We start from the raw sequence: 113,027 nt of genomic DNA on the forward strand, positions 1-113,027 counted from the left end.
TTAGCATCAAGCCAGAATCATGCCACATCACCATATGTCCTCTCTCTGCCCTGGAGTCATTCCCATCTGGTGAAACCCAGTCAAACACAGATGCACATAGACAATCATACCGTGCACAGGCAGAGGAGCGCATCCACAGACACACATACACATGTAATTCTAACAAATGCACAGAGATATAAAAAAAACACAACACAAGCACATAGGTCAAGTTTTTACAACAGGGCTGATTGGTTAGTCTCATCAGTAACACATGCAGAGAGCATGTCCCTCAGACTGTGTCCACTCACTCTTTGTAGTATATCTGTCCTGTCATTCAACCCCTCCTCTTCAATCTTCCCCCAAACCGTTTATCTTTCACTGAATTATTTCAGTTTTTTTGGTTCCCTTTAACTTCTTCCTCTTGCCTTGCCTCCCTTCCTCTTCCTCCCCTCCCTCCTCCTCCTCCTCCTCCTCCTCCTCCCCCTCCCAGTCTCTGAGCACTGGCCAGAGGCATGAGAAGGTTCCAGCTCAGTGAGCAGAAACCCTGCAGTCCTCCTCCTCTTCACTTCAAGAACCACCCCCCATCTTCCTCCCTTCATTCCCCTGTTGTGCCGCCTCATAACTGAGGGAGAAAAGGAGAAGAGCGATGGAGGAAGGAAATAATCAGAAAGAGAAAGGGCAAACACAAAACCCTTTAATGATTTAAAACTGCATTTCCCATGATGCATTTTTCCCACTGGGATCAGTGACCCCTCTCCAACCCTGCTGCCTAGCAACACCAGGGCCAAACGCCAAATAGTATTCAGACTATTGATAAACTTCAATACCGCCTCTTCCAGAAAAGTGGCTTTCAGCCGCTGACACGATCGAAAGAAAAGAGACGGGAAACGAATGAAAGAACCAATGTAGGTGCTTAAGTTGGTGTTCACTCGAACCTGCGCCACCTACTGGCAAGAAATGTAACAGCAACAAAAGTTTTGCACCATCTACAGGCACAAAAGCTGCTGCATTTCTGCCACGTCTGCCACCTGCAGGCAACAAGTGTCACAGCTGCTCTGTGTGTTTGGTTGAGACCTTCACTTTCTCTCTCTCTCTTTCTCTCTCCCTTTGTCTCGACATTACTCATTGTCTTTCAAAGTCTGTTTCCTGGAAGTGAGAACAGCAAATGTGTTGTGAGAGATTTCTAACACTGACTGTATTAAATGAGAAAACCTGAACTGCCATGTTGCAAAATGTTCATCTTTATTTTTCAGCAGGTAACAACAGAAGCATCTACGTCTGGTGAGTGGTCAGTGTGTCACCAAACAGCTGAGCTTCCCACTGCGATACCTCAACGACTGCTTACCTCGACAAAAGTGCCAAAACAGTAAACACATCCTGCTTCATCAAACTACGAGAGTTAAAACCTTATCCCGACAACATTTTTAATTGATCACTATGTAATTTGTCTCAGATGTTTCCACACAATGATGTTTTCTTCAGAAGAAATTTGGTAACACAAATTATTATGGTATAAATATATTTTCTTGGAGACACATAGCAACAATGCATCACTGCATCGTTTTTCCTTGATCCTGTCGCTGTCTCGTTTCCTCTCAATCCTGTCCTTTCTTCTTCTCCCTTTCCACCACCTCCTTCTATCTTCACTCTGTCTTCTTCCGCCTGTCCTTCCTCATGTTTTTTCCATCATGTCCCGCTCCTCACCCTCTCCTTGCTGCACTCGTCCACTCTCGCTCTACCACCACAGTCTCTCTTACTTTTTTCTTCCCCTCTTTTTCCTCCCTCCTCTCGTCATGTGCTGTCACTCCTCGTCCCTCTTTTCTCCGGCATCCCTCCCTCCCTCCTGTCTCTCACCAGAGGTGAAATGCTGTACTCTTCCTGAAGTCATTTCTATGTTAATGAGTTTCCTTGTGAGATAATGCAGGCAGCGAGGGCCTCGGACACACACACACACACACTGGCAGAGCAAGTGAGAAGGATGATAGGACCCGTCACTGCTCTCTGTTGATCTGTTCATGCATTTATTTATCTGTAATCCCTCTTTCTCCCACTCTCTTCACTTTTCTTTCTCCATATTTGTTTACGGTGGATTTAATTCCCATGTTTCCTCCTCTGTTTATTTCATAGTCACTACAACAGCCCTCTATTCCACCAGTCACTCACAAGGTCAATTCACCAGTCACCTAATTAATGAGGTATGGCACTTAAGTACTGACATACTGACATCTACAGATCATTCTACAACATCGTACTTACATTAATCATTTGTCTGTCTTTTGTCAGATATATGTGCACAAGGTGTGTGTGTTCATTCATATATAAACGTGCGACTAGTGAATAAACACATTCAGATAACAATTAGAGAGTGAGGGTTCGTTCATTTATTCCTCCCCGCAGTCCTGTCATCCTGTCATTGGTCTCCAGTGGAGAGGACAGGCTTCAATTCATAGCTGTTTAAACAGACAATACAATGAGCTTTAAAACACACACACACACACACACACACACACACCTCATAAATACACTTACACATGCTTATATGTGCACACAATTGCACATGAGAGCGTCACGTGAACATCGACATAAACACATACAAATGCCTGCAGTACATAGGCTGAACACACGTACACACACGTACACACGTACACACACACACACGTTCTTCTTCGGTGTGTGGAGTGAACTGTGAAGCTCAGACCGCCTTGTGTGGAAGCCTCGCTGGAGTGGAATCATTAAAAACGGTCCGTGGCTCTTTAAGTGGCGTCTCTGCTTCTCTCCCGGGCGCGATTCTTCATGCATCGCTTGCCAATCTCTCTTTCTCCCCTAACCCCCCACCCCCTCCCCCCCTCATCTCTCTCTCTTACTCTCCTCTAACTAATCAGTGCGGTGCAGGGGCCACTGAAGCCGCGAACAGAGGAGAGAGAGAGAGAATAATGCAATAATAATTATATAATACATTATATAACAAAACAATGATACACCGTTAACTGGATAAATACGTTAATATACTTCGATTCAGGACCAAGGACAGCGCCTCCAGGCCGTTCAGCACCACGGACAGCGCTCTCTCTCTCCAGGAGCGGCAGCTGTGCGGCACAGCAGCGGCAGCGGCAGCGGCGCGGCACCGCCTAGAAAGTGGATAATGTGCATTTAAAGAACATGTGTGGAACATGTGATATTGATATGAAGCATGTGCGTGTCTGTGCGCGCTCCAACATGAAAACACAGTGAGTGACACGGCTGTCAGCAACTTTGTGTGATGATACACAAACAAAATGACGCGTCTCTGCCGTTGCTGATCTTGAAACTCCGAACATCTCCTCCTCTCTCTGCCGGAGATCCACCCGCGTTTTATACCGACGGCGTTGCGGCGGTGGGCGGGGACACGCAGCGGTGACGGGGCCGGATTAGCTCCAGAAGGGCCGCTGTCACCCGCGAGTCCAATCCGAGCCGAGCGGCGCGGCCTCAGGCGGAGTTTGGGGAGACGCGCGGTTAGTTTTGGTTTGTGTTGGTTGGACCCGTGAGGAGGAGGAGGAGGAGGAAGACGAGCAGGAGGAGGAGGAGGAGGGGGCGGCTGTCATTTTTTTCCTCTCATTCGCAGGAACGGGCACGTTTTTTTCCTCGGGAGCAAGCGGGTGTAACTGTCCGAGAGGGTCCATCTGCAGGCGGCTTATATGGACCGGTTCGTCCCGGTTGTGGTCGAACTCCGACGGTGAGACCGAGCGAAGAGGAAATTGATGAATCCTGCACGGAGGAGATTTTTTGTGCCTCTAACTTAAACACTGGTGCGTCTCCTCACTGCAGATAATCGCTGGTAAAAAAAACAAAACGATTTTTATTGTTATTCTCATTTACTGTCAGCGACTGTTTGGCACCAGCTCCTGCGCACATCTGGAGGAGGGAGACGAGGGAACATGTCAGTGAGTCAACAGCTGGAGTGGATAACACACGACGGATCTCGGCCAGCGTCAGTTCTCTCTTCATAACCGACGCGTATGGCCTTGATTCATCCTCCATTCATTCAGTGATTCAACAGGAAGAAGAAAAAAAAAAAGCATCAGCTGCACCGCCTCACGTCTCTGCTGCTGCTGCTGCTGCTGCGAGACACAGGAGCGGATCCTTCACCAGCGGTGAGTCCAGAGCGAGGGGCTGATTTATTTCACTGGAAACGGTTTTTTAAAATCCTCTCTGTTCACACACGATGAGCGGTTACATCGGTGAGGAAACCAAACCAACCCATTTATCATGATTATTGTTGTTGTTGTTCTTTTAAAGATGGAGTCCCCCCACGCAGACCTTGGCTGTTAACGGTTAACAGATTGATGAGGGAGCTGTTTTGGAGGAGCAGAAGTTGAGAAAGGGAAGAGAGGGAGGAAGAGGAGGAGGAGGAAGAAGAAGAAGAAGAAGAACAGATCTGGTTACTGCTGGGTAACGCGGCTCTTTGCGCAGCTGGCCGTGCGTAACCGTGCGACGAATTACGCACAGGGACAAGGCAGAATGTGGTGTCGCCGTCACCCTGACTGACTGGGGGCATCGTCGGTTAGTCGAGGACAACCGGTGGTCGTGAAAAAACCCCGGTGTGTGCGTGTGCACGGGGGTGGTGGTGGTGAAAACCGGTTTTTGATGCGCGAGAAAGTGACGTGCCGCCCTCCCACCTTCCCGCCCTTTGCCACGAGCCTCCTGTCAACTCCACGGACGAGGCAGCCAAGTATTCCATATTCCTCCCTGTGCTTATAAACCCCACCGTTTACCATCTCTCTATATATTATATATGTATATATATATATATATTTATAGACCCATCTCTGAGTGCCTGTCTGTTGAACACCTCACCCCGACTCTCCAAGTCTCGCGGGATATAAAGGAAATAAAAGGCTGAATCTAGAAGCGAAGGAGGAACGAAAAAGAAAAGACACATAGAGACAAACAGGAGCCGCCTATATGAAGATGCTGATGTGTGACCGCGGCGTCCAGATGCTCGTGACGACGGTGGGCGCGTTCGCCGCCTTCAGCCTCATGACCATCGCCGTCGGTACCGACTACTGGCTGTACTCGCGCGGGGTCTGTCGCGTGAAGAGCAGCGGCGACAACGACACGAGCCGCAAGAACGAGGAGGTGATGACGCACTCCGGCCTGTGGCGAACCTGCTGTCTGGAAGGTACGTGATCTGTCTGACCGACCGGCTGTCTGTCTGTCTGTCTGTCTCTCACACACACACACACACACACACACACACAGCTGTCTCTCTGCATCTGCTCTCTCTCTCTCGCTCTCTCTCTCTCTCTTAGTGTGCGCGTGCGTGTGTGTGGCTGTCTGATTTTCCCAGCAGTGTCTATCCATGTGTGTGTGTGTTAGTAGTTCCAGCTGCACGTACACACACACACACACACAGACACACACTCACACAGATATGTTTGTACTTCTATCTTAGTGAGGACACTCTTTGGCGTAATGCATCTTTTAGCCCCTTACCCAAACCTCAACTAACCACGAACCTAAAAAAGTCTTAACCCTCAAACAAAATGTCCTCACTCCGTAAGGTCTGTATGCTCAAAATGGTAAAGTTGTATATAGTAAATATAAATAGTAAATATCAGTACAAATATACATACAGATACACACACAGCATCCGTGTACCTCTGTCTTAGTGAGAACTACCCCGTTAGCTCCTGAGAGGGTGAATGGTGTGTATTTGTTTTGTGCTTTTCTAGTTTTGAAGACCCTTGAAAGTTCACACACACACACAAAGTGAGGACCAGCCCAAATGTCCTTACTTTCCCACACACATTCATACAGTGGATATATGTGCAGCACATCACGCAAGTTAGGGTTCTTGCCCAAGGACGCTTCAGCATGTGGAGTGGGGCCCGACCTTCTGTTTAGTGGACGACCCGCTCTACCTCCTGACCTGCCCTTACCCTATAAATACCTCACCCTAATCCTTCCCCGAACCAGAACCTTCCTAAACAGCCCATTGAAAAATGGTCTGTTCAGAATGTCCTCGTTCTGTAAATTCTAGTCTCAAAATGGTCCTCACAAAGATATGTGTACACACACACACACACACACTGTCTGCCTCTGTCTATCTAACACCAGAGGAGCTTTGGTGTGCCTAGTGTGCCAGTGTGCATGTGTGAGTGTGTATTTTCCTCTGTGTGTGTATGTGAGAGCGTGTGTTTGACAGCATCCCATAATCCCTGTAACTCACTTCTTAAGAAGCTGTCCTTTTCCCTGCATTCACTCTTGCATCCCTCTCCTCCGCCACAGAATAGAATAAGATCGTTTCCTGCTCTTGTTTGCTTGTCATCACGCTGCATTTATAGCTGAAGGTACAAATAAAGCACTAACAGGCACAAACACAGACAGCTGGCAGCGTTATTAGCCAGGCAGCTGCACCGCTAACAAGTACCTGGATCTCGCACTGAGCATTGTTAGGCATTTGTTCTTTTTGAAGCCGTGCTGTCGTCTCGTTGTTGGGAGCCAGAAAAAGACAAAGATTTGGGCAGTGGGGGAGTGACCTGGGTGGTGCTGGGATGAGGTGTCGGTTTGGCAGCAGCCACAGTTGAGGGACCTGTTGAATTATGCAAACACATCACACCCTGATTTACCTCATTACTTCTGTAACTGACTGAATTTAGGATGCTCAGTGGCCACTGGGAATATGGAGGATGTTATTTCATGGGAACATGTGTTGACTTTGTATTTCTGGAGAGAAAGGTTGGTCTTTTTTTTTCCTTTTTGTACTTAAACCTCAAAATTCAACAGTTAGCTCCAGAAATGCTTTTCTAACCTGTGAGAACTGCTGCCAGCGACAGGTATAGCCATATAATTTCACACAGATGTGTTCACAACAGCAACAGATCCACTGCATCATTCAGGCGAGAGGTGGAGCAGCCGGGTGCAGCAGGCAGAGGCAGGAAGTGACGTATTGACTCTGCTGTGTAGATCACGTGATCATGTTTACAGCACCCGACACCCCGTCAGCTCTTATCACCACAAACTCTCTTGACATCTTCGTCAGTGTCGTCTACGTGTGTGTCACAGAGAGAGATTTGTTTTCTTTTTGTCGTGCATTAGAAGCGTCCTGAACCCCCTCAGCCCCACAGTTGTTAGTATGGTCTCCTCCCAGCAAGAGGGTTCCCAGTTCCAATCCCAGCTCTCTGTGTGGAGTTTGCACGTCTCCGTGTGTTTGTGTGGGTTTTCTTTGATTACTCTGGCTTCCTCCAACAGTCCAGATTGGGGTTCGATGAATTGGAGACTTTAAATTGGCCGTAGGTGTGAATGGTTGTTTGTCTCTGTATGGGGGCCCCTCTTCATATACAGTCTACGAGTGTAGACCCCGCCTCTGGCCCAAGGTCAGCTGGGATTGGCTCCACCTCTCAGAGGACTAGTGTTTCAGATGATGGACGGATGGTTTCAAAAGTTTGAACATGTAGGAGGAAGGGGGGGGCAGTGACTGATAAAGACAAAATAAATTAGATTACATAATATAGAGGTAAATAGGTCTTCAACTTTAATTGGAAAGCAACAAAGAAAGCAAATGAATGTCAACAAGTGAATATATGAAGATGAAAAACACAGAGACTGGTGGGTTTGTTTTTCTTTGCCAGCTAGAGCTTGCAACATATTGTAGATGTGTGAGATCCTGTTCTTCCATGTGGGACCTCAGACGAAGCAGAGATGCTGCAACACAACTATAAAATGTGGCTGATTATGTCAGCAGGAGCTCAAATCACTTGTCTCCAAACCTTGAGTCAAACCCGAGGGAAACCTATAAAACCTGATAATTGGTTGTTTTCATACTGTACGTGTTGCAAATTGCTTGGTAGAGTGTTTCCCATATTAGCAGGTGCTGACACTGTGAACAACCAAATCTGTTCACTGCAACATGTCTGCCATCTGTCTACCATCTCAGGCAAGCAGAAACTGGAAACACACAGTTGGATTAGAAAAGTGCAAAATCTGTGGTTTGCAAGGAAATGTGTGACTTTAGGTTTGTGTGTGTGATTCTTAGGTCTTTTTGGATTTAACCACAGCTGAGCACAAAGACGTACACCAATCAAAATCTATTTATCTCAAGAGTAGAAACTAGATCAAGAGACTCTTCAGCTCACCAAAGAAATAAGGATATATCGTCTGGGAACCATCAATCCATTCCTTATATATCCCACTTATCATCTTGAGGGTCAGTGGAGGGGCTGGAGCTGCAGCCAATGTCATGGCTAGTCATCAAATACTTACAGATATTTCAGTCTGTCCCACAAGACACTGCATTCCTAAAGCCACTCTGAAAACAGCTGGACCCTGTGACCATGCAGCACCTGTTGCTCTGCAGAGTTTGAAATGAAACTCGGGTGTTTTTTTTTTAGGCGTGTTTCCTGGTTTGCATGTTAACAAGACAAAGGCCAAACATGCTGCTGCTGCACACACAGAGTTGAACCTGACTCCTCCCTGATTCTCCAGCTCCTTCTACACCAGCAAACACACAGTTCCAAAAATGTCATGTTCTTTCTTGAGGGCTGAGGGTGTGCAGGGGTCAAACTTCACAAGAACTGTAGTTTGCATGACATATCATTTACATAATTTAATTTTGGGGCAAGAAACTTTTCAATTACCATTAAAACATTGCCTCCAGTTGGAGTGTGTCTTTTCTGCATGTGTGTGTGTGTGTGTGTCTGTTGCAGCCAGACACAATCATCTGATTCTGGAGGGCATAGAAGGCTATTACAGGGCCAGATGGCGCAGGTATCAGGCTGTATTGAAAACACACTCTCATTTACATACACACTGAAACACACACATGCACACACACACACACACACACACACACACACACGTGCACACTTGTAATTGAATGAATAAATTGATAAATTCTTGGATATTCCCGAGCCACCAAATAAGAACAGCCGTGGGAGCACTACACCCAGATAACACAATGTCAGCACAAAGTCAGTGCATGCACACATGGACACACACAGTTACACACACACATGCAACAGACACACAATAACATGCAGATGCATATCCTCCCTCATGCTCACACACACACACACACACACAATAATGCAACTAAAGGGAATACGCTACCATTTATGCCCCCTCTCATTCTGCCCATCTTATCCCCACTTCACTCATTCCCGCGTCCCCGGTTGTCACAGTTTTATAATTCATAAACGCCTCATAAACTGACAGCAAATGGATGTTTCTGACTGGTGTACATGTGGCTTGTCCTCTGCCCGACATCAGAGAGAGAGTGAAGGGGGAGATAGAAGGAGAGAGGTGGGGAGGGGGGGTGGAGGAACATCGTGTATGCAGTGTTCTTGCAGTAAATGTATGGAGCAGTCATGCATACGTACTGTGCTGCACATATAGCGTGCACAACGTTTTCCTGTGGCACAGTTTGTTTAACTGAAAATACGGGGAGCGAGGCAGGAAGCATGAAGAATCACCCGGTGAAGATGTTTTTTGCATCTATTTAGCAGAAGTCGACTGAACTGTAGTAAAATTATACATTTTTATACTGTAATTTTACATGTGTTGTCAACATGGACCTTATGGGATCTGTCATGTTTTGCAGAAAAAGTATTGCAGCTCGTATTTCAATCAGGAAAGACTTTTAGAGAAAGAGATTAGAATTAAAATAAATGTATTGTGAACAGAGGCATAGACTCAGGCACTCGGACCGCAGCAGGAAGAAGGAAGCAGTTGTATGAACGAGGTGTTTGTGAGAAATGGAGCACGATGTTAGCATGAAGGCTTTTGATGGGACAGTATGAAGAGAGCTGACCAGGTATCCAGAGTTGAGGTGTTCCAGATTTAAAAGCTGGATCAAAATTCAAAGAGATTCCTCGTAATTATGAACCAGAACACATTATAGGCAAAAGTTGACCACTGCTAAAGCCACATACCTGAAACTGCAGAGAAATAACACGAGTAAGACCAACATGGTGTCAACAGGACGCACTCGTGTTGCAAGCTACACGTCAGCCACACGCCTCTGTGGTCCAGCAGATTTATTTACTTATTGATGTCACGTGTTGATCAGGTGGGATCGAAATGACATGTTAATGACATGTGTAAATAAGCTCTTTGTCAAGTGAAGGGAGCTTTAATGTATTATAGTATCCGTGCAGTGTGTGTGTGTGTGTGTGTGTGGTCAGATTGGAATTCGTTGCCTGCAGTGAGTGTTTGTGTCTCTGCAGGTGTACTGGGAGGTTAAGTTCCCTCCCTGTGATAAATGGGCATGAGAAATCCAGGAAATGAGAAGAGAAGCACGGAGGGGGGAGCTAGAGGATGGAGACAGAGCATGAATGAGGAGAGACCAGAACGTGCATGAATGAAACAGTGGAGAGCAGTGGTGGGGGGAAAGTGATGGATGAGCTGTGCATGTCCTCGGTTTCAGCTGAATCTCTGGGGAGCGACTGGCCACGACGGGGATCTAAATGATCACCTGGTAATAGAGAGGAGAGGGTTTTAAGCACAGACGGGGACAAAGTTATCCCCAGGTGGCTGCGGGAGGAAGGAGAGAGTGAAGAAAGCAGGAGCTTGGAGTAAGAAAGGAAGGACGGAGGGAAAAACGAGGTCACTGCACAGGGAGATAGGTATTAATTAAAGATGTTGGGTGTTTGACCGTGTCAGGGAGAGAAATAATCAAGTGACAGGGCGGCACTGAAGTAAAGGTAGGGGGGGCGAGAGAAAATGTGAGGGAGGAGAGAGAAGTGGAAGGTTTGTGCAAATACATCTAATGTAAGAAGAGAGAGACAAAGAAAAGAGGAACAAATGTTGGAATCATTTTGCTTTTGATCTCAATCCTGTTCAACACCTCTGGGATGAACAGGAACACATACGGAGATCCAGGCCTCAACATCAGTGTTTGACCTCACAGATGTTCTGATGCAGAATTAGAGCCGAGTGCAGCCAGATGGAGGCTGTTATGGAAACATATTAATGTCCATGGTTTTTAGGGGGGGAGGGTGAGACGTTCAACTCATGGGTGTAACCTTCATGTGTCCACATACTTTTGGCCGTGCATTGAAGACTGACGCTAGAAAGAAGCGGATGAGGGGAGAGACTGAGGAGGGATGAATGGAAGTTTAAGAATGAGAGGAGAGCAAAGGAAGTATCAGGTAAAGGAGGGTTGATGAGGAGACCTGAAACAGGAACAGACAGATGTTTTGGGGAATGAGAAAGAGAGAGAGAGGAGAAACATGGGTGGATTTAAGGAAGAACAGACAGAGAAAAGGGAGAAAGAAGAGAGAGAAAGAGGACAGGTGTGCAACCAAGCAGAACCTGTCTCGTTCTCTTTCATCAGCCATCACCGTGGAAACTTGCCTCTCTCTCTCTCTCTCCTTCTCTCTCTTTCTCCCTCGCCTGGAACGAGGTAATCAGAGAGAGCGAGAGAGGTAGCGAGTGAGCGAGGGAGAGGAAGAGGCACAGTCACCCACACTGAGCTGTCAGAGGCGCTCTGAGGAAACAAGCAGTCCAATTTGCTCTGCTTTTCAACTTCCTCCCCGTTTCCCTCGCTCACCCCTTCCTCTTCTGTTTTCTAGTTGACGAAACCCTTTGTGTTCTGAGCGCATGTGGCCGCTCACATGCAGCGTTTGGACGACACGCCATCTGATTAGCAGCTTGTCTGAGAACAAGGTTGAGTGATATTGAGAAGGTCCCGAAAAATTAAGTTTGTTGGGATGCAGATTTGTTTCAAACATGAATATGTGACTTTTTTCGGGGTCATGTAATTTAGAGTATTCCAGTGTGTGTGTGTGTGTGTGTGTGTGTGTGTGTGTGTGTGTGTGTGTGTGTCAAGGACAAGCAGCGTCACAATCATGGGGGCATGTTGACAAACAGTTTTTTGTGTTTGTCTACTTTTTAACCTTGATTCAGGCTCCAGGTTTTCTCGTTGGTATGCGTACTACATCACTTGTACTTTTACCAGCGGGACTACACTGATACAGTTGACCTATATTTGAGATTAAGTTGAATTCAAACGAGTTGTCAAACTTGATATGACGACATTCATGCTGATGAACAAAGAAACAAACACATGGACGGCGTGAAAACATAACCTCCAATGGTAAAAGTTAATATAACAGTTAATGAGACCTATGGGATTATTATGATTATTGTATTCTTCCATAAATGCTCTGAACTCACAGCATCATGCGTTTACATGCTTCTTAATGGTACACTAGGGGGCGCAGCCATGTTCATGTGTGTGCATGTGTTTGAATGTAAGTGACAGGAGCAGCACACTCGGCCCAGCAGGAGAAACTAAGCCCTGTGCCACATGAGATAAGACAAACAGACACACACAGGCGCACACTGGACTCCCATCCCCACTGGCCACGACCCATAATGCCTTTCTGCGACTGTGGTTGCAGCTACCCTCAGGCCACCCTGACCTTTGTTAGGCAAATGTCTCTTGATAGATGTTCCCACTGCGCGTGCTGTGTGTGTGTGCGTATGTGTTTTGTAGTTAATTAGACCAAAAAAGGGAAGGTATGTCCTTAACACACATTCATACATGCACACAAATGGCCGAAAACCACTGATACATGACCTCAGAGGAACAAACAACAGTGTGACACAGTCGGCCGTGATTACAAATGCGCAGCATGTCAGTGTGTGTTCAAGTGAATGTGTAATGGTAGCAATGGGCAGTTTCTTCTAGTTCCTCACTGTGGTGCGGAATAATATAACTTTAATTACATAAGGATTATATCTGACAGAAGAGTGATGTTGACATGGACACCAGGAGTGCGACTATTGACCTTATTAGGAAGAAGAAATGATTTTGATTATCACACATGTGACGTGTGGTGACATTGTAAAGACGAAGCAGCTTGTGAAGGTACTGAAGAAAACAGTGACGTGCTGCTGCTTTAGAAGGAAATCTTTCTCCATCCTGTTGTTTATTCTCGTCTGCAGCGCTCCAGCCACCACACATGGAAACCTCACGTCACAGATGTTACGAGGTGACGATCATTTCTTCCTCCTCAGCGCTGGTTTTCCAATTTGTGCACTATTAGACACAAAAAATATTTTTTTCATGTTGATATCCTCAGAACACTATCACTGTGATATGTTTATTTTTTTGCATACAATTTGTGCCTGAGCTTTGTTAAGTTTTTTATTCCATAATAATCTTTTTAACGTATTCCTGACCTCAGCCTCTCAGCAACCTTTTTTGTTGATTTCCTGAAGTAGCTGTATAGCTGTTGTCTTTTTAATGCTGTTAAAGTAATCTATATTGAAGTGTGTCGACACCAGGTGCACTCAGCGTGTGTTATTAGAGTGTCTGTGTGTCCTTGTGTGTGTCCACTTTAAACTGTTTATTCGGCAGTGATTTAGGCCACAGAGAGTGAAATAAAAGCAGCCCTATATCTCTCTGTTCCTATTCTCCGTGTCATTGTGTGAGGCCGTTTGTTGCTCCATAAATCAGAACGGTTCAATACAAATCCGTCTGTTTAAAAGGCAGGAGCTATAATGAATTCCCTGGCTGACAAACACAAGGCAGAGCTCTGACTGATGATGCTTTACACCTTGATGTGTCTGGCAGGGGCAGCTAAGGTCTCAGTTACCTTCTGTGACTCCACAGCTTCTATCATCCAATTACACGAGGCCACGTGATCAGATAAAGCAAAGCAGCATTCAACAACTCCCATAAAGAGACTAAAACCAACAACAACTTGACCTCAATGAAAAGTTTGAGGGTTTGAGGTTGCGACCCACACAGGCTCAGGAAGTATGATGATAGAGAACAAAGCGTCATTACCTGCTGTCTGTTTATTGGTTTGCTTGTGTGTTTGTTGGTTTTAAGCCTTTGGGGCCTTGTTGATTTAGCTCTTTTTATGGGGCTTGTTGTCAATAACCAAATACAGAATAACACCAGGCTCGTAATTGAAATAGTTTAATCTGTGATATCATCAGTGTTATTTAAGGCTCTCAATTATAGCAACCAGTCAAAGTATTAACACAAAACAGAACCCGAGAATTTCAGCCTGTGTTACTCTGTCTGATGAAGCACTGAAATGTCAAATAAATATAACCCTGCAAGTAAGACCGTGTGGGAGTGGTCGAGAAATACAAAGTTTATCTATATATTTATATTTATATTTCATTTTCCTGTGGTTTTCATTTCAGCAGTAAATGGTTGTGCAAAGATTATCTCTGCACCGTGCGTCTGTGTATCTGTTGAATTACAGCTTGTCATTGAGTAAATGCCACTTTAATTAGCATGAAACGTTTTACTGAATACTTTGTAAAATCCAGATTTCAAACTTTTCAGTGACCCGGAGTCAAAGTTACGACCACAACTCCACGAGCCGCATGAATCGATGGGAGTGATTTTCTGGCTCCTGGAAAGAACTTCTTCATATGCAAATAAGCAATTAGCTTGAGTTGTTCATTTGTTCATCACCAGCCTCTATCCTCCCGTTTCTCTCCGATTCCCCCCGCGCCATTTTACCACCGCACCTCTTTCAACCAGCACTTCCTCTTTCTTCATCCTCCTCCTCCATCTTCCTTTCACCCCCCCACCCTTCTCTCTCTCATATCCCCTGTGGTGTTGACCATGTGCGAATGGGTCTGAATGATGGGTGGGAATGAAGCTACACTTAGCGCACACACACACACACACACTTACACACACATACGGTATGGTCATGTGTGTTTGAGGAGAGTGAGTCACTCTGCCTGTCACACACTCGTAGGAACTGCATCCTAGTCAATACTACACACACACACACACACACACACACACACACACACACACACACCACTACACAGACATACACATATATATAATATAGATAAAGGTTTCTAAAGTCTTTTACTTACATCCATGATTGATCGTGTTCATTCATATCTGTGTGTGGTTTTGTATTCAAAGTTGTGTGTGTGTGTGTGTTTGTGTTTGTGTGTATCTGTGTGTGTGTGTGAGTGTGCGATAAGGCTTTTCATTAGTGTTTTTCCACACAAAGCCTGAAGGCTGCAGCCCTGTTTCATCTGTCTATCTCTCTATCTATCTAGCTCTCTTTCTATTTCTCTCTCTCTAATTATATATTTCTCCCTCTCTCTATCCCCCCCCCCTCTATCCATCTATCTCTCTATCTCTCTCTCTCCAGCTGTATCTGCTTTTGATGTAAATTCATGTCTGTGTACAGGATGTATGTTCACTGGAGAGTCATTGTCGACACGATGCTTAAATCAAACACACAATTCATCTGATGAGTCATTTGATTAAAAAACACAACTGAAGCTGCACCTCTTACCTGATACATTCATGTGTCTGTGGCTACCAGATCCAGTGGCTGCTTATATCATTACAAGAGACCATGTGTACAATTTGAATTGAATCTCAACAAAGACGTGGAGATCTCTGACCTGCAGTTGGACTGTTACAGGATTAAAATACTTCAAACCAGGATGATGGATTGAACAAGTTAATGCAGATCAATGTTGACTTCCACTGAGGATTTGTCTGTGTGGTTAATAATATTCCAAATTGTAATGACCACTGTAAATCCATTGTTTTTAATTAGCAGAAATGGAATTTCACTCACTCAGATTTTCCTCTTGTGTGACATTAAAGATCTGAACTGAACGGATTTGTGTTTCTCTGCTGCAGGAACATTCAGAGGAGTGTGTAAGAAGATTGATCACTTCCCAGAAGATGCTGACTATGAAGCAGATGCTGCTGAATACCTCCTACGTAAGTCTGATATGAAAACACAATGCATGACACGTGTGGATATCCATCGTGAACTTGGACCGATGTGAATAAGGGTCGTCTGTGTTGGTTTGAGTCATGAACACACAGCAAAGAGTAAATCATTGCAGATGAGATCAAATGAGTAAATAGTTGGATGTCAGAGATCCTCTGTTTATTGTTCATCTTTCAGCTCCAGAAACGAGCGAGACGGATGGACAGAGGGTAAAATGGGGAGAAGAAGAGATATAAACAGATGTTTGAGTTTTATCTACAAATACATGAGAGAAATAGACAGATAAGAATAAAAGAGGAAGTGCCTTGTTATTTCTGGATACATCAAAAGAGTAATAGGGCAGAAGTAAAAACGATGCAGTCACAAAGATGGAGAGGGTGGAGGAAGCTCTCTCTGGTTTTCCTCCCTCAGTAAACATGGAGAAAAGATGGACAGAATGAGAAAACGGCAACAAGAAAGAAAGAGAAAACAGATTTAGCCTGTGCCTATTTCTCATTGCTCCACTGAACACAGAACAACATCCCCAGAGGCAGCCAATTAGATCACAGGCCTCAGAGCCGGCCAGCCAATGGGGAGCGGGGACCTAGTGACCGGCATTCCATACAGCCCAGGGGTGTGGGCCACTGGGGTGGGGTCTGTACACCCAACCGCACAACGCCACTGGTCACAGCAGCTGTCAGTCACACAGGATATGTTGTGGAATGTAATAAGACAAAGGCATAAAGACATTACATTTATAATCAGTGACTCGTATAGCGGAAAAAGCTGATACATGCAGAAGTACTGAAAATATATAAACATATGTAAATGGGAAAAACGCACATCGCTGTTCTGCATGAGAAGCTGTTTGCAAATATCCGTCAATATGCTGTCACATCATGAACACATATGGGGTCCTGGCAAAGATTCCACTCCAACTGCAGCCTCGCTTTCATACTTCTTATTTTGCCTTGCATATGTGTCAGTGCGACTCTCCATCTGTCTTGGTTTTTGTCCATCTTCTTGCTCTACATCCTTCTCTCATCCACTCATCCTCCCTCTCTCTCTCTCTCTCTCTCAAGGCCTCTGAATGCTTTAACATGTTCTGGATTCAGACTCAGTCATGCGTGTAGTAGCACGCTGGCTTGTGTGTTTGTGCATGTCTCAAGTGTGTGAGTGTGCGCATGTGTATGTGTGTGTGTGTGTTTACAGGAAGTGACACATTTTTCATTGTTTCTGCAGCACAGTGGATTTAAAATGGAACATTTACTTTTCATTGTAGCCATTTTACACATAATCTCTCAACTGCATGTACATGGTGAACATGAATGTTTCCTTAGTCTGTATATAAAGATGGACGACACGTCTCCTCTTCCTCCGTTCCTATCCAGAACTTCAACCTTAATATCTTGGACACAAACAGGATATTTGTGATGCTGTGATGCAGCTATCGGGGGAGGAGCCACTGTAACGAGGTCCCACTGACACGTGCACTCGACCAATCGAGTCAGACTCAGCTGTCGATCATGATGTTTCATCACTTTCATTAAATAAATAAAACCAAACATGAACTTGAAAGCTATATATGTGGTATTTAAGATTTGTCCCCAAAACCAGACCTTGTTCTATCGATAAAACTCCCTCTTCCGTTCTGCACCTCTCACATTCTGTGTAGTCTGAAATGCGCCATGTTTAAATGTTGTGGTTTGGTTTGTGTGTGTGTGTGTGTGTGCAGGTGCTGTGCGTGCCTCCAGTATCTTCCCCATCATGAGTGTGGGTCTGCTGTTCCTGGGGGGGCTCTGTGTGGCCGCCAGTGAGTTTTACCGGAGCCGACACAACGTCATCCTCAGTGCTGGAATCTTCTTCGTCTCCGCAGGTTAGTGTGTCTGTACACACGTGTGTTTGTGTGAATGTTTGTCTCTGTACTTGTTGTATAGCTTGGAAGTGCAGTCAGCCATCAGTGCACTTTATGTTACATTATATTAACAGGAAGTGGGTTTAAGAACAAAGCATGTTTCTTTAATCACTTTATACATTATGTTATTTTATAATAATAATAATAACTATTTTATTATGTGATAAATTGGAAATATAAAGTATTTTTTAGAAAAAATATTTGATTTAAAAAAAAGTTACTGCAGCAAACTACACTAACATACAAAAGGCGAAATCAAGGACATCCTTCATTTTTCTGGGAGAGGAAAACAAACACACAGAAGGAGAGAGATAAGGAGGAGGCTGGGACTCCTGGAGGATCCATAACATCTGGAATGAGGCGCAGAGAGAGAGAGAGAGGTCCCGGGACAGACGATGGCCCTGAAGACAACCTGAGAGAGAGAGAGAGACACACACACACACACAACCTGGCTGCTCAGAAAGGAATAAACAGAGAGTTAGATGCAGAAAGTTCACTCCACTGTAAAAATTGGAGCCAGATATGAGGAATGGTCACTGTATTGGAGACAGTGGCGAGGGGCTGCGTTGTGTGTCTCTGTGAGTGTGTGTACCTCTGAGACTGTGCAGCCACTTGAAGCAAAGGACACGCGACAGTCAAATATTTGTAGAAGGAGCCCGTCAGGCATCTAAGACACACAGAGTGTTGAAACTGTGCACTGCAGCTGATTAATCAATCAACAAGAATACCACGATGCCGCTGTGATGCACTGTGACGGTGTGAGAGAGCAAACATGCATAAAACACGCACACACATAATCTGTCACATGGATGCTGACACTTACAGTCTGTCGTAAAAACACACACACACACGCTTATGCTCTAGCCCCTGACACACAAAGGCTATAATTGCTGTTCAGTGGGATGTGTAGGGTCCCATTAGGATTTGTCGTAAATTTATGAAGCCAAATTGGTAATTATTTACCACAATAGTGTGGGACTGATTCTGGTTAATTACAGCTGGCTAATTGTCCCCATTCTGTGCGTTCCACCACACTGCATGAACACTGTACTGTGGACTAATGATATGGAATAAGAGAGCCCAGCTGTGTGCAATGACTCTCTGCAGTGTTTCCATCGAGCTGCACTCCCTCTCTCTCTCTCTGATTGCCCTGCTCTCTTTACTTCTTTTTTCACATTTTCTTTTACTTCTCTCCTCCACTTCTCTTCTGGAACCCTTTCTCTCCATTTTACTCTTTACTGCGTCGTCCTTTGTATCGTCTAACTTGTGATGGATGAAGGCATCGGTCAGTCGTTCCACCACTCTGGTCGTGACTTAAATGTCAATTAGCAAATGTAACAGGGTCCATAATATGATGGTGGACATGATTAACATTTTACCAGTATAGGAAGTGCTTCACAAAAGGATAAAAAAACAATTTAATAAAAACTAAAACACTTGGAGAGGGACATGTACATTTTATCTTTCTTTTCTTCTCGTTCAGGCCTCAGTAACATCATTGGAATTATTGTCTACATCTCCGCTAACTCGGGCGACCCGGGTCAGAGCGACAGCAAGAAGTCCTACTCCTATGGCTGGTCTTTCTACTTTGGCGCCCTCTCCTTCATCATGGCAGAAATGGTGGGCGTGCTGGCCGTGCACATGTTCATCGAGAAGCACCGCAAGCTACGGGCCAAGTCCCGCACCGAGCTCATCAAGAAGTCCGCCTTCAGCCGCATCCCCTCCTACCGCTACCGCTTCCGGCGCCGCTCCAGCGTGCGTTCATCCGAGGCCCCCAGCCGCGATGCCTCACCCCTGGGGAAAGGTGGCTACACGGGGCCCGCCGCCTCTGAGATGCCCATGTACACGCTGAACCCACGCGAGGCAGGCAACGCCGGCACCAAACCTGGCGGCGGCATGGGCGGGCTGCTCAACTCGGAGAGGGAGTTCCTCCAGAGCAGCACGCTCACTAAAGACTACAACAAGGACCCCAACCGCAGGACCACGCCCGTCTGAGAGGTGCTGGCTGCAGATATCAACCAATCAGAGTATCAAAGTGGAGGATGAGGGAAAATACACGGGGGGCGCTAGCAAAAGCAGGGGCCACGCAGGGTTACGGGGTGGGAAGGGGGTTTGATAAACTTCGACTGTGAACTGTGAACTTTTAGCCTTTGAACTGTGAATCCTGAGCCCTGTGAGAGATTCAGTGTGTGTAGCGGGGAGTTTCGAAAGGAGAAGTTGTTCCCAACTCCACTTTACCACATATCACTGTAGTTGTTCCTGTGACTCCTTACACGTGAAGGCACATTCAATTTATGCTCATGACCTTTTGTGTTCATGAATTGGCTTTTAAAGGGGGAAACAGGATTGAACTTGACAAAATGTTTTTTGAAAGCATATCGTAAGTGGTTTACAGTCCCGGGGCAACTTCTCCTACAAATGAAAATAATGTGAAGTAATGGAGAAGAGGGAAGAGGTGAGAGACCCTGTGTGATCTTTGACCCTCTGACCTCTGACCTCCGGACCCTTTGGATGGCAGCAGAGCCGGATCAGTGCAGGGAACAGGCCTTAAGGCACTGAGCTGTCTCTCCCATTAAGATGCTATTTAAAAGTGAAACACCTCAGGAAAGGGATTGGTTCATTTTCAGTTCAGCTGGATTTGAAAGAAAAACTGAAGATGCAGTTTGTCCATTTTACGGCAGCACATTTGTGGCACTAGTTATTATTTCTACTCATATTGTATATATACTCCTTTCATATTGATTTTGATTTAATCATGGAGACGCTCACTTCATAACTGAACTGAAACTGAATTAAGCTCCTTCCTGGTAACATTTGCCCCCATCGCTCTGATCCCAGGTCAGTAGTCAAACCTACATACCGATTTTTTTCTTTTTGAGTACATACTGACTGCAGATTAGCTGTCAGCGGGGGAAAAGGTGTAACTCAACAGAATTAATGAATCTCTTTTAGATGGTAATGTTAGATCATTGGTGCTTCCTTTTACTCCTGTTTTTTCGGGCACACAAGTCTTCTCTTGATTTATTTATTTTTTCACCTGAAGCTTAAAGAGATGATCAAATACGTGTCCGTCTGTCTGTCTGCCTTCACTTATCACCTTTCACCCTCCACATTTTTCTGTGTAGCCCCATAACTCACCTCACTGCCACCCTCCGCGCACCTCCGCACCTCCTCTCACCCTTTTCCGTCCTCTGAGGGACACACGCCACTAGATTTAGCCCCCGTCTTCCGTCTGTGTCGCTCGTAGACTAGTTTTCCTGAGGTTGTTGGTTCAGGGTGCTGTGGAGGGGAGACCGCTGAGCTGTGAATATGCTTTAAGGCAGAGCCAAAAAAAAAGAAAACATTTAACAGACAAAGAGTTTTTTTGTTTTTTTTTATTGCTTGCCCACTACCTCTTAGTGAATATCGATCAGATTCATTTAATATAAAGTTGTCGGAAAACTATTGTTAAAGAAATTTCAGCTGCAGAAATAAACACTGAGAAAAAATCTAAAAGTGCACATCTCTCTTCTCCGGTGGAGGATTGTTTGTGGCAAACAACATAAAGAAAGATGGAGCTGCATTATGAGGATGATGTGTAGCTCATTCATTCAGCTGTCACTCACAGCCTCTCCTCCTATTTATCTCCCTCATAGGTTCACACACACACACACACACACCTTAACATGTCTTTCACGGGTCTCTTAGCGATGACATGCACAAGCTGTCATGGCTCTGTCAAATTTCAAAACTACTGTACCAGATTCTAGAGAGACATCAATGCATCTCCATTTATAACATACACACATAAACATACTCCATGGATGGAATTTAAAAAAAGCAACATACTACTACAGACTAAAAGCATTTTAGCATTTATGAGATTTTTCAAAAAACTATAGATCAGAAACATGAGATTCTCGTGATTTACAGTGAGACAAGTGTTTCTGTGCGGACTCTACTGCCCGTGTGATCAGAGTCCTGCAGAGCAGAGCAGAAAATGAAGCAAGGAGCTGGTTTCTGATTTTGCTGCGCAACAAAAGGCTTGACTCCATACGCTTATCTAATGAATTCGACAAAGTGAGAGATAAGAGGAGAGACGAGAGGCGCGCACAAAACCTCCAGTTTATGCAGTGGTGTATTTAAAAACTGAAATGTGTTAGTTGGTGGAATTGTGGTTGAGAAATTTGGCTGTGAAATGTTTGTGTTTCTAAAAATACACAAATCTGAATGAACAGGTTTGTTAAATACAGAATCTCTACTGTTTTGACTGGGAACTGATCACTTCCACACTCACACACTGAAAAGATAATGTCAGTAAACTATCTGCACATCTTCAGCCTTTGTTGCAGTATAACTTAACTCGTATATGTATGATTATACTTCATACTGTATATGTAGCCCTTATGTGCACAGCCACTTCCTCACTGGTAATCTACTACTACCTCTGTCCAATATAACTGTTGACAAATTGTCGATACAGAAATCTCCAACCCAGCTTGTTGCAACACATAGAAAATCCCCTAAAAGTCACAGGTTACTTTGCAACACTGCAACAGATAGTGTCTGGTTTCAGGTGAATTATTTGTGGACAAGAGAGAAGGAGGCAAAATAGCCATAAAACAAAAAGCAAGAAAACATGTTGCAGGAAGAGAGCACGAATATCAATGTTTTACTTTTTAAGTCCAAACTTTTTTTTTCCGGGTGTAGAGGAGAAAATGCATTTTTTTTGTTTCCACCATTGCACTATTTTGTATAAACTAAACATGGAACAACATCGAGCTGGTACGGTCACACAGTCGGGCTATCACCCTGATACCGAAAGATGTTTCCAACCTCAGTCACACTGTTTAATTTATGACGCTGCTGTTTTATCTCCTGTCTTTTGCGCCATAAAGGGAGCTTAAAGGGACAAACGTGCATCGAGATGGACTTGCACTCGCTGTCCTTCGCGTGTAAATATTAATTTTGCAAGCTAACTACAACATCAGCAGTTGTCATGGGCTGTGAAAGGGGAAAAAAATGCTTTTCTCCGAGCAAGGGCTTTTAATTTTTAAAGGACAGGAGCACACAAGGGCTTTTTATGCTCAGCACTGCAGAGATGACGTGTTAAGGGTGTTATGTCGGATCGCGGGAAGGGATGGCAAAGTACATTTGCACAGGAACAACTGTTTTTAAAACAGCTGAATAGCTAACTGGCGATAAAACATGCTTCATGCAAAAGGGGAAGTGGGGTAGATAGAAAGGGACAACTGTACTCGTCTGCTCGTTAGGCCGTGTTAGCAACAGGTTAGCCTTTAGTTGTTTTGGGCTGCCTTTAGGTTACATGGGCAACTTTGTGAATAATTAGAAATGAAGAATATTGCCTTAAGCAGATGTAGGATAACATTTTTAATATGAATTATTTGAGTTAGCTCAAGGATTAAACGTATATTAGCAACATACTGCTTACCGCACTTGATGCCAAATATTACTCAAAGTGTTTCCTGTGTATCATGGCCTCCAGGTTAGCTTATAGATCTATAGGTTTGCTGCTCTAAAGACTTTTTTGCGGGCATTGGATTTCCAGCCGTGCACTGACTCAGCAGTAGTAGTTATGTAGCTCCGCACATCAAGGTCCCCTCGGATCCTGAGGGTCTGCCAGGGGTCAAAGTTCAGAACTGCCATCCATGAGCCATGTCAGCATTGACCTTTCAAACCATGCATGCCATATCCATCCGCCTCCAGTGCTTACATTTGCTGTATCTCTAATCGAGTCTCAAATGGCACCCTAATCTCTATTCTCTGTAGGGACACTCGACTGCTACATTTAAGACGCCTTACAAGGGAGCGTGGGCCCGCGAGCCTGTGCTGTTTTTAACGATGTTTACTCCAATAGAGCACAGGGTGCTTTTTGAGACGAGACCTCTGTCTATCTCTTATTACTACCATACGTACAGCTTTGATACTCTGATATCAACAACAAATAATTGTATTATTAGTAAAAAAGATTATTCTATTCTAAAGGTGCCACTGTGCAGAGGATGAAAAAACTCTGTCAGATATTATAGTAATTAATGTATTAAAGGGGGAGGGGTGATCGATGGGAGCAGAGTCGGGGAGCAGGGGTCATAGTCTTTGTAATATTATATTATTCTAGATTCATTTTCTACTTTGATGTGGTTTTTGAGATTGTGTTGTTCTGATCACATCTGAAGCCTCTGACAGGAAGGACAGAGGAGACGGTGGAGCGTTTGGACGATCTCTCGTAGACGTGAACCCTAACCAACTCAATGCACACACATACACACGCATTCAAAGTAAGGTTACTATACTACTGAGGACGTGTTGACCATATAAATTGAGCCTTGACCTTGACTCAAGGCTTTACAGGCGAACATGAACCTGTTTTCAGCAGCTTTGTTGGATGCTCTATTGTTAAATTGGATTTTGAAAATGTTAAATTTTAACTCTGGCTCTGCAGCAACTGTGTGAGAGATTAACAACGAAATTCCTTATGTCAGAAATTCATCCACCAGTCAGGAGCAGCTGATGGCTCAAAGCTAGATCTGTGCACTGCATGACAGGCGACGCACGACAAGACAAATTCAATCTAAAGTCAGAGTCAAAAAAACTGCCTGAAATTGTACTGTATGCCCAGTTTCAAAAATATATCAGATTTAAACCTGGATTGTCTGCACAAAAAAAACACTTGACACTTTATAGAAGTCGTGTTTTTTGCAGAACTTGGACCAGGATGTCCTGTTATGCCTAAAATAAAATAATGTTGCCTTAACAGGTACATACCAACAGTATTTCTATATATTTACGATGTGTGAGTTGCTTTTTTACTTCTCACTGCATCACTGTTTATTTTATATTTATTCTTATATATATTTTTGCTTTTACTGACAAGGACAGTGAGCGTGAAACAGGCAGAGAGAATGAGAGGCAGCTGCACGTTCGAATGATTAAGAAACCTCACACAAAGTCCATTAACGCCAGGCAACATGTCCTTAAATGCACTTTGTGGTGAAACACTAATTTCAGAATCAATTTACAGAATCAAATTGATGCAAGATCCAAAACAGCTAAATTATTATTTTAGAGGATTTGTCCAGAAGACCATGTGGCATCTTGTTCCTCATTAGTATAGAAACACAAGAACATAACACACAGGTGCACACATTCATAAATGGTCACAGAAACACACTCATACAGGGCACACGCAGCTTAATGGAGAGACGTTCGTCAAAAAGAAAAAGAAAACACTGTCTTGCTTTGGAAAAATGGAAAAATCCTCACAAGCGTTTCTTTCGGAGAGAAAAACGACAAACTGTTGCTGATGTTTCGCTCGTCAAGGGAACCTCGAGCACACTGAGCCTGCTGATCCAACACCGAGGACCAGGAGAACTGGTTGAGAAATGTGAATTTACCGGAAGAGTTGTGAGACAAACACACGCTATAAGTACTCTACACTTTGCACTTGCTACCAACACGCAAACACACGTACACACGACACACACAAGGTTACTGTGTGAGGAGGGCTTCTGGGTGGAGTCATGTGCCTGCATGTTTGTGTGTGTTTATATTCTCATGTGTGTGTTTGTGTGTGTGTGCATGCGTGCAGTTTTAGCCTCTCCTCACCCGTGCACCCAGTGCCTGCCTGTCCTGCCTTCAGACAGCACACAGATCAGCCATGGGGCTTCCGGTATAACCTCCTCTGCATTCCCACGACCTCTAACGGTTGCACTGGGATCAGTTTTAGAGCTAACGGCCCCGATCGTTCCTCAGCAGACGCAGCCATACAAGCTACAAGGACTGTTTTGGAGTGTTGTGGTAGAGTCTCTCTATTTTGCTTTGGGACTGTTTGCCCTTTATTTTAACCCACTGGCTGTTTTTCCTGACCTTGTTGTCTCTGTCTGTGTTTATAGTTTAGGATCAGCAGAGGGGGCCTCGCAGAATAGAGACAAATCTATCACGTCCCTAATGACAGCTGATCTTGAATCAGTGCAACCTGCTGTAGCCCAGTGTTCCTCATATCCTCAAACATTTAAAAAAAGCCAAAAAAAGGGAAACCCTAGTTCTATCTGAACGCCTTGCTTGTAAAATGATGAGCTATTCGAGGATTTGTCTAGAGAAGCTTTCACGTGGCAGCATTTCCTCGTTCAGGTGACGCAAGCGGTCGTCCCACTACTGCCAGTTAGAATGAAAACTTCTATTGTTAATGTGGGACAGAATACAGCGAGATTCTGGGCAGGTTATAATCTTAATAAGTCATGAATTCAAGATGTATTCTGGCCGTGATGCCTATTAAGCCTGTTTTCCACACCTATTTCCTCTTCCTTAGTAATTTTGTGGAATAACCTTTAGCCCTTTAGCTAGAGTGATTTCATACCTGTCTCTTAATTTACACATATTATTTTGACAGGGAGTACGAAGTGATTAAAATCTGCTTTTTATGGTCTCGCCTCCAGCCCCCACGTCCACACGGAGTTGTTTACATGCAGAACATTTCCGAGGCCGACACGCTTGACTGGCCGAGGATGAAAGGCCCAAAATTTGCAGGATGTTTTAACCAGACTCGGAGAGTTTCGCTCTGCATCAGGTGTATTGAGGCTCCCTCCTGCATAAATTGCTTATGAGCAGTAGCACCAGGACACGTTAAAGGATTTTTCCCCCTGAATATATTTGAAATCATGAGTAAAGAGAAAAATCATCATAATATGTTGATTTTCTCAACAGTAAATCCTGTGATAGCCTTAATTCGGTTTATACTGAGCCATGAGTGCACAGACTGCAGGGTTGATACCAACATGGCCAATGAATGACAATGTCAGCTGGTTAATTGTTGGATGAATTGTTTTGATATCTATTTCAAACATTTCTCCCTCTTGCGATCAACTGCATTGTCATTCAACTGCGTCCCAATTCGTTTTCTTCCACACTCGCTGTTTGCAGAGCGGCACGTCGGACACTTCCAGCGCTCAACGGTCGCTGTTCGTCTTGGTTACGTAGCAGAAGACGGCAAAACATTTTCAAACTTGTGCAAATTTTGGTAATGTACAACACTGGGGACATGCACAGCACTTTATGTTACTGTAGCTGGGTGCTCTTTACAACTGAATGCACGACCCCACGCCCAAAATAAATCTTACACAAAAACTACAGCTTATACAAATCGCTAACCCATAGACTGAAACAACTACTACTTATTCAAATTGGATAAAAAGAGATACAATCACAGACACAGAGTTGATTCTAGCTCCAACCGTGACGTTTGAGATCAAATAAGTTTCAATTGTTCGGACACATGTGGGTGCTTGGTATTTTGAATCAGCACCTATGACTGGGGGGGGGCCCGCACGAGAATGTAAAACAAATTTTTAAGTCAAGTGAGTAGACGACAGATATTTTAGCTGACGACAATCGCGGTCAAATGTTGCGTTAGTCATTTACAGTAAGTGCAGAGTGACCGTGTTCGATTTGAGATGACACTACTCTGTCGGAACCCACACGTTACGCCACCAAATACATGGTGTGCACACAGTGTGCCACATGTACGTATTCTAACAGAGGAACTGAGACACAATCATGTTAGACACGCTGATGTTAGCATTTACCTCAACTCACTGTTGAGCCGCTGCAGCCTCACAGCGCCGCCAGTCGAATACATACAACAAAATTAAGTGATAAATGACAGGACCCAGACTTTTTCCATTTTAAAATAACCTGAGAACAGTTAGAAATCAAAAGCCTGAGCACAAACTCAGGAGAAGATACATAGTTATGGATCAGTCAGTTGGTTTCTTCATTCAGATTTGGATTTATTTAGTGAAAGATCCAGAAATGTTATAGTTCTATGTGTGGCAAACGGCTAAACATGTTTCGTGTTGTAGAAGTTTGCTCTGAGGCTTTTCGGACGGAGACGAGGAGGATAAATAGTAACTCTGTGTCTTGTAGGGTGAGCGTCAAATTCCTGCAGCGATGAGAGCGAAAAAGACAAAAGTGCAGCTAGAACCTGAAGTCACATGAACGAACAAAATCGCCCGAAAAATGAGAGTTTTAGTGTCACAGCACCAGAAAGCATTCAGTCAGGTGTTTGTGTTTAAAGGTTGAAGATGATGCAGCGTCAGTGTGCAGCTTTTTATTCTGAGCCCCAATCATGAGATACCATGAGTCCCCTACAAACACGCACACACATGCATGCAGAAACATGCTGGCACTCACATTGGACTTTCTATACACAGGCACACTGACTGTAAAACACACACATACACACACACACACACACACACACACACACACACATAGCTGCCAGCCAGTTTCACTGTATACTTTATAATGTAAACCTCCAACTTACAGCGGTCTGACACAGACACAGGCTGTGAATAAAAGCACACTTTTACTTACATGATATAAATATGATTACCTATATCTAGAGAGAAAGAATATTATATACAGTATAACTATTAGAAAATAAAGAGTCACCTTTTCAAACTGCCTGTGGTCGGTTCATTTTGTACTTGAATGTCAGTGCGTGAAGAATGTGTGATTTGCTCTAATGTCTATATCTCTCTCTCTCTGTCACACACACACACACACACACACACAGATAACAGACTTTGGTGGTCCAGCAAATTAACACTATCTAATCTGAATCAGAACAGCAACATAAACCTGGACAATACTGAGAAAACTTACACAACCAATAGACACGCTCCTGAACCTGCACACACACACACACACACACACACACACACACACACACCGTATCGCCTGTGCTGTGTCAACCATTCTGAATTAGCCGTCTGACAGATAACATCTCTGCTTATCTCCACGGCCACCACACGTCTGAATGACGATGAGAAAGAGGAGGTATATTTAGCACATGTATCGCAAAAAGAACATTTCATTTATTTATATAAAAAATATTAAATAGTTTTATGGTTATCACTTTTCATACCTTCAATAATAATAATTGACACTTCTATCTCATCATATGACATGACTGGTTTGTTTCTATACTCTGGGGTTAAAGACTCACTTCGTTTCAATGTACTGTTCATTAATAATCATTCCAGGATCCACATCTTTATTTGACGTCAATTTGATTAATTCATCCATCTGAGGCCACTGAGTTCCAGACCAAATCAAGGTCTGAGGGCCGTCACACCCTCTGAGCATCATAAACAATCAGGAGAATGGGTCGAACATTCTCAGATGTGTTTATATAACACTCATCTTAGATCCTATGCGATATATTGTCAGATTATGGTTGAACGGCGGGGCATTGAGACACTCTAATAAGAGAGGGAATTATTCAGTGCTCAGAATTACCTGATGAATATTCATAACTCTGACATCACTGATGGAGCTCCATGCTGTCGTCATAGAGATTAGAGTGGATGACGGGATTATGGGAGAGTCTCCGCTCCACAGTGGGATTGGCTGCCACTCTGATTTTATTCCTGCATCTAAATGTGCCATTTTGTCACTCAACCTCTCCTGCTGCTCATCTCCTCTGCTGCACACAGATATTTTGACTATCACCCATCTTTTTATTTCCTTTTTCACCATTTCCTCTTCAGTTTTTTTCTTCTCCATGATCCTCTTAGCCATTTTCCCCTCTGCCACGATTTTCTGTTTCGAGACCCCACCCTCCTGTCGAGCAGTATGCTACTGTAGTAATTGCTTTCTTCAGCTCCATTGGCCCAATAAGAGAAAATTGTCCCTTATGCTAATAGCCCATAAAAGACGCAGAGCATTTCCCAGCAGGAATCCACCATCAGATTATTTTGTACCAGACAGAAATGTCTTACCTCCATGGGCTCTAAAAATAAAGCAGGAAGAAGATGTTCTCTCCTGAATAGTGATGATCATTGCACTTTGTTAATAATTTATTCAGGATTAAATTTCAACATCTTTTTAATTCTATGCTCTGACACACTATGAACACAAACTTGATATAATAAGCTTCACACAGGCAGCAGTTCTTCCTGGGCTCATTTCACACTCTGCAGGTCAGTGGCTATAAATTCAAAACACTCCTCACACGTCTTCAATCACATGTCCGTCCCATGTTAGGGATTCAAAGACCTGGAAATACACAGAGCAGCATCAGATCAGTGGCGGACTTTTGAGGACAAGAGACACTTGAGCTCTGAGAGGAGCAGAATGAGTGAAGAGCCCTCTGAACCATTGTCGCTGTGTGTGTGTGTGTGTGTGTGTGTGTGTGTGTGTGTGTGTGTGTGTGTGTGTGTGTGTGTGTGTGTGTGTGTGTGTGTGTGTGTGTGTGTGTGTGTCCCTTGAGTGGAGTAACACTGTGGCCATCTGCAGTGTGAAAAAAAAGCCTCAGAGCTGTGAATGCTGCTCAAGCAGAGAGACAAGAGGGAGAGAGTGAAAGGTGGAGGACGGGCAAGGAGAAGAGAAAGGAGAAGAAGAAGGGTTGAGGAATGAAGATTAAGAGGAATGATCAGGAGAGAGAGAGAGTGATGTCAGAATAAAGAAAGAAAAGTCAAAGGTGACAGAGGATGAGAGAAGGAGGGATGAAGAATTAAAGAGTCAGTCATCCATTGATCAGTTTGGTCTTAACAGTTTGTTTTCTCTCAGTTTTCTTCTTCCACCCACACTGACATCAACATCACGAGCTAGTGCTGCCGAGGAGATAATGAAAACGCAGATGAGCAAACGTGGCGCTGAAACAATTACAAAATTAATCAACTGAAAACTGAACAACCAATTTATAGTGTAAAACTACCAAATATCCACAGTTTGAATCCGGTCGTATGTGAGGATCTGTTTCTTCTCTTGGTTTTATTTCACTGGAAATTGAATATGTTTTTAGAAAAGGTTGAATTCAACCTCAGTCAATACAGACTTTATTAAAGGTGCAATTTATGATGGACAATTGTGAAACATTAAAAACCAAAACCAAACCAGTTTCTTTACTAAACTCAATGCTGACGGTAGGTGGGAATTTTTCCTTCCAATGAACAGAGACACTAAAGAAGCTCCTGTTAAAAAACATCCACAGAACTATAGAGGTAAATAAAGATGGACGAGACGACAGCTTCCTAAAAGTGAAGCCAGGGTCCAAACTGTTTCAAATTAATAATCAGATAGCTGCTGTAGAGGAAGTCACATTAATCAGTTACTCGTTGATTTATCTGTTTACTATAGTCCCTTTGCTAATAAGTCAGCTCAGTAGTTAGTCAGGGAGTAATAAAAAGAAAAGTTCTGTTTTCGAGGGAATCTGCTCTTGTAATACAAACAAATTGTTTACGGAGTAGATTCATTATTGTACATGTTGTGAGATCTTGTATGCAGCTGTTAAAGGACCATTTGTGTCTGGAAAAGACAAACGCTGAAAAATTGGGAAAGCTAGAAATAAAAATACTCATTTATCCATCAATTTGATCCTTTGAGGCATCATGGCAGGCGCCAGTCCAATCCCAGCTGACACTGGGAGGGGGGGGGGCTACACTGCGGACAGGTCGACAGTCTATCACAACCATTCATGTTCACATTCGCACCAGCAATTCAGAGCCACCAATTAACCTAAGCTGCATGTCTTTGGACTGTGGGAGGAAGCTGGAGTAGCCGGAGGAAACTCATCTATGATTTCCTCTCACTGGCAGAGATGAGCCTCAACAGTCAAACACACAAACACTACAACATCCTCCCGCTTGAACGCATCATACGCCAGGATGTGAGAATATAATTGTTTCCCAGCAGCTCTTTGATGGATGAGTCACCAAACATGTCCTGTATCATATCACGATAAGAAGAACATCAGTTTAAAGGCAGCAGCTGTTTGCCTTTCATCCTCTCTCCCTCTCCCTCCTTCTGCATCCCTCCATCCTCCCACTGCTTTCACAATGGTGAGCTAAGCCAGGGAAGATAGGGCAAATCCCTCCTCTGAGTGGAGCAGGCAGGAGAGGAAGAAACAGAGCGAGAGGCTGATGAAGAGAGAAGAGCGAGCGCAAAACACATCCTCAAACACTCCTCTCTCATCTCTCTGTTCTGTCCCTCCATTTATCTGAATCCAACCAATCAGCTTGCTTTCCTCTGTAAACCACAAGCTTCGCTGTGATATCCATGTGCGTGCGATGACATCATCACCACCAACCTGTGGCGATGATGTCAGAGAAGATCTCTGCTTCCTAAGCTCCTTGCTCGCTCGGTTTCCTCACTTCTTGTCTCCTTCTCTTCGTGATTTACATTTTACATCATTGCCGTTGCTGTGGGTGAAGAGACACACAGGCATTCAACTCAAATAACGTGTTAAATAATGAACAGTTTGACCAAATGAGAAATCAGCTTTTTCACTTTCTTGCTAAGAAAAATATCGATACCACCCTCACTCCTCCATGTCAAATAATTCCTTTGATTGTTCCTTTCATATTTGCCAGTAGTGTGGTCTACTCACTAATATCAATAGATTATGTTTCATATCGTCCAAACCAAAATAAACTGTAATTGAACTAACGAATAACTAAACTTTAGCAATGACCCCAAGTGTGTCACAATACAAATCTCTAAGACTGACTGCACCCTGCAGAGCAATTCAACACCACCAATAACATCATACATAGTGCTTTGTCTCCCTCTAGTGGATAATTTAGGTGGTGCACTAACAGACCTGAGGTCAGCAATTACATTAAGTTCCGGGCCAGATGAAAATTCAATGGAGTTTGTAGCTTCATGAATATCATGATTTAAAAAACCATGCGATTCTTCTACGGTCGATGGTTGAAAGCCGATTTGCAGAAACTCAACCAAGTAAAAATGATCAACAACGATAAGAGAATATTAGAGTTGTCATCCCCGTTAACACTTGTTAATTAACGGCATTAAGAGAATATATCTCCAACAGAGCTGGTGAAAGTGATTGTTTAATGTGGAGCAGGTGTAAAATTTGGTTTTCTCAGACCCCCCCCCCCCCCCCATCCGGTCTGTGGGACCCTGAACACAAACAGGTGCACGGCCCTGAGCGCTGACACCACATGTTGCCTTCACGTGTCAGGCGAAACTTCGTACTTTTGACACCTTCAATTGCACTAGTTTCAGTGTGCTTGGTTTAAACATGTTAGTTTCCACATTGTGTAAAACTTGTGTTTGTTGTAATTATTATTATTATCATTATTATTGTTACAATAATCGTTGTTATTATCATCATTATCATTGGACACGGAGTCAGTGAAAGCTGGGTGCTGCGGTGCGCGGGTTGACATGAACGCAGCACGAGCCGGTGCGCACAGTGCTGACGAGCCGTCCCCGGTGGAAACAGCTGGTGGTTTCTGTCACTTCTCTCCGGGCTGCGAGCGGCGTTAGCGGGGGAAATCAAACTCAAGTTCCGCCTGGAGCTGACGCCTAGCCACTGACAAAAGCTTCCACTCGAGTCCGCGCTGCTGCTCCGCCGAACACCGGGAGCTGTCATCCCCGTTAACACTTGTTAATTAACGGCAAATTAGCTCGATAGCAGCGGTGACGCCGCCGCCGCCGCCGGGACGCAGCTAACAGCAGCTAACAGCAGCTAGCTAACTTTAACTTAACGTAGCGAGTGCAGGGAAACTGTCAGCTGTTGGTTTCTCTGGCACTTGAGAGGAGAGGTGGTTTATTTATTCTTTTTTCTCCTCAGTGTCACCATGACTCATGTTCATTACAAGTTCTCCTCCAAACTCAGCTACGACACGGCGGTGTTCGACGGGCCGCACATCACGCTCAGGGACCTGAAGAAGCAGATCATGTGCCGGGAGAGGCTGAGGTCCGGGGACTGCGACCTGCAGATCACCAACGCTCAGAGCAAGCAAGGTAACACGACGTGTACACGACGTGTGTGTTTGTGTGTTTGTGTGTCCGTGGCAGGTTGAACTTTGGAAGACAGAGAAACACGTGGTCCAGATTTGACAGCTGTCCGGGGGGGGGGTTGTTACTGCGTCACCTCATTCAGTTTGAAGAGATCCAGACGAGTCCAACCAGGACAAAAGCTCCAAATGAATGGGGACACATTCCTGCTGCGTTTACTCTGTAGTGTGTGTGTGTGTGTGTGTGTGTGTGCGTGTGTGTGCCAGGCATGTAAGTCAGGCATGTAAAAGTCCTCGGAGGTAAAAATAGAAAATGTTAAGTCATGAGCAGTTCAAACACACACACTAATCGACACAGGAAACCATCCTCCTCTGTCGTGTAGGTAAAACAAACTCAAATGTAGATCAGATATGTTAAATGGAGTCAGTAGAGTCGAGCTCATTCCTCCAGCAACTAAATTCACTGGTCATAATAATAAACGTTGTGCATGTTGCACCTTTCAAAACACAGTCACAAGGTGTTTCACAGGTTTAAAACGAATCATTCAAGGCAGACAACAGGAAACAGTTTTAAAAAGCAATTTGAAGACCATGCAGCATTAGAGCACAAATTGAAATGTTACAGATGAGTAAAGAGGTGACTCAAGGCAGCGTTAAACATCATAAAAGGAGTGAAATAGTCGGCACGGTCAGAAAGAGGGAAGGCACAGCTGTTAAAATGTTTCTTTAAGAGAGATTCAAAAGAGGATAAAGAGTGGGAGCCCTGACAGAAAATGCCCAGTCACCCTTTGTCCTCAGCTGTGGAACAGTGGAATGGTGAGTTGGACTGTAAGCAGAGGAGCTCAGCCCACATCAGGGCAAATACAGTGTCTGAAATTCTGCAAATGAAAGTCCGGAAAGGGCCATAAAAGTCAGCAGTAAAATCTTAAAAATCTATAACCGCAGCAGTTTCCTAAATGTGACCTAGATGTGCACCACAATTCAGTGAGTTCTTTCAAGAAGTTTAATTTCATGGTAATCCATCCAGTAAGTTTTTTTGTAATGCTGCTAAATAACACACAAGCAAACAGAACCAAACATAACCTGCTTGCTGGAGGTAATCACCCATGATAACTATCATCTTAGTGTGTGTCATTATCCTGCAGATAAGCTCTGCAACCTCTCATAATTCTGAGTAATGTGAACAATAACACACCAACAGTGTGTGAACTAACACAGATGCACACACAACTCCTTGCGAATAAGGGTCTGCAGACACACACATCTGTCTCATAAGGCAAAACACCAACCAAGACAACAGAGTAGGGCTGTTTGGCCAAAAATCTAATTTTCATATCAGTATTAATTGATAAATCCTGATAAATCTTGACATTTATTGTGATAATTTTTTTTTTTTTGTTATTTTAAATACAAGTTTTTGCTCCTGATTGAAGGTTGTGTTTTTAAACTCTTCTTTATAGACAGAGAATGACATTGAGTGAGAATATTTGTGTGATACCTCCTCAGTGTGCCTACTCAATGCATTAACAATATATAGATTTATATTCACTGGATTTTTTTCCTATATTGCTATCGATTACAATTATATTGTGATAATTGTTGATATTGTTTTATTGCCCAGCCCTACAGCAGAGGAAGGTGGTAGAAGGGTTAAAGGAGTCACAGTCTCCAGGTTCGTTTCATCAGATGTGAGTCAGTGCTGCATCATGCACCACTGCAGGGTGTGATTATAGTTGGTTCACAATTGCTGATTCATTGTGAATCTGTGTTGACATAATTAACCAGACTGTAAACATGAATATGAAGTCAGCTCACTCAACCCTCACTCTCACAATCTCTCCCGTCCAGAGTACACCGACGATGAGGGTCTCATCCCCAAAGGTTGCTCTGTCATTGTGCGGAGAATCCCCATCAGCGGAGGCAAGTCCAGCTCAGGCAGCAAGACCCACAACATGTAAGTGTTCTCTGGGGTTTGACTCTTGCTGTAGCTGACATTACTGCGCTAGTATTATTGTTGCTATCTATATAAATTATAGAGACTGTAGATAGATATGATTATATATGATTCACTGATGCTGCTTTCAGTCATGTGCTAAACTCGAGACATTATTCTGAAATGTTCCTGCATTTGAGAACCCAAATGTCCAAGTCAGTTGTTCCAAACATTTCTTGCTAGCCCCTTAGTAAAACATCTTGAGTGAGCACACGAGAAGGAGGAGAATTCACAGTGAGTGAGTGGGCAGGTTGATGACGTTTCGAACATGCAAAATATGCGAAACTGAAAAATGTACAAATATCTCAGTATGAAAAAGAGATGTCATATACGTAGAGGATGGAGACGAAGTTGGAGAGATGATGAGAACTGAGAGATTTCGTTCAGGGCTGTGCCGTCAACAAAAACTGCAGCGGACATTTTCCTGTAGTTGTGAATGTGTATGGCCCAAACATTCTCCTGCTGCCTTTTTCACATGTCAAAGACAAACTCCAGAGAATTATGGATAAATTAGGAAGGGTCCACCTTGTTTACTGGGAGTATTTTGAGCAGCTTCATGTGTTTGCAGGTGGGGGATTTTTTTTTTCCAGACTTTCCACATCACGCTGAATCCACACAGAGGCCTGTTTCAGTTAATAGACAACAGTCGATTAAACAGGGTTTTGTGTAACATTTCCCTTATGAATAAAACATGAATTATGCTTGGGGGGAAAATATTGACTCCACAGTGATGTACACAAGGATTACCCAGATATAACTCTGGATTAGCCTGGAGAGCCAGCAATGATGTGGGTTTTATTCATTGGAAGAAGGAAAAGACCTTGCTGAAACAGGCTGGTGGTCATGTAATTAGCCCCGTCAGCACCATGCACACGGGTGTAACACTGCCTGAAAGATTTAATGCTGCAAACCAGCTCTGCACCTGCACAGGCTGCCTGACAGTCAATGTGCTTTCAAGAAAGCCTTTACGATGAGCTGTTTAAAAGGCTTTCACATCCACATACATTCACATTGAAATGAACTGGTTAATCTCTAAAGATGGACTTCACGTTTGTGTTTTATACTTTGTGTATTTTTTACTTTACTTTAAACTGCTGACTGTGGTTTGAAAATGATTTCTTCTTGCATTTCAGCGACCGTTCAGTCACCCAGCTTCAACACGCCTATGAAGTCGTCAAAGCAGTACGTACCCAAACTAAATCCCACTTAACACATTCACAGCACAGCTCAGCACATACATGGTTAATACAGCAGAATAACTGGGCTTGAGTATCTGTCGAAACTGCATCTGGCTGTTGCCAAACATGAAAATAAAGACCTTTTTAAATTCTCTACATTCTATACAGCAAACTCTTCTACATATAGCAAACTGCTGCTCTTATAAGTCACATTTAATGGGGACACTAACTGAAAAGTTAAAAAGTAGTATCTGCATTTATCTGCAATCTGCTTAAAGGCAAAAGGAACAACATCATGTATTCTCTGTAACTACGGCTCTCAGCTGTTAATTCAACAAGCTGCTGTGTCCCCAGTTAAGAGTTCATCGTTGAAGATCGTTCAGTATCTGTGTGTGGGGGGGTGGGAGCTGCTCGGGTGGGTCAGACTTTATCGTGCAGGGCCAGCTTTTCACAGCTGATAAACCCATCTGTTGTTTTATGATGGAGGCTCTGCTGACGGTCTCCACTCACTGTCATCGTCCATGAGCTGCTGCAACCTGCTCACTTATCTTTTGTTAAATTACGGAGGCGCATTCTAATGCCATAGGCGTTAACTGACGTACTCCGAGCGATCCACTTGTGATTACCCAAGATGCATTTAAACACCAGGTATGAACAAGGCCTCTGAGCCTGTAAACTAACTCAAACACATCTCAAATCTGTTCTTTGCTGCAGTTTGAATTAGTGTTATTACTGACCTGACCTTATTTTCTTTCTAGTTTCTCAGTAGGAGAAGTCTCTGCCGTTCTTCTTAGCACTTTGAGTGGGTTGGACAACTCAAACCTTTGTGTGTGTGTGTGATTTTTAATTTTTTTCCACCAATAAAGTCGTTTGTATGAATCTGTCTTCTGTATTGATTATGTGTTTGACTTGACTGGACAAAAATGTCACCTTTACACAACCACAGTCTATATCTCACCTCAGATAACACACTCGTGAGACATCGGCCTGTCTCATCATTTCACATTTCTCATCAATGGTTAAAATCTTGGTTCAACATTTATCCTTTGCAGCGGATGCAATCTAAACAGAGATATAATAAAAAATACAATATATAGACAAAACAGCAACACGTGTCCTGATCTTAATTTAGTTAAGAATAAATTTACTCAATCAATGTGCTGACCCACAATATAGCACAATTCTATTCCACGACTGGCTGAGGTTAAATATTTTATAGTTGATACATTGGAAGGACTTAATCAGTAAGTTATTTTTGCTTAGATATGATTTTTATATTTTATATGACATATTTTCCTAATGTTCTTTGTATGTATGTAACCTAGGATAACTCACATGAGTAGCGCAGCCTTTGTATGCACTGGAATTATTTTTGAGAGTCAGCTCAGTGTTATTTGTTTGCAAAAACAATGAAGCAAGACCAGAGCTTATTGGACACAGCGGTGCTTTGAGCAAAATGTTGGCCATGCAAACATGCGACCAGTGTTTAATCGGTCGTTTTATATTTAGCTGGTATAGGCTTTGTGTTTGTGGTTCTTTGTATTTACCATATTTTGCACAGAGGAGGGAGTGTGTCAGAGAATTAGTTATTTATACACAACTGAGTGCTTGCTTTCATGCAAATCACCAAAGGTATGGGGTGAAGGTTTACAAATGCTCTTGATATGGAACATTTCTTTGATAATGTAAAGGAGCAAAGAGCTCAGCCTTTGCCCAAGTCGTGTAACCTCAAGGCTTCATAAGTGAAACTGATTTTGTTTAATTCTAACAGATGGACGCCCAGACTTCCTCCAGTACCTTGCACTTTTTCTCCAAGGTATTCCTTCTCTCTCTCTCTCTCTCCTGTGATTAAACACTACACCTCCTGTTTGACCTGCCGTCCTTGTGTCTGCTGCCCTCATTCATTCACGTGTTTGCATGCAGATGACAAACCTGGCTGACGCAGATGTGTCAGAGGAGGATAAGATCAAAGTTTTGCAAAATCAGTCCGCCTACGATTCCATGAAGTGAGTCTCTCTGTTTTCAAATCTACTCCCTCTCCCATTTCTCTCTCCTCCGTGTCTCGATCCACCTGTTTGTTAAATTCAATTCCTCCATGTTCTGATGTGTCACTGTCTCTCATCACTCTGTTCCACCTACATCCCACTCTCCATTTACCCCCCTGCATTTTCTCTCTTCATCTATCCTCCTCTCATTCTCTCTCTTTCCCTCTCTAGCTACAGCAAGAAGTTTGGTACAGTTCTTCCTGCAAACTACACTTGTTATCGCTGTGGAAACACTGGACACCACATCAGGAACTGTCCCACCAGTGGGGTAAGAGCAGAGTCCGCGGTATCTCCAGGTTCTTTTGCAATTTCAAAAAAATGTTAATCGGTTTGATTAGAGTCTGTATTCCCTGGCATTAAATGTAGTTGTGTGCATGCTTGACAGCAAGATAAAAATTTCGAGGCCCCACTGAGAATAAAGAAGAGCTCAGGCATCCCCCGGTCCTTCATGGTTGAGGTGGATGATCCCAGCGTAAAAGGAGCCATGCTGACCAACTGCGGACGTTACGCCATTCCTGCCATAGACGCGTGAGTCTGCACAAGTGTGTATGTGTGTGTTGGTGTGCATTGTTATAAAATAATAATTGAACCAATCTAATGGCCTGAAAGATAAAATCTTCACTGGCACAGTTGTCAAGGCTGACATTCATAGGAAATGTCACAGGTTCAATTCCAGCATCCAGTGTTTGTGCTTATCAGAAACATAACCTTATCCTGCTCAGGTCTGTCTGATTTAAAACGTCTTGTAAACACATAAAAAGAAAATGTGAGCTCATGGTGTGTGTGGACTGTGTCTGTCTGTCTGTAGAGAGGCGTACGCCATTGGGAAGAAGGAGAAGCCTCCATTTTTTCCAGAGGAAAAACCGAAGTCAGAAGTCGTGGAGGATCCTGTACCTGATGAACTCCTCTGTCTGATCTGTCATGACCTGTTGAGTGATGCTGTGGTTATACCCTGCTGTGGAAACAGCTACTGTGACGACTGTGAGCAACTGCTACACACACATAGAAACAAACACACACACACACACAAGAAAGATTGGTGTATAGGTTACTGCTCTAGCACTTGAACATTCTGAATGTTTAAATATATGAATCATATCAGGAAGTAAATGAAAGAAAATGTGTCTTATTTTTCATCAAAAAAAAAAGTTTTTTTAACAATGACTCCAAACAAATACAGTATGTCTAACAAATAGATTTAAATATATCCAGTTCATATTTTATCATGACCGGCTCAAGGCCATGACAGTAAGATGGGATGTGACGGAGCGGGGGTGTCATAATTTCAACTCCTTCTCTCTCAGGTATTCGCACCACCCTGCTGGATTCAGAGGAACATGTCTGCCCCACTTGTAGCCAATCAGATGTCTCCCCTGATACCCTGATCGCCAATAAATTTCTCCGACAGGTGAATTAACAGATGAATATGAAATAGGAATAGAGGAAAACTCCAACAATTAAATATTTGTGTAAATGATTATCTGTTGATTTGATCATTTTGATTGAATGTGATGGAAAGAAATATTGCGACAGGATTAAGTGGACTGTCTCTTTCTTCCTCGAACAGGCTGTTAACAATTTCAAGAAAGAGCGAGGCTTCAGCAAAAATCCGTCAATAATATGTGGCACCTCCCAAAATCCCACCCCCACACCGAGCCCTGTCCCCACACCACCCCCTCCTCCTGTGCAGAGCCAGCCTCAGCTGCCTCAGCAGCCGACGTGCAGCCAGCAGGTAAATCTCTTAATGATGTGTTTCATCTGGGAGGCACAGATGAAAATAGTCCTGTGTCTGTGGGACTCAGAAGCAAGAGGAGCAATTACTGTTTCATTGTCACAATATAGAGTACATGTACACAGTACTTTCTGTCAGGTTAAATACTGCAAATGCTGTATAAAAACTTTGAGAACTGGGAAACAAGAGTTGTTAAACAGCATTTGCAGTATTTAAACTGACAGAAAGTACTGTGTATGTGTACTCTATATTGTCACATCTAGATATTCGATCAATTTTTAAAATATTATATTATTCTCTCTGTGCTATAATCTCTTGTCCTCCTCCCTCTTCAGGACTCTCCCCTGCACAGCCCAGAGGTTGAAGACACACTGCCACTTTCTGGAAATCCTCCTGCTGCAACAGGCCCGACGTCTCCTTGCAACAAGCTTCCCACTTCCCTCCAGACTGAGCAAAGCTGCTTGGAGACACCTGACAAGTATTTTAACACAGAAGCACATGCATGATGATAAATGACACTGAGAACTGGCTCATATCAAGAGAAGATTTAAAGCTCCTCTCAAGCAGAATTAGGTAAATAACCACAGATTCTAATAATGGCCCCTAAAATCCCACTTAGATCCAGTCACCCTCCATCCACTGCTCCGTGAACACAGATCATAATCTTAAGTATTTATCATGAGTGAAGAAACCTGTTTGACAACACTGGAAAGAAGAAACTAAAAGCCAAAGTTTGCTAGAATGTTATCTTCTTAAACTGATAATGACTTCAGCAGCATGTCTGTCAGAGATAGATCCTCTTGACCAAGCACCAGCTCATTAACCACAAACAAATACCCACAGAGGTAGAACATTTGGTGCAGTCCAATATGGCTAATAATATATCTGTTGTTCATTCAGGGAGGCTGAAGGAGAGACACAGGACGACTCAGCTGCCGCTGCCGCGCCTCCTTCTGTCCTGGTGTCAGACAAAGATCCCGCTGCTCCATCACAGCTGATAACATTGGTGAGGACAAACAACAGTAATCAAAGGTCTCCTGGTTTGATACAGAGAGCTCGTCGATCCTGAGTCATACATCGTAAACTCTGAGAAATCGATTGACAATTCCTGTGAAGAAAAGACTCAGTATGAAACCTGTGGTGTTTGTGTCTGTTCAGGTTGAACACACAGCTGTGGCAGAGCCGCCTCAGACAGTCAGTGTGGAACAACAGCAGTCCCCATTAGGTGAGTGACTAAAGCTGCTTTAGTTTCTCCTGCCAAACTCATTTAGAGGCTTTGTTTCTGTTTCCTGTCCCTTATGCTCATTATTTCATATATTTTTGTCCTTTTAATTCAAAAACACAGTATGGATGAATTATTGTGCTTTAACTGCAGTAACATCTCAACACAAAACCATTTTTCTTTGCCTCTAAAGGTCCAGCAGCACCACCACCCTGCTGGGGCAGGTTAGTGAACTGTTTGTTTGTTTAGGTGTGTACGTGACTCTACCCATTGTCTCAGGATTGATCTATTCTCCCTCTACCTTCCCCACAGATCCTTTCCCTCGTCAGGTTGTCCCACTGGAGGCTGGTCTGAATCCCAGCAGCCTACGTCCTCCCCCTCCTCTGCATATACAGCGACTCCTCCACCACCTCTCTTTCCCTCCCCCCTTTTTCATACGTTCCTCTCGGCTCATCAGTCTCACAGCAGTTACCCTCCTGGGTACCCTCCACCTACGACGCCCATCTGGACACTCCCGTGCCCCCAGGGTGCCCCACTCCCTTCCCTCTGCTCCACTACCTCCTCTATCCCCGCCCTCGTCCCCAAGGAGTGGTACAGGCATCAGAGAGAGAAGGAAAGGTATACTGAACAATCAACCAACAAAACAGTCACATGCATGAAAGGGTATCTGTATTTAATTGTAAGGAGGATGACTTTGCCAGTTGGTTCTTCCTTTTTAAATAGTTTAAATTCCAGGTGATAAAAGGAATGTTAAAGTCATTTAAAATAAATCTTAAGGAACAGTGTGTTTGCATTAATTCCACATCAACAACATTAAATATTATTTCCATCAAATGCATTGTATCGGCTCAGTTTATACTTTGGTTGCAATTGATTAAAAAATATTTGTTATGTGTATTTGAATCGAAAAATATAGTTTTAGTTTTAAAAGAAACAATTTGGTTTTAATATTGTGGCAGATAGTGAATTTTTTTATTTAGTGAAGTCATGAAATGTAAAATAACTACAAAATAAGTTTTAAATCACATTACTGAGGGTTTCAAGTGAACTCTCTCAAAGCAGGTCACAAATGATCAGAAGTTACCTATTTAAAATCAGTTACTAATTTTAATATTATACTATGTGATTGTTGTTTTTTTTATTATTATTATTCCAGTGTAGGTCTCTGAAATCCAGTTCAGCTCAGGATTTACTTTGAATGTAGCAGGGATGTGATATGAAGTTCATTAACTGAGGACAATGTACTGACATTAGATTTTTTTACATGTGTATTCCCTTTCTTTCGTCACTCAGGTCGCCTCACAGAGGATCCACCCACAGCCACTCCTCTTCTCGCTCTCATTCAAAGTCGTCTAAGACCAAAACTTCTCGCTCCTACTCTTCAAGCAAGTCCAGATCCCGCTCACGATCCCGATCCCAAGGCAGATCAAGGTATTTTGTTCACTTTATTTAAAAAGAATTTAAAAAAATGTGTATATTTTTTTACAATGATTTGAATCTAATCGTATTGGGGGGGGTTTATTTTCCAGACCTCGCTCACCTTACTCCCGACACAGAGATCTCCACACCCGCTCTAACCCCTCGTACAGTTATGGTTACAGACGCTCCCCTACACCGTCCTCGTCATCTTCACCTCATGTTGGTCACAATCCCAGGTCCAAGTCACCGTCAGAGCACCGGAAAAACCGCCAGCACAGCCGCCACCACACCAAGAAGTCTGCTTCGAGCAGTTACGGTTCTGCGAGGCGAGGAGAACGCTCAGGTTGGGAAGCTGGTGGCTCTGGGGCGAGTTCGACCAGCTCCCACTACGCTCATGATTCAAATCGAAGAAGCGGTCTGGAGCTGGAAACAGAGCGCTACCTACAGTGGAAGAAAGAGTACAAAGAGTGGTGTGAGAAATATTTCAGCAGCTACGTCGGCCCCTTCCACCAGCTGCCTCTTCCCTTCATCAATCTTCCTCCTCCTCCTCAGTGGGAAGGAAGCAAATATCACTCACATGCCAACTTGGACCCTCGCTACAGAAACACTGCCAGGACGCACGGCCGCTCCCCTCCATCACAGTCCTCCAGTGACAGCCGCTCCCCTCCGTCTCATTCTTCAAGTGACAGCCACTCCACTGCATCTCAGTCATCTAGTGACAGTCGCTCCCCTCCGTCTCATACATCCAACAACATCCGCTCACCTCCCTCTCAGTCGTCCAGCGATAGTCGCTCCACGCCATCCGAGGACAGGGCTGAGCTGAAGGCATGTCAACAACAGAAGGTTGACCACCTGCCGATCACTTTTACAAAGGGCAGTAAGGAGATGGAACTGCAAGATATAAGTAAGGACGACAAGCAGGTGATCATTAGAGATGAGGAGGGCCTCAGCCCCATAAAGTATAAGCAAAGGAAGACACAAAAACACAACGGAGGGAAAGAAGAGGAGTCATCATCCCCTGCAGCTGCAGATTCAACAGATGACAACAGAAAGGATGAGAGGGGGCACGACACTGGACCGCATGCCTGCAAAGATGGCCCCTTAGTAAAGGATGAAGCAACCTTTCAATCTACTTTGAAGCCAGATAAATCTTTGGATAAGGGTTTTGTAAGAAGCAGAGGAAAAGGGGATTTAGAAGAAAAGAAAGAGCGGAGAAAAGGCAAAGATTCGGACTCAAGGCAAGATGTGGAGAGACGGCACAAAATAAAGTCCAGCAAAGGGGCAGATAGGGTGGATTCAGACAGATACAGAAATCCCGGAGGCAGAAAAGCTCCTGACTTAAGCTCAGAGAAGAACAGAAAAAGAAAAGGAGAGAGTCCAGAGAAAAAAGAAGCCTGCAAAGATGAATCCCCCAATCTGTTTGACAAAAGGAAGCAAAACATTGAGCAGAAAAAAGAGAGTAAGCCGTGGCCTCTGCGAGAGAAAGACATCTGGGAGGGAAGAATAACAGTGAAGCCTCAGAAGAAAATAAGCATCAACATCAACTTGGACGGGAAAAGGAAAGAGGAGAAAACTGAAAAACAGGAGAGCATCATAGGACAATCTGAGGATGAAATGCAGAAGACGGGTGATGGAGAGAACAAGTTAAACAGAGGAGACACTGAAGTTGAAGTCAATGAAAAGAAAGAGCCGAGCAGAGAAAAGGAAGAAAAAATCAAACCTGATGAAGGAGAGCCACGGCAGTTATGGGAGAAAGACACCATCAGAAATGACAAGAGAGGGATGTGGGTTACCATCGCAGGAGAGGAAGAAAATGTTAGAGAAAAGAAAGATGAGGACATTGATTTGTGGCATTGTGCCCCCAGAGGAGCCAAGGAGGAGAAGGAAGGTACAAATCAGATGGAGGAAAGAGATGAGAGGAGGAGCATGACTGGAAAAGAGGAGAAAGAAGAGAGAGTAAGGAAAGAAAGTCGATGGCAAGAAGAGATGGAAGAGTTTGTCCAAAATTCTGAGAAGGAGAGGACAGAGGGAGAAGGCAGGTGCGAGGAAAACAGAGGAAACCTGCCTGAGGCTCCGATGGAGGGAGTGAAGATGAGGAAAGAAGAAGGAGGCGAGATGAAGTTCAAGTCACAGAGGAGCAGCAACGAGAGCCACCATGACAGACCGAACTCCAACATGATGGATGACGACAGGTCAGAATGTTTCTGCTTTAATTCTGTCAAATCCTGCAGCTTCATCTCACTGCTCACTTATAGATGAAGGGATAATGACTGACTGTGTGTGTGTGTGTGTGTGTGTGTGTGTGTGTGTGTGTGTGTGTGTGTGTGTGTGTGTGTGTGTGTGTGTGTGTGTGTGTGTGTGTGTGTGTTTTTAACGCAGCAGTTGTGGGGACTGTCAGGAGAAGTTGACAATGGTTAAAACTCTGGAGGAATTCATCCATGACAGAGCTGTCGAGACGGAGGATCAGCTCGCACTCATACAGGTACGTCCATGAGCGATCAAAGAGCTGTGGGAATCATGTCATGATTCCTGTTTGACCCTAACCCGTGTGACTAGTGTAGCTGCTTTAATGCTCTGTGTAATAAATCAAAAAGATGTAGATATTCATGCAAAACCCTCTGAGTGACATTTTACCTGTCTGTCTCAGGTCCCTGGCTCCAAATGGAAGAAGGAAGAGTCTGGAGAGGAAGTGGAGAATGAAGTGACACCAACCGACAGGGAGACAGAGGGACAGAATGAACAGAAGAGGCAGAGGTCAGTGGACACAAAGAAAGACAGGGACAGAGAGAAAGGAAAGGACGAGGAGCAAGAGAGAAGCTTAGACAGGAGTCTGGCTCCCTCTGCTGGCAAAGACACGAGTGACGGCACCTGGTGTGCAGACAGAGAGAGGGAAAGAGGGATGGAGATGGAGCAGGGGAGGGAAAGAGAGAGAGGGAGGGATAGACAGAAAGAGACCAAAAGATCTAAAGAGAGGACAAGGGAGGAAGAAAGAGGGAGAGACAGAGGGAGAGAGAGGGGGCACAGCAGCTCTGCCTCAGTCCAACAGAAGAATCTCCCTTCCTCCAGTCATTTCTCCCAGCATTCAATGTCACAGGACATGGAGAAGAGGGAGCGTCAGCAAGGAGGCGACCACAAGAAGAGCTCCGCCTCCTCACATCCTGGTGGGAAGCACTCCTGCAGTGGAAGCAGAGAAAGAAGAGCTGCGGAAATGCCTGATAAACATGCACACAAAACTCAAAGGGACACGTCACTGGACCCAAAACGTAAAGACAAAAACTACCACAGTCACAGAGATTCATCAGGGAGCAGACACCAAGACAGACCTGCAGGGACCCATCATTCCTCCGAGTTTCCCTCCGTCCTATTCCCCTCGAAGTCCTCCAGCCCAAAGCCCAGTCAGCCCAGAATGAGCATCCCTGGTCTGAAGTTAAAGCAGGACAGAAGTAGAAATGAGATCAAGGATGAGAAGGAATGGACGAGGAACAAAATGGAGAGAGAGGCCGAGGCAGAAAGAGGGACTCTGTGGAGCTACGAGGACGACAAATTGTCCGCGGGGATCAAGTGGGAAGAGCTGGAGGAGGGAGAGAGGCCCAGCAGCAGCTCATCAGCGAGCCAGGACGGCAGCAAGGATGACCGGAGGAAGAGGAAGAAGAAACGGAAGGAACAGAAAATGGAGACGAGCCAAGCTGGCCCGGAGCCGCTGGAGGACTGGGAGCACAAGAAGAAGTTGAGGAGAAGCAAAGATGGGAGGGAGGAGGAGGGTGGAGGAGAGGGGGATGACAGGGAGACGACAAGCGGAGAGAGGATGACGACCACGACGAGCGCTGCTCAGCTCTATCGTCACGGAGGAAAATGAAATTATCTTGAATTAGGTTTTTCCTTTCTCTGTGCAAAAAGTGCCTGGTTTAATTTTTTTTTTTTTTTTTTAAGTTTAAAATGCACCAACTAAGATGAAATGAAACCATTTGTAAAGGAAAAGCACTTTATATCAATTATTAAAAAAATGAATGTGAATGAAAGCAAAAGTTGAACCTTTGACCGCTTGAATTATTTTAAGTTGAAGGAATTTTCACAGCTTTGCTCAGGACTTCCTGCAGCTATGGTTCATATCTACTGAACCTGCAACGTTACAGGAAAATCTTACTTTACTTGAAAAAGGTCAATCAGTCATTTGATTTGCCTCACGCAGGAGCATGGAAGTGCACTTAAAGAGGATTATTGAAAGAGTTTGTGATGAATTTCACGGAGATACTGTGAATATTTATGATTTGAACATCTGTGTTGTATTTTGTTTTCCTTTTCATTTTGTAAATGTTTAAAAATAACTGCTGGATCAAATCATAATTTACCAGAGGAGAGTTTAGTTTTTTCTGTTTTGAAGGAAATAAAAAAAATCATCTATAAAACATTGTGTCCTGTTTCTGTTTCGATGATTTTCCCTATATTCCTTATAAATGGATTAAGAATGCTATAAAGACGATATAAGATTTAGTGTCTGAGCAGTAAAGTGACTCAGAACTCTGAAACCACTGCTTTTATCTCTGACAGCTGTATTTGTGTGACAGATAAAACCATCTGTACTTTTCCTCGACCGACCAGCTGCTGAGCACAGGAAACTTTTACTTTGAAATATTTTTTATTTATCAACTATTTCTAAAATTTCAGGCCGATTGATCGGGGACAATGTCCAGCTGACCTGACCTTGGTGTCTTTGGTGTGTGGGAGGAATCCCACACAGTCTCGTATGAGTGTTTCAAGGGACTTTGAGCGCCCTGGAAAAAGCTTCAGCTTTAAATGAATAACAACAGAGACAAGAACAAACTGTGAGTCGGACTTAAGACTGTTTTTATTTACAAATAAAAGTTATTCACTGATGTAATTTCATATCAGACTAGAATGTCACTGTGCACATAACTCAAGTTATTCAGTTTCCTTATGAAACCACATTTAAATTCACAAAATCCTGACTTTATTTTCATCTGCACCAAATCACACACACTCATAAATATCAGTCCTCTAAACACGTCTGATTTTTTTTCACCAAGAGCCATGAAATCAAGGAATATATTCGAAAAACTAGTTGAGCAGTTTCTGGTGGAGGTGAGTATGTGGCCTACACATGTACGTACATGTTTTTTGCATTTCTTCCTCTGAATAATCACTTGATATTGGGAAATCAAATTAAACTGGAACTTTATCAAACACACAAATACTTTGAACGCCACTGTGGAGACGACCATAACTTTTTTTATTTTTGAGATACCATTCATGTCATCACTATTATTTTGTTTTGTATTATCACTGATGAAGAATGAGACGAACACTCCCAACAGGATCCGGCTATTTACCACCGTCTGCTCTTCTGTGTCTCTGTTCCTCCCCGTTCTGATCCGATCTCCATTTTCTCTCCGTCCAGCCTGGTTTTCAGACACCATGTTCACTTCTCAGCCAACCAGCCTCCCCCCCGAAATCTCTCACTGTCTGCCAGACACTGAAACATCTCCCCTCCACTCATCACCTGTCTGCCAGGTAAGGACGTCCACGCTTTACAAATATATGTTTGTTGGTTTTTTATTCCTTTACTTCCAAAAGCCGTAAAACGTCAGAACCTTCAAACAAAGACATTTTCACTCAGTCTGTTTTCAGGCAGGTTGGTTGCTGTTCAACTTTTTGTTTGTGTGGGAGGTGCGAACATGTTCGAATAAATATGAAAGCCGTGTTCAATGTGTCTGATGTCTGTGCTGTGTGTGTCTGTGTGTGTATAAGTTGATGCTTGAAGTGCATCCAAGCTTTTCTTGCTTCATTAACTCGCTACAAGGACGACATGGCAGAGATCCAGCCTCTCTGTCTCTCTGTCTGTCTCTCCTCTGTGTTTTGTCGATGTGACTGCAATCGCCCGATGCCGTGCCAAGGCATGCTGGGATTGAACAGAGGAAATCTGGCGGGTGCGCAGGTTTGCCCGACTTCTGCTTGCGTCCAGACCTTTGATGGAGGGGTGCATGGGCAGTGTAGCGTTTGGAAAGTCGGGCATTTCTGGTGTTTAAATCAGAGGAGGTACCACCTCCTGTTGGTTTGGTGTGCACTTCTGCATGTCCTCCAAAATGGCCGATTAACTTCATGGGCTACCCAGCATCCCGCCGCGCCCCTGCTGCCTACAGTCTGTGTGTCCTCTGCACTTTTTGTTTGCTCTGAAGCTTCAGACTGCTTTGCCACTGTTGTATCTAGAATTTTTGTCTGGCCACATGCTTCAGTATTTGCGTGTCTGTCTGTAAATGGAGAATGCTGCAACAGACAGACAGACAGACAGACAGACAGACGGACGGACGGACAGACTACTGTATATCTGTATATGGTAGAAAATGTCAGGAACAAACAGCCAGACAGACACAGACCAATACAGACTGTCAGATAAATGAATTACGATGAAGTAAAGTGCAGATTAAGATATGAAAGACAAAGAGAAAGGCACATTGTAAAATGTGAGACAGGCAGACAGAGAGACAGACACACAGACAGAGAGACAGACACACAGACCAAGATCCAGGCAGGCAGCAGGACAGACAGACAAGTGGACCCTGTAGCAATCAAGAGCAACATCCCTCCTGCTCTCCCTGTGTGGTGTGGATCTGAAACGAGGTACGTCAGATTTATCTTTCTGCCTTCTTTATTTCTCGGTCGTCCTACAATCCGCTGCACTTTGTGTCATCTCGCGTGCTCATTTTAGCCCCTTTCTTTTAATTTTCTTTTTTGTTTTGTCTTTCTTCCGTCCGGGTTTCCTTCCCTCCTTTGTGCCCGTGATGTGTGCCGACGTCTCAGGGCACCGTGCCAGTGCTGCCTGATGGAGACCGAGCTGTGTGTGCTCTCCCTCTCTCGTTTGTGTGTTTGTGTTGGTGTATGCAGATTTGGCTTGTTTGGTGCCGGTGGCAGCTGCAAACACTTGCTTGTGGGCATTACATCCATGTGGTAATTAAGAAAAGGAGCCTCTGTCAGTTGAGATAACTCAGACGTAATTGATAATTCAATGCCGAGGGAATAAGTATTTCAATACATTCAAAATGTTGTATGAGAATGAAAGAGAAATGCAGTAAATAAGGGGTAAAAATTAAACGTCCCGTCAGCCAAAGAGAAAGCATGGTATACATGATATATACAGAATTTACTCCATCACAGTGCATTCTGCGTTTACAAGCACAGGCTGTCTCACCATGTTGGAGATATCAAGGTCACTACAGACAGATCCACATCGTGATGTTCACAGTTTGCTTCTTTTGTTTTTGTGACATCATAGCCTGCAGTGCACTGAGATGAACCAGTGAGACGGATTCTGAAAACAGACAAAGATCTCAGACGCAAAGTTCTGCGTCCTTTAGTTGTGATGTGATAATTACATCCAGAAACAAACTCGGTATTAAAACATGTTCATAGAAATAATTTTTGTTTTTAGAGCCATTGGTGGGGGAAGTTTATTTATTTCACAGAGCAGGTACCTGCTGCACTTGAGTCTTGGCTAAAAACATACTTTTTTCAGAATTAACTTGGAGTCCCAGGCTATTATTGTTCCTTTGTCTCTATTATTATTATTATTATAATTAACACAAAGTGCTTTACAAAGGTTTAATTGTTCAAATAAAACAGTAAAATAATCAGATAAGGAATTTGCAAACATCAATAACAAAAAAAACAAGCTTGAAGACATCATGGCTGCTTTTTGAACGTGTCCACAGAGGCTGCACATTTTGTAAATAGGATTCCATGTCTTTCTTTGGACTGGGGCTCATGGTTGAGCTTCTTTGGGTCTAAACTCCTGATATTATGTAGTTAATTGTTAGCTGGACCTTTTCTGGTTAAGCAGGAAACAGGTGAACATCTGACCGATGTCAGAGGTCAGCTCCAGCAAAAATACTCCTGAGCCGCCAGAGAGTTCCCAAAAGATAATGAGCCTTGTTGACCTCCAGGAGACTGTGGCTTCAAATCTGCTGTTCAGTGGAATTCCAGTCGGTCACAGTGGAGAAAAGTAAATCCTTTTTTCTGTCAGTCTTGGGTTTAACAGCCTCTAGTGGAAAGATATGGTAGAACCAGTTTAATTAACTGGTTCATTTAATTAAACTGTTTTTTTATTGTGCAGATAGGTTGAAATATATCAGAAAGGAGACACAGGTACTTGTTCTGCAACACCCTAAAATATTCCCAAAGTAATTTGTGTTGTTTAATTGAATATGCTGAATTTTTAGTTTTTCAAATTGTGTCTTTTCACTGGTTAGTCAGTCTCTTCCCTCTCTTTCTGTTTTATAGACTTCCAGGAGGAAAGCTTGCTCTGAAAGAAAGAGTCTGTTGGTGGCAGATGTTTCTCTGGTCGTGCTGGAATGTGTGTGTGTGTGTGTGTGTGTGTGTGTGTGTGTGTGTGTGTGTGTGTGTGTTATGCGTGTGAGTGTGCGGCTTACAATTGTGTCCATGCAAATTAGTGCTTTTGTATTTCTTAATCTTGAATGGTATTTAGCATTTGTAATGCGTCATGACAGCGTGTGTGTGTGTGTGTGTGTGTGTGTGTGTGTGTGTGTGTGTGTGTGTGTGTGTGTGTGTGTGTGTGTGTGTGTGTGTGTGTCTGTGTGTGTGTGTGTGTGTCTGTGTGTCTGTTCGTCTGTCTGTACTCCTGCCTGGCCCTGTCTGTGACCACGGTTGTGTGCAGAATGACAATGAGCATCTCAGGATACTCAGACTGTGTGCGTGTGCGTGCGCGTGTGTGTAGTCTGCCAAGGGCTAGTGTTGCCGTATTGAGTTTAAGAACAGATTTAAATCCCTCCTCTCCTCTCCTCTCCTCTCCTCTCCTCTCCTCTCCTCTCCTCTCCTCTCCTCTCCTCTCATTCATGCAATGCAAAGGTCTACTGAGTCACTCCTGAGGCCGTTTTACACTTGTAATAAACACAGCGGATGATGAAGTCTCAAGGTGCAGGCGTATTTTTCGCACTATCAAACCAACTTGAAGAAACTCACACTTGCTCAATATACAGAATGGAAGCTAATTCATTAGCTTAAGATACTTCCTGCCTTCAGGTGCTTGCATGTTTGTGTTTGTGTTTCAGTGCATTAAGATGAATCAGACTTTCCTCAAGGAGTACAAGTCATACATATTTATTAACATCCTCTCTGTGTCGTCCATTTCACTGCATGTGTGTGTACATTTGTGTACTGGGACTTGGAACAGATTGTCCATTAGAATAAGATCTCCCCATGAGTATAACGTGTGTGTGTGTGTGTGTGTGTGTGTGTGTGTGTGTGTGTGTGTGTGTGTGTGTGTGTGTGTGTGTGTGTGTGTGTGTGACATGTCTACATTCCGCTGTACTCCTGATGGGGTGAGTGTGCAGCATTCTGTTTAATTAGCATGTCTATAGTGACGGTTCATTAACTCTCAGAGGGGATGGAGATGAGGGCCAGTTATAGGAAATACTCAGTATTCAAACTTTTGCAACCAATCACATTACAGACATGAGTTTATTTAGATGAGCCAATCATTTGTCATCATACGACATCATGATGAAGTTAGTATATAGTCAGTAAAGTTTTAAAAAGTCAGCATTCCCTGATTGGGGATTTCACAAGTGTGTGTGCGTGTATGTTCAAGAGAGAGTACCAGTGTGTGTGTGTGAGTGTGTGTGTGTGTACGTGTGTGTGTGCGTTCACACCAGCAGCCTGTGTGTGTTTCAGACTGCTGGTGTGAACGAGCTAGTTGATTGTCCTGCTGCCATTGATATGGAGATGTGGAGGAAAAAAGGGAAGTGTGTGTGTGTGTGTGTGTGTGTGTGTGTGTGTGTGTGTGTCTGTGTGTGTGTGTGTCTGTGTGTGAGTGTGTCTGTGTGTGTATTTCTGTGTCCGAATAGCTGCTGTAGAAATGGAGCATTTGTTAAAAACTAATTTGATCGAGAGGTTAATTAAATTATTTCAGAAGTAGTAAATTGGGCATGCAATACACAATACAGTAAAAGCTGAATACATGAATACAATGCAGAAATCAGACCTTGGAATATCATCACACATCCTTTTGATTTGCTCCTGACTCATGCTCCTTTTAGATTTCAGTGAAAAAAGCCTCCTGATGTTGGAAACAACAGAGACAAAGTATGAGGGAGGAAAACACGCTACATGTCAGCGTCATGGTCTTGAAAGTGTAACAGCCCCCCTGTATCCCTGATAAAATAAAAATGGACGTCTCTCATTTAGTGGCTTTGTTTAAAACTTAGCAAACTTATATATAAATATATATATAAATTCACCTTCATCTTGCCCTCCATCCTCCATTGTTTTCTTTCTTTCTCTCTTTCTCTATCCATTTCTAATCTGGACTCATTCATCACAATGTCCCCTGTGCTCACTGAGATGTGAAAGTTGTAGAGCCCTGTCCTCATGTCATTCTCTCTCCCTCTCTCTCCCTCCCTCTCTCTCTCTCTGCTCGCATGCTCGCGCTCTCTCGCTCTTACTTTCATTACTGGTCTTTTGTTCCTGCTCGAATGAGAACTAGTCGCCATTTGGCCAGAATCCAACAGAGATGGGGAGGGGAGCACACACACACTCTCTCTAGCTCTCTGTTTCACACACACACACACACACACACACACACACACACACACACTGAAGGGACTGGCATTGATTATTTCATTACTATAGTTGGTATCAGGGGGGTAAGATTCGTTGGGCAGGCGAGGTCAGTTCTTAAATTCTGGTCAACTCAGATTGAAAGACGTGTTTACTGTCACAGTATTCATGAAAATATATCCAGCATTATAAATAAACACTGATGTCAGATGGACCTGCAGCCTCAGTGTCACAACACCTCCCACACATTTCCTTCTCCGACCAATCAGACCTGCTCCTGCTCCTCCTCGTTCAGTCTGACTGTGACACTTTCCTGTCATCAGCCCAGGAGCTTTCATAGTCTCATGAGACTGTCTGAGGAGGTTCTCCTTCTCCTCCATATGTCTGTTAAACAGGAATCCAATTCTTGTGAGGGATGTGTAGAAACTGATCGCCCAGACATCCTCACAACCTCTTCATTCCATTCAGATATAAGATGATGCACATTGAAGCTTCAATCACTGATTGTGGCTTCATCAGTTTCCAAGCAACTTCTGATAAAATTATTAACAGTGTGACCACATGAAAAGAGCTGATTATAGATATATTGAGAAGATTAAGGGATTTATAATCTTATCTAATATTGATAGTTTTATTACAAATGAGCTGGGAGCATCTTGTCAACCATATCAGGCTTTTATTTCTGTGAGACTGGGACATTTCAGTTTGTCGTGGTAGTGACTAATGTCGCTGATCATAATTATTCATTTTAAAATTTTAGTTTTCAACCCGACTTTTTGTACATAAAGGCCCCATCCCTTTTAAGCTCAGTCGTTCATTGAGAAATGTAGGTTAGGTGTGTGTGTGTGTGTGTGTGTGTGTGTGTGTGTGTGTGTGTGTGTATGTGTCTGTCCTTCTTATAAACACAGAAGGATCAAACAGGGGCCCCTTTTACAAAGGCTGTTCACTGAGGTAATGTTGCACCTTAACTTCACCTCTTACTTCTGTGTAATAGGTTGTTGTGTCTTTTATGTCGGCAGCAGAGGTACTCACAGTGACGGATCGACGTGTGTGCAAAAGGGAGAGACGACAGATGCTGTTAACATTAGCATCTTATCTAAAATCACACACGGGGCAACAATATCCCAACTTTTATGGTTCGTTGTAAACCAGCAAAGGTGACACAGCAGGGGTCTTTTTAACACCAGTATAGTGAGAGCTCAGAGGAGGGAAGAACAGCCAATTGTGTAGAGATGAAAAGGAATCAGGATGAGATGGAGAGATGCTGCACATAAGGAGAAATGGGTGAGAGAAGTGGGAAGTGTAAATGAGGACAAGAGGCGTACAATTTTGTGAGAATCGTTCAGGTTCGGAATATCACATACAAGCAGAAAAAAACAAAAACACATTTTAAATTCTGACGTAGAAAAAAAACTGTGTGTGTAGGATGATTGATAGATCCATGCAGCCGACCATCCGTCTTCGAATGGAGGAGAATAAAAGGAAGAATGAATGTTTAAATGAGAGTTGATCCATCAAGATAAAACAAATCTGCATGGCTAACCACAGGTCTGCTGCCAATCCAGTGTGTGTGTGTGTGTGTGCGTGTCTTTCTGTGCGTACGCGCATGCACCTTCCTGTAGAAATATGATGCACTGCATCTGGAACCTGCTGGAACTGGTGTTGCCATGGTTACGCCCGTCACGCTGGTGGGCCCCCATTGCGCACTTCAACACACACACACGCACATCGGCACACACTCTGATACACACACTGGTAATGAGAGACCAAGAGACTGGCAGCATGCCAGGACAATTGACACACACACACACACACACACACACACACACACACACACACACACACACACACACACACACTCACACTCTGCCCCAACCCCCATCCCAGCCTGAGCAGCCCAATATGAAGCGCGTGTCTGAATGTGTGTGTGCTCAGAATGTTCTAGTGCATGGGGGAAGTTGTGTTTGTTTGTTTGTTTGTTTGTGTGTGTATGTGTGTGTGTGTGTGTGTGTGTGTGTGTGTTAGAAAAGGATAGAAAGAAGAACAAGAGGGAATAAGTTAGATATAAAAAGAAAAAGTGATCCAGACAGTGCAGCTGAGCGATGATGCAGAATACTCTGAGTTTGATGTGACTTCTACAGTAGCTAAATGTTAGATGTAATTTTAAATGTCTCATTTAATGTGGTGAAATCTTTAACTGTCCCGATGTGAGCTCTCAGAGGTTTCCGTCAGTTTCTCTCTGTCTCCGTTTTCCCCTCTCATCTCCTGTGTCTGACACTTTTTCTCCTCCCATCACATCATTCTCCTCTTTGTCATTCACACTTTGAACTGCAGTTACACACAGGCCCTCTCTCTGCAAGGGGTCTGCTGGTCCGGCTTTAACAAAAGGCCTCGCAGTGGCTCTGTCCATGACAATGGACACATTGCATCGAGGCCCCATAGAGAAACTTAACTATCCAAACCCTAAAGATATTTACTGGCCCCAAGAACATCTGAGTGACTTCGTCTTCACAAATCACAGTTGTACCATTTTCAAAATCACTGGTTAGGAAGTGAAGTGATATTTGGCTTGATGACCTTTAACCTTAAAACTCTTGCGCCAATGACGCCATCGGGAGCCAGAGTCTGTGCCGTCGTGTTCATGGTGTTGAGTCGTGCTTGACTACACCTGCTTGACCAATCAAAAGCCAGTCTCAGCTGTCAATCATAACGTTTCACCTTTTTTTTAAAGCAGCAATTAAATAAATCAGTTTTCTCAAAGATGGTGTCTGTCATTTTAGCTTAAGATTGGCTTTAATTAATTATTTGATGTTATTAAATGGGGTGAAACGTTGCAATTGACACGAGACTGACTTTCCCCTGATCGCTACTGCGCAGACACTGGCTCCAAATGCGTAAGATGGCGGTGTTATGTTTTTTTGTGCAGTCGGATAAAGTGGAAACACATTGTCCATCAGTCTGTGTGATTTATAATGAGGCTTCGCTTCATTCAGAGTGAAATCTGAACTGCTCTTCCCCACTGTTCCCTCTGTACATATTTACTTTACAAGGCAATGTTTTGGTCTCTCTCCATCTCTCTGAGTGATTCTGCCTGCAATCGCCCTACCTTAAAAATCTAACTCTTTCCACAGATAAACTTGGCAGACTGTTGGCACACTGACCAACATACAGCACCGATTTGCATTCACTGATAGTAAATTGAATAATCCGCATGTTGAAGACGCAGATGAAGTAGCATCCGAACTGAAAAACCTTGGCTCTGAAACATTTTGCGTTGGCGTGACTGGCCTTCGAATGTCAACAAGCCGGCCAATAGGACATTCATCTTTTACTTCATCTTCCCTCTCCTACATCTACCCCCACAGACACATGCACTCCACTGAATGAACAATACCAGGGTGCCAGGGCTGTCTTCATCACTTTCATGGCCTGATGTTAGCACGTGGTGAGGTGCAGACTTTTAACATGTGACTGGATGTGTGTGATCTGAGGGATTCTTTGTGGCAAAGTGTGCATCAGTGTTTGCTCGTCAGCTCGGCGTCACCTCTCTCTGCACAGTAGATGTACACCACGGATGAACGGAAATAAGATCAGCCAATCACTGTATCCTGTGACCACCGATCTGCACGAGTTCCTGCAGTAATAGAGGAGCACGGCACTGGATCAGTGATATGAATATAAATGAGAGTGAATTTAAATAAAGGGGTATGTTTGAATATATGTTGCTGTCATCCAGGAAATGCATCAAAACCGTCTGCTTATTCAAGGCGTGGTGATGGATTATGGGGCCAGAGAGGGAAAGTAGCCGCTGAATTACTTGAATCTGCACGTGCATGCGTTGTGCATGTGCAAAACAAAGTCTGCAAGGGTGAATGGAAGTCATCTGTGTGAAGAAATCACAAGCAACACAGCTGATGGATTAAGTTATTACTCAGCTTGTTCATGTCTGTGTGAATGCCTCAAGAGGTGAAGGGGGGGGGTGAATGTTGAAGATCACGTGCGTTTTCAGCCACAATGAATTCATTCTACTGCTGGTAGAGTGGGGGGGCAGGTAGAAGACAGAGTTTAACAAAGAGTAAGAATATCACGTTTGGGTATAAGATGAGAAAAAAGATTTCTTTGGGTATTAGGACAAGAAACTAAGGGAGAGAGAGAGATGGGCTATGAACTGTGAATGTTGAATATCCTGGTTGATCCTGTAGACTATCAAAGTGGCTGAAAAATTACATTAGATGCAAGCTCAGTTGTGATAATAATAAAGAGAGAAATAACTCTTTTAGACCAAAATTAGCAGGAATACATGGGTTTTTTAAACGAAAGTCAACTTGCTGACAAATGCGATTGACTCATTTCCCATTTCGTAGTTTGCCTTTCTGTTTTTTTTACCCAAGTGCATCATGTTCCATAAAAACTCATGTCTATGCTGCAGTCTGAGTCGTTTGACCCGGGAGTGAACGCTCATTCCATCCCGTTGCAGACAGAAGATAGATGTTAGTGTGATGTTAGTGGCAAAATCTCATTATCATGATACTATGTTGAAATATTTTTTCTAAGGCTAGGAAGATAAAGTGCAGCAAAGAATCACACTCACTGTGTTCATGATGTGCTTTGTCTCAAAGGTCTTAGGTTACACCGCTTATTTTCTGCAATAAAAGATTTCTATAATTATTTTTAATGAGAGAGATGGTTTTTTTTTAGCTTTTGCGTTTGTGTCTCGTGTTTTTCCGCTCTCTGCGCCTCGAGATTCGGATTTTTGTTTTGGGGAGTACCACCAGGCTGATTCACAAATTTGTGCAAATGCACTCCAAGCAAACAGTATAACACACAAATTGCTGCATTTTTTTTTTTCTTTCAGCTAATTAGTTCATTAACTAATTGTTGCAGCTCTGGAGAGAAGAAGAGAGAATCACATGCAGGGAAGGAGGATAGCACATGAGTCAGTGTGTTTGTGCTGATGGAAAGTGAGGGAGGAGGGTGGAGGAAGGGAGAAGATGATGAGGTTGGAGAGGGACAGTGAGAAAAATGAAGGGGTTGTAGAGGTAAGTGTGGACTGGATGGGGGAGGAAGTCTGAACGAGTGATGAATGATTTGGACTCAAAGACAGAGGGAAGCAGGAAGCTGACATAAATTTTGTTGTTTCACAGGCTTTAGAACTCATGAGTGAGACTGGAGACACAAGCAGAGAATGTGAGGCAACTAGTTTAGTCTGGCAGACACAGGAGAAACAACACACTGCACACGCACATGCACGCACACACACACACACACACACACACACACACACACACACACACACACACACACACACACACACACACACACACACACACACACACACACACACTCACTGCAGCACCAGGATGACTGCAGCTTAGTTGTGTGCGTGTCTGTACTCAGGACAAGCCTATTACTACTTGACATGCAAATCTCTTTTCTGACCTTCTTCTGTCTGTCAGTCTGTCTCCCACACTCTCACCCCCTCCACATAATCTCTCCTCACTAACTTTCTGTTCCCTGCTCACTCTCCCTTTTCCTCCTGTACATTCACATTTCAGCCCAATTTTCTATGCCCCCTTTTCTCCCCAGTACAATAGTCTTCACGTTTTTACACGCTTCCAAACTTCTGCAGCTGCAACTGATCGGTGCGCGCGTATGTGTGTGTGTGTGTGCTTGTGTATGCCCGCCCTTTCATGCACGTGTGTGTATATGAAATACATACACAATACAGCAAACATATATATATATATATATATATATATATTTATATATATATTTATATATAAACATATATAAATACTTAAACTGACGAAACAAGAAAAATAATGGACACATCAAACATTACCTCCCTTCAAAAGAAAACAAGATATTTTACAAAGAATTTAAACGTGTGCACATGCATTAATGTAGGTGTGCACGTGTGCACGTGTGTGTGTGTGTGTACTGGGAGGCTGTGGCTTAGGGGGTAGAGTGGTCGTCCTCTAACCAGAAGGTCGGCGGTTTGATGAGCAAGATACTGAACCCCAAGTTGCCCATAGATGCACTGTATGAGTGTGTGTGTGCATGGGTGAATGGCAATATACTGCACTGTAAAGTGCTTTGAGTCATCAAGACTAGAAAAGCACTATATATATATTTATATATGTACACAGACCATTTACCATTTGCAACACACATAACTGTGTGTGTATGATTAAACCTGGGCCTGCTCTGAATACACTAAGCTCTTGTGGCTTCTACAGGAGCAAATAACATTGATTCAGTATCTCGTAGCTTGCTCTATTCATAGTATTTCTGGAACCATGCGGCTGAGCTCTATTTGCAATAACCAAAAAATACTGTGCTGTCACACAACCTGTGAGCTCTGGGATTTGTTTGCATGCATGTGTCAAAGTGCCCCAAACCTGCCATCATGTCACTACATCATGTCAGTGTGCAATAGTTTCTTCCCACAGCACAAACTGCAGCTTTGGCAGATGATATGATGTGTTTGCTGGAAGTGAATCTGAAACACAACACATGTTTGGAGTAAATCTATATATGTGATCATGACTTCTGATTTTCTCATACAGCAGCACAAGAGACACTGTTTTCCTCCACATAATCTAAAAGCCTTCAGTCAAGGATAGTTTATATCATGTATTTCTCATTGTGTCTCTTTCACGTCTGCTTGATTTTGTTGCAGAAGAATAATAACAATTCTTCCAAGGTTTCATTTTGCAAGCTTAAGAGCCACCATCCTCTGTGTCCCCCTGAAATCCTCACTCTGTCTGGCTTTGTAATTATGTCTTAACAGCTGTGAAATAGGAACTTCAAACAAATGGGCGAAGGCAGGGAGACAACTGCAGCGACAGTCAACTGGATACTTTCCCATTCGGAGACCAATTATATTTGAATTCCCTGTTGCCACGAACACAACAACAGCAGTAGGAATCTATTGGGAAACCAAGCTTTTTGGCAACTGTCCTCCGGGGGCAGAGAGCTTACCCACTTGTTTATACAGCATCATGTAATCTTGCTTTCTTGATACCTGGTCACATAAAATCATTATATGGCAGTGAATGGACTTTACTGATCTCTCTCTTCTTCTCGCCCCCTCACAGTCAGATACACACAGATAAGGGAGGTAATTTGTGCACAAGGTTGGCGCCTGTATTTGCTAGTGGTGGGTCAATGGTCATTGCTCTGCACGCACGTTGTGCCGGTATCTCCTGTAAGCAGCAACAGCCTTTGTCTCATTGGTGAAGCGTTGGCAGATTCCACACTGTATTTGTGTCTCTGTGCTGTTTAGGCGGAGGCTGTATTTTTATTTATTTTTTTACCTCTATTTCTCCTTTTTTAAACTCTTCACTTTTTGTTTTCTTACATAACAAACCAACGCCATGCATGGATGGCTGCGACAGGCCCGAGAAAACGGGGCAGAGATGCTGAAATTCTCCACATTCTTCATCTGCCTGTCGCAGTGCATGATAGATGTTTTCACTTTCACGTCAGGATACATTTACAAGTTAACTCAACAGTGACGGGCAGAGCGTTTGCATTTTGTCTTGTACATACCCGAGGGATTTATGACTTGGAGCTCTGAGGCTCTTAGGTCTGCTCCTCTTAACAATGATGCTCAGTGGTACTTTGATATTGAGCTTATAGACGCACACACACAGGTCAGTTACCTTTTTTAAAAGTTTGAGTCAAAGCTTATGTTATTAAACATAATGACTAGATTGGCACTTGGAGGGTTAAGTGCATCCCTCCGCCAAGGCCCGTCAGACCCCTGAAATTTTATCATGATGCACCTAAATGCAACAAGCTCATAGATATGGACTCCTCTAAGTAGATCTGATTTTTTTTCACAAAGATCTTTGAATTATTTCTTGGGGGATTCACAAAACGGCAAAAAACGGCTAATCTCGCAATATAAAAGGAAGTGAAAGCAAATCAAATCCACTGCAAAAGTTTTTCCTTGTCCTGCAGGGCACCCTTCACCAAGTTTCAATAAAACCAGTTCAGTAGCTTTTGCGTTATCAAAAAAACAAACAGGCAGATGACAATGAAGACACAACCTTGGGAAATAAGGGAGGTCAGAGTCAGTGCTCCACTCAAGGACCTTTACACTCACGGGTCGATTTGACTGTGAACTCTCTGCCTCCACTACTTCCAATCAGTAGAAACAATGCTTCTGAATTTGTTTAAATATGAACTTCCCAACTGTGGATGTTAGTTTCACATAATGTGGTTTATGATTGCTATATGTTGGTCAACCTTTCTTTACAGTCCTACATGCGTCCGTCACTGCTTTTGTTGTTATAAGCCAATAATGGTTAAGTAGAGGAGGGGCAGAGACAGGGCGTCAAATAAAAACAAGAAAATAAACAAAAATTTGACGTAATCCAGAATCTTCTCCTGAAACGGAACTGTCAAAGAAATAAGAATAAAACAGGATAAAGCCCTTTAATTAAGGATATGCAGCTAATGTATGAAGATTGTCACCGCAGTGTGTTAACATCTCTGTTGGGCCATCAAAATAAAGGTTTTATTTATTAATTTGATCTGGGCAGAGATATATATCGATGAGATAAGATAAGACTCGATTAATCCTGAGAGAAATTCTTGTGCCAGCTTGCTCCGTGATAACAGTATCAACAATAAATAATATAGTAGAATACGGCGAATTAAACAAGAGTGTTCAATCTAAAGAAAATATATAAGTGACTATAAATAAATAAATAAAATAATTAAGTGTAAAGTAAATCAGATTTTTTTTAAAAAGATGTAGAACGCAGAACCAGCTCCTAATGAGAATAAAATGACAAATGGTTAAAGTCAACACATTTTTTAATTCTGTGTGGAACATTTGAAATGAGTTGTGTTTGGTTTCACATTCATCTTCTCTCTCGTCTTTCTGGTTGTGTTTGGTTTTGTCAGTCAGAGGAAGTGGTGAACGTGTTTCCTGCCTCACACACAGACACACAAACACACACACACACACACACACACTGAAGTGAGGCAGAGGAGGGGAAAGCAGAGCTCGAGCGAGAGACGGTCTCAGGCAGCAGCGAGCGAAGAAAATGGCGATCATGCAGGACGAGTTCCTCCCCTCGTAGATGCTGCAAACGAGCTGAATTTCTTTTAGCACTTTACACTTCGATGAGGTGAGACCCGGTTCCTCTGTGTTTTCACCGTCTGTTCCGTCGAGCTGTGTCCGGGGGCCAAGGGAGACCGGGGGGGGAGGTGGGGGGGGTTTGCTGGCCGGTGGAGATAAGTTGAGCAGCCGCTGTTGTTTGGTTAGCCGTGACTGGGCTATGCTAGTTAGCGGCTAGCTAGCACAAGTTGGCAAAGGCATTGCACTGCACTTTGTGATGGTTAATGTTAAACGCGTTTGGCAGCAACAAAAAAAAAATGCATTTTAGTTTTTTTGCTGCAGGGACCCGAGCGGGACGAGACGTCACACTCGTATTTGCAGGCAGCTTAACCTTGTGCTAACGCTAACTAGTTGGGTTAACCTTGGCTAGCCAGCTGTGCGCACGTCTCTGTTTAGAACATTGTGTATTTCTGACGATGTCAAAGCTTTTGTGTATCCACGCATCAGCAACCCGCGGGTGTTTGTAGACTCAATGCATCGCCGTGTTGTTTAAATACAACGCTGCGTTTGGAAATTGGGCTAAGCTAACTAGCCGCTCCGCAAAAAAAGCTAGCTCCCCGCTAGCACTAGCAGCAATGCTAATTTGACGACGCAGGTTGCTCGGCGGTGATTCCGGTCGATTGCGCTGCTGCCTTTTTTTTTTTTTTTTTTTTTGTCTTTGCAGAGGTTCGCATGTCAAAGGTTTGTGGTGACATCGGTGCGAGTTTATTGTTGGAGCCTGCAGGGTTTGAGTCTCGATAGGCGGCGTTTAACACCCTCTGTCGGCGGAGAGGCAGCAGCTGGGGAGCCCCAGACCTCCGCGGTAATGGCTCTGCAGTCGCATTCACCATTACTTTCTGCACTCGACGCCGCAATCGCGACTGAACCACAGTGTTTGTTAAACCGCAGCGATCGTAGCGAGATGCACGGGTAAGGTCACTGCTGGTGTTCGCCTGCGCTGGAAAAATACCAGACTCGAGAGAAGCCATGTTGGTTAAGCTGTAAGTCGGGCTACAGCTGAGATAATGGCCGATCAGGACCAGATCTGTGACTCTGACCCGCAAACACACACACACACACACACACACACACTCTCTCTCTCTCTCTCTCTGTCTTTATCTGTCTCACACACATTCTGTATTCACTTGCAGGACCTGAGCTTTAAGGTCCCTTGGTCATTGCATCGCTCTGTTATGCGGCTTAACCTGCATTTCCACACCACCTTGTTGAAATACTTCTCAAACTGCAATTAGTTCAGACTCTCTCTGTTTGTGTGCAAATGATTGCCCTGTTGCAAATAACCTGGGCGAGGTGCACATCTCTGAACTAGATTGAAAGCTTGTGTTTACCACTTCAGGTGCAGCAGCTGACCGTGCAACCCTCTCTCCTGTCTTTGTTTGTCCTCGTGATAAGTTGTTTAATCACAATAAACCACTAAACTTGCATCACACCCACATGCAGGGAATCTTTTATTTGTAATGGAGGTGTGTTTTTTTTTCCATCTGACATTAACCTTCTTATCTGTTTTGTATTCAGAGATTTGGAATCGGAAGCTGTTGCCACCAAAGAAACTGAAGCATCTTAACAGGTGAGTGTGGCAGCATTAACACACACACACACACACACACACACACACACACACACACACACACACTTAATTTAAAGCTAGGGTTGGTAATCCTGGAAAACAAACAAGAGCATGCTACAATTTGAAGAAAACAATAACCGTTACATCCCACCACCCATTGTCCGTCTCGTTAAAGCTACACCCACGTGAACTCGCACCACCTGACCACTGCGAGAAGCCGACTTTTTCGTGACTCACTCGCTAACCTCTGGCTATTGTCTCTGCGTCTTAAGTAATTCAAAGTGTGGGCAGGCAGACAGGCTGGGTAGTAACAGACAGGTACTCTGACCAATCATTTTAATTTGTGCTGAATTAAATGATATTGATTGTGTTTATTAATTGATTGCAATTGGGAGGTGAAGAGTATTTCAACAAACAAGATAAAATAGTGTTTCAGAAACAGATTACCAACCCTACCTCCATATCACCATTTCACACTTGTCCTAGATGAAAGCACTGTGTGTGTTGGGCTGATGGAGGGGTGTGTGGGTCAGGGGGACATGGGACGGGCAGCTGCTGCTTATGCAAGCACATGCAGTTCCGTTTGAATTGAATTGGAGGGTCTGGGTTGGTCTAGGCCGTATTGTGCTGAGTAAGCTTTGCTGTTTTAAAATCGCTAAATGAGAAGCCAGGGTCCTGATGTTTTGTGTGTGGAGAGGTGTTTGTGCAGCTCATTGTGTCCATATAGTTGGTCTACATGCACGCACACAATAGAGGCATGGACCATCGCCCTGCACCAAGGGTTGAGGTTTAACATATTCTGTTTTTCGATCTGAAATCTGTTTAAGTCTTGCTGCCGTGGACAATTTTTCGAATTGTAATTCTTCATGATCATATTGTAATTTTAGACAGCTGCTGCACAAACTCACGGCTCTTTGACACATGTCAACGGCATTTCGGTTCAAGTGGATTTGTTGTATTTCATGGTTTGTTTAGCTAATGGCTTGATAGTGTATTCTGGAATGCTGGTTAGTTGCTGAAGACAGATGCTTCACATTTTCCCAGCATTGTGGCATATTTTCCTTATGTTTGAGTGTGCTAGTGACTGCTGCTGAAATAATGTTAATACAACATGGATGTAAAGTATCAAACTTTATTTGCTGCATGTAACATTAGCTCTTTTACATCAGTTTATAAATGTTTCAGTGTTAGTTTAAGTATTTATTCATATGAGTCAGATTGAAATTATTTTTTGTTCTATAAATAACACAACACCAAAGCGTTGCCTGAGATCATTTCAGTTTCCATGTATTTTTCAGGAAATGGTTTTACTTCTTTTTTTTCTTTCCAGTAGTTTACAGCTAGAAATTGATAGAATTAAACCCCAATATCGTAAATGTAATCCATTTACAGCATGTGGCCAACTGAATAAGTAAAGTTTTCAATGATTCTTCTTTGCCTGTCTTCATTATTCAAAAGTAAAACAAACGTGTGAAAAGTGAGTTTTGTAGAAACAGGCTTCCCGTACTGACAGACTCACATATCCTGTTTATTGCTTTTGGGCCTGTTGAATTTTTAAATACAACAGTGACAGAACAATGTGTAGAGGTTGTGACTAATGTTATTTCCGTTGACTTTGTACAACAATGTGTTGTTGAGTTTCACTTTTGTTTGTTGTCTGTTTCCATTACTGTTCTCTAAACGTCTTTTTATTGTAGTATAAAATATCCAGAGTGGCTGAAGCTGCTGCAGCATAAATAAAATGAGTCCATATTTAAATGGTCAACTTGTGATTGTTGTATTGAGAATTTAATAGTGCTGTGCTATAATTTCCTTGTTTTGCAACATTGATTGGGGGTCGGGTAGTTGACCATTGCCCCTCAGCAGCAGTAAAGCCACACCTGCAGGTGGTCATGAGACTGGAACACTCAAAGAGCAGGATTGAAGTGTTTGATGCCATTGACCTGCACAGGTGCAAATGGAATGCAAGCCATACAAAGTGTATTTCACTTAAGGGAATCTTTTCAGCAGTGTAGAAGGGGAATTTTCTCTTTGGGTTTGCAATTTTAAACAAATCAGTAGTGTCAAGATTGTGGGTCTGAAGTTGTTGTGCATCAAGCTTGGACCTTAAACTCTGGTTTTATCTCTGATGTAATGGTTTTGGATTTAAAACTGTAATAAAATGTCTATATGTGAACCATTCATTCAATTAGATACAAGTATATTATCATTTAGTGTTAATTTTTTTAGCCAGATATATCACATTGCCTTTCTCAAGTTACCACGACCTGAAATGAACCATCCTCATTAGGACATGTCTGTCAAACCGAGACATTTAGTTCAGCCAGGCCGGAAATGTCACATCTTGCCATGTCAGCCTCACAGAGTCTTCCCTGTTGAGCTGTTTGTGATGAGGAGATCCCCGCTGTCATTCGCTAATTGAGTGATGGCGTTCCTGGCCGTAGCCTCCAGTGTGAGAACATGCTAATGCAAATTGATGCAAATGATGTGATGTTGTACATGCAAATTAGCCATGCGACTAAGCTCCGGTTTTTGTTCTGCTGGGATAGAAAAACACGTGTGAGGTTGTTAATAGATGCTCATGTCTATCGGTTTATGTTTGGGTGTATGTCTGTTGTGTTTGTGAGAAAACAACTTCTTCCAAATCAATACCTCCCCAGTCCTCGCTGCCATCACTGTCTGACTCACTTCTGGGAGTGCAAAAACATTTACAAGGTGTAAGGATGCAATAGTCTGAAGGCTCAGACATCTCATCTCTATCACCGCAGGAATCCCAATGTAACGTGATTATTTAAAGTTATTTGGGAGGCAAAGAAATCATTCTACAATACTAATGACACGAGCAGAAGTAGCTTTATACTTAACTGAATTGAGAAGAAAATTCAGGGCAAAATAAAAATAAAGAACCTTTGGATTAATTATTATTCCGCACTAGCTGAATGGCATGATGTCTATTTGAAACCCCTCTTGGCAAATTGGAATGAAATTATATTAAGGATAGTTATTAAACATTTTGATAATTATTTTATACATATAAATACAGAATACCCCAAAACCATTTCTGATAATTATTATATAAAGGAGCTCTGACTTTGTTTCGTAGCTGTATTTTATCTGATTGGTTCCATCGTCCTGAACCCCCGACTCTTGCTCTGACACACATGGACACATCCCGCAATTACAGCCCTGACCGCAAAAGGTGAAAGTTAAGTGAGTGACCACTAGGCTTGAGTGCAAAAACGCATTGGAATTGTGTTAGTGTGGGAGTTTTTGCTAAAGCCGCCACAGGAAGTAGAGTCTAATATTTCACTTTTCACTTGTTTAATTCAAGGTTGAGTTTCGGAATTATAACATTATGCCCCCCATTTAGTCAGCCTCTGTTTTCTTTATTCCTTCTTTTGGTGACCCCCCCCCCCCCTGTCAGCTGTAGCTGTCGGGGGGGATGGGCAATTGTCGGTCCATTCATAAACAGATGCTGTTCGCGGTGTGTACGTGTGCACTCCAGGAGGGCCCCCACCATGCTCTGCTGTTGTTGTTGTTGAACCCAGAGCCATCTGCTGAAGCACTTGATGGTTGGATAGGAGGGGGGGGGGGGGGTTATGGGAACAGAGGTAGAAGGGTGGTGTCTTAAGATGGTTAGAAAAAAGAATGTAACTTTGTTTATATTCGTTGTTTTACAATAACAGATAAAGACAAACAGCTGATTGATTGATTCGTTTTTAGAATGAACTGTTGTTGTTGTTGATTGTATCTAACAATTCGTCTCAGATCAATCAGATATGATCATACATCCGAGCAGGATCTTTTGTCGTTGATAGACATTGTGAGAACATGTCAATATTTTTGAGCTGCTGTGTAATTATTACACCGAGCATTACCTAATAAATAAACAGTTAATGTTGCAGACATGATGACTGTCCAAGTTGTTTCAACCTCTCTGTGCATCTGTCTGTTTATAGCTAAGGTAAGTGCTGTGCTGTAATCCCATTATTGGATTAGACTTTCTCCTGCGGGCTAAATGGCACACCCACCGGGACCAGTGCAGCTAAACCTAACACTCACAGATGGAGAAACTACAGTGTCACTAATTAGACACCACTAAAAACATATTTAACTTATGTGTATTAGTTATACACTATATTCTAACCAGCTCATGGCAATAAAATGTTTTATGAATGAAAAAAGAAAAGGTCATAATATAGGGTCAGTATTCGGAGATTATTTTCATTGGAGATTCACTTGTTTGGTCCATTAAACATCAGAAAGTAATGATAACATCCGGGGCTTTAGGAGTTTATCTCTTACGGTTGCTTATTTTGTCTGAATTTTTCTCATTACCAAGATATTTAGTTAATGGCAATATGACGATGAGGGGAAAAAGCAAATCTCACTTTTATGAATCTGATTATCATAAGTTTTACTTTAATAACAATTTAAAGAAAGATATGTTTTCTGTGATTTTCAAAACCACGTCCTTATAAGTAAATGAGGGAGTTTGCATGAAAAAGGTTTAGTAGAGGTTGTGTGGATTTGTGTGCATGTTGGCATAACATGAAAGATGTTGCTGGACACTGCTGGAGCACTTTGTCTGCTCAATGTGCTTGGATGGGAACCAGCTCCCTCTTCCCATAGCACGAACTTTTCCTCCCTACAGTTCAGCAAAATTTAAAACATTAAATTAACAGATAGACTTGTCAGATTAAACAAAAACATTCATCATGCCACATTTTGCACAAACTATAGTAGCAAATACTGTGCAATGTGATGTAATGGTGTCTGTCTCTGTTCTGCTCCACAGGGATCAAACCCATAGAGGGAAGAACAGTGGATGGAAGAGAGAGAGAGACGGAGAGTGTGAAGAGGAAGGAGGATAAGAAAATACAAGACTGGACAAAAGGTGAGTGAAGGCGTCAGGGACATCTGTCAGGAGCTGCTGTGTTCGGAATACAAAACAAAAACATTCAACAGGGGATTTTGGGGATTGTCTTTTACAGTCTGTTTAATTTGAGTCATTAATTTGCACAACACGACATGATCCCACACCACAATAAAAATGTTATTGCTCAGCCCTATGTCCACTTAATTAAAATGATTTGTTATTAAAAGATAGTCATCCTCTGTTTAATTTAGCACCTGTTGCTTCTATGATGTCAACCTCTGTTCACCCTGCACCAAGCTCTTTATCTACAATATCCTATGTGCCTTTAGAACAGTAAGATCCAGCTCTCATAGTGTTCAGTAGGCCCTGCAGTTCTGCACAATAAGCAAAGAAATGATTAATATTGCATATCAACAGAATAGTTCTGCAGGTGGTAAAAATGAACACTGCAATCTTAAAATAGATTTACTAGCCTCCGAGCTGCAGTTTAGAGTAGAAACATGAATCTGGCAACACATGATAAGAACTGGCTCAGTGTTAAATACTCGAGCATGTCAGACTCCAAAAAGAAAATCCACAAACTGCTTGGCCCACAACATGAAAAACCAACACTTATTTGAGACTATTTGTTTTCTTAAGCTTACAAGACTTTTAAAATATTTAAATGTTTTATTTTGCTAACATTTCATCCTCCCTGTATAGTCTGGGTCAGGTCTCTGTTATCTATCCCACTAGCGCAGTGTGCTCTGCTCTTATAACACCCAAGGTCTACTTGCCATGTGACGGAGTGTTTTCCATTGAATTGCTCTTTCAGTTTCCATAGTCTCCTGTTGGTACGAGCCTACCTCTTTTACAGCCGCGACTGCTGTCATGGTTAGCGTAGGCAGGAAGTCTGATAGCGTATATCTCTGACCTTAAGCGTGTCTTTTGAGTTTCAATTGCTCTCTCTGTCTCAGTTTTTGTTTTCACTCCTCCGCCGTCGTCCTACTTTGTCTTTCTCTTCGTCTGACCCTCAGACTGCGTAGTTAGATTTGGTGATGTGTCTCTTTGCAAACAGATGAGTTGAGCTCTCTGTAGTACCAGACTGTGAAATCACAAAGCCATTTATTGTCATGGAAGCTCTTCCCCCAGATAATAGTTATACAGTAACAGGAGTGTAATCATTGTGCTTCTCAAAGGTGTTGATACTACAGCAAGAGCCTATAAGCTAATTTAACTTCAGTTTTGTGCATCTCAGTTCAGTTATAGATAGATAGATAGACAGACATACTTTGTGTTCAGTTATGTCTTGAATCCAGTGGGAATGTGAGAGTTTAATGCAGATTTTTCATCCCACTCACTTACAGAACTGCACAGATGAATTATTTAGCAGATTGTCAGAATTGTATCTACACCACTTGTAGGAATTGATTCATTTAAGATCATTTTATGCAAAATAAGCTCTAATTGAGGCCCTTTGGATTTGGGATATTGTTTTTTGTGTGGCAAAACAAGCGATCGTATTTGACTCTTTTCACTGTTGAATAAAAACCTAAGTGTGCATTAAGCAGTGTTTGGATTGTGACTCTTAATTCATACTTTATCAGTGTGATAATTTATATTATTAAGCTCGGCTGATGGAATCTCCAGTCACTTAACAATAATGGAAAATAACCTATGAACACCGGCTCGTAATCAGCCGAGTGACTGGTAGAGTAGGTAGAAGTGCTATACACTTAAAATAGTGTGGCTCGGTGCAGAAACATGAACTTGGTAATACATGATAAGAACTGGAAAGAAAAACATGTTGAACTACGAGGTAAATGTACTCACTGCGAATGTTGAAGGTTTCTTGGAACGCCTGGTGGCAAATATTATCAGTCTGGGTGGAGGTGGGCAGGTGTCCGTGAAATCAAATGGATGACTGAATAATAGACAAATCAGCTAATGAGTCATAAGCAAAATGTTAAGTTTGTGCACATTGCCCTTAGTTTTAGTTCGGTTTGTTGGGGGCCACTCCTAACCACTCCCAGCATTCATGTGACAGCGGTGGAACATATCACGAATGCGTCTATCTGCTCATGTACACACTTGCACTGCACATGTAAACTTTTGCAGTGCATACTGTTTTGAAAGTGAAGCAGATGTGTAGCACAGTCGTCGCCCATGGATTGCACCTCCTCATGTTGGTCTCACATGAAACCAGGGAAGTGTCAGCAGGAAATATGCAGAATCTCAGCTCTCACTCTAGCACAGTGTTCTCCTCGGCTTTTATGTTGAGTGGTTGTGTATATTTGAGAGAGCAACACTGGCATGTGCTTCTTGCACTGATTAAATCTCTGTCTGACAAGTCCAGAGGAGTTGGGAGTGTTTAGGAATGTTGCCACGACAACAAGGTCTTCCCTAACTTTTGCCTTAACAAGTTACTTCAGCGGAAGAAAATGCATTCAAGATGGCCTGCTCAGAGAAAGATAAATTTAAGGAAGTTTAAAGACAATCCGATTAACGGTAATTTTCAATCTTTTAAGATGCGCTGTGCGGTATAAAGTGTATACAACTTACGGCTGTAATGCACCTTGATTTTGGTTGCAACCCGTAAAATAAACCAGACAAAGAGGAAGAAGATAAAGGAAACCAGCTAAGTAAAATGTCTGTGAGCTTGAGGAGTAAGAATATGCTTTTAAAGCTGGAGCCAATTTATAAACACAGCGCTGAACACGTAGGATCAGAAGATGAGGAAACATGTCCATGTATGAGAAGTGTTTTCTCCAGTGCAGCATTTATCAGACGTGCACTGTAGGAATGAGTTCTTCAGCCATCTTTTTCATACCACATGTTTATGTGGATATATTTTCAACATGAAGGTTTGTCGCTGAAGGCCGGTGGAGTTTTCCTTTCATGCAAATGATAAAAAAAAGTCTACTTTGGGGAACAAAGCATAACGCTTGAAATAGATTTTGCAGTTGCATAGCAACAGGCGGACACGTGAAAAGTGCCTGTAGCAGAACAAGATGTTCAGATGATAGTTCAGTTGCACCGGTGTTTAAGATGGTCGGGTCAATCGTTTGAGAGCACATACAATGCAATGTTTTTCCATTAACTATCCTTAGTAGCAGGGAGGTATAGATTCTCCAGTCATTTTTTTTGTATCGATTTCAAAGAAATAGTGTAGTCTTATAAAACAAGACCCATTTAAGCCAATATTTATGATACATGTCATTATAAATATATGTGAATGTTAATGCAAGAGATTCTGAGAACAAGCAAGAAAACAGGACCCGAACACTTGATCAGTTTTTCCTTTACCACTATTCAAGGATTCATTAAGCTACACATCCCTTTGTTTCTTTGCTGCTTCTTCTTCTCGAAGGGAGTACACATTGTACTGGATTCATGTGCTGCTGACTTCAGGAAGTTGACCTCTTTGCTTTTTATACATGTTCGAAGCTGCAGCTGCATTCCTCTCCCATCATCCTCAGTGACAGCCTCTTTGCCTCTTTGTCCCTCCTCAAACACATTTCCCTTCCCTCTCAAGGCTGGCTGATATGACTTAAAATCAATATCGCAATTATTTCAAAACTTCTCATTTATTTTATGCCTAACTTCTGATTAGTGTTGGGGAAACCCGACAGTTTGTGAAGGCACGGTTTTGGGAAAGTATTAACCGACATGAGCAAAATGAAGTTGTGAGAGGTTGTAAATGTCAGTTTCCATACATTTTCGGTTGATTAATGCTCTCACTCATCTTATTCCTCCTCTTTACCTTGGTATCGTCTGTTTTTTTCTGCCTATTCTTTTCTTTCTTTCTTCCCTACTTCAGCTACACTCACTGTGTTTGTGTCTTGTCCCCATACCGTCCCTCCACCCCCCACAACCCTCTCCGCCTGTAAGATGATAGCAGTGGAACTGCTGCCAACTCCAGGGGCCCTCATGAAAGCCCTTCTCAGATAGAAGCAGGGAGAAGGGAACAAACTGTACTCTGTACTGAGTAGCAGCAGTGAACATGCTCTCTCACACACACACGCACACACACACAAGGGATAATGTGAACATTTTCACTTTAGTAATCTTACATAATTAAAAGAAACTGTGATCTTTGTTGAAGTAATTATTTTATAACTAAATAAATAAATAGGGCTTATGATAAAGAACACATAGATTACTTTACAAATATTAAATTACATGCAGACACAACCTACATAATTTTCATCGATTAATCTGCTGCTTCTTTTTCTTGAATAATTCACTAAATCTTTGCTCCTAAAAGAACGACAGAATATTGAGAATGTTGTTTTTTGTGTGGAAAAATCTAAAACAACTCTGTTGAAATACAAATTGATTAATAAAAAAATTTAGTAGACACAATAATTATACGCTTGCCGCTAATACAGACTGGTACTTTCAGTGGTGTAGAATCATTTCACAAATTTGTGATGTGCACTACTCAAAGTAATAAAGGATCGATGGTTATTTATGCGTAGGCACTTTGAATCAGATGCTTTGGGGTTGACGGAGGTCATTCCATGTTGGAAGGTTGAGACGAGATTCATTGACGTAAACAGCTCAGTTTGCTGGAAGGGGCATGCCCTTTTGAAAGCGGTAGCTGCCAGAGGGAGCGGGTCAATTCCACAGTGAACGCTCTAGATTTCTCCTAAGCATTTCTCGTTATGGCTTTCATACATGGAGCCACTTTCTCATGAATTTTGAAATGGTGATATCATTGTCTCGTCTGTTTTTTGATTGGTTCCAGACGGCCGTTGAGCAGCCTCTGGCAGTGTTTGGGTGCTGGCTGTATGCCCAAGTTCAGCTAGTGAGTTAATAAAGGTGGAGTTTGGCCTCAGTTAAGTGTGTTGAAATCACATGAATTTCCCCCAAATGCTCCACACACTAACACATGCATGCTTCATTGCACCTGCACACTTACCCATTGTGCACACAGGAGTTTGTTGGGTCTCTTATCATGTTGGCTAGTCAACAGAGTGGTTGCTATTTGAACGAGGGTTTATAAATAGACCTGTGTACTGCTGCAGCAGGCACAGAGAGCTAACACACTTGTTAACCTGCTCTGAGAAAAGGTCAGGAAGCGCGTGCACACACACACTTTTCTTCTTGCTGTCAAATACACTGGTCCACTTTCCCCTGAAGGATGTCTGTGTCCCTCTTCTGATTCGTGCCTTTGTCCTCTTTCTCATTTACTGTCTTTTCCTCGCAGTCGCTCACTACTTCTTTCTCGGCTCCAGGAGGTTTTACTTGCCATGGCCTCTGAGGGCAGTGCTGCCAGCTTTAAGCCAGTTGTATAACCCTAATCTAGTCCCAACTCATACACATTGGTTCCCTTCAAGAGAAGAAGGTTTGCAGCATCGTCAATCGTCTTTCTTAGTTCATGCTACTTTTTCAACATACCTAACTGAATCCTGTGTCGTGTTATGCCGGTAGGGATTGTTGATAGCAGAGACGACATAAATTTTTTTTTAAAAAGCCCAAAAAAAATGCTAATTGTTCTAATTTTATGAAGTGGAAGAAACAATTTGGTCTCTAGCAAACTATTTCCACTGCAAGCCTCCTTTTGGCCACCATTGCTCTCTCACAGGAATTAAAATCTGTGATGATGACTTTAGCTTTGGCTATTTTTGCCTGGTTTTCTTTATCACAAGACCAAGCCAACCCTCCCAAAGTCACTTTATCACAAACAAATAAAAGAAACCAAGAAAAATGTGGTCTGATCACATACTCATCTTGTGTTTACTGGCGCTGCAAATCATAACATAAGATTTCAAGTAGGCCTCATGAGAATTATACAAGAAAGGTGAATCTACTCAGTCATTTGTGTGCCTTACATCTGCTTGTCTGAATCCCCCTGGACTGTATAAGTGTATATAGACATTCGTATGAAACATGAGTTAATCACAGTCACCTCAAACCCGCTAGAAAGACTTGAAAAACTGTTGGTTAGACCGGTGATGTTGACGTTGTTATTGAGTGTTTTAAAAACTGATAATTTGAAGTTGTTGAAAATGTCCCTGCAGTATGTTTTTAACCCACCTTCTTGCTCTTTTGTCCCTTTTCTGTTGTTCTCTGCAGTGCCGGAGCACACCAAGTTGAGGCAGAGTCCAGCATTGAAACCACCACCCCCCTTCCCCCTCCCCGCTCACACACATACGTGCACACACAAACACACATACAGTCTTCAGCGATGCCAAGGGGGCCTGATCAGCCTTCTGCCCGCTCTGATAAGCCCCGCCTTGTCACTTCAGACCCTTGAGGCTGTGTCCTCCTGAGCTTCGACTTTTGACCTCCCCTTTGTCGACCTGGGATCCAGAGGTCACCCGTTCTCCACTCAACCCAGGGACGCCCTCCTGCCCAGCCAGGAGCCGCAGCCACAAGCCGCACTCACAGGTAAATTATTAAAAGAAAGATAAGAACTCGAGCACACTGTCGGAGTACTGTGTGTATCTTGAAATGCATTAAGGCACAAGCACACTGTTCACTTTCAAAGAAATGGTTACGTTTGCATTTAAATGGCAGTAAATGTTAAAATGCGTTTTTGCTCACAACTCCTGATGAGTTTCCTCTTATATCTTTTATTGTTTAAACAAAGAAACTGTTACATGATTAAATTCTACTGAGCCAGATTTGTGACAATTTGTGTTTTTAGTTTGCTCTAAACATTTATCCCAGTGGTAATATTCATCTAAAATAGAAATAATATTCATCTTGCAGAAATTACTTAATGTGATGTCTTTCTAAGCACGAAATGGTAATGAAAACTTTGAATGTATATTTTATTCTTTATGTTATCATTTGAATAACTACCTGTGACTGCTAACTTGTGTCTTACCCTGAATACTCTTTACTTGCACGCTCTTCTCACTGCTATTATCTGTTTGCTTGATTCTCAGTGAATGACCTATCAGTCCTAACTAACTTCTCCTCACTCTGTCTGTTTCCCACCTCTATCTCTAACTCCATCTAAGCCCGTTTGACAGTCTTTCCTCTCTCTGTTTCCAGGCATGGCTCCCATACGGGATTCCGTCAGCCACTCCCCTAATCAAACAGGTGACGACACATGGGCTTCTTTCCTCCCCCTATTCCTCTGCCTTCCATTCTTCCTTCCAGTGCCTTACTTTGGCTGTTAGCTTTGAATGTGGAGACACAGTCTAGCCTGACCTTGACTGATGAGAAATGAATGAGTGAGAAAGAGTGTGTGTGTGTGTGTGTGTGTGTGTGTGTGTGTGTGTGTGTGTGTGTGTGTGTGTGTGTGTGTGTGTGTGTGTGTGTGTGTGTGTGTGTGTGTGTGTGTGTGTGTGTGTGTGTGTGTGTGTGTGTGTGGAAAGGGCACAAGAGGAGATGTGGCACACAAACATGATAAGCATTACACACAGGTGGCAGCACTACATGGGAAAGAGGTTTTGATAATCAGAGACACTTTGGGTGACCTATCAATGGGCAGCTGAGTTAATATTGAAATACTAGAACAGGGCTGAGCTGAAGGAAACTGTCCCCCACTCCGTAACCCTAAACCTAGATTTCTAAAAACCTCTGCACCTCTTCATACTTAGATACTTTTGGAGATATGTCAAATGCAGACAAGCTTTAATTTCTAAAGTGAAAATCTGTCTCTTTTCAGTTGCCACCATCTCATCTTCTTTGCCCCCTCCTCCCTCTCCCTCCTTCCATCCAGGCTTCCTCTTTTCACACATAATTGCCACCTCCCCTATGTCCTTCTTTTCTCCTGCTGTTGGGCCTCCTCCACCTCCCTGAATCCCAGTTTATAGCTTTGGCATGCTTTTGGGTCATGCTGTGGTGACAAAATGGTGGCAGCTGTGTCCAGGATCAGACCTGGCGCTGATCATATTCAGAAAGGTTTGGCAGCGGAAGGTTGAAGGGGATAGAAAAATATAAAAGCGACTATGTACAAGGGTATTAAAGCCACATCTGTGATTGAATATATTGCACCAAGGCTGAATTAATAGCTTTCTTGAATGCTTGATTAGATTCAAACGTAAATTCAAAAAATGTTTGGGGAAATCTTCAATCTAATAGTTTTCTCTGCCTTGTCCATCCTTTATCTTCCCAGGTCTGGAGCATCCTGTCTTGGACTCGCAGTATGAGCCTTCCCCTTGGTCCTCTGGCTCTCCCTGCAGCAGTGATAGCAACAGCAACTGGGGCAAAGTCCTAGTGGACGGAAGTACTGACAAACCCAACATCCCCTCTTCAACCAACTCTTCTGTCTGGCCTCCCTCCTCTTCCTCTTTCTCTTGCTCTTCTTCTTCTTCCTCTTCTGGTTGTGGGTCAGGATCAGACCCTGAGCTGGCATCAGAATGCATGGACGCTGAGTCTAGCTCCTCAATTGGCTCAGAGAAAAACCTCTCCGCTGTTGCCGTGACAACAGTGATGATGATGTCAGCAAATGCTTCCTCCTCTGTGTCTTCTACGGCTTCTTCCCCCTCTTCGGTGACATCTGCTATGATGGTCGGCGTTTCTGTGAATGGAGACAGCAACGGAAACAGTCGGCAGGTTATTGGTGGAGGGATGGGAACCATCAGCCCTGCAAATAATGGAAATAACAATATCACAGGGTCCTCCCACTACTCCGTGGCTGGGTCCAGCAGTATTGGCAGCAATAACATGGGTAACCACAACATCAAGCTCGTCAACAGCAGTGGTGTATGGGGCACCCAGTCAGGCAGCAACATGATAACCACAGGTGGAAGCACCCCCTGCATCAATGGAGGGTTAAACCCAAACACTTTAAACCCAAATGCCAACCACGGTGCCTGGCCCCAGAATCCAACCCCAAGCCCAGGGTCCCTGGGCCAACGGCCTCCACAGGCTCAGGGGATAAGTTCCAAACTGGGTATAGCCCCCCAACAGGGCCCCTTGCTGGGCTGGGGTGGCATGGCAGCTCCAGACAACAGCAGTATGATGGAAGTCACTGATGTGAGTAATGGTACAGCAAGCAGCAACAGTGGAAATGGTGGCCTGCAGTCTACCAACCTTAACACTGAATCCAATGGACCAAATAACACTATTATGATGAATACTACTACTACTACTACTAATGCCACAATGACCTCTAGTCCACCAAACTCTACCGCCTCACCCCAACTCAGTGGGGATTGTTCCTGGGGTTCCATTGGAGGAGGGAATGGTGGTCCGATGGCCAATGGAAATCCCTCATCAGCCCCCCAGAACCCCCAAGGAGAGCTGGGGGTTGCTGGGGCCTTCGGTACGCCTTGGGGCGCAACTACCTACCCTGGAGACAAGGGCCCCCCAAATGCAGACACTGTGAACCCACAAAACCCTGCCTTAATGCAGGCTGGAAACCCCCAAATCTCCTCTACTGCTGCTTACAAGAGTAATAATAACCACAATAACACTGGGGCCCCGCGCTGGGACCAGGGGCCTGCCAATAATCCTAACCAGCCTCAGAGCAACTTGTCCTGGGGTGTCGGCTCAAATCAAATCCCAGGCTCTGCAGGCCCAGGCAATGGGAACCAAACTACGATGGGCCCTCCAGCAGGGATACCTCGTCCTTGGGGGAGCAGCGCATCATCTTCGTCCTCAACCTCATCGTCCTCTTCCACATCAAACAACAAGATGTCAAATGGAGAATGGGGATCAGCAGCTCCAGGTAACACCACAGATGCTGGAAATCAGAAAGGAAGCTCAGCCAACAATGGCTGGAAGAGCCTAGAGGATGACGCCATTGGCATGGGAGGTGGAGCAGGTGGAAGCCATGGCCTAGGGAGTGTCACTGGAGGCTGGGGTCGCTCTGGAGGAAGTGAGGGAAGTGGAGAAAGCTCTGGAGGTCAATCTAGCTCAGACAGAGATGGCACTCTGTCAAAAGTAGGAAACCGCAGAAAAGGTACCAATTCTCCAACAGCAGTATCAGCCCCGTCCCGGGCTGATGTGGACCCACGGGTTCTGTCCAACACTGGGTGGGGTCAGACTCCCGTACGGCAAAACACCACCTGGGATGTCAATTCTCCAATTAACATTCAGCCCCAGGGTCCAAGACGAGATGACAGAAAGCACAGTAGTAGTGGCTCCAACTGGGGTACAGCAGGACCGTCAGCTCCTTCCCAGAACTCTGGAGGTATTGATATGTTTAAAAACATTTGATTGATTGCATTGTACTGATATGATTCACAAAACATTGAGAAGAATAACCAGGACTAGGTATTGCAGAAGAAAAAAAGAAAAAACAAACCCTTTCAACCTCCTTTCATTTACTTTCAGGCTGGGGTGGTCGTCCGAACAGCTCAGGTCAGGATGCAGGAGGTTCTGGCTGGGGAGACCAGAGACCAAACTCCAGTTGGGACAGCAAAGTCTCAGCGAGTGGAGGTGGTGGGCAGAGTGGCTGGAATGATGGTTCCAGCTACAAGGGTAGCAACACCAATAGTAACACATGGAGCAACAACTTTAACAAAGATGACAGGTGATTAATGCTTTTTGTATTTCAAGCTCACATTTCATTATCTTTTCCCAACACTATTGCCTGCTGTCTATGTTTTACTGATCCTTTATTTGTTTTTGTTTAGGTCCAATACCTGGACTAATGCGCCCAAAGCGCAGCAGGGCTGGGGTTCCAACAGTGGGAATGGAACTGAAGGGTGGGGTAGCAGTGGAGATGGTGTCAGAGGAGGACCCAACAATCAATGGGGGGAGCCCCAAAAAGGTGCTGGCTCAGTGGGCTGGGACAGCGACAGCGACCGGTCTGGCTCTGGATGTTGGAGCGATCCAAGCCGAACCAACACCAGCAGCAGCAACACCTGGGTCGGGAGTGGAGGATCAAATACTCCAGATCAGAGCGCGTCAAACCAAGGTTCCAACTGGAGTGAATCAGCCCACAAACCCAATTCTCAGAGCCAGAGCCAGGGCCAGGGCTGGGGTGAGCCAATGAAGAACAACCACGGGGCCCAGAACTGGGGTGAGCCGAATCCTAAGCCCTCCAACGAGTGGGGGAAAGGTCCCGAACCACACATGTCCAGAAGCAACCATGGCTCTAACAAGCCCTCAGGTAATTGTGAGGGCTACTTATCAGAACCAGCGTCTCAACAGGATGTTTTTTCATTTATTTATTGGAAGGTTTCACTTAGTTGCATTACTGTGTCATACAGTGAGATCAATGGTACCAAAACTGAATTAGCTCTTTAGAGATTATTACTCAATATCAAGATAAATCAGTGGGACGGCATGAAATTGTCATTATTCCATCAGGCTGGCTGGGAGGCCCCATACCCACAGGAGGTCAGAAGGAGGAAGTGGCTACTGGGTGGGAAGAGCCTTCTCCAGAATCCATACGGCGCCGAATGGAGATCGATGATGGCACCGCAGCTTGGGGAGATCCTGGTAAACACTTAATTTAGTGTTTGTTACCAAGAAGAGCCATGCAAGGCCTAAACAAATCACATGCATTTCCAGACTTCTCCATTTCAGCAGATTGTCAATTGAAGCTGATGACAAAACATTTGAATGAAACTGTCTTCCTAGGCAAAAAAAGTGGTGGATCTGTCAACATGTGGAACAGGACCAGCCAATCAGACCAGGAAAGCAAGGGTCAGTCCTCTCAGCACCAGTCTCATCCAGCACACAACTCCATGCATCCTCCTCAGCCCATGCATCCTCCTGCACAGGAGAATAACTGCACTTCTGGTAAGCTGGGATATTTGTGCATGCACACAATTCACAACTGTATGTTTGGATTTATGCACTTACTAATAATTATTGATTTGCCTATTGAAATACATTGGTAAAATATAAAATTTAACACACATGGCTCTAACACGTGTATAAACAATGATTCTTATTCACTGCTGACTCACTGTATATTTTAGACCTGCAAAGATTTGTTGGCTTGGTTACAACAGATTCTCTGGGTAAATGCCCTGCAGGGATGCTTTCATTTCAACATTCCTGAATGACAGTGTTTCCATCAGTTCCCTAGTTCTGTTGATTCTCAAATGTAAATGTGAATCTGGGTTGCATTAGCTTGCACTTAAAGATTCTGTTTTGTTTTAGTTAATTTCCGAGGTAGGACACGAACCTGTGTATAAATGGCACGAGCATGTAGGTGCAGGCCTGTATGGCTTAAGAATGGATCAGAAAGTCCCACCCACAGGCTCTTTTTAACATACCTGGAATACGGTCTGAAAGGATTTAGATTGTGACTACAGACTTGTGCATGTATACAAAGGCTGACACAATTTGCACAGAAAGATAGACAGGAGACAAACACATGCAGCCGTTCTCTCCCGTCTCCCTCCCTGCAGTTTTGTCTATGTTGAGGGCTTTTTGTGGAGCAGGTTGAGTCATCCCTTTGGAATGCTAAGAGCATCGATTCTTCTCTTCCCTCATTTGCCTTTTTTTTTTTTTTCTTTTTTTTTTTCTTCTTCCTTTCTCTCTCACCCACCAAAGGCTGTAGAAACACAGGCTTTTGTTGGGTTTAAGACAAAAGAGAGAGAGCGAGAGACTGCCAGTGATAGAGGAGGTCTGGTGACTAAGTAATAGGAACGGTTCCAATGTAAAATCTGAACTGAAATGGGTAAGGTTGCAATTCTGTAGAAGTGGGCTGAGAAGGGGAGGGGCTGCAAGGGTTATTCAGGGTTGCTGGTCTAGCGAGCTAACTGGAGATGCTAAGTGGATGGCTAGGAAGGGTGTGGTGAACTAGAGAAGAGCAAACAGAATTGCTTGGAGGACTTTAAATATTTGAGTTAAAATTTAAAAGTCCATATGTCATATTTAATCAACCTGGACTCAAAATCGGAACATTTTATTCTTGTCTTAGTCAAAGGAAAAGATAAACATTTCTCTCCAGACCCAGATTGAGCACTTATGTCAAATGTCAGCCAACTGCTTTCAAATTTAAATTTTTATCCAACTGAGTTTTATGAATTGAGTCTGAAACATAAGCAAATATACTGCAATCTCTTTCTTGCAATATGAGGTGATCAAAATGTGACAGACCTCACAAACGAAAAGAACATGTTACAAAAGCCCTGGGATCCTTCAATTATGATATTCAGTTTTGTCAGGACTGTGTCACTATGGTGTTGATTTAATTTTGTCAGCCTTGGTGGCACTGTAGCAAATATTTGGAGCCTTTTTGCATGTGAAGCGGATTAACTACTGGCGAATAGACCTCACTCAAGTCCAAAACAATCTTCTACATTATGTGCTTTGCCTTAATAACCAGTAGATACACAGTCTACATTAAGCCATCCCATTCAAAATCAACATGGGCTGTGTTTGGCAATGAAAGTGTTTGGTTTGTGTAGCCATGCTAATGCACATGCAAACAAACAAGCAAAAGGTTTCCAGCGTATCTGACCGGTCTACTGACTTTCAGTGACACTAAATCTCCACCCGCAAGCAATGTAGTAATGCCCTGTTGTTTAGAGATACTATTAGATAATGTTATATCACATTATCTTGTTTTGACATCAACACAGTAACACTAAGATGGACATGCAACCCTGTTTATGTGTTGAACATTACAACACATGGATCTATGTGTCCGTTTTTCTGTCGCAGTGTTTATCACGTTAGCTGTGTGTGCATGTGAGTCTCTGTTATGTTTTTGTATTTGTGTGCGAGTGTGCCCAGTCACATGAGCGACACTGGAGCTAGAGGCCACCCCATGATCTGTCCTATTTTTGTGGGGAGGTATCCCTGGCATCTCCCCAAATGCCTCCTGTGGAGGGAGAAAGTAGCAGGTCTGGGTGGTCGGCTGTAACAGGAGCCTTTTGAACTCATACATACACACACTTGAACACATAGTCTCACATTTGAAATTATGTTGGGACCTATGCACATGTCTACATAGCCACCAGAGGGCCATTTACATAAGCAAGCTGGAATTAACTATTTTGCTGAGTGCAGAAGTTTAATAGACACCTGTGATAAGATGTGTTTCTTATGATGAATCAAATAAACACAAATATTGATTTCTATCTAATACTGACAGTAACATTAAATGAGACAGAAACTATATCCTCCATCTTACAGTTAACTCCCTCTTTTTTCTTTCAGGTTGGGGTGAGCCATATCCCAAGCAGAAGGAGTCCTCAACATGGAGGGAGCCTGCCGCTGCGCCGCCACCGCCTGTTTCGGTGGACAACGGGACGTCTGCCTGGGGGAAGCCCATCGACAGCAGCTCCACTTGGGAAAAACCCAGCAGGGACAGCAGAGACTCTGGGCCTGGCTGGGGTGGCCACCATAAGTCTGGTAGGTGACCACATGAACATGAATTTTCAGGGAAAATAACCTGTGAATCCTGAAAGAAGATGTTAATCAGACAAATGGCAATGGTGCAGGACAGATAATTTCCCCTGTTGGTGGTGAACAAAATGAGCAATAAGACCAAATACAGTTTATAGGTTGATTCAGTTTCTTCCTGCCTCCCCTTCCTCTTTGATAGCTCCAGGTCCCAAGCCCATGGAGACATGGTGTGGTGAGGACGGGTCCATGGGCAATAGCTGGGACCAGGAAGAAGAGGTGGAGATTGGCATGTGGAGCAACAGCCAACAGGACAACAGGTCCCATGACCAAAACACCTGGAACTACAAGCAAAAAGCCCCAAACAAGGTAAGTTCACCTCTGTTTGCAACATGAAAACAAAAGTAAAGAAAACTTGAGATGTACTGAAAGTGCCCAAGTCGACGAGTACCCGAATCTATCAACTGATTCGATACCACGTCTGTAGAGTTTTTTTTATGGATTTACTAAGATAAAATATAAATTGTATTTTACTGGAAATCGCTTCTTCTTCCTTGCCGCTCCAAAACAGCAGTTGCACTCTACTGCCACTGGCAAGTACTGGTTTTAGAGCGGAAAAGAAGGTATTTTCTGACCCTAACCCTTTTAGCTGCCTTTATTTATGACAGAGCAATTGATTTGTCTCATCTAGCAGAGTCATAATAAAATATTTTGTCTGCTGTGTTTCAGATGAACAAACCAGTCAACAAACAGGATGAACCCTGGATGAAACCTTTCATGAACCAGTTCAGCAGCATGAACTTTCCTGTAAGTGCCATTTCACATTATTTACTTTGTCTCGAGCTTTGGCCATTTGTAAAACACGTTGTTGCCATGTGTGAAATACTTCCATCTAACCATATTTCTATATTAACTTGAATGTCTAGAACTAAAAGTTTATTTTAAGAGTAAACACATTATTTATCTGTGTCTATGATTAAATGTTCTCATCCTTCTGATGACAGAGAGACTCTCCCGACGACTCCATGAAGACAGGAGTGGGGATGGTGCAGGACAAGCGCATGGACATGGGCAATATGGGAGACTACAACGGAGTTATGGGGAAGAACCCTGGGTCTAGACACCAGCTCCACAAGGAGTCTCCCATGGATCGCAACCCTTACTATGACAAGGTGAGCAGAAACAAAGCCTTTCCCTGGTCAGTATTATAGATGGATATAAAGAATATACTCGATATGGTACGAATGGTCAATCTCCCCACTGTTGTGGTGATCATGAGGTAGGTCTGTGGAAGACTCACTCAGCCCTGTTGCGCCCCACAGTGGTTGTTCTAACACACTGCATTTGATGTGTGGACTTGAAATGGAATATTTCATTTGGTACTAGGTGATGGTATGTTTTAGCATTACAAAAGTTTTACCTGGAAAAAAGCCTCACGTGCTTAAATACAAGGGTTGTGTTATTATGCGGTAATGAATCATTCCCCTTCATCGTCCTGTACAAAGCTGCAGTGGTTTGGCTTTTCTTTTCTTTCTGCAGTATTTTCTGCCTCTTTGTTCTATTTGTTCTTTCTGACTCCCTTTCTCTCATGTCACCTTTTTCTCCCGCTCTCCCATCCTCTCCATCGCTTCATTCTTTCTTTCTTATCCCATCTCGCTCCTTCTACTCTGACACTTTTCCCACATGGTTTCCATTCTGTGCTTGTCCTCACATTTCTTGCTTTTGTCCTCCTCCTTCTATCCTCCTGGGGAAATTAACTCTATTCCTACTTCTCTCCTTCTCTCTCTGTTCCTTTTTGGCTGCTGATGTGCTTCCTGTCCCTCTGTGCTTGCCGTCTGCTGCGCACTTGGCCTTGCTTCTGCAGCTATCCGCTCCCCCCTCTGCTTATGATAGTCTGGCTTCTGATGAGCGCTCCTCCTATCAAAGCATGAGCTATTGCCCTTCCAATTCTGCTCAGCCTGTCCCCTGTCTCAACTCTGAGTCTCCTGCCCGCTGTAGTCCTGGGCCTGCTCGTCAGGTGAGTGTGGAAGGATGAAAAGGGTGATGTGTTTAGGTCTTCAGTTGGATCTTGTGAATTACAAGTTTCAAGAATGCTTGCTTTTGTGTATCCCTTGTTTAGAATGTAAACCCAATGATGGGTGGCAGCAGCGTAGCACAGGGCCGAGGTGGCCCCCAGTCCCAGATCCCCCCCCAACCCAACCTTCGTAACCAAGTGCCTCCACCCATCCTGCCCTCTCAGGTAGCACACGCACTCACACAGATACACACACGAACATTGCTTATCATTATTTTTTTGTCTGCAATGTTTTTCATGTCAGGTCTTGTCACTGAAATAGTTTAAATGTTTGCAGATGCACCATCAGAGCATTTTCAAGACAGAACATGTTTATCCACAAATCACATCGTGGCCTTTCACATTTTCGTGCCTTGTTTCCTACTTTCCATTGGTTTCCTTTATTTCAGAACAGTGTGAGAAGACATTTGCAGGACGTTTATCTTCCCCTGAGATGGATAATTGACTGTTAAGATCATAATACCATCTGATTAGTGGTGGTGTTTATTGTTAACGTGTAGAGTGAGCTCAGGTCAGCGGGGGAGGGAGGACATGAAGCAGGGTAATACAGCACGGTACAAGAATACCCAATGCATAATGTGAGTCTGCCCTGAAGCTGCAGCAGCAATAGGCCATAAGAAGAGATTTTGGAGCGGCCAAGGGGAAACACTGATTCTGATTTAAAAGTAACCTAAGCTATTAAATGTATGTATTTGTCTATACAAAACAGCTCAACGCCTGAGTAAGAGCAGAGATCCTACATTTCCATCAAATGTCAACAGTACAATTTGGTTTTGTGTGAAACCTGCAAGTCGAGGAAAATGCATTCAAACCAGAATCTTGTTTGTGTCAAGGTCCCTCCATCCCTGTTGAAGTACCCAGGAGGTAACGGAGGCCTGAACCCTCTGTTCGGACCTCAGCAGGTGGCTGTGCTCAACCAACTCTCCCAGCTCAACCAGCTGTCGCAGCTCAACCAGATCAACCAGTTACAGGTAGAGTGAACACAAACAAGTGGAGGAATGTGACATTTCCTTTTAGAATTATACTTGATTTTCTAATGATTTCCAAATTACAGTAGTGAATTACAAAATCCTTATTTTCTTGATGCTTAATACAAAGGTGGCAAATATTTGTTTCTTTGAACTGAAGAGAGACAAGACATCTGTTAATTTTTTTTAACAATCTTGTTTTTCTGCAGCGTCTTCTCCTCCAGCAGCAGCAGCAGCAACAGCAGCAACAGAAGGCTCAGAGCCAGAGAGCAATGCCCGTGGGACGACAGCCTGAACAGGTGTGTTTCTAAAAATCTCTCCCGAGTCCTGCTTCACTACGCCCACAGTTGAAGTTATAAAACAGTACAGTGTCTCTAAATGGTGTTGACTTCTGTAACCTCCTGTCTCCAATCCGTAGACACGTCCTATTGGTTCGTCTCCATCAATGATGCAGCCTCCACGTCACCTGGACCCCTCTTTGCTAAAACAGGCCCCACCTCACAAACCGTACCTGGATAACTACATGTCCCACAATACACCTGATATGCAGAAGGATGCTGCCTCTCTTGGATCCTTCAGCAACTTCCCTTTAAGTATGTCTGCAACTATCAGTCTTTTTCACTCACTTATATTTGACAGTGTAAACAACCCTTTTGTTCAAACTCCACCATTAAATTTCAGATTAATTGATTGAAATTCTTCTGTTTCCTCCTTCGTCAGGCTTGAACTCTAACCTGAATGTATCCCTGGACATGGGTGTTAGTGGCGGTAGTAGTGGCGGCGGAGCTGTGAGCTACAAAGAGCCGCCCCAGTCCAGAATGAAGAAACTGTGGGCTACTGACCCTCTGGAGCAGAACAGCAAATCTGGTACAGATTATACTGAAGATGACATTACATGCTGTAGCATCTCACTGGCCTGTTAATATTTTTTTACAGTGTGATTACAGTTGTTTGTTCAATAGTTTTTATTGTAATGATGCTGCTCTGGCCATTGAAACCTTGTTTGTATAAAAGAAATACTGATATGAAATTGGCTCTGTGGTGAAAACTGAACTTGTTATATTGGGAGTGTTCCCTTACCACCTGTTTGTGTTCATCCCTCAGGTGCTATGTCGTCTGGGCTGCGTCTGGAGGACTCTCCCTTCTATGACTTCCTGTCTCCTGGCCCGTCTCCCCTGAGTCCTCCCGGCCAATCAATGGGCTCGGTGGGCGACGGCTGGCCGCCCCGTGCCAACTCCCCCCCGCCCCATGGAAACACTGTCACCTGGCCCCCAGGTAGACTTGCTTACACAAGCTCAAACATAAAAAGCAGAAAAATGTTTTGCTGTTGCTAATCACTGTGTCTGTGCTTGTTTGTGTGCAGAGTTCCGGCCCGGGGAGCCCTGGAAAGGTTACCCTAACATTGACCCTGAGACTGACCCCTACGTGACCCCCGGCAGTGTCATCAACAACCTCTCCATCAACACCGTCCGTGACACAGACCACCTCAGGGACAGGAACAACGGTAGCTCGCAAAACAAAACATTTAAAGAGAAGTTTTGATGGGAATAATTTTCAGTTGTAGCCCAATAGAAATGTGTAGGTGTGTTTTTGCATTAACCTAATTTTTTAAATTCCAAACTTAAAATTAGATGTCATAATGTAAGAAATCGTGAACCTGAATTAACTCAGTGACAGACTTGAAGGAATGTGTAATTTGCTCCTCAGCAGATTTAAGGATTGAGATTTTAAAGGGCGCTATTGCTGCTGCTGCTGCTGCAACCTAAACACTAACCCTCATCTTCATCATTCCCAGGGCCATCCTCATCACTGAACACCACGATGCCTTCTAACAGTGCCTGGTCATCCATTCGTGCCTCCAGCCACAGCGGTTCCCTCACCAGTACAGCACAAAGCACTTCAGGTATGTAGTTTCACCCTGAGACGTCTTGTTTACTCCTCCCCCTCACTAAGGCCACAAGTCTTTGAGACAGACGACCATCCGATCCATGAAAATAGTCTGGACTGATGTAAAAAGTTTCACTTTGCTCTCGTCCCCCTCACAGCCAGATCCAGCGAGTCAAAGTGGTCTCCCGGTGGCGGTTCTGTGTCCAACTCCTCCCTAGCCCATGAGCTGTGGAAGGTCCCCCTGCCACCCAAGGCGTTGTCCGTGGCACCCCCCTCCAGACCTCCACCTGGCCTCACCAGCCAGAAGCCCAGTCCTGCTTCCTCTGGCTGGGATGCCTCTTCCCTGAGGTTGGGGGGTTGGGGCTCCACTGAGTCCAGATACACACCTGGTAAGAGCTTGTGACACTAAGTCAAAGAAAAACTATCTCCATTTAAATTTTATCTTATTATTAAACTTTGACATACTTGCATTTTACCAACAATGCACATTGCTTCACCCGATAATCATCACACTATGTGCATTGACAGGTTCCAGTTGGGGTGACAGCAGCAGCAGCTCAGTGAGAACCCAATGGCTTGTTCTGAAAAATCTCACACCTCAGGTACTCCCACGTGAATTTAACATCTACTACTTTATATTTCAATTATGTAGCTCAGGATATTTTTTTAGAAAACTTACCTTGGATGTCTGTTTCCCCTCAGATTGACGGCTCTACCCTGAGGACCTTGTGCATGCAGCACGGCCCTCTGATCACATTCCACCTCAACCTGCCACATGGTAACGCTGTGGTATGCTACAGCTCCAAGGACGAGGCCGCCAAGGCCCAGAAGAGCCTGCACATGTAAGTTTCAGAAAGAGGAAGCTGTCACTATGACTGCAGGACAAATGGTAGGTCAACAAAGTTGGTCTCCACTGCTGAACGTTTGTAAATTCTAAAACTACTGAAAAGATCAGGGGTAGGAAAGTCATTTCATTGTTGACCTTCTTTGTGGAAACACAGATTTGCATCAACAAGGTACAGTGTGCGTGTGTCTGATAGTGAATTGTGGCTGCAGGATGGTTGGAAACTGCACACACACGCTCACACACTTATCTGGCGTCTCTCTGCAGGTGTGTTTTGGGGAACACTACCATTCTGGCTGAGTTTGCCAGCGAGGAGGAAATCAACCGTTTCTTTGCACAAGGGCAGTCATTGGCCACTCCCTCCTCCGGCTGGCAGGCCATCGGCTCCTCTCAGACCAGAATGGATCAGTCTCACCCCTTTCCCAGCCGCGCTCCTGAACCGAACCAGTGGAACAGCAGCGATCTACACAGCTCCTCCCTCTGGGGCGGGCCCAACTATTCCAGTAGCCTGTGGGGGAGCCCCAGTGGCACCGAGGCAGGGAGGATCAGCAGCCCTTCTCCAATCAGCTCCTTCCTCCCGGTGGATCACCTGACAGGGGGTGGGGACTCCATGTGATGGGCCTGCCAATCAAACTGGCTGGGGGAAGGGTCAGTAGAGAATTATCAATAATCAGCAGAAGAAAATGAAAAAAAAAAAGTAGTTAAAAACACAAAGGCACTAGTTGGACTCTTTCTCACTTACAAGATATTCAACAAAACGGGGTCTCCCCGTGGAATACAAGTTACGTTTCTCTCTCTGCACATATGTCCACTTTGTTTTAGCCCAAAAACATATCAGTCGGAATACTTGAATCATGCAGGCCAATTCTATAATGTGAACAGATGGATATTTGCTTCCAGGTAGTGCTCTTTCAGACCGAAAAAAGCTTCAATCGAGCTCATTATTATATATATATATATTTTTTGTTTCATTCATCATGTTTATTTGAATTCCAATTCTTTTTATTTGTTTTTTTTTTTTTTTTTTGCATTTGTTTGCTGACAATGTTGGAGTATGAGCTTTTTTAACTTTGCACTGAATGTGGTTTTTTCTCAGTATATATAATCTGCAATATAGAGGGAGCAGCCAGTTTTTCCAGTGTAGCTGTTTACTCATTGAGGTCCTTACCGTATGTGTGTATACCTGTGCACACGCACGTGTGTGGAAGTACTTTGTGTGTGATTGCGTGTGTGACTGAGTATGTGTGCGCTCCTCTCTGCCTTGGCACGCCTACCTTACTGCGTTGTCGTGGAGTTCAAGATCAACAGATAGTAAAAGAAGAGTAAAAGCTGACTTAGGAGGATTATCTGGTGATAGTAAAAGTGACATTAAAAAAAAAGTATTGCACCAATTTTGTTTTAAAACTAAAGAACGTTGAGCTCTGCAGTGCAAAGGACTGTAGCCGCAGCTGGGACTAGCAAACCCCGCCCACCTTAATATAGGGGCGGGGTCTATCTAGCAAGCCCTCCCGCGAGCCCCCTAGTGGGCAGAGGGGGGGGAACAGCACTTTCAGAATAGGCTTTCAATGTTTTGGAGGTGCCACACCGCAACCTCTTGTTTACAAGACTTAGGAGGCGAAACGTGTGTTCATTCTTCATTTTAAAGAGAAGATGGAATAAAATAAAAAATACACAAAAAAAAAATTCAAAATCATTTTTAAAAAAAAAAAAGAAAAAAATCTTAAAAAAAAAAAAAGAAAAACAAAAAAATTTACACTCTTACTGAGGATGAAGATGATGCTTTGTAACTCTGGGAATTCGGATCAGTGTTTTTGGCCATGGCGTTGGTTATTTGAACTATTCCTCTTGTCTGCTAAATAACCAGCAATGGTTCTCAGGAAATCAAGCCAGTTTTCCCCCCCTTGTAGTTGAATAAAAAAAAAACTACTACTCCTTGTAGGAAAGGAAAATCCAACTTCTAGCACTGAAAACGATGTATAGGTCTGTAAAAAAAAGAATTCTCTGCCAAATAACTGCTTTAAGCTGGAGAAGCTCAACACACTGCTTTCAATATGCTGTCTTTTGGGGGGGGAGGGGGTCCTAATGTTGGGGGGGGTGGAGGGCGAGCTGTAGAAAAGTCAACGCTCCTTCTCTCCTCCTCTTCCGCCACTCCTCCACTCCACTGATGTAAAAAAGAAAAAGAAAAAAATCAAAAGTGGGGAGTGTTTAACTGTGTGAGTGTGTGATTGTCAGTGGAAGATGTTTTCTTGTCGGACTTAAAAACCAAGAGAAAGGCGAATCTGTATCTATGCATACTGTAGCCTCTCACATGGCCTACTGAGAGGCGTTTTTTTTTTCTTTTCCCGTGTCTCAAAATGTTTTAAATGTTTCATCGAGTACAACAAAATGACAAATATTACTTGCTTTTTTTCTTTTCTTTTCCCTTTTTGTTTTGTTTTTTAATCGCGCTCATTGCCACAAATGGTGTTTTGAAAAAAGGAAAGAAGAAAAAAATCGTTTTGGTTGAAGATAATATTTTAACAGTGCAAAAGTCGTCCACATTTCATTGCCTTGATCCTAATTGTGTCCGAAGATGCAACAACAAGTCAAGTGGCTTCTACCTGTTTACAAATAGAATATGATTGTATTGTTGAACTGTTTTATTTGTTTTTTCCTTTGGGTGTGGGGTTGGGAGGGGGGGGGTACTCATCTGAAGTTCCTGATCTGATGAATTGTGTGTGTGTGTGTGTGTGTGTGTGTGTGTGTGTGTGTGGATGTTGATGTGTGTGTGTGTGTGGATGTTGATGTGTGTGTGTGTGTGTGGATGTTGATGTGTGTGTGTGTGTGGATGTTGATGTGTGTGTGGATGTTGATGTGTGTGTGCGCGGATGCTCTGTACCGGCAGATGTGATTTCTTCCGCTGCGGGGGAAGGGGTCGGCGTGAGGGCGGGAGTCGTGGTCATGTGTGCGATTAGCGTGAATGTAAATCCACCAGTGGTGTTTGTCAACAAAAAACACGTGTGAATAATAGAATTGCATAAATACCAGTGATTGTTTAGTAACTATGATGCACAATTTTTTCGGGGAAAAACAAAAGCTTCAATGAGTGCGTGAACTAGAAGTCAGCATTAGCGAAGCCATGGACCTTAATTTCTTTTCTTCATCGTGTAATTATTCTGTGTTAAGCCTGTTGTGTGTGTGTGTGTGTGTGTTTTCCCTCTTCAATATTGGTTTTTATTTCAGAAATACTAAACACGTTGGCTTTAGTTGTGTTTTTAAGTTTAGCCGTGAATATTTAACAACTTCAGAGCTTACGTAGTGAGACAGAACCTTGAGTATTAGCCAGACTTGACAGTGGTGTGTGCCAGTATTGAACTGCTCTCTACCAAATAATTCAATTATACAAAAGATTAGTTTACTTAATTCCAGATCTTTTTTTTTGCTTAAACTATATATATATATATAAATATATCTTATTTGTATTTGTTTATGTCTTGTTTAACAAATGTTAGCAAGTGGAACATCTGAACCATGTTTGTCATTTGTTTTTTTGAGTTAACTTAATTTGACAAATTGAACTGAGGAGCCTTGGATTTTGCACTTGGGTGGATCGGAGGAAAGGCCGGCCGGTCGGTCAGACGGTGGCGCTGTTTGAATTTTCAGGCCTGTCTGAGGGAGACTGTGCATCAATGAGAGTATTGTGACAGGGTGGTGTGTGTGTGTGTGTGTGTCTTTCTATGGTTGTGTGGAAAAAATTAGGTTTGAAACCATCGTTGTGAGGACGTTTTGGTCAGTCCTCACAACCTCAAAGGGCTGTTTGAGGGTTAACACTGTTGTTGGGCAAAGGTTAGACATCTCTTTGTAATGGTTAATGTCAGGGTAGGGAATGCATTGTGGCCCTGCTCATTCCCGGCCTCTTAAGTCAATCTGTGGACAGTGGACAGAGTGTGTCAGTTCACACCTGACATCAGAATGTGTCTCCACATGCGTGTCGAGTGTCTGCCGGTGATCGGATCCTCACTTTGCTGCTCCATATGCAAATAAATACAAACGTCATTTCTTTTGTTTGCAGAGTCAAATGTTGCTCTATACCTGTAGGAAGCAGCAGTGCACTTGTGTAGGAGTCAGTGCAGACTGAGGCTTGCACTTGTTCCAGACTAATCCCCCTGATCCTTGACTCTTAGTCCCTTTCTCTGTTGTCCAGGAAACATCTGTAGCTCACAGCAGCTCCTATTGAAGTAAGAGTATTTACATCTCAAATTTATAATCAGTGCATCTTGGGTACGTTCACACCAGGTATGAGCAGGGTCCCTGTATATGAGTGTTCTCACAACTTGTGTGTGTGTCTGTTCTCAAGTTGTGTGTAAGCTGTGGTTAGAGACGTTGGTGCTTTGTTGGTCCCGGTGAGGGAGTGAGAGAAGGGTGAGGGGGGTGTTGTCCCCCTCCCCAAGTTTACCTCTCCCTGTTGGCTGGGCGGGCCGGTCAGAGCGGTGACCACGCCGCCTGAGCTGAGCCAGAATGTAGCTGCAAACGGTTTTAAGAATCACAAAGGGCGAGCGGAGCCTCGATCTCTGGCACCTGATCAGCCTCAAACTCAGAGCCATTATGCGGAAAAGTGAAATAAAGCAGCCACTGCTCATTGTATTTGAATAAGTATTCTGCAACTGTCCTGACTGTGCCTGGTTGTCATGGTGATAGACGGTGGTCACTGCCGTGGAGATGCTTGCATCTTGAGGCCGACTGAAACAAGGCTTCTCGTTTGCCCACGGTCACTCAGGCGAGGGGATGTGACCTGTGATCAGCTGCTTCCTCCGGGCGTTTCAGGGACACAGAGTTGCACTTGCCTCTTTGCTGACTTATCCAGGATCAGCGCTCCCTCTCCGACTCCTATGCTTAACTACAGGAAAGGGGAAACAAAACTGACAGGGGGTCTGGGGGAAAGTGAACGCTAAAATAGTCTATATTCCCTTTCCTCTCTTGATGGAATTCTTTTACACTTCGTTCATTCTGATTTTTGCAGCGCTCCTCTCTTAGTGCTGATCTGGGAGCAGTTAAAACTCTCCTGTGAGGAGGCAGTGCTGCTCTGCTGTTAGAGAAGGGACAAGCAATGTCTGTAAACCGCCTCCCATTGATGTTGACGTTACCTTTTGGTTCCCAGCTTGATCTTTCTCTGTGGCTGTCTCGTCCAATCTACTGTTCAGTGTGTGTGTGTGTGTGTGAGAAGAGTGAAAACCCAGTCTCGTACAGAAACTGTGTTCAAACACAGAATCATGCCAAATTGAGGAGGGGGGGTGAGAGGGAAGGAAAGGGATCGATGATTTTATTTTGTTTTTCTTTGTTATTTTGTGTGTGTGTGCGTGTGTGTATTTAAAAAGCTGGACAATGTTAAATGCTTGAAGAAAATGTCATTTGCAAAAGGATGATGTGAGGAAAATCTTTTCAGTGAGTGATAACCACCATGAGCAATGTACAATCCCCAGGGCTGCCAAGCAGCTTCCCGACAGGGCCAGATGAGGGGAAGGAAGGAAGGATAGAGGAAAGAGGAGGGAAGCTGGCTGGTGATACTCTACTACTTTTTAATATTTAAGAAAAATAATGTGACTTCTGTTTTTCTCTTGAATTAACTATCCTGTGAGCAAATGCTATATTACATCATAACACACACCCAACGGCTCCTACTGTCGAACAAAAGCGCGAAGGCTGTTTTTTTGTAACACACAAAAAAAACTCAAAACAAAACAAAAGAGAAAAAAACTGTGAGAATCTGCTGTTTGTCATTTTACATTTAGTATGAATACACACAAACAAACCCTGAAAAGCTTTAGTCTAACCAGCACAAAGATGTGGGCGGGCGGGCGGGGTGATATCCGGGTGGGTGGGTGGGTACAGTACAGAGGGTGGGGGTGGGTGTTGCTCAGAGAGACTATGCAGTGGAGTGTTGAACCCAGGCTTCCATGTCCACCTTGGGTTTTTTTGCTTTCTTTAAATAAAAACGAGAAAAACCTTAAAAAACAACAAACAAAAAAAAAACAGCTGAGATGGGATTCCCAATAATATTCCTCAAAACATGTTGTGCCATCATTGAATCGTACTAATAATAATAAAAGCTGAAAAAAACCTTTATTACCTAGCAACCGCCGGGCCAGTTGTAGCAGGAGAGGAGGACAGGTTAACATTTGCAAAGTCCATGTCTTTATTTTCACAGCTCGTCGCCTCCTCGATAGGCTGAGGGGCAGGGGCGCCCGTGAAAACTGCAAATTTTACACAACTACAATGTTTTTTATAGAGATTCTATCAATCCACAGTGTGTAGTTGGATTCACGTGTAAACCTATTATGCACATTGCTTTGGGAGACTGTTGAAACTATATAATATATGAGAAATATAAACGTACAGTGTCTATAATCAATGAGAGGGCGAAGTCTTCCTCTCGTACAAACAACACAGGAAGTACCTTTTTATTTTCAAACGTCTTCCTCTGGTCATCAAAGAATTTTATCCTAAACTTCGGGGGAAACTGCACTTTTTGAAGGACAATCTTTATTTGTATGGGTATAAGAATTGACAAAAATGAAGACGCCTGATATTACAAGGTATAGAAAACCAACTCCAGTGTGCTCTAATAATGAATGTCTCCTCTGATGCTGTCTGTCTATTTGGTTTCATTTACTCTTTATTCTCCTTTTGTTGCTTGGTTTGTTATGTTTTTTTTTTTTCTCCTTATTTTTCTGGATTTTAGTGCTCTTAAGAGAATCTGTACTAAGGTGTAGAGTAGTAGGTAGTAGGTCTTCTGTTGGCTGTACTCGTATACTGATTACTGTTTGTAACCCTCTGGCTCCTGCAGCCAGCATACAAAGCTGTATAACTTGGGTACAACCCTCAATAAAAGACTAACAATGACCGTGGTCACGTCCTGGACTCTTTATTTCTCTTCATCCGCGTGTTGGTAAAAGTAGAAGCATGAATCTGTGACGGCTTTTAACCGATGAGCTGTTTAAAGTCGACCTAAAGTTTCACTTCCATGTTTTTGTTTCGAGCATAGACTGTAAATCAATATCCCAGTCATGAACTCCACCATCTTGTGGCCTTCGAGCTCAGTAATTCGTAGAAGCAATAGAGGGGATGGAAACTTTAGTTTCGAGCTGTCAAACATGACGTCTCATCTTGTTTTCAAATCAGAACGATTCACTTTAAATCAAATAATTAGAACCAAACTCAAAAATAAAAAAAATACATTTGAAGATCCATGTGTCATAAGAACTCTGTCAATGACAGAAACCTTCTTTTAGAGATATATTTAATGTGTACTTTAACTTCTCACATCCCACCCACTAACATGGAGGAGGGGTTTGACATACACCAGGGGGCAATCCCGACGCTTTGGCTCCACTTTTGTGTCGTCTTTGTATGAAGTCTGGTTTTGGTTAAAACCATAAAAGACATAATAAAATAGGTCTGACTGTAAAAACACTGCATCCTACATCATTACCCATAACTCCCACAAATCTTTCAGCAAATGTTCCGTTATTCAGGTGTCCTGCCACCGTCTGTTATTGTCGTTTGGTCTACAGTCACTTTGGACTCATGAGAAGCCAACATCCTTATTACGTATGAAATGGATGATTGTGGGGGAAAGGTAACACAGCAAGAGGGAGAATGGGGAAATTCGTTAATTTTCTTTTTCTGTTCTCGCTGTGTAATTTTTCATGTTGGCTGTTAGTGATTGAGCTGTTTATCATGACAGGTGATACCTGCAGCAATGAATTATGGACAAAAGAAGTGAAGGACGTAAGAATTCACTTCTTAATCCTCTCAGACATGATCAGCTCATTTTTAATGTGTTGGGAAAATGTCTTTATATTTTAAACATGTTGAAATACAAAAACCAAACTAAAACCTCTTACTCTAAAAATCACATTCTGATTTTAACTTGAGCCTAAGTAGATATGTGCATAAGTTACTTTGCCCCCTGGAGTTGGTAACTGGTGTTTCAGCACAATCAATTAGTGAAAGATTTCAAATATCAGAGCCACAACTCAAACGTACACAACATGTGTCTTTATTGATCTATTCATGAGAAATTATACATCGGAACAACTTGGAGCTGAAACAGCAACAACAAAATCAAAACTGTGATATAACCTTGTGTAATATTTTGTTTTCTCCCCTAAAGCACATGTTCATTAAATACAGTTAAACACGAGACACGGCAGCTGACGCCAATGATGCCGCAACAAACAGAAGAGCTGACGAGGGAGGAAGTGGGAAATGTTTTGGCGCCCGTCTGCTTCACAAGTACTTCCTGTGTGGATCATGTTGGGGTCAACATCTCTGGAAGAAAAAGAAATGTATACCATTAAATTGTGAGGGAGGGAGGGAGGGAGGGGGTGTGTGTAAGACGAGTGAGGCGTACCGCTGTAGTGACCAATAAGAATTGATTATTCATAAACATCCTTCTTGTCTGCGATGTACTGTACAATCTCCTCAGGAGTCATCAGCTTCTCTGCTTCTGCATCTGGGATTTCAAAGCCTGAGAAAGAAGAAACACACACTGAGTAAAAGATCCAACAAACACGTCTCTAACTGTTCGGAACTGTGCTTCAGAGCAGATGTTGAGGTTCTGGGGTGAAAACAGGACAAAGAGTTTTCAGACTAATCAAAGAATAAGTAGTTTATTTCTCAGTTTCATTGCTTAGATACAGTTTTTAATGGCCTACTTTTAATTTCCCTTTTCTGAACACAAACTCGCACTGGAAAAGACAATCAGCGGCATCGTACATCGTTACTTTTCAAAGCTCTTGCCTCAACCATCAATTAGTAGATTTCCGTAAAGATTACTGAGCGAGCAGCTGCTGCACAAACAGAACGTGAATTAACTCACCAAACTCATCCTCCATGGCCATGATGATCTCCACCTGGTCCAAGCTGTCCAGACCCAGGTCTTTCATGAAGTGGGAGGATGTCATCAGCTGCGGAGCGGAAATCAAAACTTACATTAACAAATACATCATTAGTGACAGAAGACTCAACCACTGTCAGAGCTCAACGTGTCGGTCTGACACACTCACCCTCTCTGGGTTGATCTTGTCGTAGAGCTTGAGCACATACATGACGCGGTCTTTGATGGTCTCTATGGTGAGGGGGGGCATGTCTCCATACTGTCGGCACAAGACGCCCACTGAGGAGACCTGAGGAGGAGGAGAGAGCGTCTGAGACAGAGCTGACGGGGAAGCGTGAAGACAGGTGTGGGACAAACTGCTGTAGAAACAAGCTGACACCAAACTGTGCTCCATGAGTCGTGCTGACGACAAGTCTGGAAGTAACAGCTCATAATAATATTTTTATTATATAGTTATTTCCTAAACAACGTTACAAAGTATTTTACAAAGAAGAAACGATGATGGATAAAATAATACACATGGGAAATGAGATGGTTGTCTAACTTTGACATACACAAATTGACACCTGGGAGTTTCTCAATGATGTGTGTGTAGTGTGGATGAAGTTTTCCTTTATTTTGACTAATTCAAGAGTTTCTCCTTCATTTAACTATTTTCCTGACTTCAGTTGACTCACACTCACACACAAGTTTAAATGATCACGTTTCCCAATTACAATAAACACACTAACCCAACAACACACGAACCTCCGCCTGAGGATCACACGTTTTACAATCTGAGCTCTTGTGCTTCATGCAGCAGAACGAACCACACATTGTCTACAGGCGGATGCGTGCCTGTGCAGGATGATTGTAAACTGCAGGAGACACGAGAGAAGCAACACAAACGTGTGTCAATGAACTCAAGTCAACTCTGCTAGCTAGCTCGTTAGCCAACAACAAAACATGGCTGATGTGTGAGCAGAACAACGACACGTTTCCTGGACTAAAGGCTGAATTGGAACCCGGTGGACGATCACCGGTGTGATGATGAAGCGTCTTCACGCCACCGCGGGCTCTGACAGACGAGGTGAGGCGGACACATTTGAAAGGCGTCGGTAGGTCACAGCGTCGCGCGCTAGGCCACGACGGCTCAATGTTACCGGGGGACTCACCGGGCTCTGGCCGAGCCACCGCGTCCTCCGGCTGCCTGCGGCGAAGGAGACGGGTCGGTGGAGGGCTGCTGCGGGGGCGACAGCGGCTCGGACCGCCGGGCTGCCGGAGCAGAGCCGCAGGGAGGGCCGGGCGAGAGAGCGGACACACTGCGTCAGGACACGAGCCGCCATGACGGAGAGAGGTGACTGGAGCTCCCGGCGTGCAACGCGAGGAAGAAACAGGGTCAAGGGCTCCGCAGTGCGCATGCGCACGAAACTGCGTATTTATTTATTCTGCGGTTTTTTTTTATTTTCTTTTTAGGTTTTACTGCGTCATTCACTGAAATTATATATTTTAAATAATTTTAAATGATTAAAAAAAAATGTATTAAAGGTGCGAAATAGCTTGGATTCACCCGAGGAAAAGACAATCGAGCGCAGAGCAATGTTACGGATTAATAATAATAATACTTTTAATTTGTATCGAACCTTTTAGAAACAGAGTTTATAAAAAATCAAGGGAAATAACAATCAGAAGGATGCAACGTGACATGGAGGCCAGACAAACACGTTTATGTCGGAAACAAGGTCACTTTAAAGAATAAACATGAAAACATATAAAAGGTGGAAAATAAACAGCACATGAAGGCAGGTGTATAACAATGTTACATGTCTCGGAGCACCGGGTTAGTTTCATACTTCATTTAAATCTTAACATCTGATTTTGTTTGAGTTTGTTCATCGATGATTCTGCACTCGGCTCGTCGTGTCTGAGGAGGCGTCCATCGCAGTCGGTTGACGGCTCAGAGAAAAGATCCCGAACTCATCGATGCGTTAGAGGCTTTCTTCCATCGAACACTCATCTGCGGCTGGTTCACTCCTCCAGACTCTGAGCCATGGAGCTGTCTGAGCTGCTGTACAACAAAGCGGAGTACATCGAGACGGTAACACGCCTGATATGCACTGTTTGTTAGCTAGCTAGCTGGCTAGCTAGCCGCTAGCTGTTTGGCTAGCTGCAGCTGAGCAGGGCGTGTTGGATTCACTGAAACGTTCATTGTTGCTCAGATGAGACAGGAAATAAAAAAAAAAAAACAGAAACAAATATGAAAGACAAATGTTAACCGACGTTTCTGTCTCATTTCAGGCTTCTGGGAACAAAGTGAGCAGACAGTCGGTGCTGTGCGGGAGTCAGAACATCGTCCTCAATGGCAAAGTAAGGGATGAAGGAAATACACACGGCTGCCATTGATTTATAGCAACAGTCACAATACAGCTCATTTCACGGCACCTTGAAATGACAACACAGCTTATAAACACACAATAATACAATAGAATTAAAATCAGTGGGTGAAGCCAGATGATAGAGACACAGACAAGATCAAATGTATTTTTGATTTGAGATTTGAACAATCGAATTGTGCTGGATTACAGTTTTCTTTTTATGCAAATATGATGTTCTGATGTTTGATATAGCTGGTTTCATGTGTGTGTGTGTGTGTGTCCTCCAGACCATTGTCATGAACGACTGCATCATCAGAGGAGACCTGGCTAACGTCAGGGTGGGCAGACACTGCGTGGTGAAGAGTCGGAGTGTTATCCGACCACCTTTCAAAAAGTTCAGCAAAGGGTAAAGCACCTTCCTCTTAACGTCAAACCTTCCAAACATCCTGACTAGAACTGAGCCCCATTGAGAATATCTGATTGTATTGTCTATATGATTCAAACCTCAATCATCTTTTGTGTATTAGTGATATCGCTTGGTTGCAGTATTTGACCAAGGGCTAGGTGATATGAAGTACTCACTAAGCGTGTATTATTATTAATTATCCGAAAATAAAAGCCGGTCCACTGCATGCAACCAATGCAAATATAGTTAAATGTTATGCAGAAGCTTTCAGACCTGAAAGAGACTTAAACGATCTGTAAAAATATGACTACAGCTGAGTCCCAAAGCATGTTGACCTGTAAATCTCAATGCAGACACGTTTTAATGCTTTTTTTTGGTCAGATTTTTCATCTTGAGTTTCAATGTGTAACTATATTGCAGATATACTAACCAGTGGGCTGTTTGTGTACATATTGTGTGTTGAATTTCTGATCGCTTAAACTCCTCTGCCCTCTCCGTTTCCTTTCAGAGTGGCGTTCTTCCCGCTACACATTGGAGACCACGTCTTCATTGAGGAGGACTGCGTGGTCAACGCAGCACAGATCGGTTCCTACGTCCACATTGGGAAGAACTGTGTCATAGTGAGTGGAATAGAAACAGAAATAAAACCAAGACAGAAAATAGAGACTGTGTTGAGAGCCAATGAGAGAAGACATAATCGGCAGCAGTGTCTCCTCTTGCCTGTGGTGAAACAGTCACATGTTAGTCATGTTCAGATGCACCGGAGCCACACAAACTGCTGACAAGCTTTAGTGAGCAGACACTGAGCTTTGTTGGACAATGAAGGGAAACACATAGCATTAGATTTTTAATGTAAGTGTAGTTGAGTCGCAGTCTTGCTGCAGCAGCAACAGATTACATTTCGTTCTACTTGCTAATATGAGCAAATGGTTAAACAGATGCAGAACTGCAGACTTAAAAAAGTTAATTTAAGTCAGAGCACTTTACAGTGACACATGCTGGATAGATGCTGATATTTCAACACCAAGAATAATTCTTATCAACTTCACAACATCTTGTTATCTTAAAACTATCTTGAGATTTTTTATATTTCTTGCTACAGATTTGTGCTTTTCATTTTTCCTTCTTTACTGCTGCTCTACATTGTTGTGAACCACCTCCACCTCTGGTTATGTTCCACTGCACAAATGACACTTGAAGTCGTTGAAAGTGTTTGAACCCGTAGATGTTTGTTCACTTGCTTTTGTTCCACCTTGTGTGTTGCGTTCAGGGCCGCCGCTGTGTGCTGAAGGATTGCTGTAAGATCTTAGACAACACTGTGCTTCCTCCTGAGACTGTGGTGCCGCCTTTCACCGTCTTCTCTGGATGCCCAGGTCAGCGGAACATGAAGACAACATACACAAGACCCTTCCACATTCTGTGTGTCTATCATGTCTTCAACAGTTTTAATCTGTGTCTCTCTCAGGTCTTTTTTCAGGAGAGCTCCCAGAATGCACGCAGGACCTGATGATTGACGTAACCAAGAGCTACTACCAGAAGTTCCTGCCTCTCAGTCAGATCTGAGACACACACTTTAAACCCTCAGCAGGGTCCACACCCTTTCCAGCCAGCTCCAGGTCAGGGTTGGGTCTTGACTGTCAGACTGAAATGGACTTTGAGAGCTCACCTTCTATCCGTCATTTCCCAGAGGTCTTGAGTTTCTCTGACGAAGGAAAAACAATTGGTCCTGTTTAGATATATGATGTGTGTGAAAAGCTCATATTTAATGGAATATGGTAAAGCTGCAGGAGGCAGTTTGTATGTTTGCAGCTCCAGAGTGTCTGTCTGATAAATTTGGAAAGACAGTGGGTTGTTATCAAACTGCAAACAACACAGTCATGTTTGCCGCCCCCCCCCCCCCCCCCCCCCCCCCCCAGCTAGTATTTTAGGTTCCCATGAATCCTTTGCTTATTGTTGGTTTATTTATGATATTTTTCCTGGTCGGTGTGCTCACAGAAACCCAGAGAAAGAGAGACGCCCTTGTGTGGGCAGCTGTCGCTCTCTGTCAGCAGCAGTGGGAGAAGATGTGGAGGTGGAGGAGCTCTAAAGAAAAGAAGGTGAAGGGTGGAGGTGTTTGAAGGATGTGGGAACACAGCTTGTAAGATACTGTGTAACATCCATGGACCAAAGCAACAGCAGTTGTGTTTGAAGATGTTGGCTGTACAGCATTATTCATATCCACAGATCATTTGGACACAAAGCAGTACACTGTTTGAGTCACCGCCATTTTATTTTTAATGTTGACGAATATCTGCTCTCACCTTCACTGGCTTATGTAACGTGTCAATCTTTAATATGATTGAGATTTTACTTCAGTATGTTTAAAAAAAGTCAAACCAACTATAGCATTGACTTGTCGATGTTGCGGTTGAACACTAGCTCCTCCGTCACTTTCTGAGCGTCACCGGAGCCAGAAACTCAAATAGTGAAGAATATAAATAAATAGAAATGTTTAAACAATCTGCCCTGTGTGAGTTTGACTTGATTTTTGAGTGAATCATGTTTAATGCGTGTGTAGTGTTTATGTGCATCATAGTTTTAAGCCTAAATGTCCACAGGGAACAGCTAAGCTAGCGTTTCCCGACGGTCCTTGAATGCACCTCGTCTGAAGCTATCAGTGGACTTTTAGGCTAAAAACTTGGTGTGAATGACGTCATACAGACGCTTGATGGCGTCACCAGAGCAGAATGGAGGCATGTTGTGTGTTTTTCTGTTTCATGACGTCAGAAGAAGCTCTCTCCATTCACTTCACGTGTACTGGATTCTGCTGCTGCCCCCCCACCCATTCATCTGCATAGTGGTGAGTACACGAGTGAATTTTCATTTTTGGGGTGAACTGTCCCTTATTGAGTATTAAAGGCAGAGTTACAGGTTCGAATTCAACCAAGCTTCAACTAATTAACTCCAATTAAGATCAGTCCCTTAAATGAGCCTGGTTTTTAAATCGAGATCCAGAAATGATTCCCTGGGAAAAATATCTCCTAATGTTAAATAAAGTGAAATTTGAAAAAGCTATCTGAACCTAACTTGAACAGGTTAGTTGTACAGGTTCTTTCCAAGTTAAACATCTGTTTGGTTTTTATTTTTTAACTTAATGTTGCTAACAAACAAATCCTTCATTTCCAAGTGTTTTGCTCAGAAAAGAATGTAAAAAAAAAAAACTTGTGTAAAGTTTTCAGTTTTCTTAAAGAACGTTCAGTTTTAAAAATTGGTGTTGCTCAAATGTAATAATAACAGTTTGATTTTATTATTATTCTTGAATTAGTTATTTTCCCTGTGAAACATTAGTGAGAGTCCTGCACCGAGTTCATCTCAACGTCATCACACACTCTACTGCAGTCCTTTGGCTCCACCTGGTGGCCTGGAGCAGAGCTGCTCTCTGAACGATGATCCTCTGATCATTTTTTTTTTTTACCTTCAATATAAAAAAAAATCACATCTGTGCTTTGAGCGAGGATAAAAAAATAACTCCAGCTTCAATGACAGCTACACAGTTTTTCAAATGCAAACCTCAGCTATTTAATTTCACTTCTAAATATCTGCTGCAACAATGACCAGTGCAGGGAAAGAATAACTGTAACTCTGAGATTTAAAGATTCTCTAAATAACAGAGAGAAATGTTCAGATTTGAGTCTCTGGACGTCTTTTGATCACAAATTAAATATACTAAAAAGACCAAATTACATCTAATGAATATGCATCATAGAACAAACAGAATGTTCAAAGAAGAACAACCACATAAAACTAAACTCATGACATTTTCCTTTTTTAATGAAACAGTCCATCCAATTGCAACTCAATGGTTTTATTTCTTTTACAATGTGAACCACATATCATACCAACAATAAATGTTAAGTATATAGATTAGCCATTTATTACTTTTTAAACAAATAAGTATCAAGAAACAGCTAATAATAGTGTTGGCTCCAGAGACACGTGGCATGAGTCAGACTTCTTGAAACAATGTGAATGAAGGCCTGTGATTGGCTCAGGGGAAGAAAAGAAAAAACACAAAGTGCCCCCTCTCTCATAACCACAATAATGTGGGGGGTGGGGGTGGGGGTTTGACCCTGCTCCACAGCCAACTCTGGTGAATTTCTGTTTTTCTATCAGCACTCACTTCCTCATCGTCCCTTTAAAAATGGCATGCTGTCATACAACAAACACTGGGAGGTTACAACTACTAATTTGGTTTAAGTCTGCGATGCTACTGACGCCAATGAGGAGAATCAGAGAGGGAGTTAAGTGTCGAAGGGAAATTCAAGATATTGACTTCATGAAGAGTGTGTGGACGGGCGGTCGGGTCAGTCCGCAGGATTCACGCCGCCTCAGACTCACTGCGTTCTGCCACGGTGACTCCGCAGGGCTGAATCCCAGAGACTAAAACTCACCCGACTATAAATGTGACATTTAGGGTTAAATTCCTATTCAAGATCCTTCCTATGTTGCATTAGTCACTAGACCAGTGACAGCAGACGCTACCTAAAACTTGCTTTAAATTTAGACCGTGGATTATTGTTCACCTACATTCACAGTAATCAGAGGCTCTCTGTGTGTAGACAAATCAAATCTCACTTTTCAAATATTAAGTTTATATTTTCAGTCTTATTCAGAATTTTTTTTTACACTTCTATGCAAGAACAAAAAAAACTATGCAGAGCTCTTCATTTGACAGAATCAACCAATCTCAGCCCGATTCTTTTCTTTCACCGACTAGCCAGCGATCATGTATGAGTATAACAGCCAAACTAAATGCAAGAAGAAGAAAGAAAAAAAAGGAAATCTGTGACCAAAATGTAACAGAGGTTAAAAACTGGCATGCTTTTATACAACTTAACAAAACCTACTTTCCAGGTTATAAAAGTGAAGGGGGAGTGAACAAGTCAGGAAAGAGAGGGGAAAACATCGATATCGCACACGTCAGCTACAGCGGGTATTTACAGGCAGAAAGTCAAAGTTACTGTATCACTACTACAGCAGGGCGTTGCTAGAAATATCCATCATTGATTTTAATAACTAGACAACATTTCATTGTTTACACTTTGTTATCTTCCTATGCAATGAAAGCATATTCCAACTCCACGAACAAGTTTTGTAGATTTAACTCCAATAATCTTTTGTTAATACCCTAAAATATTTATATATACACATACACAGTACCAGTTAATATTACTTTACAAATAACTATATATACCCGCGTCTCTGACTCGTGTGATATCAGTGTCTCCGTCTCTGCTCCTTTACAGAAGGCAACAACCATTTCAAGAACTAAACGAGCCCAGAGTTGCATCATCCTGTACCAAGTTAAAAAAAAAATCAAAAAAACCAACAAACCCATTCACATCTTATTAATGCACGCACCCCTTACACAAAATGCGAACCGTTTTCCCACCAACCGATCAAACACCGCAGCCCGATCATCCAGAGACTCCAGCGTTTGGTTGGACTGTTGAGAACATTTCTGTGATTTAAGCTTCGTTTACAGCACCGATTATCGTCCAGTACGTTCAATTATTTGTCAGGGGGGAAAAAACCCAGTCTCTGAACACAAGTTGAGCCCACATGCAGACGCCCCACAACCTGATCCCCCTTTTTTTTTTTTTTTTTTTTTTTTAAAGAGTGAACCAGAAGTGTGCACGACAGCCAAATCTTTTCTAAATCATAACAAGTTATGACTTCTTCTAAGCACCAACAGATAATCAATGTGTGGACCTGTTAAGGGCTGGACAAGGCTACAACTTGGATACAAAGGAAGAGCCGATTTATTTGCATGAGTTGGAAGTGAAAGCTAAGTGCAGAAAAATCCTTATTGCAACTCATCAGAATAATAACACTATCACATAAAACATGAGCTGCTTTTATAATAAGTACAGGGTAGAGGGGGAAGAGGGCGTCACAGTCAACAAACAGGCCGTCTGTGAAGCTATACGACAAAGAAGTTTTTCCTTTGTTATCTTTAACAAAAGAAAAACAACGTAAAACAGGAAAGAAAACAAGGTGGAGAGAACAGTGGCAAAGAATTTTAACACTGGTGGTTTAAAACAAAAATGGCGACTGGCTTAACTAAATCAAGTCACAGTTGAAGCAGAGTAGTTAGCAGAAAATAAGAACATCAATAGCCTGCTATTGGTAGTTCCATGCCGTCAGTCTAGTAACCAGAGAAATGTGGGCGGTTACGAGCAGATGAGGCAGGATGATGCCACAGATGTTCTCTAATTAGCAAATTAGCTCCACCAGACAGGCAACGTCAACTAAGAGCTGCAATGATGAAGTAACAGAAAGAAACCGTTGGGTTGTTTGACACAGAGGTGAGTCTCTGATAGAGCTGGGTCCAACATTTGGCGAGCAACTTGATTCACTGAGTGAGATGATTTGATCATGGCCCTCACTTCCTTATTAAGGTGGTGGGTGAGGATGAGTGAGGTTAAGGGAGGGAAGGGCACAAATGTGTCAAGGATCAAGTGGCTTTTACTTGTAAAGCAGCACAGTGCATTTTCAACCCTTTGAGAACTGTCCGCATCCCAGAACGTGTTGTTTCCTTCATTGTCTCCTTTCCAGGGTAGCGATGTCTGAGGAGTGTGTGACGTTGACCAGACCTCCCAGTCTCTCTCACACAAAGTGTCCCGATTGCAGAGCAGTGATTTGTAGTAATAGTGTCGGAAAAGGAGACAAGGAAAATAATGCATCCAACATCTGATTAGACTGAACCGAGAACCTACAGTCCCGTTTTCAACCTGGGTTCTTTTCCACAGCCAGGCATCTGAAGCGTCAGCCCGTCCATCTGCGCATCTGTCACATATCAGCCCATCCACCCCAACTTTCCCTGCCTTGGCTGTGAAGGCTTCCCCCCCCCCTCTCATACACATAGGCGGGCAAAAGATCAGATCATCCTGTTACGTTTGTGAGTAGGGGAGTCTGTGATGACATCACTACACTGGGTGGAATTTCTTTTCCTGGTTCCTACCCCTCCAGCAGAGGCAGAGCCTGTAGAGTCCAGATGCAGAGCCATCTCCTCAGAGATGAAAGTGTTCAGGTCGACGTCCTGGAGCCCATTGCGCCTGCTGCGGCACACCGGCCCCGCGCCAGAAGAACCACCTCCACCAGCACCGCCCCCATTACTGCTGCTCCCGCTCACATGTGTGGGAGAACCTGGGGCACCGGAGCGCACACTGATGCTTGCCATGGCTCCACTTAGACCTAAAGTGGGGAGGAGACGGGACAAAGAGGAGAATGAGACAAGAGCAACGCTGGATGGAGAAGTAAGACAAATGGGATGTTCAATTTCAAGTTAGCATGGCATTGTGTCAAATGCTTTTGCAATATCGCTACAATGATAAGTCTTGTTTCATATCTGTAGCAACTGAGAATCAAAACCAAGCAAACACATCAGGGATACACCAGTCCAATACTCATCTTCATATTTTTCTCACCCCAAATTACAGTGTTCTGATCAGAGTGGTGTTAACATGTAAGCCTGTATTTATCCAGGACATATTTTGCAGGTGTAAATCATGTTGCTTTTCTTTATCATAGAGTTAATATGTAGCTAAGTAAGCACGCAGCAAGTAATCAGCTCTGTAATCAGCTCTGTGATCAGCTCTGTGATCATCTAGCCTTTGTTAACATCATTTGCTCACACTGTCTCTATTTTGGATCCTAAACAAGAACGTGGGTCACGAAGTTCATGTTCCTTCAGAGAAGCATTGTTAGGGTGTCTGCCACAAAACAGCACTTGGGAGCTGCCATCTCACAAAAATCACTTTGTGCCAAAGCTTAGGCTGAACAAAATGACTCCTGCAGCAATGAAAACACATGATTGCAGTGCCTGTGACTTAACAAGGGAGGTGACAGGTGCAACTTCAAACCACACTGTGGTAAACCAATCAAGAAACCATTCCTATCTCTGGACTGGAGGAATGAAAGATCCTTCTGATTGTCCTCAAGTATGTAAAGGATTCACTGTAATGCTTTCCCTTTTTTAACCCAACAAATGTCACAGTGGTGTTTGCCACAGTTGTGATGTTATAGAAATACACAACTGATTTGTCCTGTAGATTTGTTAGAAATATAGTCTATAAAAGTCAAGGATGCACTTAATAGAAGAAAATGATCATGAGTAAGTTTAAATTTTGTCAATCGTAACACACACAAACATCGAGGGTGAAATGCAAAAGGTATCCGATAACTGAGAAAGACAGACTGAATGTCCTGACACGATGGAACTTGTGTATCTGTAACCTTAACCACCAAATGCCTGACATAACCCTACCCTTACCCTCAGCTACACCCTAAAATGGCCCCTTTAAATGTGAGGTCCTTCAGATAATGTACTGAATATTCATTTGCCCAAACAGCAAACCAGAGTTGAAAAGCAGCTGAATTACAAACAGAAACAGATGCATGTACAAATCTACTTGACTTTTGGTTTTATGAGATGTTTGCTCTACACACAGGAGGGTCTAAAAAGGTGAGGACTTCTCTAACCAACACTTCCATGCCCTTATCTCTGAGCCACACGTGGCAGATACGATGGCTGGAGGACAAACAAACTCTCGTTTACTCTCGCAAACTCACATCCTGTTGTTCGTGCTTAGACAACACCACCAGTGGCAGCACTTATTTTCTTTCCAACAATGTAGCTGCCTCTACTGTTGTAAATCAAGTTTCTTTAAAGGTGTCTAGAATGTCTACTAGTGTCCAAGCTTTGAGCAAAACTTATACTAAATCTTACTTACCATGCAGTGCTATGGCCTCCCTGAAGGGCTGGAGGTCTGCCTCCACAGATGAGCCGGTCTCAGCTGGTGAATTAGCTCGACTAGGGGCCACCATGGCCAGCCGGGAGTTAGCCCTGCTACTCCTGTGTGGTGGTGCTTTGCCGCACAGAAAGCTGATAAGATCCTCCCTGCGAATGGTTCTCCGGCGTTTTTTCACCCAGGCCAACATGTCCTGAAATCCAATGCAAGTGTAAACCTAATGCAGCTAAGTCCAGATATAGGAAAACTGAAGTGCCTTCCAAAATGCAGGGGAAGAATGAGACCCACCTTATTGCGGCGTTGATGGCCTATTTGGATGCCCCGATCAAAGCTTCTCTGATGAGCCTCCACACTCTCTGCGATGGTGGGAGACAACATAAATATAACCAGCATCAATAATCATGTATTCCAAATGAAATGTTGACATATTGTACCTTTAACAGTGACAATGAGTCGGCTCAGATCCAGACACTGTTAGTAAACGTACATTTTGTGCTTTTTAATATAAGTTTTTGATTCTGTACTTTACTGTAAATATTTTCCACAGATTGTGTGTTAGATCCCGAGGGTATTAACTCCTCACTAGCTCAAAACATTATAATCTTGGATCCTCTGTCAAAAATGCAGCCACTGGTTTCAAATCCTGTTAATTGTGAATTACAAAAAAACATTTTTCTTAACAACAGCAAAACAAAAAAACCAGGAGTAAGAGATGGAGCCCATAAGATCCCACTTGATAGATACCGAACTAACAAGTACAGTGATGGCCCTGTACTGATGGAGTGAAACACAAACAGTATGTGTAGCTGTGGGCACATCAGTAACTCCTGCTCAAGAGCACAAGGACAGGCAGAGGAGGGATGTGGGCAGATACCTTTGTAGAGGTTGGTCACTGCTGTAGCCGCGTTCTGAAATGGCACCCACAATGACAGGCCCTGCTGGTGGCATACTCTGTCTGTGGGAGAAAAAGGGGACATTTGGTTGGTTTCTATACGTGACGAGAGACCATGATTAAAACAAGGAAGCACACTTGTGATGTTAAAACGCATGAGAACCAGAGGACAACAGCACATCCGAGAAGAGCGACCGTCCGGTGATTATGGAGGATGAGGTGAAGATCATTTCCATTCGCCATTTTGTCTTGCATCCACATTTGCAGGGACAGGGTTCGGCATTAAAATAACTGTGGGCTAGCGCTAACATTAGATGGCTAGCTTGGCAGCAGCTTGTTTGGTGAGAAAGCACTGACACACCAACTTAACTGCGCCCTCAGCAGTAAAGTTGCAAAGACATGTCAAACATGCCAAACGTGGAGGGACCCGCCGAGTTAAGCTCTCCGTGATTTGTTTTGTCCGAGAAACACAACGACCACAACAAATCCAAAGACATTTCCACATCGAACCAATAATATACTCGCCATTTTGTGATTATAACGCCAGCTATGCGTTGCAGAACTGCTCACTCAGCAGCCCAGATATTCTGCAAAGCAAGTCCACACAACCAGGCTGCGGACTTTACATCGTTAAAGTACATTGTTATAGCAACTCGCGACCGGTGTAACAGTCAGTAACGGTGACAGCGTTCAAGAGACTGTCATCTGGGAATGTCGCGTAGCTACGGTTGTTGTTACCATCGCCATTTTGTTACTAGCATGGCTACGTTAGCTGCGCGCTGCTGTCTTTAACTTGGTGTCAACAAGGTAGCTCACTGACAAAGATATCCCAGTGAATCACGGGAAACCCTTTTGGATTGTGCCAGTCGATCTCTGTGTCGTTGGTTCACAATCGAAACTGCTGGTGTGTTCGAGTTCGCGACTGTTTTCTGTCACTGGCTAGCACAAGCTAGCTAAATTTAGTATTGCAAAATCAGCTGTAAACGTTGCCCCGTACTGACCAGCGAGTTAGCCGCAAAGCTAGTTAGCATCCAAGCAGCATTGACGCTGGTGTTAGTTGACGGTAACGGGAGGTAAACTACCAGGATGCTAACCCCCGAGCCATCGGCTTCAGCTGTAATGGAGGTGCCACCGGACCAACAACCAGACAAAGACGCTATTTTTGAACCTTTGTATAGCTGTGCTACAGCGGTAGCGGAGTTCTGGAAGAGGTGCCACAGTTTATCCTGGTCGTTGTCGGCCTCCTCCTCGCTCGGCTCCCTCTGCTCCGCTTCGGCCAAACACTGCCGCTCCCATTTTGAGAACCAGTGCTCGGGTCCGTGTTCCTGTATCTCCGAGTCTCCGTCTTCCTTCTTCTCCTCCATTTAACGCACCAGAACTCGAGGAGGTGCGCTGTTAATCTTTATAAAACAGAGTAAATCGGGACTACGTAAAGAGTTATGAGGGAGAATAATGGGTATTACTACAGTTTTGACTTCTTCGCACTGTAACATAAGCTTCCTCTATGCTAGCAGTGTCATCAGGGAGGAGACGCTTAGCTCACTGTTTTTCCTAGTTGCCGACGTCGGTTTATATATACAACGCAGACTATCCTGTTATGCGCTTCGTCCCGCCCATCGCTGTAGAAGTCAACGGTGATTGGTCGCACGCAGCTGTATGGGTGGGCTTTAGGGTCTTTTATCTGAATTTGATTGGAGCTGCGGTTCGTCCGTCACAGCATTGACACAAAAGAACCCCTGTACAAAATGACCTAAAACTAAAGCTTGCGAGAGAGCACAGTTTATAATATAATATAATATAATATAATGATATGCATGTGTTGATAATTACTGTTTATTATATTTTCCCTATATTGGTCTAAATGTTTGTCTAAAGAACAAGTTCAATGCAGTGAGATGAAAGTCTAGCCACCAGAACTATTACAAAGCAGTCATTGTAAAGAAGTATGTGTTAATGGAGACACTCACAATACACATATTTTAAGTATAAGGTGATTGAAATACACAAGTAACCGAGGCACCGAGTATTGAAGCCAAATATAAATACAGATTTATAGAAACATAACTGAAGCTATACAAAAGTTGTGCATTAGACTAACTCAGCCTGTATAATTATGGTACAGCAGATTTTAAATAAAAAGAAGTGAAAAACTGTGCAAGAGTAAAACTTAAAATACAAGACTAGAGATATAAAATGTAAAAAATTAAATAAAGATAAACATAGGCAGTAGGGCTATATTAGGTGGCATCCTTTAACTGGCTGGAAAGTCCATGTGCTAACTTTAAAAAAGCTTATAAAAAAACCTCTAATGAATAACATTTAGTGAAATGAAATAAACGAGAGTGAGCCAGACAATATAAAAAACTCTACTGCGAGAGCATCTGACTGGATTTATCCACTGGATGGTGCCATTGACACAGGATGTGAAGAGGAGTCAGTGTCAGGCATCACTGGTTTCATCACTGCAGATGAGGATCAGCTAAATGCTGGACCAGTAACATACAGAGGAACACGGTCTTGATGAGGGAATAATTCATGTTTGGTTGTCTGTTGTCCGTCCCAATGGAAAAACAAATCGACAGCATTGTTAATTGCAGGCCTCACTTC

General features: G+C 43.3%; 6 protein-coding genes across 11 annotated transcripts; 4 read left to right on the forward strand and 2 right to left on the reverse strand.

Moving 5' to 3' along the window:
* The first annotated feature begins 4,789 nt into the window (after window positions 1-4,789).
* Window positions 4,790-19,719, forward strand: cacng3b (calcium channel, voltage-dependent, gamma subunit 3b). Its single transcript, XM_020102974.2, has 4 exons — window positions 4,790-5,140; window positions 15,611-15,694; window positions 17,422-17,562; window positions 19,085-19,719. Exons 1-4 carry the CDS (start codon window positions 4,924-4,926, stop codon window positions 19,594-19,596), a joined length of 954 nt encoding a protein of 317 aa, XP_019958533.1. The 5' UTR covers window positions 4,790-4,923; the 3' UTR covers window positions 19,597-19,719.
* A 13,086-nt stretch (window positions 19,720-32,805) lies between these two features.
* On the forward strand, window positions 32,806-47,363 carry LOC109639518 (E3 ubiquitin-protein ligase RBBP6-like). 2 transcript variants are annotated; one of them, XM_020103019.2, is made up of 19 exons: window positions 32,806-33,375; window positions 35,217-35,322; window positions 36,495-36,543; window positions 38,311-38,355; window positions 38,463-38,545; window positions 38,756-38,852; window positions 38,970-39,112; window positions 39,393-39,565; window positions 39,889-39,992; window positions 40,152-40,316; window positions 40,652-40,794; window positions 41,217-41,322; window positions 41,475-41,541; window positions 41,732-41,762; window positions 41,851-42,156; window positions 42,832-42,969; window positions 43,068-45,149; window positions 45,337-45,439; window positions 45,605-47,363. In XM_020103019.2, the coding sequence occupies exons 1-19, from the start codon at window positions 33,210-33,212 to the stop codon at window positions 46,811-46,813; spliced, it is 5,316 nt and encodes a 1,771-aa protein (XP_019958578.2). In that variant the 5' UTR covers window positions 32,806-33,209; the 3' UTR covers window positions 46,814-47,363. The 2 variants fall into 2 exon arrangements, with proteins under 2 accessions (XP_019958578.2, XP_019958579.2); XM_020103020.2 differs by having other exon boundaries at window positions 45,340-45,439.
* A 1,026-nt stretch (window positions 47,364-48,389) lies between these two features.
* Window positions 48,390-91,467, forward strand: LOC109639515 (trinucleotide repeat containing adaptor 6A). 5 transcript variants are annotated; one of them, XM_069525602.1, is made up of 27 exons: window positions 48,390-48,486; window positions 64,196-64,247; window positions 69,046-69,144; window positions 75,187-75,501; window positions 76,114-76,161; window positions 77,183-79,204; window positions 79,348-79,546; window positions 79,650-80,128; window positions 80,329-80,460; window positions 80,602-80,763; window positions 83,140-83,334; window positions 83,528-83,694; window positions 84,055-84,132; window positions 84,330-84,497; window positions 85,190-85,342; window positions 85,445-85,564; window positions 86,233-86,370; window positions 86,577-86,666; window positions 86,786-86,960; window positions 87,088-87,234; window positions 87,472-87,642; window positions 87,731-87,871; window positions 88,163-88,270; window positions 88,413-88,643; window positions 88,783-88,856; window positions 88,957-89,096; window positions 89,366-91,467. In XM_069525602.1, exons 5-27 carry the CDS (start codon window positions 76,116-76,118, stop codon window positions 89,712-89,714), a joined length of 5,685 nt encoding a protein of 1,894 aa, XP_069381703.1. In that variant the 5' UTR covers window positions 48,390-48,486; window positions 64,196-64,247; window positions 69,046-69,144; window positions 75,187-75,501; window positions 76,114-76,115; the 3' UTR covers window positions 89,715-91,467. The 5 variants fall into 5 exon arrangements, with proteins under 5 accessions (XP_069381703.1, XP_069381702.1, XP_019958574.2 ...); XM_069525601.1 differs by lacking the exon at window positions 48,390-48,486 and adding an exon at window positions 62,449-62,690; XM_020103015.2 differs by lacking the exons at window positions 48,390-48,486; window positions 85,190-85,342 and adding an exon at window positions 62,449-62,690.
* Window positions 91,468-97,120: 5,653 nt separating this feature from the next.
* On the reverse strand, window positions 97,121-99,418 carry ndufab1b (NADH:ubiquinone oxidoreductase subunit AB1b). Its single transcript, XM_020106526.2, has 5 exons — window positions 99,131-99,418; window positions 98,146-98,265; window positions 97,959-98,046; window positions 97,491-97,607; window positions 97,121-97,408 (listed from the first exon to the last, which is right to left on the reverse strand). Exons 1-4 carry the CDS (start codon window positions 99,374-99,376, stop codon window positions 97,516-97,518), a joined length of 546 nt encoding a protein of 181 aa, XP_019962085.2. The 5' UTR covers window positions 99,377-99,418; the 3' UTR covers window positions 97,121-97,408; window positions 97,491-97,515.
* Window positions 99,419-99,841: 423 nt separating this feature from the next.
* Window positions 99,842-103,237, forward strand: dctn5 (dynactin 5). Its single transcript, XM_020106522.2, has 6 exons — window positions 99,842-100,053; window positions 100,254-100,322; window positions 100,618-100,736; window positions 101,245-101,356; window positions 102,007-102,109; window positions 102,202-103,237. Exons 1-6 carry the CDS (start codon window positions 100,006-100,008, stop codon window positions 102,297-102,299), a joined length of 549 nt encoding a protein of 182 aa, XP_019962081.1. The 5' UTR covers window positions 99,842-100,005; the 3' UTR covers window positions 102,300-103,237.
* Window positions 103,238-104,564: 1,327 nt separating this feature from the next.
* Window positions 104,565-112,009, reverse strand: hapstr1a (HUWE1 associated protein modifying stress responses a). The gene is made up of 5 exons (XM_020106536.2): window positions 111,589-112,009; window positions 110,403-110,483; window positions 109,817-109,884; window positions 109,511-109,721; window positions 104,565-107,972 (listed from the first exon to the last, which is right to left on the reverse strand). The coding sequence occupies exons 1-5, from the start codon at window positions 111,782-111,784 to the stop codon at window positions 107,656-107,658; spliced, it is 873 nt and encodes a 290-aa protein (XP_019962095.1). The 5' UTR covers window positions 111,785-112,009; the 3' UTR covers window positions 104,565-107,655.
* Between the last annotated feature and the right edge of the window lie 1,018 nt (window positions 112,010-113,027).

This window comes from Paralichthys olivaceus, chromosome 5, assembly GCF_024713975.1.
Source record: "Paralichthys olivaceus isolate ysfri-2021 chromosome 5, ASM2471397v2, whole genome shotgun sequence".
Lineage (NCBI taxonomy): Eukaryota > Metazoa > Chordata > Actinopteri > Pleuronectiformes > Paralichthyidae > Paralichthys > Paralichthys olivaceus.

Excerpts from the sequence above, each read along its gene's own strand:
- dctn5 (XM_020106522.2), top strand. The coding sequence starts at position 100,006 with ATGGAGCTGTCTGAGCTGCTGTACAACAAAGCGGAGTACATCGAGACG. Across the intron at positions 100,323-100,617 it reads ACATCGTCCTCAATGGCAAA|ACCATTGTCATGAACGACTG; the intron begins GTAAGGGATGAA and ends TGTGTCCTCCAG. Across the intron at positions 102,110-102,201 it reads CGTCTTCTCTGGATGCCCAG|GTCTTTTTTCAGGAGAGCTC; the intron begins GTCAGCGGAACA and ends TGTCTCTCTCAG.
- ndufab1b (XM_020106526.2), bottom strand. The coding sequence starts at position 99,376 with ATGCGCACTGCGGAGCCCTTGACCCTGTTTCTTCCTCGCGTTGCACGC. Across the intron at positions 98,047-98,145 it reads ACAAGATCAACCCAGAGAGG|CTGATGACATCCTCCCACTT; the intron begins GTGAGTGTGTCA and ends TCCGCTCCGCAG. Across the intron at positions 97,608-97,958 it reads GGCCATGGAGGATGAGTTTG|GCTTTGAAATCCCAGATGCA; the intron begins GTGAGTTAATTC and ends CTTCTTTCTCAG.
- hapstr1a (XM_020106536.2), bottom strand. The coding sequence starts at position 111,784 with ATGGAGGAGAAGAAGGAAGACGGAGACTCGGAGATACAGGAACACGGA. Across the intron at positions 109,722-109,816 it reads GCCATCAACGCCGCAATAAG|GACATGTTGGCCTGGGTGAA; the intron begins GTGGGTCTCATT and ends ATTGGATTTCAG. Across the intron at positions 107,973-109,510 it reads GGAGGCCATAGCACTGCATG|GTCTAAGTGGAGCCATGGCA; the intron begins GTAAGTAAGATT and ends TCCCCACTTTAG.
- LOC109639515 (XM_069525602.1), top strand. The coding sequence starts at position 76,116 with ATGGCTCCCATACGGGATTCCGTCAGCCACTCCCCTAATCAAACAG. Across the intron at positions 80,764-83,139 it reads GGAGAATAACTGCACTTCTG|GTTGGGGTGAGCCATATCCC; the intron begins GTAAGCTGGGAT and ends TTTTTCTTTCAG. Across the intron at positions 89,097-89,365 it reads GCCCAGAAGAGCCTGCACAT|GTGTGTTTTGGGGAACACTA; the intron begins GTAAGTTTCAGA and ends GTCTCTCTGCAG.
- LOC109639518 (XM_020103019.2), top strand. The coding sequence starts at position 33,210 with ATGACTCATGTTCATTACAAGTTCTCCTCCAAACTCAGCTACGACACG. Across the intron at positions 38,356-38,462 it reads CCTTGCACTTTTTCTCCAAG|ATGACAAACCTGGCTGACGC; the intron begins GTATTCCTTCTC and ends GTTTGCATGCAG. Across the intron at positions 38,853-38,969 it reads GGAACTGTCCCACCAGTGGG|CAAGATAAAAATTTCGAGGC; the intron begins GTAAGAGCAGAG and ends CATGCTTGACAG.
- cacng3b (XM_020102974.2), top strand. The coding sequence starts at position 4,924 with ATGAAGATGCTGATGTGTGACCGCGGCGTCCAGATGCTCGTGACGACG. Across the intron at positions 5,141-15,610 it reads GCGAACCTGCTGTCTGGAAG|GAACATTCAGAGGAGTGTGT; the intron begins GTACGTGATCTG and ends TCTCTGCTGCAG. Across the intron at positions 15,695-17,421 it reads TGCTGCTGAATACCTCCTAC|GTGCTGTGCGTGCCTCCAGT; the intron begins GTAAGTCTGATA and ends GTGTGTGTGCAG.